General features: G+C 34.2%; 14 protein-coding genes across 34 annotated transcripts; 6 read left to right on the top strand and 8 right to left on the bottom strand.

The window, feature by feature from the left end:
• Positions 1–10,218: 10,218 nt before the first annotated feature.
• Positions 10,219–20,598, bottom strand: LOC108564245 (arrestin domain-containing protein 4-like). Of its 2 annotated transcripts, none has more exons than XM_017923237.1 (7): positions 20,366–20,500; positions 20,142–20,291; positions 14,650–14,867; positions 13,676–13,858; positions 13,279–13,470; positions 10,412–10,697; positions 10,219–10,345 (listed from the first exon to the last, which is right to left on the bottom strand). In XM_017923237.1, exons 1-7 carry the CDS (start codon positions 20,475–20,477, stop codon positions 10,302–10,304), a joined length of 1,185 nt encoding a protein of 394 aa, XP_017778726.1. In that variant the 5' UTR covers positions 20,478–20,500; the 3' UTR covers positions 10,219–10,301. The 2 variants fall into 2 exon arrangements, with proteins under 2 accessions (XP_017778726.1, XP_017778725.1); XM_017923236.1 differs by having other exon boundaries at positions 10,221–10,345; positions 10,412–10,703; positions 20,366–20,598.
• Positions 20,599–22,809: 2,211 nt separating this feature from the next.
• On the bottom strand, positions 22,810–57,081 carry LOC108564229 (guanine nucleotide exchange factor DBS). Of its 7 annotated transcripts, XM_017923193.1 has the most exons (14): positions 44,824–44,900; positions 44,708–44,750; positions 44,102–44,330; positions 43,952–44,042; positions 43,665–43,895; positions 42,892–43,602; positions 42,481–42,690; positions 42,242–42,415; positions 26,061–26,231; positions 25,814–25,999; positions 25,017–25,747; positions 24,764–24,956; positions 23,776–23,902; positions 22,810–23,721 (listed from the first exon to the last, which is right to left on the bottom strand). In XM_017923193.1, the coding sequence occupies exons 1-14, from the start codon at positions 44,842–44,844 to the stop codon at positions 23,618–23,620; spliced, it is 3,222 nt and encodes a 1,073-aa protein (XP_017778682.1). In that variant the 5' UTR covers positions 44,845–44,900; the 3' UTR covers positions 22,810–23,617. The 7 variants fall into 7 exon arrangements, with proteins under 7 accessions (XP_017778682.1, XP_017778683.1, XP_017778685.1 ...); XM_017923194.1 differs by lacking the exons at positions 44,708–44,750; positions 44,824–44,900 and adding an exon at positions 56,855–57,081; XM_017923196.1 differs by lacking the exons at positions 44,708–44,750; positions 44,824–44,900 and adding an exon at positions 49,712–49,795.
• On the bottom strand, positions 44,769–47,235 carry LOC108564232. Its single transcript, XM_017923202.1, has 3 exons — positions 46,915–47,235; positions 46,431–46,852; positions 44,769–46,370 (listed from the first exon to the last, which is right to left on the bottom strand). Exons 2-3 carry the CDS (start codon positions 46,692–46,694, stop codon positions 45,120–45,122), a joined length of 1,515 nt encoding a protein of 504 aa, XP_017778691.1. The 5' UTR covers positions 46,695–46,852; positions 46,915–47,235; the 3' UTR covers positions 44,769–45,119.
• A 16-nt stretch (positions 57,082–57,097) lies between the features above and the next one.
• On the top strand, positions 57,098–62,638 carry LOC108564230 (myosin light chain kinase, smooth muscle). 3 transcript variants are annotated; one of them, XM_017923200.1, is made up of 9 exons: positions 57,098–57,210; positions 57,591–57,726; positions 58,046–58,220; positions 58,387–58,549; positions 58,616–58,742; positions 58,802–58,982; positions 59,967–60,159; positions 60,293–60,346; positions 60,595–62,638. In XM_017923200.1, exons 1-9 carry the CDS (start codon positions 57,204–57,206, stop codon positions 62,448–62,450), a joined length of 2,892 nt encoding a protein of 963 aa, XP_017778689.1. In that variant the 5' UTR covers positions 57,098–57,203; the 3' UTR covers positions 62,451–62,638. The 3 variants fall into 3 exon arrangements, with proteins under 3 accessions (XP_017778689.1, XP_017778688.1, XP_017778690.1); XM_017923199.1 differs by having other exon boundaries at positions 60,592–62,638; XM_017923201.1 differs by lacking the exon at positions 60,293–60,346 and having other exon boundaries at positions 60,592–62,638.
• A 532-nt stretch (positions 62,639–63,170) lies between these two features.
• LOC108564237 (U2 snRNP-associated SURP motif-containing protein) lies at positions 63,171–69,808 on the bottom strand. 6 transcript variants are annotated; one of them, XM_017923214.1, is made up of 15 exons: positions 69,714–69,808; positions 69,466–69,650; positions 69,307–69,403; positions 69,060–69,252; positions 68,835–68,994; positions 66,344–66,521; positions 66,080–66,279; positions 65,873–66,021; positions 65,698–65,813; positions 65,535–65,646; positions 64,892–65,472; positions 64,629–64,833; positions 64,204–64,467; positions 63,966–64,028; positions 63,171–63,720 (listed from the first exon to the last, which is right to left on the bottom strand). In XM_017923214.1, exons 2-15 carry the CDS (start codon positions 69,538–69,540, stop codon positions 63,438–63,440), a joined length of 2,676 nt encoding a protein of 891 aa, XP_017778703.1. In that variant the 5' UTR covers positions 69,541–69,650; positions 69,714–69,808; the 3' UTR covers positions 63,171–63,437. The 6 variants fall into 6 exon arrangements, with proteins under 6 accessions (XP_017778703.1, XP_017778698.1, XP_017778704.1 ...); XM_017923209.1 differs by having other exon boundaries at positions 69,466–69,803; XM_017923215.1 differs by having other exon boundaries at positions 64,204–64,332; positions 69,466–69,803.
• Positions 69,809–70,563: 755 nt separating this feature from the next.
• LOC108564238 (BCL2/adenovirus E1B 19 kDa protein-interacting protein 3) lies at positions 70,564–72,252 on the top strand. Its single transcript, XM_017923216.1, has 3 exons — positions 70,564–71,025; positions 71,233–71,480; positions 71,550–72,252. The coding sequence occupies exons 1-3, from the start codon at positions 70,989–70,991 to the stop codon at positions 71,796–71,798; spliced, it is 534 nt and encodes a 177-aa protein (XP_017778705.1). The 5' UTR covers positions 70,564–70,988; the 3' UTR covers positions 71,799–72,252.
• A 156-nt stretch (positions 72,253–72,408) lies between these two features.
• LOC108564227 (E3 ubiquitin-protein ligase RNF220-like) lies at positions 72,409–73,995 on the top strand. Its single transcript, XM_017923189.1, has one exon. It carries the CDS (start codon positions 72,754–72,756, stop codon positions 73,765–73,767), a length of 1,014 nt encoding a protein of 337 aa, XP_017778678.1. The 5' UTR covers positions 72,409–72,753; the 3' UTR covers positions 73,768–73,995.
• A 258-nt stretch (positions 73,996–74,253) lies between these two features.
• On the top strand, positions 74,254–76,639 carry LOC108564236 (conserved oligomeric Golgi complex subunit 2). The gene is made up of 6 exons (XM_017923208.1): positions 74,254–74,388; positions 74,452–74,679; positions 74,770–75,287; positions 75,340–75,838; positions 75,900–76,499; positions 76,552–76,639. Exons 1-6 carry the CDS (start codon positions 74,356–74,358, stop codon positions 76,621–76,623), a joined length of 1,950 nt encoding a protein of 649 aa, XP_017778697.1. The 5' UTR covers positions 74,254–74,355; the 3' UTR covers positions 76,624–76,639.
• A 55-nt stretch (positions 76,640–76,694) lies between these two features.
• LOC108564235 (protein unc-79 homolog) lies at positions 76,695–95,702 on the bottom strand. Its single transcript, XM_017923207.1, has 31 exons — positions 95,374–95,702; positions 88,907–89,026; positions 88,685–88,846; positions 88,433–88,603; positions 88,110–88,379; positions 87,769–87,998; positions 85,363–85,955; positions 84,835–85,313; positions 84,400–84,767; positions 84,189–84,344; positions 83,191–83,308; positions 82,802–83,123; positions 82,410–82,749; positions 82,140–82,344; positions 81,894–82,085; positions 81,768–81,842; positions 81,088–81,587; positions 80,891–81,032; positions 80,003–80,842; positions 79,337–79,910; positions 79,144–79,284; positions 78,835–79,084; positions 78,530–78,781; positions 78,363–78,473; positions 78,103–78,219; positions 77,884–78,048; positions 77,655–77,827; positions 77,357–77,600; positions 77,158–77,298; positions 76,983–77,105; positions 76,695–76,919 (listed from the first exon to the last, which is right to left on the bottom strand). Exons 1-31 carry the CDS (start codon positions 95,474–95,476, stop codon positions 76,725–76,727), a joined length of 7,872 nt encoding a protein of 2,623 aa, XP_017778696.1. The 5' UTR covers positions 95,477–95,702; the 3' UTR covers positions 76,695–76,724.
• A 60-nt stretch (positions 95,703–95,762) lies between these two features.
• On the top strand, positions 95,763–97,034 carry LOC108564234. Its single transcript, XM_017923206.1, has 2 exons — positions 95,763–96,532; positions 96,592–97,034. Exons 1-2 carry the CDS (start codon positions 96,499–96,501, stop codon positions 96,852–96,854), a joined length of 297 nt encoding a protein of 98 aa, XP_017778695.1. The 5' UTR covers positions 95,763–96,498; the 3' UTR covers positions 96,855–97,034.
• A 95-nt stretch (positions 97,035–97,129) lies between these two features.
• LOC108564233 (transcription initiation factor IIA subunit 1-like) lies at positions 97,130–99,738 on the top strand. 2 transcript variants are annotated; one of them, XM_017923204.1, is made up of 4 exons: positions 97,130–97,313; positions 98,174–98,333; positions 98,731–99,479; positions 99,552–99,738. In XM_017923204.1, exons 1-4 carry the CDS (start codon positions 97,284–97,286, stop codon positions 99,657–99,659), a joined length of 1,047 nt encoding a protein of 348 aa, XP_017778693.1. In that variant the 5' UTR covers positions 97,130–97,283; the 3' UTR covers positions 99,660–99,738. The 2 variants fall into 2 exon arrangements, with proteins under 2 accessions (XP_017778693.1, XP_017778694.1); XM_017923205.1 differs by lacking the exon at positions 97,130–97,313 and adding an exon at positions 97,911–98,074.
• A 5,381-nt stretch (positions 99,739–105,119) lies between these two features.
• LOC108564239 (dual specificity protein phosphatase 10-like) lies at positions 105,120–118,748 on the bottom strand. The gene is made up of 4 exons (XM_017923217.1): positions 117,989–118,748; positions 116,685–117,303; positions 111,825–112,169; positions 105,120–105,921 (listed from the first exon to the last, which is right to left on the bottom strand). The coding sequence occupies exons 2-4, from the start codon at positions 117,262–117,264 to the stop codon at positions 105,626–105,628; spliced, it is 1,221 nt and encodes a 406-aa protein (XP_017778706.1). The 5' UTR covers positions 117,265–117,303; positions 117,989–118,748; the 3' UTR covers positions 105,120–105,625.
• A 652-nt stretch (positions 118,749–119,400) lies between these two features.
• On the bottom strand, positions 119,401–122,105 carry LOC108564244 (EH domain-containing protein 3-like). Its single transcript, XM_017923235.1, has 2 exons — positions 120,474–122,105; positions 119,401–120,371 (listed from the first exon to the last, which is right to left on the bottom strand). The coding sequence occupies exons 1-2, from the start codon at positions 121,867–121,869 to the stop codon at positions 120,172–120,174; spliced, it is 1,596 nt and encodes a 531-aa protein (XP_017778724.1). The 5' UTR covers positions 121,870–122,105; the 3' UTR covers positions 119,401–120,171.
• A 281-nt stretch (positions 122,106–122,386) lies between these two features.
• Positions 122,387–126,168, bottom strand: LOC108564241 (solute carrier family 41 member 1-like). Of its 6 annotated transcripts, none has more exons than XM_017923226.1 (6): positions 125,548–126,166; positions 124,759–124,902; positions 124,266–124,584; positions 123,876–124,055; positions 123,488–123,779; positions 122,388–123,411 (listed from the first exon to the last, which is right to left on the bottom strand). In XM_017923226.1, exons 2-6 carry the CDS (start codon positions 124,767–124,769, stop codon positions 122,699–122,701), a joined length of 1,515 nt encoding a protein of 504 aa, XP_017778715.1. In that variant the 5' UTR covers positions 124,770–124,902; positions 125,548–126,166; the 3' UTR covers positions 122,388–122,698. The 6 variants fall into 6 exon arrangements, with proteins under 6 accessions (XP_017778714.1, XP_017778719.1, XP_017778715.1 ...); XM_017923229.1 differs by lacking the exon at positions 125,548–126,166 and adding an exon at positions 124,930–125,464 and having other exon boundaries at positions 124,759–124,881; XM_017923228.1 differs by lacking the exon at positions 125,548–126,166 and adding an exon at positions 124,935–125,464 and having other exon boundaries at positions 124,759–124,881.
• Positions 126,169–130,318: the final 4,150 nt, after the last annotated feature.

The raw sequence follows: 130,318 nt of genomic DNA, 5'->3' as shown, positions 1-130,318 counted from the left end.
GACTATCCAAATTTAATTCCATTCACTGTTACATTGATCTGTCTATTTCTTCATCTTCAAATTCCAGATGCCCCAAAATTATTTCTAAATATATAATTCACTATTACATTGATTTTTCCACTGCTTCATCTACTATTTCCATATGTCTATCAAGCTTCCATCCAGATTTATTTCCAAATTCACACTTACATTATTCTCAGAATTTTAGTTCTACATCCGTCTTTCCATTTGGAGATCCTCATTTATTCTCTAGTTTATGATGAACTATTAAACCTAATTACATAGATTAGGCTCCCATTCTGAAACTTTTGAATATCTCGTTCAGTTGAACTTCAAATGGTTCCAAATTGTTCACTCCATTTCTACATCTGGCATTACTGGGTGTTTCAATATTTGATCCTAGATATTTAAAATATTACAACTCCATATTTTCCTTCTCGTCTATTCTCTAGTTTGTGATGAATCTGTATGCACTACATATCTGGCTATTATTAGTCAATTATTGGGCAATTATTCTGAAACTATTGAATGTCCTACAGATCTGTTGAAAAAGAAGCAGCATAGATATTTTTATCGATCTAATGAAGTTAATTTTACTGTTCTAGATGCAATCAGGGAGGCAGCGTTAAACAACTAACGAAATCGAGGGCACTGGCAGAAAACATTCCTCGCCCAAAACGGAAGAGATCATCTGTATGCAATGATGACACTTGACGTCAGGAACACAACCTGGCAATACGCATATATTGTGGGAAGAAATCATGAAGTGACACTATCTCAGCTCTCCGCACTCTTCAGCGTTTCACTGATAACATTTTCTGGCTCTAGCAGAACTCCCAATTCTGCCTTCGCCTCGTGCTTCCTTAGAACCTATCTGCAGCACTTAAAAAGCGTGTGCTTTGGGCTATCGTCCTCCTCACTGTACCAGCACCTTTCGTCTTCCTTAGTCATGAAAGGTTTATTATTGATTTTATCACTTATCGTAATTGCATTATTTTATAACAATAATCCAATTGGTTGAAAGAAATCAAATTACCAAAACAAAAATTACAAGAAAAAAACCTTTTTTCATTGATATAAATTATATCGGATTATACATTTTTAAAAATGTACTCTTCTTATTACACAACCAAATTATAGGTTGCGGTTCAGCGTATCTTCCTGCTTCCGAAGGGATCAGTTTTTTCTACTGGATATTTTCTGCGCCCATTGCATTATTTTATAACAATAATCCAATTGGTAAAAATTATCTTACTGAACATACAAACATTTTGTATGTATTTTGATATGTTATAATCTTATTTATAGTATTTTAATGATTCTTTTTTTAAAACTTTTTCATTTACAATTTTTTTTTGTAGTCATGACATAATTATCTATGTACCTATTAAATATATATATTTGTTATATGATTATTTGAACAATAAATGAATTAATGTAAAATAAGTTTTGTTCATCTATCTCTTTTTCATATCCAATATACATAATGTATTTTCTCTATAACAAACCTACTTCCTACCTACTAGATTCTAAAATTTGATTGGTTTGACCAAATATCCTGTCATAATAAAATATTAATATAACTTATTTATAGAAATATAGGTCCAATCAAAGCAACTCATTCCTAGGATGGACTAATTTAATGGATGGATGGATTAATATTTCACGAATTTTGTCATGTCTTAAACTATTAAACTCTTTTTTAATAAAAGGGGATTTCAATGAATTTTGTAACTGGTCCAATCTAGGCGTCAGCCCATATTGGATCCATTCAGTTGTCTCTTAAATATATATCTACGTTATTAAATTAATATTTAATAAAAATAAATGTTACAACCTACGCATCAGTTCATATTTAACAACTAAATACATTCAATTGTCTATCTTTTATATAATAATATTGTTGTAGAATATTATGAATAAATTAATGTACGTTTTTTTAGTGACATTTACGCAAATATTTATGAGTTTCAAAATACCATAAAACAAAACATAAAACGCACGAAAATCGTAATGACATATTGATAATCCCATTAGTCACCCAATTTTTTGAAGCTTTTAATGTTTAAAAGCCATTTAATAGCACCAAAAAAAAGAACGTACTTTTATGTAATAATAATGATTATATGGCTATTTATTAATTTAGTTATATAACAATTATTTTGAAGTAATATAGCAAACTGTAATTATGTAATTTATACTTTAGCTCACTATAAGTAAATCTATAGAAAAATTACTATAAACATAAAGGGTTACGTTTATAACTATTTTGGTATGTATGCCAAAATGTATTGTAGTGGATCGTAAAAAGCATGAAAATGGTAGTGATATATTGAACTACCCATTAGTCATGCAATTTTCTAAAGCGTTGTGAATGTTTATATCACAGCAATTTAACGGGGCAGTAAAAAAAATCAAACGATTTGCCAATCTATTATCTATACAAAACAAATTTGATTGATTTCTCTCGAATATTAAATATTATATAATAATAAAGTATATAGTAGAATTTGCTTAGTGGATAAATTTGATGTTTCGAATTAACTAGCTAATTATGTAATAATTTACAAAAAATGACATAAATCCTAAGAAATAACTGAAATCAAGAGCAGTAATATTTAAGTTACCTGCATCGACTTGCAAACATAAATTCTGTTGGTACATCTGTAAGTAAAGCTTATAGAAAAGCCATCCCATTATATCACATAATACATGTGCATTTCTCTATAATAACCTAATTCCCGAGTTTCGCAGCACATTTTCTTAACAAACAAATTTCTTTCCAATAGGATAATTAGAGAATCGCTGTTTAAAATGCATTTTACGTTAATCTGAGGGTTAATACTAACTGACGATAAACGTTTTAAAAATTCGCTAATTTTTTACCGAAATATTGCACACAAATCCGGTTTCCGACTGAAAAGGAAGTCACAATGCAGAACAAAATTGTGACACGTTCGCGCTTTGAAAAGGAGACAGAAATAGAGGAAAGAGGAAATAAAACGTAATAAAGGGTGGAAAACATATTTCGCACGCGGCAAAAGGGATTAAATAACTTATTTCTTCTCCTTATTATTACTTCTTTTTTTCTTCTTCTTCGTGAGCTCCTTTCTTCTTTCGTTTTTTTTTTTTCTTACCCAAGGAAATAACACCCAATCCGCTGGAGGACTATTCACAGTCTCGTGCTTCCTTTTTCCAGGCTTCTGTCGAATACTATTCGATGAAAATATTTTATCGATTGATGCAAACATCGCGACAAGAAATTCATATTAAAATAATATAAAGCAACGTTTAAAAAAAATATGGAAAAACTTGATATCGATATGAAAGGTGTTTTATATAGGGGAGAGTTGCCTAGATTTGACCACTGTTGTAATATTACTTTTATTTTTACTATTAAACAAAAAATAATAGCTGAAAAGTGATATTGACCATAAATTTAAAAAAAAAAACTATAAATCTTGTTGTTACTTTAAAATTTTGTATCTTTATGTTTTATTTAATTGCTCGAAGTATGATTGTTAATTTAAAGTAGACGCAAGTAGACCAAGAGTCATTTTTAAGACAATATCTGTAAAATATGTCTATGGAGCCGCACATAGCGCTACGATCTCTATCTTAAGCGAAGAGTAGTGTTCATAAAACAATTAAATAGATGGTTCATTCTAGGAAACCATTTGATTTGATTGGACCGATGTCAATTGTATTTTTTTTAAAATGAACTAAATCTATTTGAAGTTATAAACAGAAACATTTCCTTCTAAATATACAAATTCCGTAATGTTATTACATTTTTTTTTTTGAAGATGAAGATACACATCTTACTGTCTACTTCGGTTATAACAATATATCTGTTGCATACTTTCGAAGGGGAATTATCGTAATCCGAGGCTTAGATAATAATAATAATACCAGGGAGAGGAACATTCGCATAAGCCGATTTAAATACGATTTTTCTCATTCTCTATCCTCCTTCGTTTCGTCGACCCCACACTTCGTCCCATTTTATTTTATTTGTGTCATCTTCTTTCCCAATTTCAACTCGTTCTTCCACCAATTCTTCTTACGATTATGATTATTATTATATTCCGTCTTCGTATTTCATATTGAGACATTAAAGATTCGCGAACGATAATATCTTGCGCCGGCTTTGAGAAAACAATGGAGAAGAAGATCCTTCGGCCATTTTATTTATCCTTAATTTTCGAGCAGCAAATCCGCTTTATTTAATTCAGAAAGAGCGAGGAACGAAAAGTTTTAGAGCTCAAACCAACTCCCGCTAACCAGCCAAGCGGAAGTAATTAATAAATCTTTCATTCTAGAAAAAGCCATTATTTGATCCTAAAACCACCCCGCATCACCCTTTCATGGATTGATTGTAGTTCCAGGTATTTGTTTTTTTTTGCTTTCTTTTTGTCGTCGTCATAATGGAGCGAAAAGATAACTTGGTAGATATATTACGAAAGATTTGCAGATTTCACGAAAGCTATTATTATTATAGACTAATCTATGTAGGGATGAGAATTGTTCAAGGAAATCGCTCATGCTAAGTTACAGAGTAATTGATGAATGGGTTTTAGTTGTGTGGACTTTGCGGCCAATAACTGTTCGGGATACTAAGTGCAATTGATTATACCTTGCTGGATATTTTGTCCTTAAGTGGGATCGATCGCATCGGAGCGGACCAAAAACCTGTTGTCACATAATCTTCACTGATTATTTCGTAATCTAATAGTAAAAAAACTCTAACGTTGTCGTAATGGTATTATTGCAATCAATATCGTATTTCTCTTAAGTAAAGAAATTTTCTTGGAATTCAATTGTTTCAAAAAATATTTTTCCGTATTAAAAGTGATTTTTTTTTAACAGAATGACTTCAGTCTGTCGAAAGAACCAATAAATTATGTAATTATGATGAAATGCATTGCATACATACAAAAACAAATATTTTTTTTGTAAAAATTCGTCATATGTAAAATTGATGATTGGTTTTAGTAATTTTGGGGTAATTTCCCCTAACTATACTAAATCCGCCACTGCAACATATTATATAACATACAGACAAAAAAGTAATTAAACAATATAATTAAATTATAAATATAAAATTAACAAATTATTGTATTATATAAATTAATTAATTTTCTGTTTTTTTTTTTGTTGGATATGCCATTACGGATGATTATTTATTTAGTTTGAAACTTCGTTGTTGGCAAATGCTATATGCACTAAGCGCAATTGATTCAACCGCACTGGACAGAGAGATGCTTCGTCCTCCAGGACGATCGATACTTTCTAAGCGGAGGACAAAAAGCAGGTAAACGTAATCCAACTGTTGGAAATGAATTCATGAAAAATAAAAAATAAAACGTCACTTGAATATTCAATGCAAATAATAAATATAATGGACTATTCGGACCTCAATGCAAATATTTTACAATAATTGTATTTTTTTTATTATATTGTTTTTAAAATAACATTGGACCAAATTTATGAGGAAAAACAAATAAAATAGCATTTGTAAATATTTATGTGTATACAATGAAAATTATTAAAATATAATTATATAAATTTATTTTCATGAGATTCACGAATTTTATTATATACAATGTTTGCTTGTCTCTAGTATTTCAATATGTTTTGTGTGCAATGAACCAATAATTTCTTGGTATTCATCTATGACTACAACAACAACAACATTTCCGTTCTGTATTTATTGATTCTTTTACTTCCATATTTTTGTGTACATCCGTGCATTTATAACAAATGAATATATAAATATGTATTTATTGGGGACACGTAATAAGCCGCAAGGTTTTTGAGATCAAAAGAAAGGAGCAAAAAAATGATATTCATTATTCACGATGTAAATTTTCTAAGACAAAAAATATATATTTCTTCTCTTGAAAAACATTTCTTTTTAATAAATGCGCTGCTGATTTCGTAAAAAGCCGACAGGAAATTACTTGGTTTATATTTTTTCAAAATACAGTAAAACCTCGTTTTACACTGATTCGATATAACGCCTAAAATAACAAACAGCAATGTTAAATTTACCTATTTACTATACGTTAATATGACTTCGTTTAACGTTGTTTCACTTATCGTTGTTGGCATCTTAAGTGCTAAAATGTAGATTAATTATGTCTATTTTTCTTATTTATCCTGAAATTATATATACAGCAATACTTCAGCTAGTGCGGCTAATCGCCAATAACCAGGACTAATCGAAAAACCGTATTCAAATGAGCAGCACAATAAGAGACATGACTTTATAGAGAGAGAAAACGATTATTTATGTATAAAAATAATTTTGTCCATATTTTTTTAAATTTTACTCAATTAAATATAGTTAATTCTATAGAGAATCCACACTGATCAAAGCTGTATATAAAAATAAAGTAAATTTCGTCATTATTCTCGCTTTTTATCAATTGTTCACAAACTCGCAGATGCGTTGATATATTTAAATATTGTAAAACCGCTTTGTTTGAAAGCGTTCGTGAGAGTGCTTAATGTCTTAAGACGCTCTCTACGCATCATCACAGCTCATATCTAATCCATTTTACAAGTGTTTAACTCTACTTGATCCGCGAGGAATGGGGGAAGTGAAACATTTCAAACGTTTTTTTCTTAATTACACGAAAATTACGTAACTTTCGTTGCATTTCATGATTGCGTAAAATGGGAGCCATCCTTACGCAACGTTTTATGAAATAAATGTTTCGGAATGTTTGTTACGTAACAGATACAATAGGGTTTTTTCGTTTTTTTTTAAGAATTCCGTGAATTTCTGGACAACCTCTTAAGATAATTTCATGATCGACCTAACCTAACATATCTTTTTTTTGTAGAGGCGAAACCGTGGTACTGTGCGATTCTTACGCAACAAAACCTAACCTAATTGATTTTAGACAGGATTTTGTGGATCTGGTTTTAGGTCAATGGAACAATTTAATTGATATTTATTACGACTCATTTTGGTTATTTTGTTAGTAATTTATATCGAAATATGTTAGGAATCGATTATGTTCAATGATAATTGATGTAGGTGTTGTGTACTTTCGCACATGTCGTGTCGTAATAACAGCACTTGCAAGTTGTGTGTGGTCTGAAAAGGAGGTAGACATAATCCTGCGGTTAGGATCTAGGACATCTTAAAGGGGGTAGGATGGGAAATATGAAAGCGGCTGTACACACAAACACATTCAGCCATAACTAAATTTATAATTACTGTGAAATTACTAGAACTAGGATTATGTTTTCACGTAAGCCTGGGTGAGATTTAAGTGCGGGCAGTGACCGTGCACACAGTGAACTTTAAATAATTGAGCGGAGATTTTCAGCTTTCCGCTGAAAAACGTATTCCGCGGGATTAAGTTGCCTATATAAAATGATGAAGGGTGGGGATCCGCTTACTTCGTTTTAGGAAAATAAGAAGGATTCGCTGCCTGCCCTTCAGCACGCTATTAAATGGAAACATATCATTACAGCAAAGATGTTCTGGTCCTGACTCGAAGGGCTTTATGTCCTACACTAATTAGTCGCTCTGAATACACGGCAATAGTAATTCATGCGCGACCTGTTTACGTTTACCCTAGGATCCGAAATTCGGAGGATGAACAAGAACAATTCTCAATACAAGCCGCTCCCCGCTGACACATGCACCGTCTCCCCAGGATCCCCGATCTAATAAACGGCCCAGACACTTCACGGATACACACCACTCCTCGGGATATTGAACATTTGGCAACGTCTCCAAAAAATTCCTCGCTAGCATGATTCATTAGGCAATCCCCGAAGGGAAGAAGACCCACTGTTTATACTACGATAAAAAAAAGCGTTTGATTGCGACTACATGATTAATCCCCTATCTCAATAAAAAAAATCACAACTTCAACATTTATACTTATTCCAATTCAAGGATATATTTTTTAAAGCTACACAGATTTAACTTTCCAAATGTCTTAATTTCTAGCTTAAATTAAGATTATCGAATGATTATTCTTCTCCAAATCTCTTAACTTAAATTTGTTTCTTGAACGTCAATTAACTAGTATATACATCATAACTTAATCATCATCTATACTAATTCCAATACATAATTCTTATATATAATTATTTATAAAGTTCTGTCCGCAGTAACGTACATATATTCGTTTGTACGTACAGTATTGTTAGCTCACTGTATATTCACTTCTAATGAAATAATATCATGTATTGACTAATATTAAATCGAAATATTTTACAAAATTTAAATATTTTCATTCAAGTGCTATCCTTATATCGTTAATATTACATTGATAAGTAGTTTTCGTCCTTATGATACGTCTCTCTCATGATTGGAAGTTCTCATCATTCTAGCAATATCCCTGACGTCGTGTTTATGGAAACGCTTGACCTCTCAGCCAAATGTCCTCCAGCTCTCTACTCCGGATATCTAGGATGTCGTCCTTGTGGCTAGGTCAATCCGACTTGTCCTTCCCTTCGAACTTCACACATTTACTTTACAAACATATCACCAGTAACTCATATGTACATTTCATTTAAATCATTTTTCGTATTTAAAGCCTCGCATAGTGCGACTTCAATCAAAGCGGATTCATTACAGTACGGTTTGAAATTTTCACAACAAGCTAAATTTCAGTTTTTTTCTTATTTATTTATGTATTTATTATTTTTTTAAGCTTTTGTTGTATTTACAATCACGTGTATTATATATGAGATAAAATGATTAAATATTGAATCAAAATCATACTTTGAAAGATATGTATTTTTGTAATAAAAATTTACTTTTGTATTGTTGATTTTATTTTATTAATAATACAATAAATACGTTGGTTTTCGATGCAAATATTTTCATTATTATAACGAGCAAGTGATTAGTTCTAATTTCTGAAAGACCGATAATGGCCAGTCGGAAAATGTGGCAGCAGTTGAGTGGAAAACCATTACGGGCAAAAATCGTCGACGCCGCTGATTTCCTCCTTTTTATGCCGTTTTTTTCTCTGTCTTTCTCTTTTTTTTTGTCTGTCCTTTGACTGCCTGCGAATCTTCAGAAGCAATTGATGCAATCTACGTCCTCAAACTGAAACGCATTTCATTTATTTCAATACACTGCTTCGTCCCACCTAATTGAAATAATTACACAGCAATTACTGTAATATCAAAAGCCTAAAAGATGTCCGCAACAGAAGAACAAACAAAGCGTTTCATGACCAATTATATTATTTATATCTTTTCATTTATATTTGAGTTATTATTTAAATGTATGTTTGAATTTTTTAATAAATTTTATAATAATTAAACTGTGATTATCACCTAAACGGATAGTGAATGTATTGAGATTGCTGCACTTTAGCAATCTGACAGAATCGTTGTTCTGATGAATAATCATTGGAGATAAAACTATAAATTAAATTTCATAACAATGTTTGTACCATTATTATATTTCAAACTAAGCGAGTTGCCGTGCGCTGAAAGAATTTATCCTGAAACCCATCGGTTTATGAAAAACAATTCTCCATTAAAAAGGACTAGCAAAAACTTGAGTTTATTTATTACATATTCATATTAAGAAACAAAAAAGGATTTTTGGAATTTGTTACATATCTATTGTTTATTGCATTTATCTGTTATTAACATATTAAATAAGTTAGACAACAGTCTGAGTTGGTCTCAGTTTTCGAACGATTAAGTTTCAGAATATAAAAAAAGGCCATCGGTTCCCGAACAAAATTTCGGTCCTCAGCACTGACATCAGTATAACAGTTTCGGGTTTCGAACAGAATTTATAAACTATTTATGTTTAACAACTATGTTTTTTTTTGTAGAAAAAAAAATATAGAAAATCGATCAATTCCTAATCTTAATAGAGTTGAGCTACACTCCCTCTTAATTCTCACGTTTGCTTGATTGAACATTGTACGAGTGGTAGAAACATGATAAGTTCTCTATTTTATATTCTTAAATCCGAGAAGTATTGATTCCTCAAAATCAATACATAAGTAAACATTACAATTAATTATTTTTTAATGACATTTACAAGTAAAGTAAACTTTATTATACACTTAATAAAATACAGCGAAACCTCGCATAGTGCGGATAAGGAAAATTTTAGGGAGGATTTTGGATTTAAACAACAACGCATTTCGTTTCATATATTCACATATATTGATATAATTTATATATATTTATAGTTATACAACGAAACAATTATAGACACATATAAAAAATATATAATAACTAGTATTGTAGATAATACCAGTAATAATAACACTTATATTTCAGTAATAGAATGTAATTCATGGGTTCAGCAGTGCAGTTGCCTCCTCGTAGGTTGGCGGAGCTGCAAACAGTATTTCACGTTGTAAATCACAATAAGGGATGTTTATAATTCTCGTGCGTTACTTACGCGTAGTCTTCTGGTTATCAGATGTACTAGCTTGGGATGCCTCGAAGGTTGGTGGCCCTGAAAAGGCCGGATTGTAAGCTGGAGCCGGTTCCATCGAAGATGTCGACGGCCCCGGTTGTGGCTGCGGCTGCAACCTGGTCTGCCTATGGCCCTCTGCAACGGCCCTTCCGTAACTGGGCAACCCTTGCGTCTGAGTCAGTGATAAATTCACCCCTTCTAAAGGGACATGTCCAATAACAATCGGAATCGCCGCAGTAATATTTCTGTGCGGACAGGGTAGAACTACCTTCACCTAAAGACAAATACATTCCATCACCACCATTTATAACCGCCGGATTTATAACCCACAGAAAATACATCTTGCACATTCGAATTGTGAACGTATATATGATTCATAATCTTTACAATCGCAACCAAGCGTGAACTATTTGATAATCGTTTAAAATATGTGAGCTAACGTGATAAGATCATTTTCAAACTAATACTACCATTACTATTGAATTTAAATAAATCATCGTTTAAAAAATGTGACCTCACGTGACAAAACCAGATTCAATATTTTCAAACTATTTAATTTTATATTACTAAGCTCCAAACATTAGAAATCCTAAATATTTTAATTACATTAATGTAATATTATTAACTTCACATACTGAATTAACTAATTCACTTTCACAGTTGTGATTAAGAATATGAAGATAATATTGTATGTAAGTTTTCTAACCTTCACGTTTCATCCATAAAACTATATTCACTATATCATATTATTTTTACATTTTAACTATACCAATGTGAACTCACGTGACTACTAAAATATATACCTTTTAGTTCTAAACTTTTTATATTTTTCAATTTACACTAATATTTTCTTTGATTTTTATGTAATAGTATTAATTAAATATTGAATGCATAATAAATAGCTTCAATATTTTAAATGCTTTAAGTTGCGTAAATTACGTAACGGAACAAAGTTTAAGTTCCAAAATGTTTAGTAATTTCAAACTAATACTAATCTTTAAACTTGATTAATAATAGGGATACAAAAATTCGCTTCAGCCTATGCATTTTAACTACACTAATATAATATGAGGCCGTGACCTTAAATTTCCACCTGAGTTTAAGTTTGCAACGTTCACATTAGGTTACAACCTCAGACGAGCAGATGAGTTTCTTGTTTATATTCCAAAGTTTTGGGTAGTTCCAAACTTATATTAATTTTACCAATCAAAATAATATTTCTAATTTTTAAGAAAACAATTTACATTAAGTCGTGAGCTCATGTTACAAACTAAGTTTTTTTAATTTAATTCTATGATTTTTAACGTCTTGAACATACAAGCATTATCAAATTTAACAAAAGTCTATTTAAATTCTCACGTAATTCTCAAATCAAAATATGCCAATTGAAAAATTAAATGCGTTCATTTAGATTCGTAGAATTGAAATGCAAACAAGATGAATGGAGGGTCGAGTAAGTGTGAACGTATTTCAATTTTTAAATGATGATGAGCTTCAAAACAATTGCCAATTGTGGACATTCAGTTCAATTTATTTTAATTTGGTTCAATTAACAAAAAAATTGGGCAATTATTTCGAAAATAGGTGTCACTTTCTTTAAACTCGAATGCCAGAATATGTATTTTGTACTTTTGATACTATTTTTCATGACACATTTATTTGTAACCAATTTCATATCTTTTACATATTATAATATCAAATTTCATAATATTTTTGATACTGAAAAAAAAAAGACAAACCTGTCTTCGCAGATAGAAGATATGCGATTGGAATTAGGAAGATCTTCCATATCCCTCGATATTGCCCCATCAAACCTACCATCCCTTTCAGTCGCTGCAGCCGTTTCGGATAGAATAAAAATCAATACTCCGGACGATTTGAAACAAGCACAAATTGAGATTTCTGCACCCAGCGTCGGCTAAAGTATTATTGGGGACAACTGCAGAAGCAATCAATGATAATTCGATGATTCCAATATAGCTTCTGAACTTAATACTCGTTGTTTAGCGTTCCTTGGGACACCAAAACATAAAGTTTGTCAAGCGCATACCAGATCAATACCAAATTTAATTATTATGTGAATACATAAACAGGAATATAATTTCAATTACTATACTTTAATTAAAATTACTATTATATAAGTGCAAATGCATGTAATATCTTAGTACATGTAACACAATTATTATAAACTTTAACAAGTTGCTTTTTTTTTCATAATAGTTCTCTACTTTCCAGAATTCACATTAGTTATAGTTAACACATAAATTATAACTTTGAAACTATTTATTTTTTATCTAATAAATTTATATGTGTGCGTTCTACAATCTATAGGCTGTTGAACCTTACCGAAGACCATATAAAAATGTAACAAAAACGTGTCACGGTTAGACGGACTCCTCGAGATATTGTGTCTCACAAAGTGGATGTGTCAATAAGGTCCAATTTGAAGGCGCAAATAGGACCGTAAGGATAAACAAAATTATATTAAATTATTGCTACAGTTTATACTTTATAGTCCTACACTATCTAAGTCATTGTAGAGCTTGCAGGAGTAAAATATAGGTTTATAGTGAAGTTTCACACGACCCAGTACTGTGGCAAGAGTATCAACAAAAAAGGAAACAAGTAGAAAAAGGATGTTTGTTGTTTGATTTTGACTAGTTTCATCGTTTGAAAGGTATCATTATAGGAAATGTTTAGCAGAATTTAGTATTTAAAATTAAAATGCTAAAGGATGTTGAAGCAAATGGAAGACGCATATGTACAGGATGCTAGTAGGCTGAAGAAGAAGCTTGGGTGGAAAAATACGTGCGTAAATACTCAATAGAAATATTATATTTATACTATACCTCGATGACGTAGGACACTTTCATGATGTTACAGTTGTTCAAGTTCGGTACGAAGTAGGTTTGAGGTATGACGAGAGCAAGTTCGTAGGTTTTTTCACCGTTGGCGCCGATTCCACTGTCTGTTTTCTTTGTGATAACTTCATAAGCGGTCTTGGTTTTGGTGCGAGGACTGCTGCTCATGAAGTCGTTGCGCTGCGAAAGAAGATAGAAAATACGATGTGGGATAATGATCTAGGTCTCTGGATCTGCAACATCTATTGTTGGTATGTGCATGTAATGTGCATTATCTCGATGCCGTATAATTAGTGCATATGATACGTTGCACGCCGTGATCCACTGTGATCTAGCATGCAGACTAATTCGTAATTAATGCAAAACATATGGTGAATAGAAGTACCTGGATCAGTTTGAATTTCACGGTGTCCAGATTACTGTTGGTAAGATTCTCCACGTGCAAGTAGATCGGCACCGGCTGACCAGCGACGAAACCGGTGATAGCAATATTTGCCTCGACAGTAACAGCTCCCTTCTTGAAGAACATACAGCACAGATTCTTTTTCTTATGGAAATTCACAGGTACCTGCAGATCAAAATTATTATAATTTTTACAAATTTTAGACCTGTCGGTGTCGACATATTTTTTAAACCGTGTAAGAGCGAAATCGTGTAAAGAAAGTACCGAGTAAAACTAAGGATAGGTTACTTTCAACATTTATTTTATAATTCATTTTTTAAGCGTGTAAAAGGGAAAACGTTTAAAGAAAATACCGTGTAAAACGAGGGAGAGATTATTTTCAACATTTTTTTAAATTTATAGCGAAAACGTGTAAAGAAATATCGTGTAAAACGAAGGATAGGTGTATTTGTATTTGTGTCAAATAGGTTTGGGCTCACTATTGTGTGACCTTTTCCAACTCAATGATTACGAAAGTTTTGATGAGGTTATAATAATTACGCAAAGCTGTATACCCAACCCTTTACAATTCATACGTAGAGTACAGAAACTAATTAACATTGGAAATTAATCGATTATTTTGTTATTCATAGAAATTATTAGTGCGCTTTCGAGATATTGTCAGAACCGCACAATGCGAGGTATTTTATTATCGATTATTTGTTTTCAAATTTTGAATAAATATCAGTTCGGTCATTATTTTTAAGTTAATTAACAATAATTAACCAAACCTAATTAATTTGTCTTCTGGTTTCCGGTATACTCTTCGATAATGCAGAAGAGGAAAGTAAAGGACCTACACCAACCACAGTTAGCATCACAACAGACTTTTAATAAATTATAAATCGATGCTAGGACAAATATAGGGTTAGTTGGACGTTTCAAGGACAACGTCAAATTTGCCGCGGCTTACTCACCCTGAGTGTTGGATTCAAATTCAGATTGATGGGAGAGACGAGAGTGAACTCGGACTCCGCCTCATAATCAAAATCGAAGAAGGGTCGCTTCACCGAACCCTTTATCATATATTTCACCTTCCCATGTTGTCCACGAAACGAAGAAGGCAACAGCAACGGCAATGTAAACGTGAACGGATACTTGTGCACGCCACGTTTCACAGTTACCTCACTCACATCTGCGAACAAAACAATAACAACAACAACAAAACAAACAAAAAATGCACTTAAAAACTCGATCCCGACTCTATCTCGCTTTCACTCCCTTTCATCGCGTCAGCTATCTCTTCCTTTATTTCTTCTGTCTTTATCCCACATATATATATATATCTAGCTGAGATAGGCCCATCTGGTCTTTAGTAGCAAATAAGGGCTATCCAATGATCGTTACTTTCCCCTAGCCAGCAATGTTTCACCTCCGGAGAGAAAAAAAGCGAAGACAAAAAAAAAGCATACACACACAGAGAGTCAGAAGCGTTAAGGATGGAGGAAGGAGATAAAAGTTTTGTGAAGGAAAGAACGTAATCGATAATTAGAGCAAAAGTAATCCAATCGAGGAGTCGGATGCACCGTATTATTTCGTATCCGGATTACCCAATAACATAATGCTGTGGAGGGCCGAAGACGAAGACTTTCGCAACTCGCTTTTAATTGCTTCATTTGCGTCCCGACGGCTTTCTGAGCTTGACACAAATTTAACCATTAACTTTAACTTTGCAGGTCGGTTCCATCTCTTGCGCTCATTTTTTGTTTCGTTCCGTGGATGCCTGCCAGCATCTCGTTAATCAAGTCTGAAACCATCAACTGCGGCTCTCGCCGCAATAAGAGTTCAACTCGTGTTTTACCCTTTTTTTTTTGTCTTCTTCTTCTTTTTATAATATCGTTCGAGCTTTTTCTTTTTTAGTCACTGCAAAAGTTTTCGTTTTATCAACGAGGCGAAACCACAAAAGTAATCTTTTATAAATTAACCGATTTACACAACATTCTTCATCTGTGCAAAGTGTACAAAAATTTTGTGTTAAGAGAAAGGAACTACAAACATCTAACGAAAATATAATTTCTTCATTATTCATTCCAGTTGAGTTACTATTTTTTTTATACAAATATCCAATATTTACTTCTAAAATAATGTAAATAATACATAGCTACACTATGAATATATAATACGAACTAGGATAATGCAAAATCAACCAATGACTAATCTAGTGATTATCTATAATTATCACCTATAGAACTTTGTCGTTTGGTGTCGGTTTATAAAAAATGATTTGTCAACAAATTAGGATAATTATAGCACTTTGTCGGTTAGTGACGATTTATAAAGAAAATAAAGATAATTAACACCAAGAGTTTGTTCCAATCTAGTATCAGTAAAGTAAAAACTAAGCTTATGTAATTATATTAATAAAATTTTCAAAAGAAAAGTTCAATCAAGAGCTAAGCCCTATGCAAAGCAACTTTTTAGCATCTCGTGTCCACATTGTCAAAGGAGCCCGTGGAAAATACATATCCATATGTAGCATATATGAAAAAAAGTAGCATACAGTGGATTTAAAATTTACAACACGAATTTATATGAATTAATTAAAACCTTTATTTCAGCAATAATTAATTTAATTAATTAGACACAATTATGAGAAAACTTTTTCCGTCCTCAGAATTAATTTCTTTCATAAATAAATGTATATAATAATATGAAAACAGAAATAAAATATTAGTAAAAAAACGAACTAGAAAAAAAAAACTTAATTAAGATGGAAATACTGCAGTATTAATAAGGTCAGCTCGATCAGATCCATACTAAATGAGACTTCAATCATTTGATTTGTGATTTGCTACAGCCATTCAATTTATTAAGTAATTTACGTATATATAAATATAGATTCAATATAGAAATCCATATTTTTTTCCTCAATTATTGTAGAATGTCCAGTATGATTGATGATGGCAGTGCATTAATATTTTCATGCGAATTTTGCAAATCCATAAACTAAAAGTGTTTATTTTTATATCAAACAAAAAAAAACTGCACATGCAGCTACGTTTTTAACATCATATTTTAATGTTTGTAAAATAAAATAATAATAAAAATATAATTATTAAAAGTTTTGATGATTTTATTAGTTATTTAACAGCAAGTTAATTCAAAAGCCTACGCATACACATTTCGCCATTTAGGATAAATTATATAGCTTGACACCAATTGAATTATTAACCATCCATCTTCTTATTTATATGTTTGTCTAGTAGGTGCCTCAAGCAACTCGTTAATCAATCCTGAAATCATCAACTTGTTATTCTCTCCTGTAACGTAACTCATTCGCATGTCTTTAATATTTAACATTTCCAATTTGTTTTTGAAGACTTAACGAAAAATAATGATATTTTCCTAAATATTTTCTTTCAAAATTAGTAAAATTTTCATCTTCAGATAATTTTCATAATTTTCGATAATATTTAATTAGAAACAAAATATGGCTAATGACCTTTGTTCTCGATGTCACAAAAATTACACAATGAAAAATAAATATGCTAAATTATGCACAGAAGTCATGACCTTGTTATTCTATTTATACTTAATAAACTACGCAATTGTGTTATAATCATTGAAGACATTGATTGGAATCAATTCGGTTTCATATTCTCTTTTTATTGTTTATTGTATTAAACTTTGATCTTGACTATTAAAATCAACTGGCGTTCCATAACAACTATAACGCGTTATCAATAAATTAATGCATTTATGCAATAAGAAAAATTATGCAAAATATAAAATATTATGAATTACAAAATATACAAATTTGTTATAATCATTTAGCAATAAATCTAACTTTTTCATTATGAATTCAACAAAACCTGCTGTTTCGATTCACAATAATACGAAATGAACAAAATATACAAAATTATTTTTTGCTACAGTCCTCGATTAGTCCAGTTTCCAACAGTCCGGAATAGATTACCGTGGTATTTCTGAATTTCATTTAACGTTAAAAGTATGACTTTATTAAATAAAATTGTGGATTTTCTTCCAATTTTGATCCAGTATTTCCATCCTCTCAATAATATTTATCCAGTTAATAAATTTATAATATTTTCTTAATTAATAAACATTTTTGTTGTTTTTTTTGTTTATCTATACGTAAAATTAATATGTAAAAATTGCAAAGGTTAACTTGAAAGAATTCCGCGCCATAGCTGTGTTTTTTTTATTGTTATTTGAGGTAACCAATAAACAAATATATTTATTATTTGGGGGACTTGAAAAACCGGTTTTTAGAAATACCAGGTTTCGAAAAGTGGTTTCTTGAAAAGATGTTTTATTTTTGTATAAACTCTATCAATGATTTAGATGTCATAAAAATGCATCAACAGTTCGGTCTTTATATCAGAAACACGTCTCGTCTTTAGAAGAGACTCTCTTCGGTTAAATATAACATGAGAATTTATACTAAAAGCAATGGACATTTCAGAGAAAATTGCTGCCTTGTTTTTGTTTCTTCTTTTTAGCATGTCGAGTAAGAGACATCGATTATACATCACTTCCAATGTAGTTTAAAAAAAAATAGAAATATATTCTGAATGTAAAGCAACAGCCTTTTTCCATCATGCTTTTAGTTTGTCATTGTCGTTACTTCTTTCCATATTAAAAATTGAATACAATGAATATGAAATATGACTAAGAACTATTGCATGTTAACAAAGTATTATATTCAGTTTACAAGTGAATTCAAATGTTTTTGGTTTCGCCGATAATGCAACAGTTATATGTAAAATATCTGCAGTTATATGTAAAACTGTCTGCGCCGAATGTAAAATTTGACTAACACGACACGACGAAATCATGTCGTTTTTGATTCACAAAATAACGAATAGTTTACTCTAAACCAGCAACCTTTTTGAATCAAAGCCATTTTAAATATATTGTTTGTTCAAAAAAGTAAACAGTTAACGGTGTTCATTGCCAATCATAGTTCCAAGTATTTAATTATCTACCTCACATTAGAAAAACCTAAGCCATAAAGTTTATATTTGTAAGAAATTTCTTGAAGTCTAAAGAAAAGTTCTTTATTAAGTTTTATTTGTAAATTTAAAGCTATAACATAACATATTGCATTTCACTTTCTACATAAGGCAACTAGCATTATCAATATTTTAAGCGGTATTTCCATCTTCCCGCGATAACGTGAGTAAATTGATAGCGATTATTCGTAGAGGACAAGTATTTATTGAATAGCAAATAATTATTAAATTTAGAAAATACTTGAGAAGATACTTGACTAATAACGCGAATGTTATGACTTAATCAATGACGACTTGTGCTGGTACTTAATGTGTTTATGTTCTACTTCTAATGATGATTAGATAACACTGTTAGATCCAGCTATGTATTAGAGCAGTCTCTTACCTAGCGCATTGGTCTTGAGAGTTCTGGATCAGTCGTCGTTCTATTGGTAAATACACATTAGTTGCGATAACATTATAAATACCCATTTGATATGTAATAATTATATAAATATCAGTAATTACATAATACGCTTATTTGAAACAAATTATATTTACAAAATCATTAAATAGAACAGAAGCAACCGATAATTGACTAGATAATCGGTAATGAATCGTAAAGAAGTTTATAACCGGTAATGGCATAAAGTACATTAAATTTCTCTGGAAACGTGAGCACGTTAAATATGGGTTTTAATGAACGGAATAGTGTCAAAAGATATGATTCCCTTCTCATTTCTTAATGTGCCTTTATAACTTGCGAACTATAAACTAGCTCTGAATACTAATGCAAAGTAAATTTAATGCAATGTTGCATATTTCACGTTGGAGCGACAAATTGTTGCTCGTCCCAAAAAGGATAGAGAAATAAGCAAAAAAAAAAAAAATCGAACCTTTAAACGATTAAGATTATAGTTTGCGTTTCGTATGCGATAACGTGCATTCCTAACGGGGATTTACGACGCCGTCCGGAATTCACAATTCCGGAATTAGGGCGGCGTGGGGTGGCTATATGCATATATCATCCCCGATCGAAAGAAAGTGGATGTCGCGCGGCTAAAGCCCGGGAATGATTTGAAGGTGCTTAATATGTGCCAAAGCTAGATTACGTCGGTTCGCCCATTGAATGCCGGAAACCGCATTACCAGAAGGAATAGTCTGACCTTCGTCATGACTTATGCTTTAATACAGCATATCCAGAGGATTGCAACATTGAAATGAACATTGTACAATGATTGCAGCGAGTAAAATGTATTTATTGGTAATATTAGGTTCAAATATAAGAAATATGATAATTTTAGTCGTTTGGTAACTTTTATGCGCTTCGAAAATAGCTGAGATATATTTAGCGGGAGTAAGTGTGGTTGCAGGCGCAGCCTCCATTTGGGTTATACGGTAGCAATTTTTGTTTGAGAAGAAGGGGATGGCTAAGTTGTTAGATATAAGCTTACTGTTGAGTAGATTCATCTCGTAGACGAAGTAGGTCTCCTCGGCGCTGTACCAGACTGTCCTCGACTCCGTGCGTTTAGTGCTGGAGTTGTAGTGCCTCTCCGTCTCCGACCATCTCGTGCTCGCATCTCCCTTGAACTTGATCTTGATACCTTCCAAAGAACCGGCAGTTTTTAACACTCGTATGAAGACAACAGCAACGGAAAAGAAGTATAGAAGAAATTACCTTTAACCGTTTTGTCGCTGCTGAAGGTGCATAGTAGGTGGCCGACGATCTGTTGGCCAGCGCAATAATAGCGATCGTAGTTTTCAAGGTATACATCGCATTTAGAAGGCATTTTCCACCTTCCTCCTGCCTTGCTCGGCGTCAAACCCAGGACCTTACGCAATCCGAAAGACGCGACCCGCGGAACGTTTGTTGCTTATACGCCGAGGTGTATCAACTGAATGATGAATGCGGTTGCGTTGCACTGCGCTTGGTGCTCGCCGGATAGGTAGTTAGGTAGAAAGGGTCTGATAATCAGTTCAGCATTTTTACAAACTTTTACTTATATGAATGGTTAGGTACATATGATAAGGTCTGCGATACGATCTGCATTTTTAGTTGGAATTCCAAAGAGCGGCATTACCGAGTAGGCGCAGTACAAGCTGGCGCCATTTTCATATATATCTACAACAAACAAACGCTGTTGCGCTTACTTCGACGTCCTATCCCCGTAACCATGACACTCCAGCTCTTCCGACCTTCGAAATGTAGCAGCAGACAACAACAAAACGATCAATTGGGATTCCATCGAATCAACGAATTAATTTGTCTATTAAGTTGTCTATCGATTATTTTCATTATGGACAACCATGTATACTCGATTATTATTGCATAATTCCAATTAATAAACATCTTCATCTTTAGACAAACTACAAGTTTGTATATGTTTCAACAGTTTGTGGGAATATCTAGAAACATTATAGTAATTATTTTTTATTTAATTATTTATTAATTATTTAATATATCACATTTTTTTAAATAATACAGAATAAGACTTATTCTTTGAACCACATAAAAATAATAGTTATAACCTCATAAAAAAATAGATAATTTTTAAAAATATAAAAATAATCGAATTATTTATATAACAAATACATCAAATGAAAATGAAGAACAGTACGGATTATATTTGTTATAAATACTAGTAATGGTGGTACTATTATGTAATTATTTTAAATACGCAACATAAGTCTGTGAAGCTAAAATGAGAGTAATTGTTTAAATTAATTAAGTTTAATAATCTACAAATTTTAAGATATAAAGACGTATTCTTGTAATACTAGTGTCGCCTCACAATACCATTATATAATTACTTTAAATGCGAGGTTAATGTGATAATAATTTCAAGTAATTAAAGTCTAATGTAAGTCTAAGTAATAAGTCTTAAACATTATATTTTTTCCAAGAAATGCCAACCTTATATTTAAATTAATGCATTGAAATCTATATTTGACATTTAAGCATTTCATTCATATGATTACTATACATACTCGAATCTAGAAAAAAAAAGATTAATTTGAGTATTTTTGAAATAATTAAATGTATCCAAAATCATGTGATTTTATGTTTTAATGCTGTTTGGTTTTGGTATACGTACTTACTTTTACTACACCAATGTTCAACCATATCTAACTTTAAGCCATAATTAGTAGTTTGGATTATGTGCACTGTTTGTAATTAAATCTTACAATAGAAGCAAGCAGCCATACTCTGTTGCTTATTACAAACGTTAGACACACGCCTTTGCTACAACTGACCTCCATCTTTGATATTGATTTTGACCGATGTTCTGACATTCTTAACATGCAAAAAAAAGTATGAAAAATTCCATATTTTTTTTCTGTTATTATATAATGATCGTTTATGTTTCTGTTCCATTTGTATTCAAATTTAATAAAATTGCCGCCAAATTATTTAAAATTTTCTTAATTAGTATTTTCAAAATATAGAAAAGATTGCAATTATTAAACGTTTATTAAACTTTTTCGTTTACAAACACAAATCGATTAAAATATTTTGGTTAATAATAAATGAAACATGTTTATACTTACAAATTAAGAAAACTATAATAAAAAAAAAGAATATTTATGAGAAAAAAAATAAATTATATAATTTTATTTATAAGGACGAAAATAAAACGACAAAGAGAACAGAACAATTAAGGTGTATTTACATAGAATATAAATAATATATATGTATATATAAACAACTACCATTCCATTTCTTTTCATATATATATTTTTTTAAATTATTTTGTTTAATTCGAAATGTAATTGGCTCGAGCGAAATGAAGCTATCATTATAATTGTATTTTTTTTTTCTTTGTAGTGTTTCCTTCGAGCAATAGACGTGGAAAATTCGCTAGAGGGCTAATAGAAAAGTATAAAGATTGTTTCATATATATATTTTTTTTTGTTTGTTTTTGTTTTGTCTGCAGTGTGGGAAAGGTCGGGGGTGTCATTTTTGGAAAATCTTATTGTCAAAATGCAGGTGCCCTTAATTAATACGGATATAAATAAATACTGGTGTTTCTGTTGCTTGATCCCACCCCACTTTGTTCGCACCACGCGCTACGGCCTTACTTGTCCCTTGATTATACAATATTATAGATATATATATATATATTTTTTTGTACCTGCATTCTAAGGAACACGAAAGAAAAATGCGCACGCCCTTTCCGTTTCCCATCACTTTCACTTACAAGCTAGGATCTGAGAGCGGAAATTTCCTTATTTTATATTTTCTTTTCAGGATCTCCATATAAATATATAGATTTGTTTTAGCATGGAAATCGCACACAGCAGCTCTGCCCATTGACTTCATATAGTATATGTATTGACTATTCATATATTTAAATATATATACAGTCGATTTCGCTTTATCGGGACACAGCGGCTGACTCAATTATCCGAAGTTCCATTTGTTATTTGCTCAGTTTTGTTTCCGTTCTTTAGGATTTGTCCCTAATATGGGGTTGTCCAAATTAAGCGGAATCGACTGTATATTTTTTTACTCCAAAATAATAACTCCGGTTCGATCATCACATAATGAATCCTCTCGAGAGGACCTCTACAACTACAGGTCGAGGAGGACCTCCGATACAGTTTTAAGTACGGCCCCCGCGGTGAAGGCTTCAAATTAAAATAATAAATATTAATATTAAAAACCGTATTATATAATATAAATCAGTCGACGAAACAAAAGAAAATAATAATAGTAATAATAAAATAAAAAATAAACAAAACTTAATGAAAAAAAAAATAAAATGTTCGAGAAACGTAACTTTTGGAGCGCGCACAGTCTTTGTTTATCTTTTGTCGGTTTAATCCCTTCATTACTGAAATCCCCCTTTCATCATATATCTCGTTAGTTTAAACTAAGGCAAACTTAAAAATTAAATCACATGTTGGCTTAAGGTTCCGCTAATCGTGCTCAGTGGTCGTTGAGTCTATCCTGACTTCTGCTGCTGCTTCTGGAAGTCTTCCTGTGGACGCTTTCCAGGTACGCAGCTGGTGCCCACCCTTCCGTCGTCGTTCCTAAAAGCAAATTACATTGGATTGGTTTCTAAACTTGGAGTATTTTGTACTTACCGATCACTTTAACGAACCACCATCCGGCGCAACCGATCTTTAATAATTCAACAATGTCGCCTTCTCTCATACTAACTTCGCTGCTACCGACAGCACAATAATCAGCAAGAGCTACATGCCTTCCGCTCTGAAAATAATAGATATCAGAAGAAGTCCCAATTAATACTTAACATCGAACATTCACTATTGATAATAATGTGTAAAATAAAAAAGAAAAAAAAAACATTTATCGTGTTAATATCGGAATATCGTTGCGACAGTTAAAGCCTTACGTGCAGGAGTTAGTCAAACAGATTTGTCCGAAATGGGGGGATCGTGGTAATTTTGTCCAAAACATACATACACTGTTTTGTTTCATTGCAAAGTAGCATAATTTTAAGTACTATTATTTTTGCGTCCGGCCTCCCCAACTCCAGTCTTAAATTTATTTATTGATCACTTGAACCTGGAGTGGAAGAAACTTGATCACATAATTTGGCATTCTCAGGTGTTTTGCAGCCAAATTGTGCGACAGAGGAAGAAGGAAAAATAATAATAGACAAAGAGAACAAAACACAAGAAAAAATAAAATAAAATAAAAATAATAAATAGGTAGCCATAATTAAATATATATATGTATATATAGAGAAAATAAATTGACTTACTAAACTAAACTAAGATATTTTTGGGGGGGTTTAGTAATTTGTGACATAAAATGTTGATGTATTTGTGGTGCTGCCCACAAAGAATTGCGTTAACCGACCTTTCACTGATTCCGCCCACTGCAAAGATAAAATGATAGACACCACCAAGAAAAGCAACTCGACATATTACTCAAAATCCTTAAAAAAAATAAATCACTTCTTTTTTTTTTCCTTTCATATATAAAAAAATAAATATAATTGTTATATATCAAAGGCATATTGATTATTAAATAAAGCATTAATATATAAACAAAGTGAAGGAGATCTTTCTTTCTGTATTTTCATTTGACAAGATTGCTACTTACAGGTATGGGTGTATTTCCAGAATCTTCGTCTTCGCTGTTACTGCAATCCGAGGACCAACTACTACCTTCCACAGCTTCTAATGTTTCATCCTCTATGTTACTCCTGGTGTCGTCGCAACTAAGCGTTCTAGTTGGTGCATCTGTATTGGTTACATTGTGCCTAGTTTCCCATGAAGCCGTTTGGCGGAGGTGCCTTATTAGGGGAAAACAATAACTGGTTATTAATGAACTTACAGTGTTTGTTGAAACGTACTTGTGAGGTTGCGTATGCGAGGAGTACTGTTTCGTCTTTTCGCCCTTGAGCTCCTCCAGTTGACTAATCAGCACCCTTTTGATTTCATTCACCCATGCCTGTTTTTGATCTACATTCGTCGCTTGTATTGTGTACACCTCCTGCCTCCCTTGCAGCCACACCTCGAACTTCTTGACGTCCCCTTTGACCGATTCCGTAAGACCTATCTGCGACATTTGCAGGTAATGTTTGAATTGAAAATTCGTCTTATTGTGCACGGACTTGGTCGGGGCCTTGCAGAAGAGCATGACTTTTTGGTAGAGAAAGATATGCCGCTGCATTGGTTTTATCCGTAGCCTGATATCTTTCTTGTTCTCTGCCCAGACGGAAAAGGATCCTTGCAGCAACAGATCACCCTGCTGCGATAAGTCAATCGGAAATCCGGTTATGCATATCTGGAGCATACTATCGTTCACGCATTTCAGCACGATTAGCATGGAATCCACGGCGTTCTGAAGTTCCTTACTGCCGTTTGACTCATCGGAGTATTTTAGGAGATCGGCGAGCAGTAGTTGGTATTTGGTAATGCGCTGGACCGGTTTCAGCAGGTAAGCGGCTAGAGGCAGCTTATGGCCCAATTTGCGTTGGCACGCTAGGAAAAACTGGTTGTTCTCCGCCAGAGTCTCGCGGTATTGCTCGGAGCGTGGGATGTTTTGGCAATAGTAACTGTACAGCTGATAGAAAAGATCCCTCTGTGGATAAGAATCAAGAGGAATGTGTGTAGTAGAAACACCGGTTATTAGGTTCTTATTTATTACCCGCTGGACGAAGCAGAGAGAGACCAGGTCGATGGACGAGATACAGTTCTCGAGGTCCTTCAGGAACATATTCGCATGGAAATTGTATATCTCCTCGATGTTACCGAAGATCACGTCCAGTTTTTCCAGGAGTCCTGCCGGTAGCAGATGCTGCATCTCTTTTGCGCTCGCCTCCATTTTGTAACCCTGTAAACATAATTCATTTTATCTATGACCTTCCTTGACCAGGAATTGTAACGGGTCATACTTTTATGATGACAGCTAACTCTGCCACGTAGACCCTTTCCGTTTCCAGGAGCTCGGCTATCACGTGGCCCTGCTTCACTTTATTGATCTCGTCCTGGGCAGGATCGAAATCCGGGGACGTCGCGTCCGTGGATTCGCCCGAAATCGAATTCGTCCCAGCGCTTGAGTCCATCTATAAAAGAACATTAAAAAAACCATCAAACAAAATCCAAATATCATGTTACATAAAACTTATTATATATAAAAATACTCTCAAAATCATGTATACAAAGCAAATTAAATTTGACACCAAAGAAAAAAATCGTAAAAAGGGGTTGCCAAATTTGGACCACTATCGTAATTCGACTTATATTGCGTATTTGTAACCAATATGTCCAAATAAAGTTGATAAATACAATAAGTTCTATGACAAAGCATCTCGTGGTCACAATTAATGTTTGTTATTATATAAGTCTGATAATATTTAGTCTGTTCTAAAAAAAGTAGAGTTTATTATAATTATTTTCATTGATATCATTGAAAATTAGGATCATGTATAGATGTTGCCTAAATTATACATGTCCTGATAAAGCCCAGAAGTTGTAATAACAAATAATTGAAATATATATTCCAATTAGAGGAATTAAAAAAATAGAATAGAATAAAATAATTAAATTAAATTTTTTGTTCGCTAGTATTGTTGCGGTCTAAAATGTGTAAAAAAATAAGATTTTACGGTATTATATATAAAATCCGCGTTTTGACTCGGCCACCTCTAGAATGCCGTTACTTCTTCATGATTGTATGTACATAATTTAAAGGCTTATTATGTTGTTGTATAAAGACGCATACAAAATGTTAAAACCCGTTCTTCTACAAAGTTTAAACTGAGAATTTTAAGAAATTTGTCAAATGGTATTATATTTTTTTTCGTCATGTGGCTTCTTCTTTTTCTATTGGACCGCAACGACCTCTTTGGCCTTTCGGAGGTCGACTTCCATTGGCGTTGCCAGTTTTGTTGTTGTTCCCGTTTCGTTGCAAATGCGGTTTGAGTCCATCCACTCTCCAAGTTTCGAAAGAATCGATTTCCCAAAATAAAGCACTACAGAAGCTGCGGTTGAGACGTGGGTGGAGGATTGTATAGAATCCCCTTGATCATCCAAAGCGAATCCTGAACGTACCAAAAATACTGACAGTGGCTTGGCAAACGACAGCGCCGGTTCTATTTACCGCTTCTGCCTGCATTCCTGAAGTTGCGATTTCTCTCCAGATCATTTTTGCACTTTCCCACATCGAAAATTTCTAAACAGAGCCCGTAGCTATAACGGGCCCCTTGCCTCCCTTCTGTTCCCATCTTCCGTGCGTTACGAAACCGAAACGCGCGCGTCTTCTGAAATTCCAAACGCGGCGTTATGCAACGCGCGGAATTTCAATAAAATTCGAGTTCGATACTGCACCGCATAGTTATACAGTTATGGCGTAATTAGTTTACGAAAATAGACGAGCTTCGGGTTGTGAGACAAAGCAGCAACGCAATGCGAGGGACCGGCGATTATTAATTGGCCATTGTTCTTAATCCATTAAATCCATATCCGAATACAGTTAAATTCTAAAGCGCAATCGTGTGTTTTTACTCAATGATACAGTTATATCACCAGACATTATAGCTTAATTTAATATAAGAAACCTCTCTTAATTTACGGCAGTCAATTGCTTCTTCTTTCTAATGCTATAATCAGCAAACTTGATCCTAATTAAGCAATAAAGCGAAGCCCCATTACACGAATCAATCCAAGTACACTAAGAGAATATATATATAAACAGTTTTATTTTTTTTTCCTAACGAGTTTGATCAATAATAATTTAAGTTTAATTTTAACCAAAACTCTAAAATTTCCATAGAATCAAGTTTTTATGTATATTAAATTTATCTGTAAACGATTACAGATTTTTTTTTTCTTAATTATAAAATGTTTGTACTAAAATTCCCAAGTTTAGAAGTGAAAAAAGTAAGTTTTATACGAAATGGTAAATAAATAAATATATAAAACAAAACATATTTTGTAGTCTCGTGACTAACAAATAAGAAATAATCAACTTTTTTAACAAATAACCTATTTCATTTTATTATTACTTTTACTTCTCAAACTTTTCATAAATTGGAAAAAAATGTAAAAAAAAACTCGGTTTATAGGTCTTTGTTCCCATTTTCCCAAAAGTTTACTTGTTACTTCATGAATATCAGTCAACAATTGTTTATTGTTTATCTATTAGGAATTGTATTTTCACTTATCTCCATTTATGTAAGTTGATTGCATTTAGCGTTCTACTAATGACTTATATAAAACTGTACAAACATTAACCATTATTGGTGTATACTAATGAGTATCACATGCACATGTTAAACTTAAATCAAAGTAACAAAAACATACTTTCGAACTCCATTTCAAGAGTTAAGCAACTTTTGTTCAGTGACAACTGTTAACACCTTACAATTAAGATGTAATAATCACATGGGTGAATTTAGGCAAGGTCTGAAACCACTTTCAATCAAAGACCATAAAAATCTAACTAACTAAAACTTTAATTAATTTGCTTAACCCTTATATTGATGTTGTTAGTTTTGTTAATATATTTTTTTGGTAATGTTAGAAAACTTTTTCTTCTTCTAGTAATAATTTGAGAAAAGATCATCTGTTCACTTATTTACATATTTTGAAATATTTATGTTGGAAATGCTAATTTAGACAGCCAATAAAGACTGTTAGTAAATTACATGATTTCTTACGGGACATATGATTACGTAACTATAAATATTAGAAACTTATCGATACTGCAACGGATCTTTAAGGCAATGATGATATGGTTCAATGATTTTACCACTACTAAGCTATATAGAATACAGTTAAAGAATATATTTGTAAAACTTACTGTTCTTCAAATAAAATTATTTCTATTTAGTCTACAAAATCCTAATTTTACATCATTTTTTTTTTACAATTTTTCAAATAAAAATATGTTTGTTTTAAATATTATTAGTGTGAATTGGTTAAATTATTTTCATTAGCATATATTGGAAATCAATAATATTTGTATTAGATTTAAATTTAATTAAAAATATTTGTAGATCTAAACTTCTTTTGATTAATCAAAATCTTACATATTATACCGAAATATCATTTCTTTGTATTAACTTCGAATACGTAATTACTAAAATATTCATTGAAATATCAAAAACATAAATAAATTAATGACATATGCATGGATTTAAATATAAATAAAAACAAGTATTCTAAACATCCTGCGTTCAAGTGCCAACTGTTCTCTTACGTAAACTTCGAAATCGTTATGTTTTTTTAATCAGTCGAGTGGCACTATCACAGTTTATGTTGTGAAATATTGTAATGAATGAAGGAAGCGGAAAATCTAACAAGGTGGTCCTCAGGAGTCACGACCCAAATCTGGGTCATTTTAGTTTGGATCACTGAACACTTTACAAAATTTTAGTTATTCGATTATTTTCCGCAAATCATATTTTTTTTATCACAGGTAAAAATATAGTAGTTATAAAACTGAAAATAATTGGGCTAAAAGATTTACAATTTTTTTTTGTAAATGTTTTGTAAAAGTTCAATTTTCTTGTTAATAAATCTCTGAAAATTGACTGAAATGTAATGTTAGAAATGTAAACAAACTGAATATTTATGCAATATCGTTCTAAATATTATTATTCAATTAATATATAACATTTTTTATAAATATTTTTAGTTTAAAAAAAAATATGTTCTGCTAATAAAATTTATAATAACTTATGTTATGTTATCTATAGAATATGTCTATATATTAATTTTTGATGTGGTTGGCGTAAGGTTGTTAGCCTGAAGAATCACGTTTAATTCAATTTCGAATCAATCCGTTTGTTTGCATTCGCATTGAATAGTAAAGCTCGCCTCAAGAACTGGAGAAGAATGGCAAGGCAAGCAAATAGCCGTGTGCATTGTGCCCATACACAATACTAGCAAACTGGAGATAGAATCGTATATAAATAAGAAATTAATTAAATTCTCTATAGAAACGAGTCACAATAGGCTATCGACCCCCCAACGATACTTTGTAGCAGCTCTTTGAAGCACAAAGCGAGAAAAAGACTTACGCAATGTCCACAGCATCTGAATTTCCGATTCGTGTGACATAAGTGCAGGGACGTCGCTTTTGGGTGTCCAGGAGTTTCGTGTAAACGATACGACGGATTATGGTGTTTAGAAAACGGCTTCGGTAGAAAGTAAATGCATTTTTTTTTGATGACATAACACTTTCAGCTATCTCGAGCAGTTTCACGTTACGTTATATAAGAGCCGGATTTTTTGTTTTGGTTCTTTGCAAGTTTGTTTGATTTAGTTAAAGTAAAATCTTCAATGCACATACTTCTTTTAATCATTTAATCATTTAATGCAATGCAAATTAAATTCGTATATAATACGTACACTTTATTATTAAATTAAATTGCAAAAAAAAAACTTGACAAAAAAGTATTTAAAAAAAATAATTTTGTCCACCAATTTTTTAGAATTGATTTTGCTAAATTAGTATATTTTGAAATTTACTTAACAGTTTCTTTATAGTCCAGACTCGATCGAACCCGAATTATTACTATATATAATTTTTTTTAAATCAATAATTTGATAAAAAAAAATGTCTTTCATTATTTTTGTTTTTTTTTTAATTTATAAAATGAGTGAATATTTTTATTTACAAGACTAAAAATTTGTCTTCTGTCACGCTTGTTCAATATTGAAAATGACATTTTCTATCACCTCTGTTCTTGCGAGATATTTTGTGTGTATTATTTTCATAATTTTACAGATGTATCTTTTTGTACAGTAATAATTCGAACAATATGTAGACGAATTATGTTTTCATAAGTTGACATATTAAATATAATTTAATACACAGACGACACTTCAACGTATCAAAAAAATAAATTTCTTAATAATTTTTGAAGATTTGGCTCATGATTATTGTCCTTTTGTCCATAATTAAATTTTTTTTTTCTAAAAAAATCCATATTTTTTTGGTGCGTCTTATGGTCAGAAAAATAGATAATATTTTATTTTTACAATAAAATAATCAGTGGTTAGTTTACATATTTTATAAAATTAATTTTAGAACAATTGAAAATTGAAAAAAAAAATCCTTAATGCGCTAGGAAAGATTAAAATATGTTTAAATCGGAAATAGGTTTTCCTAAAAAATAAACCGTATCTAAAATGTTTGAAGATAAAGACCAGCAAATGGAAACAGATTTAATGAAAGAACAGCAAGAAATGTCGCTTCGATGATTATTTCGAGCGCTATAATCTTGGTATATTAACGATATATTTCAACGTTCACTAGTCTAAAACACTTAAAATGACTCATAGATCAATGAAACGAATAGACAGTCTTTGTTTTAGGCACCTAAAAATAATAATCTATTTTCGGTTTCTGTATAACATTGTAATCTTTGTGTATCAAGTAAAGGCTATTCTCATAGTCTGGTTAATATTTCATTGAAAATTTCAGTATAAATATTTCTATTAACATAAAAAAACGTAAGAAATATATATATATATAGGTGAGATAATTAAGTAATTGTTTATTCTATAAATACATGTAGTAATTGGCGTTTGCAATAAATAATATGATTATTTAGCAATGAGTGATGCAAATATAAGCGGAATGAGATCTAGTTCATCTTACACAATTTCTAGTTTCTATTCTTCAATAGAAGAAGCCACCATAAAAGTATGTGAAAACATCATGTCTATTTTACACACGCACTTATAAATATAAACAAAAAAAAATAATGAAAATACAATAATTTTTCACATTTTTTTATTCCACCTTCTGGATTCACTATAATCCGGTTTGTAAATATGAAAATATACTAATTAAGCATAATAAATTGTAAAAAAAAATATGGACAAAATTATGTTTTTTAATATTTTATGTCCTTTCTTTTTGTGCCGGACAATGCGAGGTATAATATTAATATGTATTGAAGTTATCCTCGAAGCTTATGACATTGGTGATTACATGTGTTGTTGATTACCAATTTTATATATAATGGTGTCCTTTAAATTAAATTTGACAGTATGTTTATGTATGACCATAGAGGATGAATCTATACTCTTGTTAACCTTAGGATATTTTCGTATGGTAATGTACGTTATTGGAATCGATGATCACATTTAGGTTAAAGCCATTGAAGCGGTGTCCTTTATGTTCGAGATTCACTATAACCTTTACCGCATATCATTGAATTCTATATAAGTAAGCAGTTGATTTCAAAACAAAAATCATAACTAAAAATAAATAGATTGCAAAGATTTCGTGAATCAACAAGTCGTAAAATGAAGCCTCAAATAAAGGTCATATGTTTCTGAAAAAAAAAACATAAATTTGAGTTGTGTTTTACGTCACAGTACCATTCTTACAAAAGCCGTCGCAAATCGAATCGGCGTAATCGACATTTACCTGTATTATTCTTTAATTAGTTTACATATTTTGTATTCTTAATTTTATAACAAATAATAAAGAAATACAAAACATTAGAAAACCGTATCAATATTATTTTTTTTCAAAAATTTTCATAATTTTTCTAAAAAAACAAACTTGAGCTACGTCTTATGATCGGAACATTATGTAATATTTGTTTAGTTGTTTGTAGAAAAATGAAAACTAAAATACAGTATATCATATGTGTATATACAACAACTCATGCGCACAGAAATGCAACATAGAAGGAAAATCTATAATTTTGTGTCAGGAACGAAAGCTGCCAAACCCCATTTTCCAATTAAAGCTGTTATCATGCTACAATTGCATCAATAGAAAGTAATTAACGGTTACTGTACTGTAAATACATATAAGATTTCTTTATATATTTAATATATAGTTATTGTTTCAATTACGTTTGTACACATATCAGTTTTCTAAACAATAATAGTATGTTATGAAATAATAAAATTGTAAAATTAAGAAAGTAAATTAAAAAAAAAATATAATTAAATTTTTGACAGAGAATACAACTGTTTTAAGAAGATGCAGAAACTAATAATAATAAGAAAAACTATTAAGTCACTACAGATGTGCTAAACAACAGTTCTGACCTCTACAAATCCAATATGATTACGCAATTGAAACGAAATTGAAATATTCTAGCTGATGGTCAGTTATCTTTATGTCCAACGTGAAAGGATTCATTGATAGTTTAATATAAATTTAATTTGTAAATACGAGCTCATATGAAGGATAAACTAAACAAGTAATGTTAATACGCTTTCCCAATGATTATTTAATTGATATAGCAGAGCAGTGTGATGAAGAAATTTAATTAATGAACTGTATTTGTTCAACAAAAAAATTGCACGTGAAAATAAGGAGCGGAGATTCTACAAGTTCCGCGGGAGCTGCACGACATCTTGTATATAAGATAAATCTCGGAATAACTGTAAACTGTAGAATATCATAAATATATGAAGTCTAGTACTTTAGTTATTGAAGTACACTTCACCATTTGGAATATAAGTACATTTCTTATAAATACTTATGCAAATAAAGACGAGTTATTAAAATTATTTATGGTCATTTTGTCAAAATATTGATTTTAAAGCAATCAATAAATAACTCATCATTATTACAATTAAAATTAGTATATAATACAAATTAAATTAGGTGCTAAATTAAGTATTCAAAATACATTCTAAAAAATGAGTACAAGCAAGTTTGTTTTTGTGCTGTTCATTTTGATGCGGTTTTAAAGTCGTCAATTAGTCCGGTTTCAAGCAATCTGAGATAATAATAATTCATATAATGATTGCGTATTATATACGAATTCAAGGATGAAAGTCCTTTGTACTTATTTTGATATCTTAGTTCACTTTATTTATGCAAGTTTACTGTATTCAAATCATATTTAAATGGTAAAAGTGATCGAAGAATCCATATGTATCAACAAAAGTCAGAGGTGAGTGAAAATAAAGATGCTTTCACAAAGGCAATGAAATAGATTTAAATTTCTAATAAAATTGAACTCATGTCTGTCTTTAGGGCATAGACAGTACACGTTTTATTAGATAATCACATTTCATTTCTAATTTACATGATTTATGATGCTTCGCTAAATTATGATTATACCAAAAAAATGAAAGTATTCCTCTTAAGTTCATAGGTTAAAATTCATATTTAACGCAATTGAAAATAACGGTTTCTTTTTATAAAGCGTGATCAAATTATGTTATGCTAATAACATTTTGAGGAGAAACTAATGCAATTAAAGTATTTTCAAACTGCTAAGAAAAAAAAATTAATGTAATCAAAAATAAATTACATGAAGAAATATTTTTTTTGTGTTTCTAACAAAAAATATATTTATTTATTTATTGTTCAAAATTATGACCAAATGTCTTTCCGCCCTAAAAGTTGATATTTATTAATATATCAAAATAATATGATAAAATTATTTGAATTTTTTATGTCTCATTACCTAATAATTATCAAAATATATGTACTTTTAACTATACTACTGTTAATTAACTAATTTACAAAAATATTACACAAAGATTTCAACAAAATTCTTCAAATTTATATATATAATATTCATATTTATATTGAAAATTAAACATGTAAAAGAAAGTTAAAAGTTTACGTAATGAATAAATATAGTAGATTATGAAATGTTCATATTTTTATAGTGATTATAAGCATGTACCAGAAGTGATTACACAATAATTCGCTTTACTCAATTGTAACAATAATTAAATGTATAGACTCTAATATTAACGTTATTGATAGATAATACAAATATTTATGTTATTTTGTTAAGCATTCAGCATTAATATAATCCTTGATCAACATTACTTAATATAGTAATTTAGTCATCATTGATCATGTTTAATGTAAGGATTTTGAATTAAAATATGTACATACTTATATATCAATGGTAAGCTTCCATGGGAAAACTGTATCCAATTAATGACATCCACGATGAACTTAACTTAATGTTCAAACATAATGGATTATAAATAAAATTAACTGCAGGTGTAAGGTTCCGTTGGTATGATTTAATGGGGGAAAAAGCATTACGAAGTCAGTATCTAAAAATACAAAATCCGATAGACCAAATCGCTTCAAAATGCTAATTATACCAAAAGATTGTAAATGGTAGGAGCCGTTAAGGAATCGGAAAGCAATTAATCGTCGCGTGTGTTTCCAAAAGCGATACCACCAACGATCGTTTTTGGGCAAAGGCCGCGGATTACACTTTCTCGTACGTGGTGTAGTACTGGAAAAGGCTCCGTACACAATTAGGCTGACGACCTTTCGGAGGCGGCAGCTCATCTTTGTCCTGCGGAAGCACCGCGTAAACAGAGCGCGCGCGTGAACTAGGACTAAAGACCCCCATCATCCCCATGAGCTTACAAAGAGCTTCAAATACGAATAATACGAACTGTGTTAGTGGAGTTGTTCGAGTATATGGACCTGGCGTCGTCGAGGAAGTCACAGTACATGTCACAGTAGGTCCTGCAGAAGATTTCGCGAGCACAATGAGCCACCTTATAGTTCGCCATCGCCCGGTACCATGGGCCGAGGATCGGCGGGCTTTCGGCACTGTCGCGTGCGGTACGCAACCGAAGACTGAGGAACGCAACTGAAGACTACAGCCGCCGACTACGTCGGATCGTTTCGGAATTCCTGCTGTTGCTGCTGCTATTGCTATTACTACTACTGCTGTTGGCGCGCTGAAATTCTGGTTTCGGACGGCGGACAAAAACCGTCGACAGTAACGGTGGTTTCACTCGCTCCTCCACCACTTCTTTCTTTCTATCTTTCTCTCTCAATCGATTTTCTTTTCAAGAAGCAAGCCACTTTCGAAACGAGTCTCTGAAGACCAAGAAGATGCGACCAAGAAGATGCATGCCTCCAGAGAAATCAATGCTTTATTCATTTCCGCGCGAATATTTTCTCTCCGCACATCTCTGTCAAGCATTGCGTTGTCCAATAATTTTCCTTCCGTCGTTTATCAAAGTGTCATGGGGAATTGCCATTTTATTGCGACTCTCTTTTCCTGTCAGAACCACTAACAACAATTAGGTAACACTATGTATAGACATTGTATACCAATTTGTAGTTCTTTCATAATTAATTCATTATACAAACATCATCGTTTCTACAAATGTAATCCGAACTATACTGCTACAACAAGATCATTAAGACAAAGGTTTCTGCCTGGTTTGTTTGGCATATATATGTTGGATGACAAGTATCAATTAGTTTATACTATGAAGTATATCATTTTAAAGCATTTATTTCTATATATCTTTTTAGAATGTGCTAATTTCGAGTAAATGAAACATAAAATTGTGTATTTTGGTATGAGTATGGTGGATTTAGATAACCATTAAAGAGCGTGAGAATTTACTGAACTTGAATCACCGGTAGTGCATAATAACCTCAATTAAATGGCAAAAAGTACGGAGAATTGCTCCCGCGTCAACTTAATTCAAACAACGACCATTTCCCCTCTTTGATCGTGACAGGAGTTGGAAAGTGGTGTCTATACATAAACATGAAGCAGTGAAAACGATGGGTGAACAAAGGCAAACATCGTGCTTCCACCAAAATATCCTTCCTTGTAAGTAGTTCTATATTTGAAGAGACAGTTGCAGGTGCATATACAATAATAAAAGATTGACAACATTTAATAATTTCAGAGCTTATCCTTCAAACCTACAATCCCATTAATATTTCATTGTTTTCGAAAAAGTTCATGTGGGTTTCGCATAAGTTTAACAAACAAAAATTAATTTCGTCATCGATTGTAACATGATCGGAAATTGAATGCGAAGGTAATCAGGGTCTTCCATAATGTCCTTCATCATAAATAAATAACAATTTGACAATAAATTATAGTATATATCATCTGATACTTGCTTAATAGGAATAACATGATTATAGCTGTCATCTACTCCTCACAATTTAGCAGAATATGTCAACATCAATGATTATGCAATGCGTAATTACCTCAATGAAATAGAAACAAATCCTACAATAATCATTATCCAATTTGATTACTATAGACGAAAAGTGATACTAGAAACTACTTACTATCAAATGATCATAGGATACTTCAATGTTAAAAATTTCGGACCTTGAATGAAGCCGGTAAAAGTGTCTAAATGGTTAAAATTGGAAAATCTCATGTTTATAAAATGGTTTTGAGATTGTTTACTAGAAACTACTTGATATGAATCAAATTATCATAGCTAATGTTTAATGTCAACAACTTAGGAGTTTTGTGTAAATGTATTCAAATAGTTTATCTTGGAATATTACAAATATTTGAACATTCGTTTTGAAATTTAGGATATTAGGATCTGTGGAACTTCCTCCGATTATCACTATTTCAATAATTATACCAATACTTTAGATCTAGTTTTCTTAAACCGAAATAAAACTGATATTTTGCAACATTGTTATTATAATAAATAAACAATCCGATAGTTCACCATTGGCACCATTAAGAATTTAAGAGAAAATGAATGGTTGCGCAACGTCTCTAAACTGCCCATCCATTAAGCGCATCAACGGCCCAGAGGAAGCTCGCAATTCGCTCCCATTACCATACCCACATTAAGTGATTTAATCCACTCCACATTGGATTAGCAGAAAATCGGGCCTACATCCTTACTTAACTCATTCCAATTGAAGCCGAAACCAGTTAGACGGTCAATTAATCAAAACACGCGCGCACATTAAAAGAAAAAGACAACAACAAGAACCCATAAAACGCTTACCATACTCATCGTCACAAAATTATACACAAAAAAGTAATAATAATATTTTATTTTAGAAAGTATTTAACATTTGAGGCAATCAATTAACCGAATTCTTTGTATATGGTTTATGTTTGTTTTTTTTTTAAATTCGTTTGTTCTGTTTTTACCTTTCGACTTCTGAAGCTCCGAAGGCATATTATTATGCAAGCTGGATCTCCTTTGGCGGTTGGCACTTGTTAGGAAGGTATTAAAATTGAACGGAAGAACAAGTGAAAACTATAGTTGTATGAATGTAGAGGAGTAGTCACGTACAGAGCGAAGGAGGAAAATCGCGTAGAAATGGAATCGCAGCGTGATCCGGGGCACTGATTAAATTAGCAGAGTAATAGTAATGAGTTCCTTACACATCTTTAAGCCGGCGTTAATTAAACGCCGCACCATGTGGTCGACGGGATTATGTAATTCGTTACACAGGCACACGCATACAAAGAGCAGTAGAGGCAAAAGCAGCAGCAGCAGGGTCTTTCGTAAGGGTTCTTTTGTTTGTTTATGCTGCGGTGTGTTTACAGTTTTCCCCGGATCCGTCGACGGGACGGTTTCCCACCCATCGAGTTACGTTCCAAAAGTGAGGAACCTCCTAGACACTCTTGGAATGTTATTTTTTCTTCTATATATACCAATGATGAAGGCAGTACACAATTCCCAAAAAATGCAAAGTTTCATTAATTCCATGATCATCTGATCTTCATCTTTCAAAAGTAATCTATTAATGTTCCAAATTTAGTATACGATTTCTGCTTATTACAACATAAATAATTAATGACAAAAGTAGTGCCAATTAAAAAAAACACACGAATCATTGAAATTATTGATCTTTTCATTAAAATATGACTAACATAGAAGCACATCTATAAAAAAGGTACAGTGATATTCAAATCGGATACCTTACAAAGGTTTTAAAAATCAAAAAAAAAATCTTTGTCGTACTCGACGTTCATACGAACGTACACTAAAACTAGTTTTAGAAGACAGACCACTTTTGACTTTTTGCATTCAAATGATATAAAAAAATGACAATGATTATTATTATATATAACAAATTTGATTTTATATTCACATGCAATGCAATTTTATAAAAAGTACAGTCAGCGTACAGTTAACGTACAAAATGCATACAATGATTGCAGTACGTTAAGCGAATGTATGTTAAAAGAACGGTGGATTCTCATTTAGGATTTGTACACTCATATATTTTTCTTTGCATGAACGTACCATATAAGTGAGGTTTAAATCGTATCTTAAAACAAATGTCTATATCGCAATCCCGACAACCGAAATACCCTCTATTGAAATCCCGACGTTCGAAATTACGAGTGTATCGAATTCCCGACCTTCGAAATCCCGGCTGTATTAAAATCCCGACGCTTGAAATCCCGACTATGTCAAAATCCCGACTACCATAATCCTGACAATCAAAATCCCGACTACCATAAAAATGATATTGTACAAATTTATAATAATAAAAGACACTGTCGGGATTTCGATATACGTACTATATAAGTGAGGTTTAAATCGTATCTCAAAAAAAATGTCTTTATTGGTCTATATCGCAAGCCCGACAACCGAAATACCGTCTATTGAAATCCCGACGTTCAAAATTCCGAGTGTATCGAAATCCCTACCTTCAAAATCCCGGTTGTATTAAAATCCCGCCGCTTGAAATCCCGACTATGTCAAAATCCCGACTACCATAATTCCGACAATCAAAATCCCTATTATATCGAAATCCCGACTACCATAAAAATGTTATTGTACAAATTTATAATAATAAAAGACACTGTCGGGATTTCGATATAGTCGGGATTTTGATTGTCGGGATTTTGACTTAGTCGGGATTTCGATAGACGGGATTTCGGTTGTCGGGCTTGCGATTGCCACCGGTCTTATATTACTGTGTTTTCTAAGGAACAAAGTCATCTCTCCAAAAAACTAAGCACATGAAAACTTAAACATGAAATATAACGGATATCACGTGGCATTCTGGCGGATAATTACTTAACAATTTTTATAAGAAGGCAGCAATTTGTACTAAAACTTTTTATAAAAATACGATTTTAAAATCTTCGATTAGTCCGGTTTCAAACAGTCCGGGATATTGGCAATATTCCTACTTCGCATTTTTAAATGAGTCCAGAGACTTTAATTAACAAGATTGATTGCTTCCTATTAAAAAAAAATGAATTACACCGAAACAAATCAAATCGAACATAACAGTATATAAATATTTGGCACACAATTAATTAAGTATCGGTTTGAATAATTATTTACACTCAATCATTGCTAATTATATGCAAATTCTCGTTGAGTTTTTATAAATATTTAGTACGTTTAATTAATTTAAAAAAAAATGAGGTCAGGTTCACGTTTTCATGTTCCATGTACATTTTAATACTAAAGAAAACTTATTAATAAAAAAAATAGTTTATTTTAACAATTAATCAATTATTATCCTTTTTTTATGAAAAAAATGTATACATTTGTTGTATGATTTCATTAAGAAATATACTAATTATGTAACAGTAAACCAATTGTATTTTGTATGGTGTTCATTTAGTGCTGTTTCTTATTGCATTAGTATTAATAAAGCAATTTATTCTGACATTAGAGAATCATACTTAAGTAACTTAAGCTTAGCAATGAGTAAACTGGATACACTTTATACATTGAACAATTTCTGCATGCAACCAAGTGTACAGAATTAAATATTCTTAATAAACATTATAAATAATTTTACATATACTTTAATTGGAATATTATTATCACACTGTATTAATATACACTTTATATAATTATATTTTTTTTAAATAATTTTTGATTTTTTTTTACTAATTTTACTATTGTAGTTAAAATTGTAAACTATTGGTTGACGATGTCTTTATAAGTTTAACACTGATGTATTAATGTCTATTTGTTTTGAGATCCAATACATCCCAAATTGGACTCCCATCCAAGTACTATCTTCTAACCACGTCTCTTAACTATTCGTTAACAACAATCTGTTAGATGTTTTTAGAAGTTTAACACCTATGAATTAATGTATATTTGTTTTGAAATCCAATGCATCCCAAATTACAAATTGGACTCCCATCCAATTAATGTCGTCTAACCACTTGTCTTAACTTTTCGTAAACAACAACCTATTAGATATTTCTAAAACTATAGCACTGACGTACTTAATGTCATTAAACAAAGTTACAATATTTTTATTAATGAACAAATATTGTTTATACAAAACAAATGAATATATTTGCTGTTAAGATAAACAAGGACTTATATAAGTAGATTAAAATTTATTAATGCACACGTCTGCATGATTAACATTTGTTTGTATTCACAATTGAGCCTGTTTCCTCTACAATCAATTAATAATTTCACTTGCCTTGTTGTTCAACTATCAGCATCATACAGATGAGTTAAATACTTAATAAAGCAATGATAAAAAGGTTACAGTACCATTATTGTTAATATCTGCTTGTACTCACAATTGGCCTTCACTTTGTTAAATTAATCTGTAAATGATATGGACAAATTGTAACAAAGAGATTTCTTTTTTCTACATAATTTGTCTCTAGTTATCAAATAAAATTAATTTAACTAATTTAAATTTATTAAAATTATAATTAAGTAAATGCAAATTATGAAACAGGACTTTAAAACATAATTTTATTAAAATAATATTTATACCGTTAGTTTCACTTTTTGTTTATTTTGAAAGTGTGTTTACTGATTATAAATTTATTTACACTGAATATGAAATTCAGTCAATAAAAATTTACAAACAATTACAAACTTTGTTGGTAAAGTATACAGATATTTAATAATAGTGACAAATTATATAAACGCAAACAAATACTGACGCATCGCTATTTTTATCAATCTTGTATACTTCTGTGCAATGAACTACCGATTTTGCGTAAATGAAAAGAAAAGTTTGACATGTGATGTACTGAATACATAGTTATTACAACTTTCTATATTATTGCTATCATAACACATGTTTGATTTGTCGGTTAAAGTGTATATTATTTTGCAAAGTTAAGTAGTTATTTATGTTTTCTAGTAGTCTTTTATAGTGTGAATGATGTAGTTCCATAGTACGTCATTAAATTAAAGCATTCTCTTTCTACTAGCATTTTATTATAGTATAACGAGTTTTGTCTATAATTTTGAATCGAATTTGAATTCTTTGATTAATAAATTGTGGGTTTCATTCAGAGTTTCTAAACAGTTTCTATTGAGGTTTTTTTTAAGTAAATTATTTTACTTGCAAGTCTAGTAACTCGCATATTTCAGGTATTGTATTAATATTTGTTTGTTCAATTACCTTTTTCTTCTGGTGATGCTTCTGGGGAATGGGTGCACCTATCGAAGGTTGCCTAGGTACTGCGGGTTCTGGGGTGACGGCTTGGATAGGCCTAGGTGGCCGACGTGTGACCTTCTTGAGACTAGAAATGCGCTTCTCGCACATCAAATTTACGTCATATATTCTTTGGAGGACCTATTGTTAGCAGAAACATATTGTTTTTAATTGATTGATGATCCAATGTTGATATTGCAACTAACCTGAGTCACGAGGGCTTTGGTTTCGAGCGTGCATGACTCCTGGAAAATCTGCTCAAAGTTTTTAGCTGTACTCAGATTGAACTCATCCGCTGAGGCTAGATATTCTTGGAGTTCGTTGAGCGAGCGCTCGGCGAGTTCCACGGAGCTGGTGCACTTCTCTATACCTTGAGAGGCCAGTAGGTCGATGCATTTGGCGCACCACTGGTTCGCCTGGAATCATTCGAATGGGGGAACATTCAATGAACAATAAGAGGGCAAAGTGTTAATGTTTCTTATTAAGGTGTCATTAGCGAGTGAGGAGCGCGGATTCTCGGCGGTAGCGCTCGCCAAGGCTCGCGCGCGACTCCCGAGCGCGGGCAATTTAAATGTCCGCTGTAGATAAACAAATGATGATAAACAAGATTGACTCACTTTGTCAATTTGCTCCATTAGGTCCCTGCATTTGACCAAGGTTTCCAGCCGTTTATCCAATCTGCCGGTCAGGATATCTCGCACTCTCATAAGTTCATTGCATTTCGGCTCGACGCACTCGAGCGGACAGGAATTCTTAATTTTCAATAATTGATGACCAGATGCAATGACCTCTTCCCCACGCTCGATGTCAGCAATGCAGAGTTTCTGGAAGGCCGACGTCTCGCGCATCAGCGTTTCCACCCTGGACACTGTATCTCCGATTTCGGTCATCTCGGAGACGATCTTCAAATGCTGATCGAAGTTCGCTTGAAGCTCGCGAAAGTCCTGCTCGAAGCGTCGCAGATCCAAACAGTGTCTAAGCTTCGTTGAGTGCTGACCCCAAAACTCATCGAATGTCCTTTCAGTTTCCTCCAGTTGCACTAGCAACCTCTCAACGGTGAACACATTCCCAATGGTATCTGGCGAATGGTTGAAGGTCGAGTCCTGATTAGTTGTCGATTTCTCCCTAATAGTACTTAACAGCCCTTCTCCATGCTTGGCGGCTGTTAGGATACCGTCCTTGAGCGTGGAATATTCCTGGGTTTGTTGATTGAGCAACTGCTGGGTCGAGTCCACGTTGTTTGGTAGCTCGGTTTCACTGATGCGCTTGGTAAACTCATCCAGCGCGTTCGATACTTCATGGGTACGCGCTGAGAACTTCTCCAGAGCCTACACAATCAAATTATGCTTACTCCGAAATATAAAATAACATCGTAATAACATTCACTTACGACTCTCTGCTGGATCCATTCATTGTGGCTATAGTCCAAAGATCCTCCCAAATCTTCAGTCAATTGACTGGCGTCTACGTGCTCGTGCAACTCCTCCTCCGTACTCAGAACCACCATTCGAAATTTAAACTCATCTTTAAACCATTTATAACTAACTTCGGATAAAGCTTTCTGTAGAAAACTAGCCGGACGTATCACATATACGACATGTATTAACCCAGGAAAATATACCTAGAACGACGCACTTTAATTATTACTGATTTTATCTTTATTTTCCGAATACTCACAGAAATTTTCAACAATACTGTTTTCACTGAATTCCACCTATCTTTTCTCCTGTCTATAATCAAATGGAAGCCCAGATCCGCCTCTTGCAAACTACAAAACAAATTCGTTGATTACACATTGATTATTGATTAGGAAGTATGTTGACTCACGAAGGTACAGAGGTTAAATATAACATTAAGCGTTGGTACTCCGTGTCCGTAAGGGCATGGAAATTGTTTTGGTCAGGGAAGGTTATCAAGGGGCATCCATCCTTGGACTTGCCACCCGTCACGATTGCGTATTGGGGGTGCAAAAGGTCGGCCACATCGTGAACACCAAGAGGCTCAAGTTGGACCGCGCTCTGCATCTCTATTTCCTCAAACGGTGTCTCTGGGTCATCTGCGAAAAAGCCAAATCGCTCTTTTATCTTATCGGCAGCACACGCACACATAACACCGGAGCCAACAAACTGAAACACTGTTCGGACTCAGAATAAATGAACGAGCAAACAAACAAACAGCGAGACGATAATTAAATTCGCTTACTTGTTCAATTTTCGCTCGGTATTGTCTATAGTTTCGAACAAGTTCACCTTAAAAGCGCAATTACATCGGCGTTGCATAACAACCAATTATGTTCTTCGACTGAGCGGGGACCGAACTGAGCGTGTGTGCGCGCGGTATGCACGATATTGTCTGTCCCCTCGAGTATATTTTTTTTTGTTATCAAAACACAAACAAAGCGGATCAATCCTAATAAACAAACAGTGCACGTACCACTCATTTTTGAGCTGTTCCCGCCACTGTTGGGACGTGAATTCTAAATGAAAAGACTTGCTTTAGAATAAATAAAATGCTTTTATTATAATGAAATATAATTCTTTTACGCTTACTTCTTCGTCACCACCTCTCATCTCCTCTTCACGTTAATCATTACATAATATTTACACATAGATAATAAATTTATGAGAAAGTATCTGAATAAAAACATCGAGCATTTGGATATATACTGTGAATGTGTATAATTCATCTATATATAGACGTAATATGTACTATCATAACTTAAAAATATATCATAATACCTATAACAGAATAATTAATAAAAAAGAAACGTTAATTTCGTTATCACATATTTACTTTTTTTTGCGAACTTTTTGTAATAAATATTTTGGTAGGGTTTACGTTATGTTTACATTCGATTAAATGTATATGGGGTATGTTGCTGTGCATTTGCCATTGTAGTTACAATTCCCTCATTAATAACATAGCCGGTATTAGTAAGCTGGTACGAAAATGTATTCGAAGCGGCGTGGTTGGTGGGGTTCTGGGCAACTATGTTGGCATTGGGAAGGATCTGCGGGACGGGCGTTACTAAGAATGCCTGTTGGTGGTGCTGGTTATTGGTGCTGTCGTTAGGCGCTACCACCAATGGTATGACCTGCTGAACTTCGTTGTTAATTACGCATTTCTGCGGTTGCTGAATCTGCTTGTTTAACTGGTGCTGATTAATTTGGTTCGTTTCTTGCGGGAGCGCCTGAATTGGCAATGGCGGCGCTGGTGCGTTAGCTTTAGGTTCGACCTTGCAGAACTTAACGTGCGGGAACTGTTCTTTCATGAAATGTCTGAACGTAGAATATCCCATAAGCTTGATACCAGGCTCTAAAATTTGCCCGTACTCCTTGTAAGCGTCGTGTAGGTTCTTCCTTGTTATATCCCAAGGCAGCTGGATGGGTTGCTTGGAATTACCGCTGTCTCCAGTGTGCTGCTCCAAGTATTGTTTCAAAAACTCAGTGGCATGTCTGTAAATGTCCAACGAAAATGTATTGTGCGGCTTCTTGCCATGGTTACCATGCACCCTAGGTGCAACTCCATGAGTCATAACATGCTTTCTTATGCGCTTCAATTGGTAATGTGTGCAGTTTTCTAAATACAAGAATGCATCCAAACAGACCCTTCTACCCTGGTAAACGTATTGTGCTCTCAACCGTCTCCTCTCCTTGTGCCGAACTGTAGTATCAGGATTAGCCAAGCAAGCCATGGTCACCCCCATCAAATACATGTCATGCTCTCCTTTCGTTAACTCGGCAATATTCAGTCGATGCTTATAAACACTTTCAGGATTTAATCCGCGGAAGCAGCTCTCATCCTGGCACTCGCATCCGCGTTTGAAGCGCTCCTTCACCTGCACCGCGCTCTCCTCCAATTTAGTCGGATCATTATTACCCACCACTTCAACAGTTCCTTTTTTCTTCTTTTTCAAAGGTAACTTCTTCTTGCCTTTCGGTGGCGTCTTTACCTTCACCTTCTTAGGCTCTTTTTCCTCGGGTTCCTGTATTTCCTCCAGCATCGGCGTCGTCGCCTCCGGTGCAGTGGTTGTATATATGGTATTCAATTGGGTTGGATCTGTATCAACCTGAATAGTATGTCCTTCCCAAATAACCTAAAATCATAGAAACCGGATTAGCAAACGCTCGAATCTTATAGAGTCCGTGAAACTTACGACGTGATGATCATCCATAGCCTGTGTGAATTGGTTGTTTGCTTCGATGGTAGAGAAGAGCGACGGCGTCGATATAATTGGAGTGTGCCATTGTATCTGGCCGTCGTGCTCCTGATCCTCGGGGTTTGTTTGGAATTGCTGGTTCTCATCATTTTGTCTGTCTGTAACAATCACTTCTTGCTTCTCTATGCGTTCCACTGATAGCAAGGAGTGCAATACCTCGCTTGCCTCCTTCTCAGCGGCGTCCACTCTAGCCATCTTCATTTGTAACCAATTTGTTGGATTTACTAACGTGCGCTGATTTCGTTACTTTGTAGCTCGCTTATGCGTCCGTGTCTATATTGATTACAATTTGCTTTGTTATGGTATTTTATTAAAATAATTACGAGTTTTTGCATTGGTCTCGAGTATAAGTTAATGTTCTGGAAAAAGAAAGGAATTGCAGTTACAAAAGATGAAGTAACATAGGTGGTAAAATGGCTACCAAAAGGGATAAATTAATTTAGTATTTTTTGGGTCGCGTTTCCGAAAATAATGTTGTGAGCAGGAAATCGATTTGTGTCTGTTCGTTAGGAAGGCGATGGAGGCGACGTCGACGACGGCAGGCGTCGGCGATGGCCGATGCATACGGTGCTGTATTATTTGAAATTTCGATGGAAATATAAACAGAGATCAGTAATGAGGATATGGGAATAGAGTGTGGGTCTGAGAAGCGAAAACCGTCTTTAGAGTTGGACGGAAAAGACCAATTTCGCTCGGCCGAATAAATACGCAAACAAATATGGGCCCTATCGCCGTCCATTGCACTCACATTAATTACTGAATTTCCGCAGTTCTGCAATGGTACATGGTAGTTCTAGGGTCGGTCCGTACGCACACGATGGCTACACGACCCTTGCTAAGTATTTTGAAGATGGTAGCTTCGCAACGGGACGGTTTTACCGCACCGAATCTCGAAACTGACGCCGCGTTTTCTACGCCATAACACTGTAGCAAACGAATGATGTACCTACATGAAATGTCTCTAGAGAAGGAGCGGTTGCGCACTCTCCACACCTCAGCCCGCCAACATTCAAACGAGAACCACATGGTTAGTGGTGCCGCACATTTACTACTTACCCATCACACTCGATGAAACCACACTTCTTCACACGATGCACAAATTTCCATCACAAACTTTCATCCGCACCGACCCTTCGGACACACACATACACACAGCAACTCGAATGCTTCCACTGGTCTTTGACCATAATTCTCCAGATGCAAGACTCGAGATTCGTGGTTCGCACTGGATGCGCATTTGGTACCGTTGATCCGCAACATGCACATGATCAGCGGAACAAACGATCAATCTTCGATACGATTGATTCCGGCGGGTGCGTTGAACCGGCCCCTTGCCGCATTGATAACTTTCAATGTCAGGGTCGTGGCCGGTTAATTGAAAACCAATACTCACGTGCTTCTGACCCCTCTTACATGCACACAGTTCTACCCAATTCTAAGCTTGTTTTTTTGCTAATTTCAACTTCCAACTTACCGGGCAGATCGTTGTCCAGGTAGGAACTGCGCGACCTTATTACGGCGCTACTCTCTTCCATGACTTTGGAAGCACTAAGTTTGAATTGTTCTAAAAAACAATCGATCTGGGCTTCGATGCTGGGCTGCTCTGCCATATTTTCCTCTTGGATGCTCTTTGTCGTAACTCCTCGATTCCTGCTTCCCGCTCAGGTAACTCAGCACTCAACATAACAGATGCATCTTCTTCACGCCTACACACCGCGAGAGGAGTCGCCGCGACGGTCTCCTCCTCATGCTCTTTCATATCACATCACCACGTTAGTTATATACCATAGCCTACAGTTGTAGACTCATGCTCCGATTCTAAGTTATACAATCGCAATGCGCTTGTCCGGTTCGATATTGGTAAGACTAAAACATGAAGCAAGTGCATCGGCTCGTTGTACAACGTCGCCGGGGTAAATTGAACCGGTAGGTAGAAGAAGAGGGATAAGAGTGCTAAGAAGAACAAGAATAAGAAGAAGTGGTAGGTCGCAGCCGCGAAGGGGGGGACCCGTGCTCGTCCACCTAGTCCCCGGCTATTCACACTTGCACCTGCATTTTTTCTGCTCCGCTTAGAGGTCTCCTCTCTACACTCGCGCCCCCCATTGTAGCCCCAAAACCGTTGACGTCAAGTAACCCCCTTCTCGTTCGGAACGCATGCGTCGGCCCAGCCCCCTTCGTTCTGTCAGGGTGTGCGTGTGTGTACATTCCGCCACAACCCCCGACAACAAACTATGCCCTGACACCCCAACGAAAGAAGCAACCGACATGTTTCCATCATATAATTCTATAACGATTCCGGTTCTCATCCCTGGATTTTATCGATTCCACTGATACTTCTAACTTTTAAAACACTCAACTTCTCAAAAACTATACACTTTTTAAATACCACTAACTCTTTTCGTTAAAACAAATCTTTACTATTTTGTACAATACTCAAGGTAAAAACTAAAAATGTTTAAACATTATTGAAACATATCTTGAAGCAACTATAATTTCAACCGAATGAAAAAAATAGTTAATAGAAATATTAGTTATACAGGCGCCAGCATTTTAGTTGATAAAAAATGTATTTATTAAGTTATTTCTTCAAAATACTTCAGTATTGATATTTATTGAATTTTTCAATCTCAGTATTATCTTTTTTACTAAAATTTACTATAAATTAAAGTTATTTCATAATTAATAAAAAAAAAATTCAAAAGTTGTTCAAGTTCAAAATGATAACTACCCAATTTTATAATACAAAAATTGAAGTAAAATTATAATTAAAGTATTGGAAAACAATTTACTTACGCGGATTCGTCGATACACGGTCTTGCACATGCGATAATGACAAATGGTTGTTTGTTTGGTGTCTACCTTGAACTAAGGTTATCTGTACACAACTAGTACACTGTGTCAAATGGAACCGTTGAATACTAACAAAGAATATTTTACTTACGTATTTCAAATACATATGATACTGAATATAAATGAACACTAAGTTCTCTGTAACTTGTCACATCCATTATTTTAACGTTGTCTTTAAGTAATTTAATTAGTCATTAGCATAATTCATATGTTTTTTTTAATTAAATTTAATACATTTTTTAATGTTTGCTGCACTAAATTAATTAGAAACTCATTTAATAAAATATTTTATTATTTTATATTTATAACAGAGAAAATCAACATAAATCATTATTTTTTATTTAAATTAAAAATTTGAGTACTCTTACCTTAATTCATGACACTCGAAACAACGCAATAGCACAACTGCAACTAAACTTACGCATAAGTCACGAGATTATATTTCCAACGTAACAGGTACAGAATTGGCAATTTGTTTCGCGAATATTGCAAAATTACGATGTATTTTAATGTGTATATTTATGTTCAAGAATTCCCAGAGAAGAAGCAAGCAATTTTCTTCAAGTCCGAGAATCGTTTAACTGTCCATCAAACACACGCATTATTTAAAAATTATATATAACAGTATCAAATTCACAAAATACTTCTATTATTTTATACTTTAATATATAGAATGATGTAAATGTGGTAAATAATTATATTAAGGGACAATAACAGCTGTATACTCTGTACATCATATTTATAAAATTGGGCGCAATGAATATGTTAAGTTATAACTAATAATAGAATTATGAATGCTCGAGTCGCAGTTATATTTATACGCAATTCGTGTATACAAACATTGCTTAAACTTAAGTCACTTTATGCAGAATCTACAAGAAACATTTCATGTGTTGTATAGCTTACATAACTTTAACTATTGATTAAAACTTTAAATGAAAATAAATTGTTTTTTTTTTTGAACAAAATATAATTTTTTGCTAAAAATAAAGTATAATAATTTTCGTGTGTTGTGTGTTAAAGTTATCAAATGTTTTTAAGCAATATGAATGAATCTCACGATGAAGGACACACATATCGTTAATGCGTATCAAAATGTTAACTGTTGGCGTTGTAAAAGAGAAAGTCACGTTTTTTTTTGCATCGCGAATACGTGCAAAACTAACGCTTCAACATTTGTAAATAGACACGAAAAAAAAACAACATTCAAAAATGTGCATCAATAAATCACAGTTATATCTGGAAATGTTTTGCTTCTAACTATTTAACTTTTATACTATCATATAAATAGAAAACATTTGTGATTTGTTTTGGTAAATAAAACTTCCGTTGAAGATGAAAACAAATATTTTTTCAAGACGTTTTAATAAAAATTGTGTACATTTTTATGTTATATTATATATAAATCAGTCTTTCTACAAAATTAAGTTTATATGTGTTTTAACTATAAATCTATTTGAAAATAGGATAACAATTGTTACGTAACAAACAAAGAAACTAGATTTTCCAGTAAAATTTGGTAATCACGAAAGTATGGGAAATTGTTATCAATAAATTTGTTGTGTCAATTATGAGATAATTGAAATTAGATCATAAATAATTTTTTGAAAAATTTATTTGTTTGTAGCAAATTGGGGCTAATAAAATTTTGTAAATATATAATATTTGTGTTAGCATGCATACAAACATACATAAGAGCTATAAACCGAAGTCTATAAAACAGTTTATTGGACTATTATGTTATTCAATATGAATGCAAATTTAAGTTACACACCAAACGTTATAAGACAAGTAGTCAATTATCCAGTAGCTAGAGAATGCAATTCTACAAAAATACATCAATACCTCGCATAGTGCGGGTAAACGTTTCCGCGTACTGTTTGAAACCGGACTTTACAAATGAACAACACAAAAAGAGACTAAGAGACAAAAAAAACAATTGTTATATAAAAATATTTTTTTAGAATTATTTTTTTGCTCAATTAAAATTTAGTTTGTTTTAAAAGTTTTAAACCGCACTATAGCGAATCTGGACTGATAGAAGTAATATGCGCGGAATTGTACTTATATAATAACGTGATGTTCTTAAACATCATTTTTTTTGTCCCTTTTTGATCAAGTACATCTTTTTTTATTAATTAATAATTTTGTCATCATAATACAAAAATGTTATTAGAAAAAAAAAGATATAATAAACAAACAAACAAATTGAATTATTGTCAATTCAGTAGTTTCCAAAGTTCATTTAACTACACGCCTCCATTAAATATTTACATAAGAACTCTGCTAATAAATCATATAAGAATAACATTCTTCTGTTCATTTAAGAAATAAATACATTTATACGTCCAAACAAATCATTTTCAATAACAAACGACAAATTATGAATCCAAGCAAAACAAACGAACTAATTATAAATAAATATCATGTGATTATTTATTAGTTGTATTTATTTTTACGTGGAAGCAAATTTTTAATGGACACCTTTTTTTTCAGATACTAAATCACGTTTTTAGGTAATTATTAAAATTTTGAAGGGATTTAAGAAAAACATCTTGTAAATAATCTACAGTTGATGTAAATAATCTTCTTTACATGGAAGAACACGAATGAAGACCTCCTAGAAACGGAGAAGCTAGAGAAAGCTGCAGTGGAAGAACATATTTTTACTCCTCTCACACGTCTTTCATCTTATAATTTATTTCCAAAAAAAATGCAGTTTAATAAACAGTAGCATTTATTAATCATGATATGTTGTATCGGATTTGTATAAAATTACATAGATTAAATTAAATCTTTGTCATAAATTTACTTTATTATCCTGTAATTTGTGGTAAGATTTGATATTTTTCTTCAAATTTTTTTTAATACTTAAAAAAAAACTGGTTTCACGCTTTGAACTAAGAAAAATACAAAAACTTTTCTAGCAATAAAAATAATAAATATTCGAACGGAATCCAATAGACCGCAAGAGGGCAACGATCTGTTTAATGTGACAGAATTCAAATAAAATCTGCACAAAATCTAATAGCAACAATATTATATAACTTAGAATAATTTTACAAATTTTTTTAATTAAAAAAAACTACATTTTACTGTTGGAACTTGTATAACGTGTTTCAATGTCACTTATGTAACATTCGTCAAAGCTATTTGGTATAGTTAGGGGAATAAAATAAAAAATATGAATTTATAATGAATATTATTTAAATAATTTATTTCGATTCGAACATTAAAAATAGATTAAAGCAAACAGGTTTATTTTATTGTTGATTTAATTATTGGTTATATAAATTGATATTTCGAGATATATCTATTTTATACATATTAATAATAATATTATCTAAAATATTTTAGCTTTGATTTGAAATTTAAAATCTGATAATTTCATAAGATTTGAAATAATTTTACACTTGTTGGCACAAGAAGAAAGCGTTTTTTTCTCTTCTTCTTCCAATACGATTCTTTCATATCTTGAAGTCATGCTTCGAATAAAGTATTCCTATTCATATAATTTCTTAAAAAAAAAACGTTAATTACAAATTAACAGTTATGAGACTGACTGGTATTAGTTATGAAATATTTTAAACTAATGCTATACATTTCAATTTTTTTTTCTTGTATTTAAAGCATCAACAACCGCTATAATCAATTACGTAATAACTGGATCTATTACTGGAGTCGGGCGTAACGCGAATTTTAACATTTCCTGGCAGTCTTTATTAAAACACTGATGCATTTACGACCCTACCATATATAACTATGAAAAAAGATTTATAGCTAATTTCAAATTTATTACTGTCTTCCATAGAAACCAACAATTTGAATTAAAACGTACAATTTTTCTTAGTCTTTTCAATCGTTTTAGAATCTTAACTTTTTTTTACCAAACCGGTTTATACCGGTTTTCGAATTTTCACAAAAAAGAAAATTGAGAGAGAAATAACAAAAGAAAACTTAAAATATTCTAGAATTTTACATAAAACTATAACAGTTAAAAGATAAACAATCAAAATTCTCAAAAAATATGATTTAAAAAAAAATGCGCTTAAAAGTTTTGAAAAAAATAATTACTTAGATAGTAATTACATACATATTTACATAATAAATTGGATTTATGTTCGATTCGACATACAAATACTTAAATAATTGTTTTGAAATGAAATGCATTAATTTTCGTGCCCATTTTCGATTGGTTTAGATTTAAAAAGCTTAGATTTGATCTGTTAACAAAAAAATATTTAGTGATGATTCACCAATGGTTTGTATGGGCCGACCGGTCATTTGAACCAATAGAATTGTTAAGAGCCGGGGATAACCATCCCTCTATTTTTATTACCTTCTTATCTCTTATTTTTTATTCGTGATCCAATAAGAATTGTTTAAACGTTCATAGCATCAACTGTGATTCGTACACTTTACAATCAAATCATTACATCATATTTCAGTGATATTTTTTTCCTAAGCACGAACGTTGATATTCATACGAAGGTACATTTTACAATCAGATCTTTGTATCATATTTCAATGATATTTTTTGTCTAATTTTTTGTTTTTTTTTACAATCATATTTATACACAATATGAATATTTGTTCGTAAGTTCGGTCAAAGGCCTTAAATAATTATGTACTAATTATGGAATGTACGTTAAGAAAAAAAGATCAATTCAGGGTAATATTTTCATCTTCAATTTCATACATATAAAAAACGCTTAAAACTATTAGAATTTGACAACGAATTTATTAAAATTTGTTGTGATGCATATAACCATGCATTAGATAACCTTCGGTTAAAGGTTATCTGACATGTAAGTTTCGATTTAAATTTTTCAACTTCTGCATACGAATGAACCTTAAAATTACGACTAAATAGAATTCCTAATTTATGACATTTCCAAATACTGGAAGTGACTTTCATCTTAATTCTTGCATTTGAATTTGTATCAATATCTTACATGTCTCTAATTGTTTATTCAAGTTCATATCAAACCGTAGAGTACAATGATTGTCAATTACATAACTTTTCAAAGGCTATCGAACTGAACTCGCCGTGGTTGTATGAATTTTAATTAAATTCAATTCAATTAAATGAAAACTTATCAAAAACATGTACAAAATGATACGAAGACACTCGCATCTTATTGATAACTGTACAATAACAGTGGGACTGCTCTAATCGACCTCTAAGTTTTGATTAGATTTGAAGGCCATCAATATATTAAAAAAACATTACGTATCAGGTGAATTTTCTAAAATTGAAACTACAAAAAAAAAATTTACAGCAACAAATATATTAAAAAAAATGATATAAATCAGTCTTAATCCTCCAACCTGAATTATTTAAAACCGGACTAATCGAGGACTTTAAAAAATAATTTTGTGTACTATTGAAAATTTCAATCCAGTGAATCCGAATTGTCCGAAGTATTTCATAATCAAAATATGTTTATTGCCATAGCAGCATAAACAATACAGTAGAAGATTGTTGTGTGTGTATTTTTTTCCTCAACTAACGAGAAATTAATTTGTAGTTGCAATTAAATTCACATTTGTGAACTATTAAGGGATGTAATATTTAATCACCAATTAAAACTGACAGATTAATTGTATTTAACTAAGCTATTGTTTTTTTTTACTCGAAACTAAGAAATTACAGTGTTGATTTTATCTGAATTATTCAATTATCACTGTGAACTAATAATCAATATACTGTTTTTTTTATATATAATTTAGCTAAATGTCCCTGAAATTTTGAATCAATATCATTTGATGTAAAATGTATCCTAATAATAGCTTAAAAACCGAGCAATATCAATTCCTACGCCAAATATAAATAGCCAGTCAATATTCTTACCACTATGTAATAACCTTGGACGAGACATGAATAAACTCATTGCTAAGTGCTTTTTATTTTTCATCCAATTTTTAGTTTCACGTATTATTTTTCAGGAAACTTATATAGTTTAAGTATGTTTTTGTCAAGATTTAATAAATATTATTATATAACAATTTACTTTTATTTGTATTTTTCTTTTCATCAAACAGAAATGATTTATTTTATATTATAATATGTAAAAATTTATAAAAATCTTCAAATTATTATTAAATTCTAGAAGGTTCAAATCGCGTCCTACTTCTAACTAAAAGAGTTTTAGAAGGAATCCAATATCATATTTTTGTTCATATTATTATATAATAATTTATTTTTATTTGTCTTTTTTTCATCAAACACAAAAATTATTTTTTAAGTTATGCTATAATTTGATAATTGTATGTAAAAAATTATAAAAATCTTCAAATTATTATTAAATTGAAGAAGGTTCAAATAGTCTCCAATTTCTAATCAAAAAAGTTTCAAAAGAAATCGAATGTCAGAGAAATTCAATGTAGTTTTTCAGAAAAGTTATGAAATTAAAATATGTATACGAAAATATACATATTTATCTTTTTTTGTAACATATTTTAAATCAGTTTGAATTTTAACTTAATTGGAATACATAAATATATAATTGTGTTTAAAGTTGAAAATGGATTTTTTTATATATTTGTGTCAATAATAACAAAACTTAGACAAATCAGGGTTTTATTAAAAAAAATATGTTCGTTAATTATAATTAAACTTTTACATAATTCTTAAAGTTGAAAGTAATTAAGCTTAATTTGGACTCATGTATATAAATGCAAATATTTTAATGCTATAGATTGAGTGAATACATATTTATGTTCATAGTAACAACCTATTATTATGTTGCCAATTATGGATTAGATTGAATTAAGAGCGTATATTACGAATTCGCAGAAATTCTATATGTATGTTCATTTCAACAATATTCTCACAGTAGAAATAAGCAATTGTTTAGTGATTGAGGTATCTACGTAATATATAAATAATGTTGATGTTGTATTGCAACAACATTTTCGCAGTAGTAATGATATAATACTGTTACAGCCAATCCAAATCTGGGGATCTTAACAAGGACAAGTTATCTGATAAACGGATGTATTTACATAACGTTGCATCAATCAGAAAATTGCTTGTTAATATGGCTCATCGCACAGATGATTCGCTATAATTGTGTCAAAATGATACATTCGTTGTTATTACTGATTTCACATTCGCGTTGATAGCATTGGCGCGACAAGGTTACAGCCTGTTTCAACAGCAACGACATAATTGTCGCTACTTAAGGAGTTCAATGCACACCGAATGGAACGCTTGACCGCTTCCAGACCCATCGGTAACCCAATATCGCGCGGTTACGCAACGGGAATTAAGGTTTCTTATTGGTCTGACGAAAGGAGGGGAAGACGAGGATCGTCTTATTTAATTTCCGATAAGAGTGTTATGCAAATGAAACCCGAGCGTCGTATAAATATTTCAGATGGGTGCGTGTGTGTGTCTATAAAATATATATATATAAATATATGTGTATATATCTTTTTTTTATTGACTGTCCGTAAAAAGTGAATAGAGCAAAGTAAGGATGATGTACGTATGAGTATATATAAACCTTTCGGCCTCTGGCAGAATCTCCCCATCGGATGCTGCATCTCTATTTATACAGCGGGCCTATTCTGTCCTTCTAGAGTTGGTCTCCTTTCGCGAATAGTCCTGATTAACGTGTGCGATTCTCGATTAGCTCTGCCACACGCTGATCTCTAATTTTAAATGCGAATGCGAGAGATCTGACGTCGGGAAGAACCGCGCGCGAATCGAAGCCGGCTACCACCACACTACAGCGGTATTCTGCACTTGCAGCTCGACGAGTGCGCTTATCCAACGTTGGACATTGGTAGTATTTGGTATTCCCCTGTGCGCTCTGTGCCGTCCTCCTCCACTTCGACGATCTGCCTGACAAGATGGGAGGTAAGCAGTTTTCACCTTTGAACCATCGATTGCTCCCATCTCCGAATATCTCCACTCCTGTACACCGTTGACCCATTGACCTTCACGCGGTGAAGAATACGCTACCCCCTGGTCTTCGGCGCGTGAAGAGCCATCCGTATAGGCGTTACCATCGGCAGACCGGTTCTCCAAATCTGGTAACGCGCATTTAAATAGCAAAACCGTCAGAGGTTCGCAAATTCCGCCGGACTGCCAAATTCAATGCCCATGCCCATCGCAACATGCGTATTTATAATTTCCAACAAAGAACACACGCACCCCGTGCAATTACATCTATATTTAATATGAAAATAATAAATTTCATTAAAAGAGCAAATTTATCAAAACCGAATCTTTTTCAGGGTTTGCTTGGGTGACTTTGGCCACCAACGACTCCTACTCCTTGGGAGCCCTTGTGCTGGCGCACTCCTTGAAGCAGTCAGCGACCAATCATCAGCTCGCTGTCTTGGTAACACCCGGCGTTACCAAATCTATGAGGTATTCCACGAAGAAATAAATTAAAACAATAATATAAATAAATGTCCGAAAAGGAAAACAACACACACGCATTTTGCGTTGCAAATTCGTGCATTGGAAGCAAACCAAATTGCATGGACGCGAGCCAAAATCATATACTGAAACCAAGATTCTAATCGTAGCGAAATAAAATTGATATCATCGCAAAAAAAAAACAACAAATTGTTACTATATTTCTGAAAATATCAACAAGCGAGTGTGTTGCTTTCACTTTTTTATATTTTTCGTTTAAATCTATTGGATAGAATACATTATGTGAACATTTAATCGCTGTTCAAAGAGTCAAATTGGGATCGGTTTTCGATGTTGTCCAGGAGGTAAACATCCTCGACTCGAAGGACGAATCCAATCTGCGCCTCCTGAAGAGACCAGAGCTGGGCGTCACTTTTACCAAATTGCACTGCTGGCGGCTAACGCAATTCGAGAAATGCGTTTTCTTGGATGCAGACACCTTGGTATGTATGTATATTTAGCGCTGCGAGGAGATGCACTTTGGCGCAAATCATATTTATACTGCAAAGGACAAGTTCAGCTGTCTAAATTTAGATGCAAATGCGAATGCACGCAGATGGTGCGTCTACGTAACGCAACTCTTTATTTTACTTTGTTTGCATCTGTAAGGTCTTGAAGAATTGCGATGAGCTGTTCGAGCGTGACGAGTTTTCCGCTGCCCCCGACGTAGGATGGCCGGATTGCTTCAATTCCGGTGTCTTCGTCTACCGCCCATCCGTTGAGACTTACGATAAATTGGTCCAGTTCGCGCTCGAGAAGGGCAGCTTCGATGGTAAAATGCGAGCGCTAGAAAAAGAACATAAAGAAAAAAAAAATTTAACCATTTGCAAATTTCCAGGAGGCGACCAAGGTTTATTAAACCTATATTTCAATGATTGGGCGCACAAAGACATAAGCAAGCATCTGCCCTTCATTTACAACATGTGCTCCACGGCGTGCTACTCCTATCTGCCGGCTTTCAAACAGCAAGTCGCTGACTTTCAACCCTAAAACCCTTATTTCTGAACGTTACTCTCTTTTCTAGGTACGGCTCAAATGTGAAGATCGTGCACTTCATAAGTTCGACGAAGCCATGGCTGCAGTATTTCGATACGGAGTCCAGACAAGTGCAGCCGGCCGGAGATATGCACCATTTAAAATCAGTATTGCAGTGTTGGTGGGATATTTTCTGCTCTCTAATTCATCCTAATTTAACCAGCGACATGGTATGTTTACAACTCTAAAATCTAAATTTACGTTTGCGATTTTGCTTGAGAACAGTAAGGACTTGCCGCAAAGGTGGGTTTTGTTTTTAGATTTTCCTACATTAACTGTTGTTGCTGTTGTTGTTGTTATTATTATTATTATTTTGGCTTCGCTGTATATATTTCAGTGTGCATCGCCCAATAATTATTGGGCGATAAACCACATCCAGCACGAAAACTGAACGCCAACTACTTTTTTTTTCTTTGTTTTCTTTTTTTTTGCATGCTTGTTTATTCAGAGCCGGAGCACAGCGCCCAATCAAAGTAACACCCCCTTAGATTCTCCGTCAATCATTCAAACTCCCCCAATATCCGCCCACTCCGATTATAGAAATGTCTGGGATCCTTGGGAGGACTACGATTATATCGAAACGCAGCAGCCCGAATCCGAACCGCCTCCCTACCCTCCACACCAACCCGCACCTATAACTGCCACTACTGCTGTTCACATACCGCCTCCCGTATACAATCATCCTCAAATAAGCAAAGAAGAGCCGGCCTTTATTCGTGAACCACACCCGCTCCCTAAGCCGCAATACTCACATCATAATATATCACCTGAAATCCATCAGGAAATTAGCAAAGACAATCATTTGAAAGATCACTGTCAATCAGTTAATAAAGACAATTTTAGTGAAAAATCAGACACAGTAATGCTGTTACCCCTTCAGGACACTGAACATGATTTAAATATTAAATCTATGAAAGTCCCTGTCTACGAAAAACATTCCTTAACCGAAAATCCTCCGCACTCCCCTGTACATAGCTCTATTAATGTTACGATGGATTCCGAAGTGAAAATTGCGTGTGAAACCAAAGATTCGGACAAGGCCGATGAACTGGATGTGAGTATGTTTCTCTGTTTTCGTTTCGCTGTAATTTTCTTCCAAACTGTGCGCTTCATCTGATCTATGTGAGGAATCGATTTAACTTGATCATTCTTAGGCTGGTCTCGCCGGAGCCTTCGCCCAATTCACATTGGGAGCACCAAGGTCTCCGACGCAAACTGCCCTCGAGGATCAACTGAGAAGGCAGGGTTGGGAGGTCGGCAACATCGACTACATGGGCCGAGACGCTTTCGACAACATCTGGAGCAAAATCTGCGAGACCCTATCGACTGGCACTCAGAAAGCGGCAGGTAGTAAACAGATCTAAGAACGCTTGTATAATAATGAATCAAAAACAAGAATATAAGAGATTTTTTATTTGCTTTTATTTCACCTATGTGTGTTTAAACCCTGTGCGTGTCTAACACCTGTTCTTTTTCTTAGAGCCTACTACGACTGGAGATGTTCAGAAAACAGATAGTATTGTTGAGACCGCAGGTCAGTCGTCGAGTGCCCCGAATGTTACGCATATCTAAAACAGAAAACAATTTATTATTTATCATAACTATTGTGTTTTAACTTTCGTCGGCTTTTGCTTTTTAATGGGCTATAACAGTTAACAGCTATATCCAATGTATAACTTCTCCATAACAGAAGCGAATATGCTCTAGTTGCACGGTTTTTAAAATTACTTACTAATTAATATTGATAATGTCATTAAACTTGAATATGAAACGTTGCAGTAGAAGTTACGGAAAAACCTGCTGAAGAAGCAAAACTTTCTGAGGAAAAAACTGAAATTAAACCAGCCGAAACTCCGGTCGTGGAAGCTGAAAAGCAGCAGCCTGTCGAAGCAAAACCTCAACCAGTTGATCAAAAGCCAACTGAAATTGAAGGGCAAGCAAAAATCTCGGACATCGAAATGCCAGTAACAGCTCAAGATGCTAAACCTATTGACGCTTCTAAGTCTACTGAAGAAGTAAAGAAAACAGAAGCTGAATCTCAAACAGTTGAAGTAAAACCAACCGAAATACCAAAACCAGTTGATACCAAGTCAATTGATACTGCAATCGAAGAAGCAAAACCTGTAGTAACTAAACCTGCTGATGAGACAAAACCTGATACACCAGAAGTACAAGCCGAAACCCCAAAGCCAGCAGAAGAGATAAAATCTGAAGCACTACCTGAGGAGAAAACACCAAAAGCAACTGAAGAAGTAAAGCCTGTTGAATCTGAAAAACCAGTTACTGAAGATAAACCTGAAATGCAACAACAAGTTCCTGAATCTAAAATAAAGCCAATTGTATGCCCAAAACTTGTTGAAGAACAAAAACCTGTCGAAGAAGTCAAACCCGTCGAAAGTGTTAAACCAGCTGAAGAAATTAAACCCTCTGGAGAAGTCAAACCTACTGAAGAAATTAAGCCTGTGGAAGGAATAAAACTCGCTCAGGAAGTCAAAATAATTGAAGAGTTAAAAGCTGCTGAAATAGTCACACCAATTGAAGAAGTAAAACCTCTTACAGAGGTAAAACCAATTGAAGAAGTAAAACCCGCTGCAGAGGTAAAACTTATTGAAGAAGTCAAACCTGCTGGAGAAGTAAAGCCAATTGAAGAAGAAAAACCCGCTAAAACTGCTGAACTAGGCAAACTTTCCGAAGTTAAACCTGCAGAAGAAGTAAAACCTGTGGAAGAAGCCAAACTTGAAACAAAGCCGTGTGAAGAAGTGAAGCCGGATTGTAAGGTAAAATCAGCAGTAACTCCCATTGGAGAATTAAAACCTGAAGAAAAACAAGCTCCTGCTACTGAGGTAAAATCTGAAGAACCAAAGAAAGAATCTGAAGAGAAACTCGCGGTTGTTGCAAAATCAGAAGAACCTGCAAAGGTAGAATCAAAACCTGAACAACCACAATTGAAACCAGCTGACTCGAAAGTTCCAGAAGCAGTGCCAGTAGCACAAGAACCGAAGAAATCCAAAGAATCAAAATGCGAAGATAAAGCTGCGCAAAAGAAAGAGGAGACTAAATCTGTAGATGTTACTAAAGTACAAGAGAAAGAATCTAAAACAGACGAAGCGTGCAGTAAGAAAATGGACGAGACAAAGCCAGCAGAGAAAAAAGACGATAGCAAACAAGAGAAACCTAAAGATGTAAAGGAGAAGGGAAAAGATGAAGCTGCTAAACCAGAGGTATCTTCGACGCAGCCAACCGAGTGCAAAAAACAAGGCAAAGGCGGTAAGAAAGATAAGAAGAAACAGCAGGAAGCAAAGGGTGAATGCCCGAAGAGTGACTGTCCGCAGAAGGAGTGCCCGAAGAGCGAATGCCCCAAAGACTGTCCGAAAGAAAAACAAGACTGCCCGAAGAAGGCATGCTCCAAAGATTCTAAACCAGTAGAAACACCAAAAACGCCAGAGGTCATTGAAGCTACTCCGCCAACTTCACCCATCGCAACAGATAAACCCGAAGAGAAAGCTTTGGGGGTGGAAGGCAGCGTACCATCAACACCGCCACCACCGACGGCGGCAGCTGCATCTGGCGAACAGCAAGCTCCGACTCCTCCACCACGTAAGAGCAACGGAGGCAAGAAAGCAAAAGCCAAAAAGTAAATGAACTCCACTTTATTGTTCACAATTTTTATCTTCTCCTTTTGTGTGTGCCATTTTTTTTTTTGATTATTTTTCAAAGTATTCATTTTATTAGTCTAGTCTCTTGCATCTTCTTTTTTAATATTGTTTCATTTTCTCTATATTTGTGCCAATTATATAGCCTTTTGAATAAATAACAAATATTCGTATTTTTTATAAACTTCATAATTAATTAATATTCTCAAAAAGATACACTAATCAATATAGACACAAGTCTAGAAAACTCTATTCCTTATAAATACAATCTTCCTTAATGTCATTTTCTATCAAAAGAAATAATGCAAATATCCCAGAAAATTCCGAATACAAAACATACTTGATTTTTGTTCCACTTTAAAGTTTGATCAAATTATTCCTCCTTGAATTTGCTTTGTCTTTCGTATCGCAATTTACAAGTGCGAATATGTTAGAATTTAGATGAGACAACAACGATTAATTTTAATACGATTAGATAATTATTAAGATACTTTTTGTTGAAATAGGAAACTCGATTATATAGAATATATGCAAATAAAATTCTGTATCCTTTGAGGTTTGAGTATGTAAAATAGGATATTGAATATCATACCACAGGACTATAAAAGGGTAGGATATAATAACATAAGTAGTTGATTCCTTTTTAAAATGCAAACTTTATTTACATTATCTGAAAAAAATATGATGTACATTCAATATACTTATATATTTACATAAAACTACTGTACAATTTCGAATTTTGACATTCCGGTATTACTTTCATTATGTAGCTTCGTATTAACTAGTTTCATTTTTTCCGCTAACCTGAAATCGTTTGGGGATTATTATTAGAATTAGATATAATTATATATAGAAAGTGGATCACGTTCTTGCAATGTAAATTATTAATATTAATATAAGATACAATATAAGACAAAGTGAATAAAACAACAGAACGGAAAAACAACAGCAAGGACCTGGCATAACCGTATATCAATATTTATGTTTGTGTCTATGCTTTTTGGAGTCGGGGGATCTATTGCGTGACCTCGTCGAGGTGTACGGGGATTTTGGAGAGGGCGTTCTGCGTTCGTATTTCGAATATGGGGAATAGCGATTGCTAGATTTGGAAACATATTTGCCATTGCCAGGAGACGGACTTCTGACATAGCGAGAGGAACGTGAGGATGAGGGTGAACGTCTCCTTATCCTAGGAGGACTAGGCGGGCTTGGGGCACGTGAGCTTTTCTTGCGTGGCGGTGAGCGACTTTTTGACCTAAAAAATGTTAATCCATGGATGAGGCAACCTGATCACAAATCTTATTTATAAATAGTAGTAAATGCTAAAATCTTTATCCAGCCACAGTGTGCGCACATTCCTCCTCTACTTACACAAAGAGAACGCTAACAAAATGATTCTCTTCGATTACTCATTGAATATATATTAATTTTCACTTCTTATTTTTTTTTTCTCTTGCATTTTCTTTATGTTCTATATAAATTATAATTCAAATTTGTTACCTGTATCTCGATGTAGACCCACTTGACGAACTTCTTGCATGCTTTTTATGTTTTCTAGAGGTACTACAACATCATTAAGATAGATAAGGCTAAATGGTAACATTAGTTCATTCTAGTTATTATTAGATTCACAAATCCAAATAAAATAAAAACAAAAACATAGCTTGTGAATGTAATAATTCATTTTGAGGAAAACATGTATAGATTTATTGTTTTTTGACATTTAAAATGTACTTACACTTCCTTATAATATTCTTCATCAGAACTGCTGGCCTTGTCACTCTCGTAGTTTCTTTTATGTTTGGAGGATTTGGCCTCTTTATCCTTGTCCTTCCGTTCCTTCTCGGATTTCCGGAGTAACTTCCGTCTGTAATGTTCCACTTGTTGAGAAACAGTCCAACCACTTTTAATGCTCCTCGATCCGGATTCTAATTCGTCCTGATATTGCATAGCTTTCACTTCAATTTCTCTTAATTTTGTGCGTCTCTCTTCAGTCATAGTTCTAAGTTTGTAAATTTTATGATTATTTTGAAAACATTATAAGTTGATATAATAACAATATATTTATAAAATAAATGTATATGTAAGTATAAGTAATTATATAATCTTTTAAAGCTAAACTTTTTTAATAATGGTACATTCAACCTGCAAATTACCACCAACCTGCTATCTAAAAAGTCCATAGAATCTTCCTTGTCTGCTTGACTGCTGTCTCCGCTGTTATCACCACTGTTTTCCACCATATCCCATTTGCTGGTTGTTATGGCCTGTGCGGCCACCTGCTCCGGATCCACTGTCTCCCACTTCGAACTTATAAATCCGGACAAGGTGTCAGAGCTTTTATCCATGGAATCATCAATGACGACGCCTAAAAAAATATTATATGTAGATGGAATACACTAAACTCCCAGTTTATGTTAACTAACCATCGTAGTCTGACGGTATCGGCGACGGACTCCTCATCTGCTGCTTCAATGCACTCTTCAGGAGTGCAGCTCCATCCATCGGAACATCCTCGTCTGTCTCACCATCAACTGGACAACCATCCACATCATTCATTCGATCATCAATCGTTACATCACCTTCCAATCCCAGGAAAACATTCACAAGTTTATCCATAAACACCTTTGGATAAATCAAATCCTCCCATGCTTTCAAGACCCTCATCACTCTCATCCTGAACCCGTCAGCCTTCAATCTCCCATCTAACCTATCGTACGTTCGCTTAATATGCTTCAGGATTTCCAATAATCTACTTTCGAATGCTCTACGATATGACGAAGCTCTAGTAACTTTAACAGCACAATTATGCAGTATATCATTAATTAAATAAAGCCTTGCGATTTTCTTAGTAATAACTGTGGAGAGATTGGACAACGATTCTGTTACGCAGTCAGCGATTTCCTCGGCCGCCTCGCTATGCTCTATACAGAATACCATAACCTCCCCAATTTTCCTACGTTCTGGTGATAAATTTCTTATTAAATCTTCCAATCTGTCTCTCTGACTGTAAAAAAAACAAAAATGACATAAATCTGATAAAACAATTTTTAGTAGTAACAAACTTACGTGTTTGATAAAGTTCCTTTAGCTGAGGATCTATCTTCTTCATCGACGATTAACTCCTCCGGCATTCCTGCTGTGTAATTGTTCATTACGGGTGGTTTCCATGGAGAACCATCTAATGATTACACTAATTAGTTTATGAATAGATCAATTATATAAATCTAACCTTTAAACATACGGAATTCCCTTGTGGTCCATTCCTTCTGTGAATCTCCATGCATGATGGAAAATATTTTCCATCTATAATAAATATGGGCGGGACTTTGATTTTCGAATAAAAATCTAGAACAAGTCAAGAAAATTACGATACTGCTGTGTTAGGGTTATAAAATTTCTCATACCTAAACAACGGATTGTGAAGTTCTCTATTCATAATCATTGCTTCGAACATAGGACCTTCCCTAACAACAAACTCAACCATCCTATGGATAAGCATTAGAAGCGTTCTATCTGTAGGAATCACGACTTTGACGAGAGCGCATCTCAAAATCTAAAATGTAGCTTATGTAGACGACATTTATATAGAAAAATCAAATGTGTGTAATTACGCTAACCCCATTAAGCTCCTCCAGCGATTTGGGAAGGACATCCTTGTCCTTGGGCAAAGGCTGAGCATTAAATGGTAATCCTGATGGTGGTGGCGGAAAAGACAATTCTAATAAACTCGGTGGTATGTATATTGGATGCGGCGGAATAACTACAGACTTTCCCCATCCTAATTTCATCTCGTAACCTAACACGTCCTTTCCTACAAAACAACAAAAACTCAATGTAATACTATAATTACTATACGTAGGAACACTGTTACATACCGTTCAGATTCCTGAGTGCCCTCTCGCCGTCCCTCCTACTCATGTATGCAACAAATCCGCAATTTCGTCCCCTAGATTTCTCTTCGTCCGATCTCGGCCACATTATTTTAATACTAGCTAAAGGTCCATATCTTCCAAATATTTCCATCAATTGCTGCTCGGTGATCTGAAAGCATTTCTAAAATATACTTCATATATGTTTTTAAAGAAACCACCAGTTTTAAAATTATCTTGGGAATCGAGAAAAAAATATCCATATAAACATCTATTTAAAACATTTTCTTTCTTTTTTTGTTTCCAGTTTTTGTAATTCTATTATATTGATTTGTTTATTGCACAAAGATATCACATTGCTATCACAGTTGGAAGTAATTGTTTTTGTTATTTGAGATGTTTGTAAATCTTCTTAAATGTCTGCAAATCAGTGGTTTAGCTTCACTCAATTCGCGGTCAAGCACAGTCTAGGTCGGTCGTGACTACAGAAGCGAGCAGTACAAAGTTCAAATTTAAGTTGAAAGAGTTTCAATAAAGCCCTGTTACCAAAAAAATAAGATAGGTAAGACATCATTAACATTCTATGGTATTCTATGACTATAACCTTTAAGTTAAATAAACTATATTTACATTTATATAAATGAGGTATTGCTCACATAGTGCGGATTCACTATAGTCCGGTTTGAAAAATCAGAACAAACTAAATTTTAATTGAGCAAAAGAAAATGAACAAAATTAGAACGTTGTCAAATCGACATCAATTCTTTGTACCAAAAACAAAACATCAGTTAAATCAACTCATCTAACTAGAATAATAATACTTATCTCAAATTAATTGAAACAAACTATAATTAACCATTCAATTAACAATATAATATAATTTTCTAATTCTAATTTCTAATTTTTCTAATTCCAATACAAGTTAAGTAATAATAAACTACAATGTTATTTCTAGTAATATGAACTAAAAGTATTTGTTTTCATGTATCAAATAAAAATTTAGAAAAAAAAACATGATTATCTACTATGCTTCAAAATATATAAATAGTCGTTATCATTCCTAATCATTTGAATTTCCTTATTATTATTTCCTAATACATTGTGAAAACTTTTTTTAAATTATTATTAAAGAAAACTATGGTATAAGATAATAATTGTAATTTTTGGTTTAATTTAAAAAAAACTTACTTAATAATCAATAACTCCACTTTAATACGATTATTAAGTCTCTAATTAGTCGAGTAAAAAATGTCGTAGAACTAGTCTATTATAAACCTCTTAGTAAAAACAGTTCTAATTATAACTATTTGTAATTACAAATAGTAAGCTGATTTTAAGTAATTGTACCTATTCGAACAATCGAAGATAGAAATACGTATATGTTTAATTACATAAGCAAATTCGGCAATGATTGAACGTAAATCTAAGAATTCATAAAGCCAATTATGTATAGTAGTCTAGTTAAAACAGAAAGTATTGTAATTAAGTATTGTAAAAGTAATTAAGAAGCAGTTAACGTTTTGTTTATTATTATTCTATGGAAATGTTTTATTTTGATATCATTATTAAATTAGCAAAGGTATATGAAACAAGAGACAACTTACGAGATATTTTTTTTTTACAAATTTCTAAATTTGAGACTGACAATAATAAAAACCAAGACTTTACTTGAGCAAAAACTTACAATGAAATGCTCAAAATTAGAACTTCATATTTTTAGTTATTACCATAATACACATTAATAATTGTCATAGAAAACAAAGGGTAATTTTGCGATATAAAATACAATGTTTCTGGCCTATATATCGATGATAAATATCCAACAATAATAAGAATGTTATTTTTTTTTTTGTAATATAACATTACAGAGATTAATTACAATGGTTTTGTTTACAATTCTTTACGCGATTGTTTTACAAGGCATTGTTCTTTTCTCATTAATTTTTAATATCGCTATACACAATAGCGTCTGAATCATATGCGAAATAAACCAAAGTATGTAACATTATCCGTATAAGATTAGGAGTTAACGATATTCAAAGGCATATTTCAACCAACCACAAATCTTAATAGTATCGAAAACAATGACGCATTATTTCAATCGCTAAAAAAAAGAATTGCTCTTAAATAACTACAAGCAATTGTTGTATTTGAAATTCATTCAAGTAAAGCCAATCATAGAAACAAGTATAAGTTGAGATTGAATAAATCATAATATACAAACAAATGTTAACAACAGTTTAAGGAGAATTTTTATTAGAAGTGTATTCTCTTATAAGAAAATAGGTAAGAATATTTATTTGTTTTCAATAAGTTTTATGAAATATAATATTAGATTTATTCAAAACATGTTGTGTTGAAATCACTGAACATCAAAAACGTAATTTAAATAGTTTGAAATGACTTGGTTACTACTGTTCTAAATATTAGAACTTTTTCTAATATACAGCAGGACAACTTGGATAAAAGGAGGATTTAAATAATAATCATAGCTTACCTTTGGATTGAGATTGCCTAAGTACAGATTTGTAGTTGTTGGATCCCCATTATCAAAAGAACCCATTTCACCAGCTTTTAAAAATATATCCATGTCACTTTCAATGGTGCTCTTCAAAATCCCTTTGTATTTATGCCTCTCTTCGCGTTCTTCTTGGATCCTAAATGCACAAACAATGTTACGACAAGGATTCAACAAATGTTACTTTGGTGTGAATGAAATTACTGTCTCAGCTCTTCTTTGAATGACTCTAAATTGCTTTTGCTATTCTGTTTCCTCTTGCCTAGTCTCTCAGGCTTCCTATCAATAGCCAAGAGCTTTGCATAAGCCTGGGCCTGTTCTGCAGAATTAAAATCATGATGATTGACAAGCCTTGATTGTGGTTTATACAGTTTGCCCTTCTCTCTAGTATCCTCTCCTATTAAACACAATAAGATTAATTGAATAAAATTATCTTGTTATTCAATCTTACTTCTTGCTCCAGCATCATATGTTCCTGCTTTGACCCACACTTTGCTGCCCCCATTGATTGGAGTCTCTTGGAATGTTTCCACAAACTCCTTGAAAGCCTGTAAATTGTTCCAAATGTTAACACACACCTATAATGATTATTGAAATTAATGGTACTTACATCTGCAGCAGCTCTATCCTCCTCCTTCTTCCTTTGCTCTTCAAGCTCCCTTTTAGACATGTTTCTTTTACCCATTGCACCAATAGAAAATGCCCTAAGCTTTTGCTGTGGTATATGCTGTAGATGTTCCTGTTCAGACCTCGTTCGATAGTTGTCTCTTGATGTACTTACTTTGTTGAATTTATCTGTCATAATTTGCAAATCTACATTAATTAAACAGGTTTTGCGGTATTTTAGAAACACCCTACGCGACAGAAATAATTGAATTGGATACAACCGCCGACATGTTGTTCAACTGTATGAAGTTGTGATCGTTTGACGCACAGGAACATGAGAAATCGGCCAAATTTCTGGACCGGATTCTGCCAACCTGAGGAAAATCCATGTCACTAGACACCCGTGTTTACGTTCATTCTAGATCCGTTTTTTCTATTTCCAACTTCTCTCCCATACAAAAACATTCCTTTCTCTCTTGTATTTACGTGCTCATAAATATGTGTGCATACACACGTAAATGCAAGATATATTCTATATATACATATATAGCAATGCGTCGCGTCTAAAGTATTTGTTTATTTATTTTATTTATATTTTAATGTCTATAGATGGTTGCTAGTTTCAATGTCGGCTTTAGGTCATAGGTCATTTGCGATGGTATTTTTTTCAGTTTTTTCTGCAGAAATACGGTGACTCGTCATTCAGTTGAATGAACGAACTGGACAACGTTATTCAGCACTCCGTGGCCGCATGGACTACACGGAATTTATCATAATATTTATATAACGACCAGCGCCTTATCAGGAAGGTTGCAATGGGGGGGCGGGTTTTGCCGCTTATTTTGTGATGTTTGCCGTTGTTTTTTTTCGACAGATGAAGTCTTTGCTGACGTTGCTAGAAACTGTAGTGAGATCTGATTAAATCTGGATCGGATGACGTGCGACCATCAATTGAAATTGACCAGTTGATTGATATGAGCTCGATTGATTTTTTGTTTGCCCGCTTGCATTTTCTACGGTCAGGGCGGCGCTGACGCTGGGAACCTCCCCCACCCGCACTTCCGCATGTTAACCATTTTCAGCCGATCGACAACCGATTCTTTTCTTTTTTCAGTTTCAGTGGTGACACGCAGATCCATGACCATTAGCATCTCGACCTCCGCCTGAAACGTGTAAAACCTTTAAATACGAGCCGCCACTGTTGTTTGTTGTTTTTTGCATTGAGGACAACGATTGTTTGGGTGAGCTCCGATTGGCCGTGCGCACCTCACGTGACGACTGACGTCTATTTACAAGGAGACAAAGAAAGAGAGTAGTATCAACTGGTTCGTACTCTGGTAGGAAGACGACGTACTCCTGTCAAGTCACGTACGCCTCGTCTGCGAATGTTATTGTGTTGCTCCTTGTGAGCACTGCTGAGGAAGGTACAGCCATCAGAAGTCTAATACAGCCGATATCCAGTTGGCAACGAAAGAGCTTTCCGGATCACTTTAATCTCGTCCAGGAACGACGTTAATTGCTTGAGAGATGTCGTCGAAATCCAGCGTTGACGATCTTTGCGGAGGTGAGACTTAGACATTGTTTACATCCCAGCTGGCATTTGAGAGCACAAAATGCGCATCGAATTATTGACAATTGTTTCGATGCTGCAGTTGTTGTTGTTCTCGTTGCCACGAATTCCTTCTGCATGTATATACGTCTCGCATTCATCTCTCCCGTCGGAAGCTACGGCGCGTCAACAAAACACCATTGTAATCACAATTATTTCCAGAATCGTGGGTCCATATTGGGTCGCTCTCGCTGAGCGGTTCGCAGGGTGGCACCCCCGGGTCCGTGACCCCGCATGTCAACAACGAAGAATGTATGAGGCTGCTCAGGGAGGCCCAGAGGGAGTCCAACAACTCGTCCACTAGGGTTTCACCGAGGAGCAGCCCCAAGTCGCCGCCGAATAGTCCGGTCCAAGGGACACCTTTGATCATGGAATGGCAGTCGTACTATGTGAATACCGAAAATAAAGATGTAAATATTACGCTACCATCTGTAAACATTCACTAATATGATTTTTTTTCTATTTGCTTTTAATATTAGGATGCGGAGTACTTTACCGACTGGAGCAGCCGTCCAGACCAATTGCCGCCAAAGAATTGGAGTTTCCGTCCGCCAAAGAGAGGACCACTAAGCTTGCGTCACGCTAAGCTTGGCAACGACAACGTCTTCTCACGCAAGGGCCTCTGCACATTGTTTTTGACCAATCTGCTGTCGCTGTTGTTGGGCACAGGAGTAGGTATTTGGCTTAGCAAGTACGGATTCTTTGTTCCAGCCATCAAAGTGCGCTAAATTGGCAGTACTGTATTGTGTGTCCAAGCTGTGATCCTGAGAATATTGAATATTATGTTTCTTTATATTTTTATTATTATTACTGCGTAGAATTATGCGTGTTTACTTGTGATTTTTTGTACTTCTTGGATCATAGCTTGGGCGCACAACCCTGTGTATGAGACTGGTATTTTCTACATGTTGCAGTCCAGTAGGATCAACCTTATGGAATTCACTAAATGCTTACTTTTGTATCGTCTAAATATTTAATCCCAATATTTTTTAATTAATATTACTTATAATATATTATATATATACATACATTTATTGATTATCTTGGTGGAACAACATTGGTTTTGTACTTTCATATGTAATTCAACACTTAATTAGGGGTTGTTCCTCCAACTGTAATGACCACTGCATATTTAAGATTTTTCTTAGTAGTTTTAGGTCCAATAATATTTACATCACTTATATATATATATTTGTATATATATAGAGAGATGTCTCGATAAATATTTTCTAGATGTCTGTAACAATATATATATATATAACATTAAATGTTTGAAGCATAAAGCACTTGTTCCTTCTGTACCTCTGGTCTCCCGCGCTCAGTATGCAACATCACAGCCACCTCAGCACATCTGGTTGCTGGTGCATCTTGCATATAACTAGTTTTTTTACTCGTCTGACCATGTTTGAAAGTCGTATTGTTTTGAATTTGTTTTGAAATCTAATAGGATCTGCTTCCAGCAGCTAGCATGTTGGAGGCGATGATGAATTAGTCCTATTTAATAAGAAGTGTTAGTTCGAAGCAGTTGAGTGTCCGTTTGTAGATGACAAAATCGAAGTATAGTTTATAACCTCAAATATGACCCAAACAAATATAAATCTAAAGACATCTTATGTTAGAAGAGATTTTGAAGTTATATGCGACTGCACAAAGCCCATACTGGTTTACTTTTTAATAAATTGAATGAGATTTATAGCAAACATGGATAATTCTGTAGAAGAGTTGGCTGGAACTAGTAGTGCATTCGAGGAAGCTGGCAGGGGCTGCAGGAACAAACGAAGGCAAGTAGATCCAACAATTTGCCCTGTTTGCAGTTGCACACTGAGATCCACTGAAGTAGACCAGCATCTGACTTGTGAACTGGATAAGTTGCAAAAGATTAATGTACGGACTAGGCAAAATGGAAAATGCAATAGCTTGTCACCAACTAACAGCAATGGCAGTGACAATGGCATAGATAAGCAATGGGAGACCTACCAAAGGATCCGATCGAATAGGCAGTGTAGACAAAAATCTAAATCCAAGAAGAGGAAAGCAGATGATGTTATCTGTCCAGTTTGCAATAAGGAAACTACAGAAGAAATTAACATGCATGTGGAAAAGTGTTTAAGGAAGTCAGCTTCTGGTAATGAGAGTGATGAGAACATTGATGTGGAGGCTTTCGAGGAGTATGAATGGGCTGGACAATCTAGAGTTCGTGCTACCTCATTATTCCAAGGTGGCGTATCTTCATTGGGCACTTCAGTGAGCATGGCTGATGAGGACGAAGACTTAGTTGTGGATGGTGATGATTCTCAAATATATGGTTCCCCACAGTATTCTGAAAGGGATATAATACCTGCAGACAATGACAAGGAAAGAGATGCTTTGAGGAAAGCTGTTCTAGGCTCTGAACAAGTAAACAATTATGATAAACCTGATAAAAATAGCATGGACACATCAGAGGATTCATGTGGGGATCCTGTCTTGCAGGCATTGAAGAATCGTATTAGGGAGCTTGAAAGTCGCGATTCTAGCCAGGAGGAGATTTACAAATGTTTAATTTGCATGGAAAGATATCAAACGCCGGTTATATCTGTTTGCTGTTGGCACGTTCATTGTGAAGTTTGTTGGCTGCAAACGCTTGGAGCGAAAAAGCTGTGCCCCCAATGCAATATGATCACATCGCCTGCAGATTTAAGACGCATCTATATGTGAAGTTTATATTGTTTTTGTAGGACTATATTTTATTGATTAGAGTTACTAATTTCATTTAACTTCTGTATGTATAGGTTCCTTATATGTAAAATTGCTGAACGCGAATCGAAAACAATAATTATAATAATAATATTAAATAATCATAATGTTGTACTTTCATTACAGTAATGAGTAATAAATATTTCAGGGAACATTCTGAAAATCAGAAATATTAATTTAAAAAAAGAAAAGAAAACAAACAATTGTAAATAAATATGTTGTGATATACCAAATAGGAGACTTTCTAAAATAAAATCTTTTCAATTATTTAATAAATGCGTTCATTTCTTTAAAAATATCCTTTAGCAATTCACTGAATAATAAATAATTTTATTATGTAACGTGTACAACATGTTACTCCTTAGTTAATGAGATTAATCACAGAATAAAATTGTTCATTTGAAAAAAGCGCGCGGAAATTACATAAAGCTTCTGTCAGATGAAGAAGACTGCGCTGATATGCGCGAAAGTGTTTTGATCAATTGCATACGTGTTGATGCTTTTTGTATTTATTTTATATTTTATGTAATTTAATTTACTTTATTAATTATGGAGTCCAAATCGGTGGACGGATTTTACAAGGTATGTGTATAATTCTCGTAATCACACTGTGAACTAGTGTTTGAGGTTATGATGGATTTCCAGGATCAATTCAATATTGATAAGTTCTTAAATGAGGAGATGAAGAAGAAGGAGCTCCAGAGCATACTCAAAGCTCTGGGGGATTTGAAGCAGAGGAACACTTACACAATGTCAAATGTGCTTAAGGAGCAAACAGATTCTGTGGTTCTGATTGCCGAGCAACTGCAGAGTTTGTATAAGAAAATTGATAGTTTAAATGTGCCTATATTGCAGTTACGAGAGGAAGTCAAGGTAAAGCTAAAGTTTTCAAGAAAACGATAGGTGCTTGTTAATTATCCATCAAATGTTAACAAATATTCTAGATTATCGTCTTGCTTCCAGATGCTTTTAAGTAAAGTGAATGATGCTGTGCAGACATTTGATCAGCATATTTTGCAGTATCAGCATTTCGTTGATTTTAAGTATCGGATACAACAGCTGTCAGCATTTCGAAAAGTGCTAAAACACACAAACATCCTTTTAATGAGATGTTATGGGGACAGTGAATTAGACTTGCAATGCTTACAAAGGTTTATTGATAATTATGCTCTGCACAATGAAATTCTTAGAACACTGAATATTGAATACACCAATGATGAAGATCAGGATGAGAAAATAAATTATTTTCTTTCTGAAAAATTCTGCAATTCCTTTGTACAAAATGATAAGAGAGTAATGAGAATCTTTATAGACATGTACATTTATTTGAAGAGAACTGATGATTTAACTAAACTCATTAGGAATATAATCAAGCCATTCTTGCAGCCAATATTGTGTGAGGAGAACTTACGTTCCTGCAAGAGCCTTAATAAGTTATACACAGATGCATTAAGTATTCTGAACTTCGAGTTATTAAAAAAGTAATATTATTATGCAATTATTCCATGATACTAATAACACTTTTTGTTTTAGGTTTGGTGATATAAAAGAGTTTAACATAGTTTTGGATTGTTATTGGGTTGTTGTTGATAATCTATTACGTAAAAATTTGCTCAGTATAACGGCTGCTGGCCACGCGGATGTGTTCTTCACGAACTTCACGGAGACGTGGCGGTTCTTGGAAAGTATTGCCGAGGCTTACGGCGACAAAACTATAGTTTACCGGAATGCGAGCTTCGTCAGTCACCTGAAGCGCTTTAATTTACTAGTCTATTACGAAATCCGTCATCAGGAAGTATCGAGTGTCTTTGAAACTGCCATTTTGCAGTGCGGCTTGGAAAATAGCAATCATTTTTACGCGAAGGGGAAAAACATGTTTGGCTTGAAATTGCAAGTGTCTTTAGTGCTTTATTTACAGATATTGTATTTGATACAAAGGAATATCTTTCTGCCTTTACTCAGTGATCAATTCCTCAAGTCATTTTTGTTACTAGTCTCCAGATACCTCAAATGGATTGAAAACGTTTGGATCGTCAGTATTAAATAATTGGTTTTTGTGATGCAATCATTAACTATTAATATTTTCTGTTCAGGAACCGACGATTCCCAATGATGCACATACGAGGGATGTTTTGATTTGCATCATGTGTGATTTAAATATCATAATAGAAAAATTGGATAGTAAAGTCAGGAGTGATCTTAGACCATTGTTGAATTCTTCTAGCTTAAAGTGTATGGAAAGTGTTATTGACACTGCGAAGACTTCGCTATATCGTTGTTATAATTCAGTTCAGAAAGTATTAGTTAATTTAATCGTTGTTAACGCAAGGACTACTCTGCTAGACATCAACATTATTCCCAGACTGTACAGAAGGACAAACAAGAATCTACCAGCAAAACCAAGTGATTACGTCGTGTCCGCGCTTAACCCTATAATCGAGTTTGAAAAGCAGCTGGATGATTCATTCAAAGATAAATCGGTGATCCTGAACAACATCGTGAGCCAGTGTACCGAATCCTATACGAATTCCTGTTCGGAAGTCTTCAGTCAAGTGTGCAAGACGGAGAGGTCACTGTTGAAATTGAAATCGAAGAATGTACAAATCGTAGACGGCAAATGCAACGACGAAAACTCCGACATCTCCAAGATTCGTCAGCAGATCAAATTGGACTTGACTTATTTCAAGCAACAGGTACTTTGTTGTAAACGCTTCTTAGTATGATATGTAATCGCATTTGTTTTAGCTTTTTGATTATGCCTCGGATGTTACAAAGGATGATTTGCAAGCGTTACTGTCGTTTTTTAATAAATTCTAGAATTAATAAATAAAGCATTTATTTATATACAAGTTCAAAAAAAAAACAAAACAAAAACTAACTTGGTTTATTTCAAAATTTATTTGTTTACTTTTCACTAACTACAAAGAATAGAATTGCGTAGCAGTCGACGATTGCAGTTCAATTTGACCCATTTTAAACTGCAGCCGTTGAAGCCACTTCAGCAAAACAGGATTGTGTATATATTGTTTAGACTTTTCTGGAAGTACTTCGGAATGGATTATCGGTACGAAGTTGCGACAGTTCTGTAGTCTGACTTGAAGATGACCAGGCAACTGGAATGTAAGTGATATTGTTTTAGCGTACCATCAGTATAAAGTTATTAAAATTCAACTTGCCTGTATTTGATTGGAGCAAAGTACTGGTGTCCAGAGAGGTAACAATTTCCCTACAAACGTCGACTGGCATTCGATCAGAGCTTCTAACATGCTCAAAAAATGCAAACTGACTATTTCGCTTAACTGAAACGAAGTATTTATGTAAATCTGGCATTGTCTAGAAATTAATTGTTACCATTTTAGAATGCTGCACTAATTGGAGAATACATGGGGTGACTTTGTCCCAGAAATGAAACAATATGTTCATGGTAATATTGTAGGCCTCTGAAATAGGCAGATGAGAACTTAGGCCTTGTTCCAAATATACTGTCCAAAGCTAAATAAGAATGTCGGTTGGTTATAATCGGCAACGGAACACTAAATTTTTTCGTTACCTGACACAAAATGAAAGTGTGAAATAAGGAAGACATATGGAGTACCGAAGCTTTGGGTTGTTCAGCGAATCCAGCCATTATAACTTGAATATGATCAGCTATTTGACAGGAGGCTTCTTGCGGTATTGGTTGGCTCAAAGTATGGCCGTGTCCACCGCCATGCAAAGCAGTATGCATCAAAGATCCCAACAATAACCATGACAACAATCTAATATGACTAATGCATTCTACAAACTCTTTAGGTCTAAAACATATATTAATATTTACTGGACGGGCTCAAAACGCGAGATTTATTTACGTTTGTTGTAATGTAGATGAATTATAGAGCCAAGGGAGGTATCGAGATACGGCCCTATTATCCCTGCCATTGCCTCTGGTGATTTCCAAGGCTAGATACTGCGCGACACCACATTTTATAATGCCCCCAATGGTGTCTTCGTTCAAACCCACTGTTACTCCTTTACAATAACTCTTAAAAGCAAAGACTTTATTGATACAACTGCGTAATTAAATTCATGAAATAATACTTTTATCTTGGCCAAGGTGTGGAAGTCGGTCAAGAACTCGAGGATGTCACCCAGGTGGAGTCTCATGCACTCAGAGACGCTGGTATTGAAGATTGGTCCGTAGTCGAAGTAGTATGGATTTGACTCTTGCAATACTACATTTGCTGGAATTGATCCACCTATATCCTAAAATCCCAAATGATTAACAGTCGGTAAATTTACTGGTTTTATGTGTTTTACCTGAAGCACTAAGTTGATTAACATCAACAAATTCGAGTCTGGTATTGATGTTTTAAACTTTAAAGCTTGAACCAACTCGTACACAACCATGCGGCTTAAAATCAGCTTATCACGATCCTAAAAATAGCGATTTGGAGGGGAAGGGTATTAATAAAATTAACTAATGCGGATCCAAGATGATCAATATTGTCCACGTGGGAAAAACGAAAAAGTTTTAAATAAGCACACTGGATCCGCCTTAGCATAATGTGAAAACATACCTTCGTGAAAGCTCTATTGCATAAGTAACATACATCGACTAGATAATTATATTTTAATACGTTTGTTTGAATTGCGTAACTCAGTACTTTGGAAAATGGTTCGAGTATTCCCTGGAAGTTTCGATGTTAGTATCAGCGGGCACATAGAATCAACGACCCGCACTTACTTTGTATTGTGATATAACGGGTATCTTAAATATGGTTATCATGATCCTTAGCAATGGCATTATATCTTCTACCGTGTTCAGTAACAGTATTAACTTCCTAAATAATATTTCTAATTGCTGTAATACATTGTTCCATATAGGAGACGTAGGTCCTAAAGCTGCCTCTAAAGGCAAACAATCTAAGTAACAAGCCATATTCTCTAGTATAATTGGCATCGACTCGACAGGCAGCGTTTTCTTCGAGTTTAATGTCTACAATTTTTCAAATAAGTAAAATTGTAAAACTTGCATCAAATCTTACTTACTTCTAACAACAATTGTAAAGGCGCTACAGGGCCCAACTCATTGAAATCAATCAATGCTTGTATAACACTTTTAAAAAATTGTATGCGCGTCGTGGTTACTGCATGAGTTTGGAACATCTGAATGAATACTCCATTAGGTGCAAGCTGGTGTAGTACGCATCTAAGAAATTGATGAGCCACGCTTATAGCACCACCAGGTAAATGGATATTGCTTTCGCTTTGCCAAGGGTAGTTCGCGTTCGTAGCAACTCTAAAAAATAATGAAAATTAGTAAGTTCCAATCTGGTTAGCTTAGAAGAAAAGAAATACTTAGCAACGATGCTTAATATATCTGGTAACAGAGGTGCAGCCAACGCTGGTTCTCGATGTATAAACGTCCCTAAAGTAACAATGCAAAGTCCAACTTCTTCATCGCTATATTCTTCAATCATAGTCCCGCATTCGGAACATCTGTAATTAGGCATTTTTAAAATTATTTGTAATATACGATGTATTTTCATACCTTTGGTTAACGCATTCTTCACCAATTCGAAAAGAACTTTGTTTGAGTTCGTTTATATCTAGCTTCGGGGATGCCTGTGGACTATACCAAGAACCTGGCTTCACGGGATCGCGAATTGCATAAGCTCCCATTGTGAAGGGCCCAATTTTTCTCATCCTCTGTCGAGCATTCAATAAGCCATCTTCAATATTCGAAGTAACTACGCAAAAATGCTCATCGCTAATAATGTTGCTATTCAATCCACATGTTTTACGTTTATTGTCAGGGTTTGATATTTTAAATACTGAATCTTCGATATCAATCGGATTCGGTGGACTCTCCAAAGCTACTTGCTTAATTAACCTTCTGGGACTATGCGAATGGATCTGATGGATCTGCACGTGCTCTTTAATATCGTTTTTCTTGCAGTCTAGTTTCGTATTCGGTTGTATAGTGATGCCTAAAGCTTGTCGAACTTTATCTACTAACTGAGCGATATCTTTATTGTGTTGCCCTATGGGCAATAATCTTTCTTGGCTAGGAATTTCTAACTGTGAATCGACACTAGGTAAGAACGATGATATTCTCGGCGAATCTAAAATTATGTAAGAACGTTTACTCCCTTTCAAGAATTATACCAGATTTGTACCTAGGTTTATCTACATGAAATGAAGATATTTGTATTACCTGGCGTTCGTGCCGATCCAATCGGCAACAGTCGTTCGATCGATGGCGCGGGAAGTAAGTGCTGATTTTGATTCTTATAACAGTCGTCGCAATCTGAAACCGGAGTACAAACTGGAGTAATACTAGGTTCTATAACCTTTTTATGCTTTCCTATAGGCGTAGGTTTTGTGATGTGGTGAGTATCAATCGATGAGCAGGTAACTTGTCTGTGCGAATCCGTGGTTACAGTTTTTGCCATCTGGATATTCGGAACACCCGCTACCAACGCGGCTGTATTAACAAAGCCAGAGAACTTGCTGCGATTCTTTGCATAACTATCACCCTTGCCGAGGTCCTGTATCGTAAAGTTCTTGTGTTCCCAAGATTTTACCGAGTCCTCCTCGCTGCCGATGAACCACGTCGGCCTCTTATTAGATTTACCTTTCTCCCTCTTGATCTCCAAAGTATCGAGCATCTTTAACACTGTCCGATCTTGCTTCAAGACGCTGCACTCGTCGCCAGTTTCTTCAAATTCATCTTGAACACTTCCGTGCAATGTGCTATCGGACAGATCACTCTCTGGTATGGCTATTAGTTCAGACTCGGTTTCATCTCCATCTAAACTGAATTCAGTAGTTTTCCGAATCCGTTCTTTCTTATCAGGTTGAATAGCTTCTTCCCAGTGAGTTTCCATACTAGCTGCAGACGATGGTTTTGTATACATAACTTGCGATTTGCCACCTTTTGAACTTACAGACACTTGGACTGATTGCCCTTCACCCGAATACATCGGTGATAACGGAGGAGTAGTCACCCGTTCAATATGTTCATTGTCTGTGCCTAAAGATGGTTGACTAACATCTGAAAGATCAACATTTCTAAACTGAATATACAAATAGTTTGGTTTACCTCTAGATCTTGATGGTGGAACGCCCATAGCTATTGTTGCCGGAATACGTTTGCACTGATGATGTTGAGCGTCCAACGAGTTCAAAACTATTTTTATTAACGAACTAAGTTGCATACATTGAGGCTGCTGAATATACTGATACTGAAATATAATTGTGAATAGTTACTACAAGAGATGCGAATGATAGTTTAACTACCTTATATAACAAGACAACTAATGACATTAGCCAGTTCCGTCTGCTTTGGGATTCTAGAGCCCATAAGCTATAAGTTGGTTGTTGGAATTCTAAACTATTTGGTATATAAAAAGGTGACGGAGCATATTGCAATAAAATTAACGAAGTCGACAATAGTATTCTACCCATCAGATGATTTTGGTCCATCAACTGCGGTAGAATCGAAAGATATACATTGAACGCTGGTGAAGTCCGCAATCGTTGCGGCGGTAAATATAGACCTCTGTCGTTCTGGCTGTAACCCAATAGTAAATAAAGATGTCTAAGAACAATTCCCTGAGTTTTTGTGATCTGTTTATCTTCCGTTGGGAACGCCTGGTCTGATCTGGACAGAAACTGTAGCAACAAGAACACCAGCAGATGCATCGTCTCTTTGTCCGACTCCTCCAAATCGATGACCCGTTGCAAGAATCCGATGATATTTTGATCATCGACGACGTTCAATGAATGCATATGGCCATCTGCAAATCAATTAATTAATAATGTCACTAGACTTTCTAACATTTTATTCATGCATTTCCCCATGCTTTCTTATTCGCTTTTTTTTTTTCGACTTACGCACACCCATCATGCGCCCACTACAGCAAGACACTATATCTAGTTTCTACCTGGGATGCTGATACTAGTGCCTAGAGACTGACCGAGTCCAAACCTGGAACTTTTCCGTTTCAAGATCGGGGCTGAGTATTGTCGACTGTACACTTTTTCTTTTGATTCTAAAATTTAAAAAGTTAATAATATTATGAATAATTCTTTGATTCGAATACCTTTAACATCGTGACGGGGTAAAATGGAAGCTGGTGCTGACATTGTGCGTTTGTAAGGCCATTTCGTTCCGAAGCTTGCGCTCAGCGTTTTCACTGAGCTCAGGCAACTTCCGTCTGATTGAGAGAGCGCTTCATTTGCTCTATGCAGCTTCCTTAAGAAGGCCTCACTATTTACTTCTGTGTTTCGTAAATCTGCAATACAAACATGTTAGCTGAAAATGTGTTAAAGTTAACAAAAGTTTATACCTCTTAAATATGTAACTATGTCGCCTGATTTCTCTAAATTAATTTGTGCTTCTAGAAATAATGTATCAAAACGGTTCAGGAAAAAATCCCAGTTTAAAATTTTTCTCTCGCTTAACGAATTGTGCAACTGATATATTGATTGGAGCACCATTGGCCTATCGACAATTACTGAGTCGAATTGGGTTTCCAAACACATAATCAATGACTAGAACAAAATATTATTATAGGAAAAAAAAAAAACGTGGATGGATCAATTTGTAAAACTGTTACCTTTATTGCGCTGTCGTGTATTGTCCCTAAATATAATGTGGCTCTTTGTGCGATATAGACATTGGAATCATCCATACTTGAAATTAGATAGCAAAATGCATTTGCTAAGGCAGCTTGTAATGACAAATTATTGCGAAGTGGACTGGAATCCATAAATCTAGCTATAACAGTAACACGCTCCACGGCGACAAAACGTACTCGCCAATCGGTGCTATGGAATTCTTCCTGTATAACCCTCCAAAACACGTCGGAACCGGCTGGCAAGGTTATACAGTGCAAAAGCAAAGGCACTGATTCTTGGCAAATGTGCGAATGTTCCGCATTGCATAAATTCCATAAACTGAAAACAATAATAGTTAAGATAAGGAAACGGATGTAACGTGCGATTATACTTCTTAATCAGCAGATTCTCTTGACACCAAATGAAAAAACCGCGGTGTTCTTTGGAGGCTTTTGTACATGCGTCTCCATGTAAAATCAGAACATTCAAACATTGCAGCATGTAGTACAGCACATCGGGCTTCTCCATTTTTGGCAGTTCGTGAAGTAGTTGGTAAATATACTGCAGAGGCTGCGGTAGCTCCTCGACGATGAATTTGAACTTCCCAATTGATGTATGCCAGAAGTTTTCCATGTCGTCCCCCAAATCGGATTCCATCGGCTCGTCGTTCTCACCAATCACCTGAGGCTTTGCCACCTGTACTGTTGCCGTAGCTACGATACACGTGCAGATATATTAAGAAACGTAAGTGATCATCTCAAAAGGTTGTTCATTCATTACCAACATCCGACTCCGACAATGTAATAGCCCTCGCCACAGCTGATACCACCTTCTCTGCTGGAATTATAGCAGCCAGGTCTAATTGCTCGGAGACAGTCTCCACGGTGGCAGTCATAATCTGTAAAAAGGTCTTATATCTAAACCGCTTGTGAATAATCCAGAGAACTTCCTCAGACTACGAATCATACTTTCCTGTTCAAGTTTGTACCCAACAAGAACTAATAATTACAATAATCGTAGGAAAAAAAAATAGTATCATGCACATTAGAACAAAAAGAAGAAAATAGTTCAGCTGGAAAGAATCGACAGATATCATCTCAATTTAGAATCAATAGAGAAATGCAGAGGAGAAATTGAAGCGAAGCTGAATCAATTTAACCATGCATTTTAAATGCATCGAGTTTCGCATTTACATGGTTTATTCGTATTCCTGGTAAATGTATCATAACGACAATTTAATTTTATACTATAAAACGTACGAATTAAGATATTTACAATATATATAAAAGATCATAAGATGCACCCAATTCTAAGTTGATTTTCTACGAAAATAAAAAACCGGTGCGCCTTATGGTCCGAGCATAATCGGTTTATTAAAATCACGAAAGGGGACGAAATAAACCGACGTAAGAAGCGTACTGAATGCAATTTCTTTTAATACTTCTATTTAATTAGGTTTGATTTATAAAAACTTTCGTTTTTCCGTAGCAATGTTAATTTGTTTTTTAGTAGTTTATACATGATTATTGCTGTTATTAAAATCATGCGAGAATCATTAACTTCTAACACTTCTACTTTGTGTTTACTTTCCCTAATCCTTCACGTTTTCAGTTTGTAAAATGATTATCGTATTAATTTTTGTGGAAGATTTGATGGCATGCGGGGATTGGGAAATGGTTGTGGGTGGTGATATGTATGCGATGGTTTCGGCGTTGTGTTTTTCTTCACCGTCGCCGCTGTAGTCCCTAGTCGCTAGATGTCGTGTGTTTATAACGTACCGAACAGACATGCGGCATATGAACCAAAACACCACCAACCGAATGAATTTCAGGGATGGGCATATTCAAAACAACATCTGACTTGGAATCTTTTTTATCGCTCTCCGGAGGGCTCTTCCGGTTATGTCCATCATCCTGGTTCTCTTCGAGGGGCGGCTGAAAGGAAAGTTGTGTTGCAGACGGTGGCGGTAGTGAAGGGATCAATACTCACGTCGGGTGGATGCGCCGGGTAAATCGGCGACAGATATTTGATTAGCTGCAGCGACAGTTGGTGCCACATGATGCTGGACTCGCAGTATCCGCATTCCGACTCTCGCTTGCAGCTATGACCTCCGATCCAAGCAGCTGTTACCATACACTTGAGAAGCCAGCAGACGTCCTTGCATAGCAGCGAGTTCAAGCCTGTGTGCTTGTCGATGTCTTGCAGTTCCATTTGCTTCAAGAGAATATCCAACATAAGAATACAACAAAACAGGTTCCTTTCGGCATCAGTCTCGAATTGTGTTTGATGAGAGAATCGTCCTTCGTCATCGGACAAGGAGGTAGTAGCCGAATCGACGCAGTCCTCGATCACCGGGGCTTAAGAAATAATAAAAATAAAGAGAATTCAATTAACCTGAATCACCTAGACTTACGACGGACTTACTGATAGAGTTAACGTTATTCGGAGTGGCTACAAGGAAACCGTTGGCAGTAATGACCTCCGGCTTCTGCTTGACGATCTTCTCACTGACCTCCTCGCCGCACTTCATATACTTAACCCCATCGCCGAAGATGGAAAATAATAAATTTAACGGTATCACAATTTCTAACATGGTTAACGTTTGCAACCAATGTAAAGCTTGTTCTTGTACTTTTGCAGAAGTTTTCTCGAATCGCTGCGCAACGAAGTTGTACATCTTTTTCGCATCGAATCCCAGCGGACTCATCTCCGTGTCCAGGATCTTGCTCAAGATGATTCTAAGTTCCGGCAACTCTTTTTCAGGCACATCGTTTACTACAGCTTCCATCCAATGCGGCATCACGTAATCCCATATATCTTGCGTTATTACTTCATATGGGACCAAGCAAAACAAACGGTTGAGGCCATCTTTCAAGTGGGACGTCCTGGATGCGAGTGTGTCCCTGCAATATACAAGTAAGTAATGCGAATGCATAGATGTATTGGAATTACCAATGGCCTCCGACTCTTGCGTACTCAGGTGGATGAGGCAACAGGCAAGAAATGAATAATTGGTAATGCGTTGCGCTGATGTCTCTCAACCATCCACACACGTTTTCGGTTTTCAGCTTCTCCAGCGTGCTCTCATCTTGACCATCATACGAATATGCGGTCATATGAAACCAGTGAAAGAGCATGGCTAGTAGCCGCCCCAATATTTCTATCGGAGTGTTCTCGTCTGGCGTACAACGACCCACTAGCAACCAAACGCCATATCTACCCAATAGTTGTCGTTCCTCTAATGTTATGTTATCCACCGAAGGCACCGGGCTTTTGTTGTCGCTGTTCTCTTTCGTTTCAGTTGATGTTCCTTTCGCTTCTTTCAGTAGACTTACCACTGCTTCTACCATATACGTCTGCATTTCGGCGTCCATTGACCACGTTGGTGGCAAACTTCTGTGCACCACGTGGTCACCACCTCTTCTATTATTATGTCGGTTGTTGTGACATTGCTCGCAGTAACGAATTGGATGGTTTCCGTTGTAGCTTGCACATTCCGTCGAAAAGCAGATTGATATGGCTGATTTGTCAGTAGAGCGACAGTTCTGAATAAATAAGATTCATTATTAATTCTTCATCTCAGCACAATTAAATAAATACAGATTGCTTCCCCTTTGCAACATTTCGATTTATGAATTTTTCTAAGTTACAAAACAATTCAGACAACAATTTACTTTAATTTTTTAAATATTATCTATTTATTATCACGTATTTTTTTTATTTATATTTATTATATATTTACAATAAACACATATGTTTTGCTCATCTTTGGTTTCTTTTCATTGATTTTTTGTTTGTTTAGTTTTTTAAAATTTTATCTTATAGCATACTCTTTTTTTTAATCTTAAATCCTTTTCAACCTCGATTCCGAATTTCTCACTGTTGTCTATGGAATCTTAGTTACATAAAAAGTTGCCCCGTAACAGGGGCGGATCTGCAAGTTTGTGGCTTCATAACACTGTTTGAACAACACTGTCTGGGGACTGGACTAAAACTATTAGACATATCCAATTAACTCAAGTTTCGGTTTTTTCGGTTTTGGCCGCGAGACTGACGCTGAGCTGCAGCGCTTAAAGACCTAAATGTGCCTAAATCCACTCCTGTCCTGTAGTCATCACTCGCGGTTGTTATTTTCACCTATTGAGATCAATTATAGAAACACTTAACTGAAGCTCTTTTATTCCAATTATCATTAGTTTTTCTTATTGAATATGGAGTCTAATGCTATCCACATATCATTTGTTATATATCAATTTTTAATGCTTCTTTACGAATTTATTACTCAGTTCCCTCTATTTGTATTTTAGGGATTGTTAATTTCTTCAAAATATTATTTATTGTTATCGACATGTTATGTTCCCATGGAAACTCCTATAGTCTTTGGTTTTGATGTTGAAAAGACCGAAAATCTTTACTATGGTCCTTCTATTCACACTCTCCGACGGATCGGTGGAACAATCCGTCCTATGCGTACTTCCTAATTTGTTCCATGTCTCCTGCAGTCAGCTGCTCCATATTTAAATGTTTCACATCTATTAAATGGGAGTCGGCGTATTCGGAACCACTGGATGTCTACTCTATCAATCTCTCATACGGCTTCGGCCGTTCCATTGTCAACCACACCTCATACAATATTTGTGTTCTATTCATTCTATTTCATCCAAAATCATATAAAAATAACTGATAAAAATACACTTTCTTCACGGTGTCCGTTGGTGTGATAGTGTCTCACTGCACCAATTGGTTTCCTTGCCTTCTTCTGCGATTGCATTGCTATAATAGCTATAATATTGCTCCTCTACCCCAGGGGTTGGCGACCTTTTTTTTCACTTAAATTTTTTAAAGGAAAAACAACCCACACTTTGAGAACTCCTGCTCTACCCAACAATACTAATCCATGTCTTCAACGGCTTCACCGGACTGTACGATTTTTTATTTATTTATACTATGTACAGTTCTGGTATGTATTTTATTGTTCTGTGCATCGCTCCAATCACGGCTGTCGTGTTTTGTTAATATGTCTATGTGGGTATCCCAATTTAGTTTGTCGTTTATCGTTATCCCTAAATATTTAGTGAATTTATTTGATTAAATCGGATATTGCCTGAATTTGTCATGTCACGTAATTAATTCAAGTAGTGACCACAGTAAAGCACTAGATAATTGCTAGTAAAAGGTTTTGTCATTTTATATAAAAGATATATTTGTTTTTTTTTGCTGTTGATGAGATTGTTTTAATACTATATTTATTTTTTAGAATTGTTTGATATTCATTGTTGTTGATTATTGGGAAATATGTTACAAATACTAATGAAAATTTGCAAAAGCGAGAAAGTATACTAAAAAAAAATTACTCACTTTGTTCTCGCAAACCATTGAAACTTGTTGCATGGGATGCAGAATGTCAAAAAACATCTGATTTGGATGCTCTCGGTGGATTTCATTAGCGCATTCAATACATAAATACAAAGGTGGTGGTGAATCAGTTGCGAATGTAATGGAAATGCAATGATCATAGCAGACTTTGGCGGCCTCCGCATTTCCGGCGTTCGGACAGGAATCCCTTTGACATACGAACGGTGCCGGATCTGTAGGAAATAAGCCAATTAGGATCAAAGGTTCTCATTTTCCAGCAACGATTTTCCGACGTGTACGAGTATACAATATATAGATCAAAGGCTTCCTGGTTATACATGTACCTGCAATTTTGCAAATGAGGTTCTTCCGGTCGAACAAATTAGGATTAAATGTAGGCCAATAGTAAAACAAAAGTTTTGCAGCGGACGAACGTGCTGCGCTGTTTCCATAAGCTATAACGCTCAAGATGTCTTTCAAGATTGATTGCTTTAAGGTCATCAGGCACTCGAGCAGCTGGCAATGGTGAGCGGGATTCGTGGAGTATTGAAAGACCATCATTATCACAGCAGATACGGAATTACTGATGTCGTAATCCTTTTCTTTGTGGCGAGCTGAAAACAGATGTAATTGCGGCGCGGCTTTTGCGAATAGTTCGTTAGTATACTTATTGTGAATGGGAGGATGTAGAAGCATAATGAGTTGACGATGTCTTGATGAAGGGCACTCGGCAAGACGGCGATGGATGAAGCAGTCAAATAAGGAAGATTGTCAATCAGGTCGTGCTCTAAAAAAGGCAGTAAACAGCCGAAACATTGGAGTATTGCTTGGCCGAAAGCTGAAATTCGAATTAGACTCACGTGAGAACAGGGCCCATAGATAAATAAAAATAAGATGGATGTTCACTAGTTTTGATTACCGTGCAAGCCGTACTGGATTAAAGGTGCAACTTCGATCAGAGGGATTAAAGAGTTGTAGAGACCTTTGTAGTCGAGGCTAGGGTATAAACCCATGCGAGTAGCGTCCATTTCTGGATTTTTTAGAAGCTCAAGAGGAGAATTGGGTACATCTTTTAAGACCGCTGTAAATAAACTTCTTTAATCTACTTCTCATACCCCACAATTAGCTGTGGACAACTTACAAAGCAGTGTTTGTGAGAAGTATTTGATGGTATTTGCTATGTCCACCCCCGATGGGGGTGGCATAACCCCTTGCATAAGCCGTAACTGGAAGTCATATAGGTTGCGTATTTTGACTGTAACTAATAATATATTAAGATTAATTCGATTCCATCACATTTCATCTTCCTTTTTTTTATATATAGATAAAATATAAAGATTTAATAAATATGTATAAAATTTGAAGGGAAAGGCAGCATATAACAAAAAAAAGTGTAAACACTCAGAAAAATATATTGGGTGCATTTTTTTTTTTAATGTTTATATTAATATTTACAGGTTGTATCGGAAATGTCTAGCCAAGCTTAAGATATAAAATTGATTCTCAAACTTTCACAAACTCGAACCGCAAAACTTTTTCTATCAACAACGGCAAAGCAATTTTCCTTTGAACTTTTACTTTTTTAAATCCAGCCGATAACTCCATAAGTTGATTACAAACATTATTTTTAATCAACATAAACATGAAATAAAAAATTATAAAATATTTATGCTTTGCAATGTTGGAGTTTTTCATGTACAAATGTTAAAACATTTGCTTAAATTTTGTGGTATGCTTTTTCATGAGATTTTTAAATGATATTTGTTTATTTTAAATTAATTGAATGCAAAGTATTGCTTTAGTATCGGGTGATATTCTTTGATAACTGTATTTCTTAGAAGGTTTTTCTTCTAAATTGGATATCAAAATGATAAATGCTACCACTGGGACAGATTATTGTAAGTTATGAAATCATGTAACAATAGATAACTTTCATTACTTTCATGGTAAATGAGAATATCTTAAGATTTAAGTAATAGTTCTTTAAATACGTAATGTAAACTCTAACATTGTGTGAAAATAAGTTGTACAATAAATAGAATCATATATATATATATACAAATGCTAAAAATAACTAATGTGATATAACCAAAGCGTCAAGTATATTGAATGAATTGTAGATACGTATCTCGTGAGCTAACGACACGAATATTGGAATTCTGTCATGTAAATACAAGCATGAATTATTACTACAAATTCCGTATTTGTTTTTTCCTTATTTTTCTTTCCTTTACACATTGATTCAATCACATTAATGTACAATCTCGTGAATGAAATATTCGAACGTCATGAGATGGTTGTAGGATGTCAATAAGGCAACATTACACAACGTCATCAGATTGTATAAATAGATCCATATCATTGAAAGGATATTTGGGTAGATGATTCAGTATATCTGACGACGACATTCTTATATTGAAGTCACAGTTAATTTCGGAGGGTTCACCTAGGCATAGTAAAGCGTAATATTTTTCTAAATAATTGGAGTCCAATTTTTCGATTTATATCTAAACCAAAAAAAAAAACGAGATAAAAAGGAAAAAAAGACGTCAACAAAGAATATATATATATATGATACAACAACAAATATTTTCCCAAAAGAAAATCTGTTAATTATACAAAGTGAAGAAAAAGAAAAGAGAAGAACCTAATTACATTTACGACTACAAATCAATAAATCTTTTTAAAAGTTTTAATGTTTTCCGTTTACTGCGGGTGGAAGAGAATTTAGATGTTATATTTGTTAAGTCTTAAGATTAATTGAAGTGGTAGGGCAATATGCTAGTATTAAGATTTTTTTCTTTAAAGTTTTAATAATTTGCAACAACGATAAATTTCTATAAACAATTACTATTTTTAGTTTATTTCTTTTAAAATAAGTCAAGTACAAAATAACTGAAACATTAAAATGCAAATCACAACTCTAATTTGTATATACCGAAATTTAACATTTTCATTTCTTTTTTAATATCAGAATTATTGATTGAGCTTCAACATCTTAAAATATTACTAACAAGAAAATATTTATAAACGTATTTTCTAATTGTTTTCTCTTCACATGAACATCATATTTGAAATGTACTTCTTCTTTGGTAACATTAACAAGTTCATCCAACATTGTTGTTGTACTGATACCCAATTGCTAGTGACACCTGTAACTAAATGTAATTTAGATGACCATAGGTTGTGAATCTTAGTTTTCGTTAATTCTTTCAGTAGCGTTCCTTTATTGTTTTTTTTTTTTCTAAATAAACTTAAGATACTGTAACAACTGCTTGATATAATTGGTTTGATATAAAATATATAAAAGGAAATTGAATGGGAGAAATGTAATATGACGTATATTCAAATTTGATCCGTATAGAGATGGAAATAGACCAACCGACCGAGATGAAATTTCCTTTCAAATGTGATTGAAAATACGCGAAGGAGTGGTATGGAAATTATTTGCGAATGGAAATGTTACATGCGTCGGAATGCAATCTATTTTCGGTATAACGGAATATAAGGAAATGAAACATAGAGCGTAAACTGCAAAATGCAAGCTGAGTACAAATAAACAACTGTGACATTGGATAAATAGAGATACAAAAGGACACTCGATACAAAGTTAACCGAAGGTTATCTAAATAAAGGAAAGTATCAGCAGATCCACGTATAGCGGAATAAATGCACGACTCCACCGATACAAACATAATCGATGTTTACATAATATTTACCATTAAAAGTGAACAATGCTCTGGCATAGAATATGACTCAGAAAGTAATAATATAGAAATGATAGTTTTTTTATAACTGTTTTAAACAAATAACATATTAAGTTACACAAATCCGTTCATTATCAATTCTTAGTAGTGGCATGAAAACACATACAAACATACATTATTAATGGATATTTGTCATCTCTTTTTATGTATTTCATGCATTTTGAGTGTTATCTACGAATCAACAACAAACTTCTTTTTATTTGTAAACATAAATCCAGCGCAGACAACCAACAAAAAATAATGCAAATATATGTGAAGTTTGCTTTAAACCTCACAGCCTTTTTATTGCTTTTTATCACTCTTCCCAGACAAACATGTGATTCATAAATATATAAAAAAATGTTCTGTTTTTTTAACCAATTTGATTACAACTTTGTACGTTTTTTATTTTTTGTTAGTTTTCTATTTTTCATGTAAGTTTTATATCTGAAAGTTATCTTTATTTTCTTGATTTGGACATTTTTATTACTTTAGAGAAAATGTCTTGATTGATACTGACTATGAAAATATGTTAGTCTTTAAAATCTCTGGTTCTCCTTTTTTTGTCAGATTATACAATATATAAAATGAACAACTGTTACGTTAATCGGACTTAATTTAGGGGTTTCCTAGATCGGTTAACGAATAATCCGGACAACGAACACTTTCACGAACGCTTTGTATTCGAACAACGAACAAACCGATTCCTTTGAACGAATTATATTCGTTAACTAATCACTCACACTCTTCGTTTGCATGAACGTACTATCTTTCAGCCAAGCCTACACTTTGCCATAGAAAACTGTTATCTTATACATATATGTTTCAATTCCAATTTATTTTATTAATAAATATATTTATATGTTTTGAATTCATAAACATTGATATTGCACAACACTGAAAATTATCAATGCTTGCATAATTACAAATTAGAACAAAGGTTTATACTAACAAATAGATGACAATGGAATCTAAATTGCAAGTGAATTCATGCGTACACGATCGATCGATTCCCTCTTCACATAGGAAGAAACACCCTTTCAGTGCAAATCCTCGCACATTCATACAATCGATTACATTAATATTATTTGCTCTTTATTCGGCTTTCCGTTGGCGAAATGATTAGTTTTGACTAGCCGCCAATGAACAATTTTGTTAATTACACAATTGAAATTGAAATTGCGTAACCACTTCATCGCTTTATCTATTTTACATTGAATGTAATTATAATAGGACAAACCACGTAGAACCCGGGTGACGTGTGTCTTCGTGGGTGTATTCATCTAATTTTTGAATTAAAATGTAATCGATCGATCGCGTTTTCATCCACATTCCGCCTCGATTTGGTTTAATTAACAAGGCTATTGATGCATCGTCCTATTAAAAGCCCGAATAACGTACTGTATCAGATTTCTCTAAATTGCGATTTAATTCGAATCGATTCGCAGCTAAATCCGCATTTTGTAATTCTCAAACACAGTGTTTGGTTTCCTATACGAAATGTTTGTTTACAAAGTTCAACTTGAAAACTAACCTTCTATTAGTTAACCAAAGCATTTAATTCAATGAAACTTCGCAATTTAAATTTGTTGTACATAAACATTCATCTATCCAATATATTAAAGTTTCATTTTTTTTTAAATTTTTTGTTTCATATTTTTTTCCTATTTGCAGTTAAACCAATATAAACGAATAATACATGAAAATCGACAGACTGAAACATCAATTATCCATGGAATTTGTTCGAACAATAACAATGCTTTTTAATGCAATAATTATAAAAATATTATACATATATACGCTTTATTTATTATATTATATAAATACAATAAATTATGTTATCAACGCGTATGTCTAGTAGCTGAGTCTACTATAAAAGAGTCTGACTTGCGCATTTGGACCTGTAGTTTCCTTTTGAACCCATGGGAGGTTTTTATCAACTTGGTGGTATTGGAACTGAAGAATGTCTATTTTTTGTCATCAAGAGAAAATAAATTAAGAGTAATAGTTTTGAATATAATGGTGAGAGCAATATTGACCAGATGCGTACAATTCAGTGACCTTGGTTTAGAAGTGATCTTGATGGAGTATAATCTGATGATTTTATTAACAATATCTTGACATAATAAGCAATACTTTTAAGTGCAAAGTAAAGGTAAATAGGAAGATACTAGTGATATTTTATAGGATTAATACCATCAAGGTCATTTACGGCACTTAGTTTTGGATTGCAACTGTGACATCATTATAAAAGAGACAAGCTTAAGCAATTCTTATTAGTTTGGTTTGCGACTATATACTGAGTATTTGTTTCGTGTGAAAGCAGTCAAAGTAAGTCATTATTAACATGGTCGAATATCTCGAATTAATACTTTGTAGTGCAAAGTGAAGACAAGTAGGAAGATACCAGTGGTATCTTATAGGATTAATACCATCATGGTCATTTACGTCACTTAGTATTGGAGTCGCTGCTAGGGGAATTGCAACTGTGACATGAGTATAAAAGAGTCGAGCTTAAGCAAGTCTTATTAGTTTGGTTCGCGATTTTGTACTGAGTAGTGGTTTAGTGTGAAACCATGGGAATTTCATATGGACATAGTCGAATTAAAAGTACTGATATACAGCTTAAGTTTACTAAAACTAAGTATGAACTATAAACAATGATTTTGTTTAAGAAGATTTGTATACAAACATGTACATTGTGAGAAAGTTATTGAGTGAAATAATGAATATAAACTGACTTAAGTGAAGACAACTGGAAAGATACCAGTGTTACTTTAACAAATTACGAAATAATTTAATCTAATTAAATAAATGAAAGATAAATTAAGTTTGTTCATTACATACACATTTGTAAGGACAATTTTAGTTTTGCTCATCTAGCAGGATTTTTCATTCAGGAATTAAATAGTAAAGCCAAGGACATTGAATCTTGAAGTTATAGTGATTGTGTTATAATTGTGAGTTGAGTATAAAAAAGTCGAATCAAACTTTTATTAACAACTACGAGGATTGAAGTTATTAAATATATTACATATTTTTTTTAATTAAATTAAATATTGATGAATTGGAATGTGTATACATTTTCTTATTAAATATTGAAACATACCAATAATATTTTAAAATCATTCATATGTATTAACCGAATTCGTTATTTCATTAAATATTTAATTGAATGTTTGTTCAATGAAATATTTGCAAAATGTGATTAATTTAATAGCTGTAATGTATACATATTTCTGTTTAAATATTTTACATTTGAAGTGTTTCGAACTTTTTGCATATATATCGTAATTATTTTACATGGTATACCTACATAGGTTTTGCGTTTATTTAAAAACTAATTTTGTTGGATTATATAAATGAAATTTGTGCACCATTTTGAATCACATTTCATATGCTTGCCTTTATTATATACGTATTAAACGTTGTTTTTATGTATTCAATATTTCATTGAAACCTATTATAAGCATGATATAAAATTAGTTTCTATTATTATAAAATCGTGAGTGGAATTTGTTTTTTTTATTGTATACGTTGAACGACTCGTTTATGCCATCGTTCTTATGAATGAAAGTTAGACATTTCGGATACACCCTGTATATACACCGAGGAGAAACTACAAAAGCTGCTCAATAAACAGAAGCATAACATATTCTCGAACCATACCATACGAATACTAGAATCAAAATGAAAATAAAAGAAAGAGGAAAGATTGAAGAGAAAAGAAAGAACATGCTCTGTGTGGACGAGTGTGGGGCATGTTTGGTGAACGGTTACGCTTCTGGATGTAATCTATCCTATATTGTAGAGAGCGGCGGCAATCATACATTAGAATTGGAAGGTAAAAAGAATTGCTTACATGCAGCAGCACGGGTACCCATGTTGACAATGCAGTCACAATAATCAAACGCAAGGGAAACACTGAGGTCACATTGTTTAAAACGTGCGGGAATCTTCAACATAGGGGCGGCTTCGTCATCCCATTAGAAATCAATAGTGGTAGAGAATAAGGATCTGGAGGATTCTAAAAGAATACAGGGACACAGGCACGAGCCTAGGTCCCAACATCCTAAGAACTGCTCGTTGCTCGCATCGCAGATCGATAGCATCCCGAACACTTACGCGACGCTATGTAGTGATGCACATAGCAATATCTTGCATGTGCTTCAATTATCGTAAATTATGTATCTGATGTAATTTATTTGTAATAATTTTTCTTCTTTTTCATATATATGTATACATATACATTGATATTTCATTATCTTGTGGGATTCTTAACGTACACATATATATGTATATATATATATATTATATCTTTTTTTTAAACGTCTACTTACACAACATTTACAGACTCATTCAATTACACTTACATCGCACATTTAAATGAGAACGCAAATTTAATAGACCTGTTGCGTACATGTGTGACGGACATCTAACATTGACTAAGAAGTTTCCTGGTATTGCGTTAGCAATCAATGGGTGCCTCCATCCATCAATAGCCGCCAAAGATCGCCGATGGCCAAGCCGGAGTCGTGGAAGCGACCGGGACCCAATGGATATGCACACATACACGTACACTCGCGACCCACCGCATCCGCCCTAAGCGCCCTTCTTTGAAATTTAGACCCGCAAAACAGCGCCCAAATCGTCGACGAGCTTGCTACGACCACCGAAGCAGCCATGCACTTCCTGGAGATGAACGGGCTTACGGTGAATCGGTGACACAACTTCCACATCCGCCGTCAGAAACCACCACCGAATTTATGTTGTATGCGCCGATAGTAGGTAGAGCTGGTAAACAATTTGGGGGAGAAGAGAAAAATCAGGTTTGTTTTGCCTGCCGAGCGGCGGGAAGCGCGCGCAATTGCGAATGTGTGTGCGACTAAAGGGTGGATTTGATCTTTTCGATCCAGTTTCTCCATTGCGATTCTTGGTCCAGTGTCATCCCCCTTCTAATCAATAATGTTTCATTTCGCTTGCTGACATGGACGAAAGCGCACCTCTGAACATGGAGAAAGGTAAGTTTGAAACAATAATATTTTATTTCAAATTGTTTACAAATTGTTTTTTGAATTAGATGGTCAGGGGGAGTCCGTAGATGAACTACGGCAAAGGTTGAACCACATGAAGAGGATGATGGCTGAGCGTCAAGCCAACGGAATGGGGATGGAGGATGATGGTAGGATGAAGGCCAGGAACGGGAACATCATCGATGGAAGCTTCCTCAGCTTCGTATTCGCTGTGGCCTTGATCGTCATCCTATCGGTCAGCGTATACGCGTTCTACCACCTGTACCACGCGATCCTCAAAAAGTTCCCGTCGCACCACACGGAATTGTAATGTAGGCAACACAAATTCCACCCTATTATCAATCATTGCGTATATGCAAGTCTAACAAATTTACTGTTACTACGTCAAGTGCTCAAATACTTAACAATAAAAATTACAACATTGTACTGCACTTCATGATCGGAAACGATCTGGAGCTAATAAATAATATGTATTCAATATAAGCGATTTTTATGCGAGTTTGATTTATTCTATTTATACTCTCCTCTCTTCTACTCCGCACAAATTTGACTCGTGCAGTCGTGGCGACGTCACGAGTGTGTCACTTAAACCACAGTTTGTGGAATAAAACTTGTTGCGGTGTCGTGCGAAGAAGATCGCGATGAATGAGAGAAAGTACGTTTGATCGAGTTCGCACTGTACATGAGCTATGCGTGATTTACCCGGGTTTTCGGACCTTTCCAGATCTTAATACCTAGAATGGCGAGTTCCCATTGCAAATCGAGTGTGGTAAGTAAATAGATAATTCTACAAAATAATAGAAAGAGACAAAAACTAAGAGGATATCATAATCAACTACGCCTCGGGACTACTGCATCTATATATATATATATATATTATGTATATATATAAATGTGTGTATGTATAAGCACACACATATATATGTGTGTATTTATTTATATGTTTATATATGCATATGTACATATTCATTCGTTGGAATATTCCATAGAATGACATAGAGCTAGTCAGCAATTGAATAATTGATCAATTGAATGGTGCAACGTAAATATGGTTTAATGGACTTTTAATTATGCCATCAATTTTTAAAGTTTTTAAATTGCGCCGTACGACTGAAACATAGATGGCGCTCCGATTATTCTGATCGTTGGACAGGAATAATTGTATTAGAATGAATGGTTGCCACCCTTGGTATTGATCAACGGTTGGCTATGGGTATTATCTTTGGTATGGTGTTGGTGCAGCCTCTAATGTCAAAGGAGAGAATTTCGGTTAAATTTTCGGGATTCGCGCACAGACACAGACATGGCGGATGCGCATAGCTACATCGAGGAAAACGGGACAAGCGTGCGCATGTAAGAACACCTCCATTTCTCTGTGCCTGCTTTCAATGACTCGTTACAACATGTATCATATATTTCTGAAGAATATTCAGGTTTGAGTAGTGATGTAAAAGTACAAAAATTAACGTCCAAAGTTGCCTATAGTCAAAACAAATTTAGTGTTTAAACATTATAAACATGTCGAATGTGGTAGGTGTTATTTTTAAGTGCCATCTCTTAAATATTATTGTCATTTTAATGTTGACAAAAGTATATATATTAATTTTTTTCACTGTTTCAATTGACCAGCTGAGAGTTTACCAAGACGTTATTGATGATGTGATACTGGCAGTTCGTGAATTATTCATGGAAGATGGAGTGGATGAGCAGATATTGCAAGAATTGAAACAATCTTGGGAATCAAAGCTTGTGGCCAGCAAAGCTGTCGAGAGCCACACTGAAGAGAAAGGTAGTCCTCATCCAATACAAATAATTTTACTAATTTTTAGTTTAACCCTTTCAGTAATATGTTTATAAATTTATTAATGCTTTTATAGATAATGTAATTTTGGGGATGCAATGTAGAATACGTCTGCAACTCATCAGTAGTTTACGTGAATAAGTTTAGTGAGAGGAAGTGTTGCTACAAACCCATATTTAATTAGAGATAAGTGTCCATATTTCTTATAATTTTCATTATGAAACTATTTATTTAAAACACCTAAACATACACACATATACAGACATGAAACTGAACCAAACTAGAAATGGAGATAGTGAAATAAGATATATGCCTTTTGGACACTTCCATACTGAAAGGGTTAAATAAAGTGTAAATATTAGATAATGACATACAATGTTTTTAGGGATAAAAAAGTCAGGGGAGTTAGCAAATGGAAATGCATTTCCCAAGGGTCAGAACCAGGTGAAGCAAGTGGTGGGCCAAGTGGCACCCAATAATCATGTTCAAACTCAAGTTGTTACCCAAGTGGAACAACGAATGGTTCCAATACAAATAACACTACCCTCACAGCCAGGTGCAAATGGAACCCAAAGAATCCTTACCATACAAGTTCCAGCAACTGCATTACAAGATAACCAATTACACAAAGTCCTCACTGGCCCTATAATTACTGCTACAATGAACCTGTCTCCTCACATTGCCTCTTCCGTTCTGCAACAGCACGTAAACGCAGCATTCAATCAACAACTAGCGCAACCAAGTGTACTTTCATCGGTCATCAATAACACAGCCGCAACTGCACCCAAGTCTGTGATACAAAACGACGGAGCCTCACAGGAATCAGACGAGGAGGAGATCGAGTATAATCTGCAAGTGCCTTCCTGCTCAAAGCCTGGAACGAACAACATTCGGCCAAGGAAAAGGTTAATTGCGCAACACGACGGACCTGATGACACATCCGACGAGGAAGAGGAAGGCTCTGATGATGATGAACCATCCGACGACAATGACGACGATAAGGACGAAGATGAACAGGAGATGGATGAAGGTGGTCCAGAAGAGGAACCGTTGAATTCCGAGGACGATGTCACAGATGAGGATCCAACCGATTTGTTCGACACCGAAAACGTTGTTGTCTGTCAATATGATAAAGTAAGTTCCATATTTCTTTCTTTTTAAACATCGAACACAATATTGTAATTTGCTGTTGTTTGATGCTTTCAGATTACTAGAAGCCGCAATAAGTGGAAATTCCATTTGAAGGACGGTATTATGAATTTAAACGGCGAAGATTTTGTATTCCAAAAGGCAAGTGGGGACGCGGAGTGGTAATCAATTATGACTGTGTAACCATAGATATATATATTTAGGTTTTAAGACCTTAAATTATTTATCCCATAAATATTAATTAATTTTGTTTTATCATTTGTTTTTTTGAGATATGAAAATGATTTATTTTTACTGTTTCAATTAATTAATTAATTATTAGAAATGATATGTTATTGTACGTAATACTTCATTGGAAGTTCTTTTATCCTTTTTAATTAATTGATATACATGTATATCATTTGAAAATCTTTTGAATCACAAATTTTGTTTTGATTGTTTCTTATGAAATGCTTTTTACTTTACTCTCTTAATTTACTTGTTTTTGTCAACGTTTGGATTTTTGGTCCTGCATCTCTAGTTTTATTTATCAAATGAAAAAAAAAACTCGCCTTGAAATAACGTGCAAAAAAAAGAACTGTTGATGGAGATATGTATTTTATTACAATTTGTAAGGAAAGGTTTCGAGAAGTGTATGTAATAATAAATACTATATTAATTATATACTGAATGTTTCCTGGATAGATATAGTGCCTATATATATATATAAATAATATATACAAATATCGAACTAGAGATGTATCGAGAAAAAAAAAGAACAATGTCAGTCAGTTTAAAATTATATCACGTTTCTTTCTTTGTCGTAATTTAATTATAGTATTTTATAGAAATTAATTGTACCTACATTATGTTTGAAAATGAAAAAAAAAAGAAGAAATTTATTCTTGATATTCTGATGTGTCTGAAATTTAATTCTTATACCATGTTTCTGATTGATCTTCAATTTATTTTATTTCATTTAGTCGCATCCTACTGAAGAAAGATGAAGCCACTTTGTTTTGATCCTGCATTGGCTTCCTTTTTCTCCTTATTTGACTAAAAGTAAATCACTAATTGTAAACAAATATATATATATTATATATATATATCCTGAATGAGCAGCTAATGATGAAGATGTACATTGAATAGTTTTATTTTTATACATACAATACAATACGGGTTATTAACTAGTAAATTACCACTAAGATAAGATGCAGTTATTATTGTAGGGATAAAAACATACTAAAGCATTATATCTTATATGCTTTATCGTTATTTACGTAAATAAAATTCACATCACATACCCGAGTTTCTTTTACTCTCTTCGAAAACAAATGATTCGTTAGGATGCAGCAAAATCATAAATGTTGAGTACATCAAATTTGCTGCTAAATTTAAAGGACTGCTTAGTTTTCTTTCATTTATTAATTGATAAACTTAATTAGGACAAGGAATGTAGACATTATAAACATCAAGATTCTTGCAAGGATTTACAGGTATATTACATATTTTATTTAGAAATTTTACTTATACATATAATATTTTTTAGGTCCGATTCCCAAACCCGCGGGCAACATGGCGCCCGTGTCCATTTTGTATGTGCCAACCGATGTTCTTCCATGAAATGAAAGCTTGTCCGTGTTTATTTGACAACACACGAATCCAATGAATTTAGCTTGAATCGCCTTTTCCGTATTTTATTTATAATGTGTTTTTGAGCGGCCCGCGGCGGTCAATTTTAAACTGCAAATACATTTCAATAATGTATTTGCTGCAAATACTTATTGTTATATTTAGAAAATATAAATTTGAGTAAGTATAGAGAAAATATTATTGAAATAAATGTTCAATTATATTCACTCAAATTTTGTTAAAAAAAATCCGACACATTGGCTGCTTTCAGGCTGTATATTCAAATGAATTTTAATGTCATACAAACAGATAAGTATTCAAGTTTAGCTATTCAATTAAAGTTATATTTAAAAATGCACATATTTTGTTTGCACGGTGGATATATATCAGAGACTACCGTGTAATAAAAAGAAAACGTGTAGAAAGAGATACTGGGTTTTGCCATATATTTCTATTTCATGAAAGCACAAGCTCAAATTTTGTTTTGATTTATTTTTATTACTGAAAAAAAAACGGTGTAACATGTTTATATACACATAATATACAGTAAATTTAGATTATAAGAAATTATATTTTGAGTAATATAGAAAATTATATGTATAAAACGTTTATGAGAACAACAATATAGTAGATATTTGTTTTGTTATCTCTATAAGTATTTACTCATTGATGAAAACACAAAGTATAGAGATGCTATATTTAGTCCTTATCCAGACAGATTATTCATACATATATCACTTACAATTTGACTCACTGAGGAAAAGTAATAAAAAATAATTATCAGAAAATATAAGTTGAAATGATTAATCTTGTTTTGTCGATTAATACTCATTTAAATATGTTCATAATAGATTACGAAATTTGGTACTAATGTCACTTTGTTCGTGAATAAATACGTCAATTTACGTTTTTTTTTTGGTACACTTCGTTCGGGTGAATGTTCATACGAACGTACACTTTGACGCCGGTATCGTATGGGAATTACTCAGCTTTCCGATATATTGTAATAGGAGAAGAGACGAAATTGTAGAAGAGAAAAGGGTACTTAAACTGTAATGAAAATATTATTAGTCAGATGTTGATGAACTTAGAACTAATTATTTATTTAATACTGCTCCACGTTCATACGCACGAACATTTTGACTCAGCTTCAATACATGATAATCAAGATGAATATCTAGAAGAGAAAAGTGGTCTTGAACTGCATATAGATAATGAAAATATAAGTAGATTCAGATGTTGATGAGCTTAGAACTAATGATTTATTTCAATTGCAACAGCAAATGAGTACAGAAAACAATAATAAATAGGATCTAAAGCAAGATCTTGTTCAAATTGTAAAAAAAATAAAATTTGAAAACGAAATTTTCAATATACAAAATTATTATCATTTTATTCATAATATATTAAAATTTTGGTAACAATTACTTAAAAATCTTCCATTATATTCAGGAAGAATCGTTTTATGAATCACTATTAATTACAAATCAGTATCCGGTTTATTCTGTTGATATTTTTATCATGTTTGATAGCCTTGAAATGCTAAAAAAACTCATATTTTTCGAAGTTCTAGAAGTATTTTAGAGCCAATTTATTTACAATCTATTTAATTAAACAAGTTTTTAATTAATTATTAGTACATAATCTATTTAAATTCCGAATATAAAAAAACTGTAGTAGACGAAAAGTCCTACTTTTTAGTCGTTTATTGTTTAATAAAAAATCAATTACTTAAAACGACGTTAGAAGATTGTAATAAAAGACACATTGAAAAGTTTATAGGAAACTTTTATTATTCAAGATTCTGTATTTTCAAAGGCTATTCTGCGTTTACGTAACGCGATGTAGACACATCTTATTAAAAAGTGTCACATGAATATATTTGCTTTTCTATTTTGTAAGTTAGAAACTCAGTTATAGTAGAATCCGTAGATTTCACAAAGTAACAACTCATATAATAGGGAACGTTAATTAACGAAATTTCTACGAAAATATTGTATTTTTTTTAAACGAAATCCACTTAATTGTGTTTTGTTTTTAGAATATGAAACCAAAAGCAAAACGTCGTTAAACTGAGAAAAAGCAATATAAACTATAAATGAAAATTCAATTAGAAATCCAATTATTTTTACAAATGGTTATTTCAGCTGATTACACACGTTTTACTCGTATACTTTTAACCTTGTACACATGTAAACTGCTTAGATAGAAAATTTCATAAATTACGTATTTACAAATTTGCGTTTTTTTTAAACGTTCCAAACATTTTCTTTACATTTACGCCAAAAAAATATTAACATTATATTCTGTATAAAAGACAACAAAGGATTGTTTAATTTTATGTCTGCCTTGGATAAAATATATTATCAATAAGTTTACAACATATTTTATCCAAGATCGGATTTTGTTCTACAAGAATAATCATTTTTTATTCAGATCTACGTCAAGTTTGTTTTTCAATCCACTTGAATAAATGAGATGAGATAATTAATCAAAATACAGAAAAGCACTTCGTTCTGATATGAGCATTTATTACGTTTATTCGAATGATATAATATATAAAAATGATACAATATACATGATATGGAAGTTAGATGTCTTACTTACAAATAACATATCGTGGCAAAGCGAAAACATTAGAGGCTAGATGGAAAAGTCATGCACATACCAATTAGATAGTATGAAATACAGTTGTCCACAAATTAATCTGATCATGGGACACAATTGCACCATGTCCAAAACTATAGCATCAACAAGAAACATATTTAATAATGAAGTTTTATGCAAAAAAAGTTGTACTATTACAGTTTTACCTACTTTCTTTGAAACCATTGTATCTTTAACAATATAATAATTGATAATAAATTTACTTCTTAACAAATTATATTAAAATTGGTAACCTTCAGTTTAATACGACGATCCTAATTTGATTAAAATCTGGGATAAACGGATTTTAGAAAAGGAAACAACTCAATGAAAAAAGAAAACAATGAAATCTTTAATTAGGTTTTTGTTTTTATATATATATAGATAGATTTTATTAATACAATATAGTAATAATAATGTACTCTCATCTATAAATTTACAGTCTCAACTAACAATTATTATTATAAATGGTAAAAGGCACAAAATTGTTAATGCGATACAGATTCGCCCTAATGTACATATCGCTTTAGTACTTGATATATCATCTCTTGCTGTATAATTATATGTTTTTCATGTTCTTCTCTTCCTCAATTTCTCATACATTTGCACTCCACGCGGTCCTTGTATTCGAATTTCGATTGAAGTGAACTCATTTATAAATAGAATAAAGTTAAAAAGAAAAAAATAATAATAAAATAATGATAATAGAAATGAAACAGAAAGAAAACAAATGATTCTCACGATACGGGTGTGTGTGTGTACAAATCTTACAAACAATTATTTTTAATCACAAATACAATTTACAAAACCCTTGGTGAAAAATAAACTTAAAACTTGCCTTTGCCCATTAAATTACAAGGATATAAATAAAAATCATCTTACATATCTTCTTAAAGGCTACCCAATAATTAATCATCTCATTCGCTTCACTGACGACAGTTTCAAATGGCAAAATATACAAATATACTACACTAAGAAATACAATATGAATTACAACTCGTCACTTAGACGTACACAAAATTTTTCTTGATTTTTGTTTTGTCGGTTACTTTTTTTTTGTTTTTTTTTTTACTTTTCACTTTATACAAGTCATACATTTACCATAATACATATATAAACATTTATATATAATATTATTCTTTTTGCTAAATTAATAAACAGTCATTCGATCATTCTGAATCATTCAAATTCTTTCGTAGATCTAAAACTATTCAAATAATAATTAAATCAAACATCTTCTTTAGCTACTTCGGGATCAAAAAATGAAATAGAAATTAATAATTAATCAATAAATACGTACAACGACAGTTGCTTTAATTTGAAACATAGCTGCAATAACTTAATGTGATTCCAATGTTTATTTATTTCTTTTTTTTCTTTCATTCGCTCGTTTGGAAATTGCCATTTCGATGGCACACATTTCCATTCACTGTTTAACCATTTTTACTTTGCTGTCTCAATAATTAATTTATTTATTTACTCTTGTTTAAACAATCATCATGTGCTTTGATAAATAAGTGAGGAACAAAACGAAAATTGCATATAAAGCAGTTCTCTCTTTCTTTTTCGCTTTATATCATTTTGTTTGCTTCTTGTTTTGTCTGATTTCTGTTTACTTGCTAAGTACAGTGACTGCCAAGCAAATATCTTTAAAGGTTACACAGCCTTGTTTCATATGCGACTAGAATGAACAGATGGCTCTTTGACTAAATAAATGGCACTGTAGTGCAATGTTTCATGATCCATCTTGATTTGTGTGTGTTTTTCTCTTTCTTTTTTCTTCTTTCGTTTCAATTACAAAAAAAAAATCGGAAAAAAAAAACGGGAAATAATAAAATTAATAGTATAACGGCGTCGTTGAGGTATCATCTCTTTTACACGCTGCAACCTTGGGAGACTTCTTCGCTGTTTTGCTGACTCCATCGATACTGATGACAGGGCGATTTGCAGTCGGCCTCCTCGTTCCTCAAGCTCTGCTCCAGCTCCAACAGTTGTCCCATGAAGTTCAAGTTCGGCGATATGATGGGTCTGACGGCTTTTACCATTTTGTACGCTTCTACCATTGATTTTTGCTTGTATTTCATTATGTAAGCGATGGCTATTGTGGCACTACGGGACACGCCCGCCTGGCAATGTACTAATACTTTCGAACCCTTTTTCCTTGCATCCTCTGAAACAGAACAACATAAAAATTAGTTACGACGACGCTCGTGTTGTTAAATTGCATGCGTATGCAACAAAAGGCGATTTGTTTTCATTTCAACTAAATGGATAAATGCCGTTTGATGCAATAAGTGCCCTGTCCCACATTGCATAAGCGTAATTACGAGGATTCTTTTATTTATCCGTTCCTGCGAATTGTGCGATTTCCGTTTCCACCGGTAACGTTAATTACATTGCATATTTAGAGCGCATCGCGCCCACTTCAATCTACATACATACAACATATAGAAGACACTATGATGAACTACCTAAATTCCATCGTTCTCAAATTTTCATTACTTAAAATTTATGTACGAAATATATCTATAATAGAAAATTCTCCAAAAAAATAGAAACATAGACATTTCTAAAGTGAAATATTTAAATGAATATAAATACTGATCAATAAAATAAAATCGAATAGGTGACGTCAATGCATTTACAAAGTTATTATATAATTATATTTTATTTCTAAATTGCAATTTTTCATGTTGTAAATTAACACGTGCAATATTATAAAGTAATATAGAATTATCAGTTTAGGCTAAACGATTGCTAATCAATAGATAACATGAAACAATACGTGATTTACATAAAGTTATATAATTATATTTGGAAATACCTATATTAGATAGTGGAATCGTATATTTTCAAATTAGTGTTCATAAAATTGTATAATATAGGTCAAATGATCAATAGAGGACAAGAAACTGTTTGTGATTGATTTAAAATTTATTATTAAATTAGTAAATAATCAATGTTATATTTTCAAGAAAATCTAATAGAAATTATCGGATATTTAAAGCCATGTAGGTTTTATACAGTAGATCAATAATTGAATAGAAATAACATCAAAGTTGTAAACGTATTGTAATATATGTTAAAAAATAAGGTATTTGGTAAGATACATTTAGATACGAACAAAGTCGTAAATGTTCATGATAATGTAATAATAAAACGACGACATGGAATAGAAATATAGGTTAAAAGCTTACACTTTTCCTATTCCTTCGGAAAGTAATAACATTTCAAACATATTTTTCCGTACAGCTAATCCCCATACTTATACGGTCGATAACGTCCTAGTAAGGTCAGCTGAGAACCTTACATTTGCTTGTTTTTACATTGAGAATTTAACATTTCTTACTTCGTGACATGTATATACTATATAAATATATTCATTTGCAATCATTACAAATATATTGATTTTTCTGTCCATTTTTACTCATTGAACAGTAAAAAATGTAAGTTCATTAAATATTTTAATTATTAATGTTCAACATATTCTATGAGTGTTTTAAATAAATATATTAATTATTACAAAATTGACGTTAAGATAAATAAAATAAATAAATGTTTTAACTTTGTCGTAAATTATAAATATCAACAGTGAACAGATGAATTGTACACGAGTATTGGCAATTTAGAGATGATCAAGGTTAAATATTCTGTAACGTAACAAAATGTACATTGATATTTGATGAAAATCACGAGACGTGATAAACGTCCATCGATTTTCAAGGATGTGATTTAAGAAGAGAATAACAACCGAACTATAAAGATAATACTGTAAACATGAATGTGCACTTGTTCTTTGATCGTTCTAGAGTTGTTAGTCATCGCAAAACAATGTCTGAAATTAAGACGAATGCAGATTTGAGCACGCATCTGCGAACTCGTACAGAATTTCATTACATTCATTCAAGCTGAAATCGATAAGCGCCACGTACTGCGTTTGATAAGAGTCCAGTTACGTGATTAAATATTGTAGCGTTTATGAATAGAATAGAAAAAAAAAAGAAGTAATGGAATCATCCAGAGATGATGAGAACAGAACCGGTATTCAATAGTTTTCTTCTTGTTATTTTAAGAAAGAGCTCGAGATGAAGAGCTAGTTGCCTACGTCGATTATGAAAAGCGCACCAAAAAAAAAACTGGATTTGTCTCCTTTCCTCGCATACTCTTCACATGCCTCTTATGTTTTGGTCACATTGCTGTAGATTACATTATCAAGTAGCCTTTATACTGGAAACCGTATTTCGGTTCCACGTGGATAGAAGAAAGGAAGATTACAAATGGTCGCCACTTTCATGGGCTATATAAACTAGTGAAATTCCATTGGAGCCAGGCTTTGCTTTATGTGCTGCTGCTGCTAAGCGCAACAGGCAAATAAAAAGAGAACAAAACACACACACATACATATATATATATATATATGATACATACATACAAGCTGGGGGGGAAGTTGAGTCATATATCTATTTATTTCCCGTATATACAGAGGCGGAATGCCACGCGGTTTTCCTAAAATTACCCGGTGGATGGTTCTTGTTGTTCCCATCGGTTGGGCAACATTTGGAAGCGGTCACGCAATCCCTACCAGCGGTGTTTTCTTTTCAATTAGCGGAGAGAAGAAATAATTTGAAGACCTCGCTTGTGATGCTATAATCCGCGTGATCTGATCACAATAAGCGGAGGGCGTACGCTACGATTATCTAATTGCGCGCAGATGATTCACTGCCACTTTAATTACCAAACGGCTAGATAAGATTGTGCTATTTAAATATTAACGATCGTTAATTGTTATAACAATATAGATATACACGCACACTCATGCACGTCGCTTCATAAACAATATTTTTTTAAAAGGATGTATGTTCCTTATAGATTACGATGACTAATATACGTGATTTTCGCCGCTTAAATCATTGCTAATTGTGTAGCTATATGAAATATATTTATATAAACGTTCTTCTTTTTATTTCTTCTCTCTCTCTTCTTTTTTTTTGCTTCTCGTCCGTTGTGAGATTTCATATATACACGGTGATTCCGGAAAGTAAGTTCAGACGAACAAAAACTTGTATACGTAACCAAGCTCTACGTACGCAACAACAACGTCAGGACTTTGGCAGCACATGCATCGATTGATGTAATAGTCATCAATGTTATACGTGAATTGGTTTTCCTACTCAAATATTGATTACGAACGTCACACACATCAATTAATTATTCATTTGTTTCATTGTGCGTCGTTTCGTTTCAGTGCTCCACGTCAATTTTTCAGCACGCTTCAATTACATGTGAATAGGGATGTTTACGGTGTACGTAAACACAATTAAAAACTGGCGCAACAGCGAAATTCGCGTTGCGTCATCCGGTTACATTGCGTTGCTTGATTGATGTTGATAGCAATTCCATATTGCATAATACGGATAATTGAACAATACGTTCGCATCTTTCATATAATCACCAATGAAATATGAATATCACCGATATTTATTGATATATTTTTTTTTGTTTGTTCTCTTGCTGGGTCAATGTGGACACAAAAACAAGGGTTTATTTTGTATATCGAAAATATTTGATGAGAAGTTATATGAAAACAAAATCATTTATCAAATATTCTTTGATTACATTTATATTTTTCATCTTTTAATTGCTTCATGTAATCAGCAAACGAAATATGAATATCACTGATATTAATTGATTGATTTATCAGTTTACATTCACAAAACCTAAAGCTGTTTATTTTCTGATTCGAATGTATTTTATAATGACAAAGATATATCAAAACAAATTACGTCTTTAATTATTTCATTTAAATTATATTTCGTATTTGTCACATCTCTTACAAAACGTAAATGTTTTTAAATATTATTCTTTAATTTGCTCACTAGGAATTTAAATAAAAAACAAAGAGTTAAATATAAGTTATATGTATATAGATGTCAATAGTAATTATAGGAAAATAATTGTTGTTTTTTGGATGAAACACGAAGTTAATGTGAAAAGGCTATCGACCTTTGGACTTTCTGGTAATAAAATCCATTAATTGTAAACATTTAAATAAACGTGTATATGGAAACACAACTTCATCTCGGCATGACTCATGCAATGTAATTGTCGAGAACGGTTTTTTTTCGGCTGTTTGTCTTGCAATCCGTTTGTTGTGCTCTCGCTTATTATTTTCTTCCATCTGGGAACGTCAAGAACACACTTTGTTTTTATTTTGTTGTTTCCGATGTCTGCGAAATTCTTTCTTTTCTCTTCTATTTTCATTTTGGGCACATTAGTCAGAGCCATGGGAAATGTTTATTTACAGATGTATTTATATTTTTATATACTAAAATACATGCGTGGGTTATACCAATATGGTTAGTATTCAGATGATACGATACGCTCGGTCGATGTAACCGAATTTCTGTCTCATTTAAATTTATCCTTAATACATTCTTCAACCAAAGAGAAATACTAGTATAAAACAAGAATCTCATAGTTTTCAATTCCACTGAACATTTAGTTTGTAAATAAGATTTAAATACAAACAAGTTTTTGCAATAGAAAATTAATGGTAAAAACAAAATGCTATTTTTTTTGTTTATGTATTTTCACTGAAACTGAATGAATTATTAGTGCTTGGTCGTTTTTAAATTCCTAACATAAACGAAATAAACTATATATGTATGTTTATAAGCAGAAAGTATTTTTTTAATGATTCAATTCATGCAAGTTCTTGGAATACGCTTTATTCATGTTTCTAGCTACGTTTTGTACCAGTCAATGTAAAATAACTCAATGTTATTTAAGCAGAGTGTGAAATATATTTTTTTTAATTTTTCAGTGTAAAATTAAAATTGTGCAAAGGAAACATGAATTTCATTGAATAATATAATAATGAAATTAGTGCTTTGTGAGAGAGAGTTGGTACACACTGTAGATGTATTTCTTTTTTGTATCTTTCCTCGAGGTTCTTTTCTAACAGGTTTATTATTAGGTTTTCGAAATGTGACATTCAAATATTTACTTATCTGGCGCCAAAGTAATTAAAGCGTAGTATTTGTAAAATATTTCATTTCACACATTCGTTAAAATTGTATGCTAAATGTTCCGAAAGAGGTTTTCCAGAGGGGGAAACCGAATCATGCAAAACTAGAAAATATAGAAACAACAACCGAACTGAATGGAAGACGAAGGGGAAACCCATTAAATGGTTACGCATTATGTACAAATAAGTGCGTACGGAATGAGGTCATGAAACGGTCTGAATCATCCCTTAAATAATGACTCAAATGCGTATAATGATCGGTGCTGGGGGTTCCCCTCCGACCGATTGAAAGTGAAAACAAAACACAACAAAAAAAACGCACGGTGTGATTTTCTACTTAGGGGTGGGGGTTGGTTTTCAATGAATGAAGTGGCCGGTGGTAGTTGAAAGGGAGGAAATTAGGATACACCGCATTGACGCATAACCGGGATACGGGATAGACATGAGTCACACGGGAGCATCGGGCAACGGCCCTCATCAGAAACAATGAGCGGCGATGAGTAATACCCGCTGACTCAAAACTCTCTTATGCTGTCGACAAGGCCGTTTACCCGCCGAACCTTTTTGTAAATTGGAGTTCCGAGCGGATCGCTCTACCAGCATAGGCATGGCTTTCCAACATCCCGAGGACACGAATCTCGGAGACCCATGCCAATTACTCACTCTCGCTTCAGCATGAACTCGGCCAAGCCAACCGACCGATCAACCATCAGCCATCCATCCATCTCTCCACGCAAGCAACTCGCTCAAAACCGTAACCCATATTTGCGCAAACCGGCGACTCGACTCTTCGAGAAAAAGTACCAGCCGTGTGTTTGTATGAATATGTATGTGTGTGTATATGTATGTGTATGCATTCGCTCAGTTCCTGAGCTGTAGCCACGTCCAAGGCAGTCTGCAGGTATTTCGCGCCGTCTCGCTCCCAATGACGGAGAGGAGGAGAGACCAGAGTGACTTCCGCGTTCGAGCGACTCTCGTCCTTACGCAACGACACCGCGCGGTTCGCGCTTCGCAGAATTAGCATAGGCTGTGTGTGTGTGACTCACCGATGAATTCAAAGGCTTCTTCGAAATACTGCTTGAGATTTTGCTGGCCGGAATCCGAGGCCGGAATCTGTTTGTAGGTGATGCCGCAGGTCTCGTGGTATCCAGGTAGCTGCGATGTTACGTTCAGGACGCAGGTGGTACCCAGGTCCTGCAGGCATGTGAGGTCGGCGGCGTCCCGGCTGTTGCCGAGATACAAATAAGGCAATACTCTTGAGGCAGGCTGCGATTCGATGTCTGCAATTGCTGGACACGACGCCGACGATGGTAGTCCCTTCGACGACAGTCCATTCGCAAGCGTGTCTTCGCAGAAGTCCTTATGCTTCCTATGGAACTCTCTGTGACCTCCTGCAAGGATAATTACATACTTCTTTTAGCACAAACTCCTCCTCAAATCCTATCCAAAAACAACACTAAACAAATACTACTATACTTCAAACATACAATTAATTAAGGGAATCTTACATATAGGAAGAATTACATCTTTTATAATAAACAAAGTATAATTGACAATACAAAAAGTTATTCAATTTCTTTTATAATTATTTAATTTGGATGATATTTCAATTATTTATCACATAAAATAGAAATTATAATTTTGGAAAGCAATAATAATTATATGGATTATTTTCTTTATTGGGGATTAAATTACCATTTTCTACAACGCTTAATATGTAATTACGAGTAATCTCAAGCTCAAACTTTTGTTAAATATTTATTGTTTGATTCGCTTAACCTTTTAACCTACTACAGTTGTGTAATACCACAATGCAAAAAGTAGTTATTGAAGTATTGATAGAGATTTATTCATGTATTTCCCACTTTTTTGTCATTTATTATTTTTTGATATCAAATCCATTTAAATTAATAATAAAATGTTATGAATATTGCTAAAATACGTTAAATCTCATAAACTGTTTATATAATAAAGATCCTTTCATGTGCAGTCAGTGAACCACTAATCTGCAGCGATTAGTCTCAAGGAAGATTCTTTCATTAAAATTTAAAATACTATAGTGATATAGTTATATATAATATTTAAAAGATTATCTGGTTTCATTGACTTGAAGGATGATCCGTTCTTGAACTGTCGGTGAGTCACGATCCTTTAATCAAAATAGTTAATCGTAAACAATTCGATGCATGATAAAACATAACGATCGATGAAACATCATTCTGTTTCGTTTAGGAATTAACGGATGATAATTAATGGATTTGATGAATGGATTTAAATGAATAGAGAATTGACAACGGCGGATTATCGCTCTGAGTCATGGTTATAGTTGATTTGGGAATCCACGGAAGAACAACAATGGAATTTAAAAATCGGGTTATCCGAGTTGCTTGAGTTAGAAGAAGACTGAATCATCAAGAATCCGTGAAAGAATGTGTCGTAAGTCGTACACACAGAAGTTGTTTTAGCGTAACGCGCGATGATTTCATTGCAAATCGTCAATTGTTTTGAAGAAAAAAAAAGAAAAGAAAGAACATTGTCTTACTATGGTGAACTGGCGATTGTGGTATAGGTAGAAACCTAAGAACCAGGCAGGTAGGTCGCTTCAACCTCATCTTGCTCATTGATACTGATGGTATTATTATGACTGTCGAATGTAAACAACAAACACACTGCACTCCAATAGACAAAACACTGGACCACGTGTTCACTGCACACTCTCAAAACACAAAGTTTCGTTACGACGGATCTCTTGTGTATGGTGGATATGACTATGTTGTCCTATGGTCTGGGCATGCGGGTGGAGGGGGAGCGCGCGATTCCATCCGAATGGCATGGAAGCACCCAGCGGATACGTCATGGGTCCGAAGGACGACCAAGAAATCCCCCAACACAGCACGCTTTCCAGAAGTTACACTACTTGCATCCAATATCTGCGCTGCATTAATTCATTTAATAAGGAAATGTAATCGCCTCTCGCGCTGACTAATCGCTTTACTTTACATTCATACAACAAAAAAAAGGACATACAATCGGTTACATTCATCGATACATTTGCGTGCTCGTACAAAGTCCCATCACCTTTGTTTACACTCGCGCATTCCGCATTTCATTCGACTTAGGTGTTTTCCTTTCGGTTTTACCATTATTTTCCATTACTTTTATTTTCGCTTTGCCGTCATCTTATCCTTCCGTTCCTGGGTCAACAATACCCGTTGTTGTTTTGCTGCAAACAGCTTACCTTTGGCAATCATCCCATCATACAGATTTAGACAGAGTTTCCGTCATTCGGACAAACAAAATATTGTCTCTGATTTGCAAAAATTACAAACAACAAGAAAATATGGAAGTAGTCTTTTCGTCGTTCCACATTACATCATCTTATATTTTCCTGTCAGAACACCAAATGTAAAGCGAAAATTCCAAGTAAATCGTTAGTCAACGCGGCCACGAACTACGCATTCTCCTGATTAGCAACTTTTACCAAACACATTCATCCGAACTCAATTAATTTAAAGAAAGTTGATTACATTCCGCACGCACGGATAATGTTATGCAATTACGTACGAAATTAAAACAGTCGCGCATAATATAATGACTGTTCAGTTTTTGTTTTGTTGTTGTTGCAGATCAGAGGCATCTTGTCTATGACCCCCATGACGCCAAAGAAAATGATTTGGACTATGATTTTTGATGTTATCAGTTGCTATGAGTCACAATGTTTAACTTTGCAATATACTCATTTTATGACTACTTCATTTTTTTTTAGAATTATCATTCTTATTCATAAGAACAATATAATCAAATATCGAAGTCCAAGAATACCAATAACATCATTTATTTATTTAAATCAATGTTTATTTATTTAATTAATTCTAGTAATATTATATATTTATATGAATCACTTTTATTTAAATAAATTTAAATGACTTTATATTGTAATTGTAAACCATTTATATTGCATTGTTCAATTATTATTAGTTTAATTTATTATACATAAATTCTATATAAAGTAACAAATTAATATTGTCATAATTATATAAACAATACTTAATTGCATTCGAGTCACTGCTACTACGCAAAAAAAAAACAATAGAAAAGAAAGTTTCTCATGATCATAAGATTCAGACAATTGTTTTTTTTAAAACAATATTTCACTTTCTTTATTTCTCTCATTAAAACCATGTGAATCAAACTTGTTGAAATATATTTTTTTTATTTTAAAAAAATTATCATTGCATTTATTAGGTATGGATGATTCAATGGATTTCTTTCATTTTTACGCAGCATTCTCGAAGCAATTTATTATGTTCTCCTCCCGCGACAAGTATGCAGATGAGGAAACGAGAACTGTAAATAACAACAAACAAGGAGGAAAGTTCTTGAAGAATTTCGTGCGTCCGCTGAGTGAATTTTATATTTAAAATATAAAAAAAACTTGTTCCATTCTGATCTTCTCCCGCTCTTGATTTTCGAATCTGGATAACCCTACGAGATGAATCACGAACTAGTTTAAGGAGAATAGGGTATTATTCATCATCGCTGCGTTGATGATTGGCCCCCTATGCGCTGTCATCCGTCGGATGACGCACGGTCACCCTGTCATATGGGGATGAAAATGTTTTGCATGCCGGACTCATCGCTAATGACTCATTATTTACATGTTTGACACGAATATTGTTATTAATTTAATGTTTGTATTGTTTGAAATCATCAACCATATATCATTAGTATCTCTCAGAATTGAAATCAATCAGAATGGGAAAATGATGTATTTATAGAAAATCAATGACTATATACAACGCACGTTAATTATCTTTTACAAGTAATAATTGAACGTGGGATGACATCCTGGAATGGGGATGACGTTGTTTTACCAATGACTCATTATTTACTATATATCGTTAGTCGCGAAAATCAAATATCTGCGTGATGGAAATTTGCAAAACTGTTATCGTTATTATTCTGTATTTGTTAGTTTTTTTTTCTCGTAACTGGTCATGCATCCGCCGCGTGTATTGTGTGCTAAGTTATAACTTGTTACTCTAGCAAATCGTTCAATTGCATGCTTTTGCACACTCATTATCGATGATGATAGTACATTCTGGGGGTGAAATTACTTTGCCTTTCATTCAATATTTACTGTTTACTGTTTGGAACTTTAGGAAAATTTTACAGATTGTTATTGTCGCTTCTGTATTTATTAGGGTCATTTGGAATTCCACAGCTAAAGTGTATTGTAAGCTATATTTAGATCAAATACTCTTGTATATAGTTCTATTGATGCGTTAAAAAACTAATGTAAACTTTCGGATAGTATAAGTTTGTTGTCTGACTCAACGATTGCGTTCGATGAATCAAGATAGTATCTATATTAGGGCAATTTATGTTTGAAATAATATTAAAGAATATGTAAATATATATATTTAAATATATATATGATTAAAAATTATGGGGATGATAAACAAGGACGAATGTGGATCGCTTTGATGTCAGGCTCGGATCCTTGTGGCACGTTCGGAATTAGATCGTGAGTCATTGGCTGGTTTCTGTGTTGTCGTACTTTGATTAATTTTGAAACGCTAGTTGATTTCGTCGCGTGATGATATGACGGTCTACGCGTACTTGGGAGCAAAACGGACAGTGCTAAGTGCGCGCATTGTTCTACTGCGTAGTTTTGCCTACGATCCAGGTTGTTGTTTCGGTGGAAAAGGGAATCGCGCTCCCGGTTGGCGTATGCGTGTATATTTGTATTAAGGCCAGGGCGTATGTAAGCGGAGCGTTAGTCATAGCCAGAAGTAGCAGGCAAACAAATAAATGGTCAGCAGCGAAAGAAGGCCACTCCGATCGGGAGGCTGGATGAAGGGCGCGGAGAGGAGTTGAAGGCGTACGGGCGCCACTGTACTCACCTAGCAGTAGGACGGGCTCCCTGTTATCTTCAACCAATGAGGAGAGGACCGGCAGCAGGGGGTGGGTCGCGTTGACTCTGTCCTTGTCGCAGGTGCCGTCGTCGTACACTAACACTTCCCGAAAGGTGCGCTTCCTGAGGAGCTCCTTTCCTTCACGGGTAGTCGCCAGATCGGCGAGGGTGGCCTTGCCGTGCTGCAGCCGCCTCTTGTTGATGCGGTCCGAGCAGTTCACGTTGATGGCACCGTCGATGTGGCTGATGTTGTATGATATGAAAGGTCGACAGTCAACGATCAGGAAGGGTCTGGTACCCGACCTTGAGCTCTCCATCTTCTGCCTGAGCTCGTCGGCATCCACCGTGGTCACCTTCGTCATGATGAGGGCACGCTGAATGGTCGCGCTCTCGCCGCACGGACTCGCCGGCAGACTCACGCTCGCGGACTCCAGTTTGCAGCGTTTAGGGGGACTCAGAAAGTTAGAGGACGGCGTCGTGGGTCCTGGCTCGCTCAAGCTCCTGTTCAACTGAAGAGTGAGACGATCTCTCGGGCTGCTCCCCGATACCTCCAGACACACTGCCGACATGACGACTTCTATATACGTCACCCGCTATATCTGGAATAGCTGTACAGAAAAACTAACATAAGTGCCAAGCCAAGTTTTTTTGTTCCTTCTTCTTCGTTTTCTTTATATACACATATATACAGGCTTTCTTCTCTCTCCGTTCCATCACTATTAGTATTATTGATATTCGAATTTTTTAAGCTTTCACTGGAAACGCAGCTTTGAAATTTTTCAAACGCACAACCTCTACCTGAGGAAGCCCGCGAAACTTTCAAAAGTGACGCGTTCAACCGTTTGTTGAACTTCAATGTGTATCATAGAACGCAATCCCGCTGCACGAAATATTATTGATTCGGCCTTTATTTATACGAACTACACCATCAAGCGATGCACGCAATTTCCATTTGAAATGTTGTTTTCTATTGGAATGAAAACATTTTCTAAATTATTATGATCGTTGTTATCCGCGGATGGGATTTCGAGAAGTTTTATGTAATCGAGATTAGAATATTTACCAAGGAGAGTTATCATCGGGGCAAAGAGAGAAAGGAAGATAGATTGGACACGATTTATGCGCGGGTGAAAGAGAGAGAACCGCGGTGCGGAGAAAAGTTTCAAATCACGTTTTCTCCAATTCCACTTTTACATGAAACTTCTTTAGCTCCTTTTTTCGCCGCTCGGGCGGTTCTAGAATCTCTACAGACAGAGATCATACTACACTTGTTCTTCAATTGCGACAACATACCTTTAACAAATTGGAATATTTGAAATGCTAATCTCCTCGATCCTCGATGCACATCTAATCGGCAAATGGACAGGTAAAACAGTAGAAAAAAATATTTCTGTGTGTATATCACTGGTTCACTTTCCACCACATCGCTCTTTCAATCGTGCCCTATTGTCCATACGGAGGTTTATAATCCACATTTTTTTTTATTTGTCAATGTTCAGTTCACGCGCGTATTCTAGATAACATTCGACGATCAGTCATACACAGCTATGACGACTGAAAGCTGTATGACTCATACCATTGAGTAGTAAACCCGCATTGCGATTCGTTGGATATCATTGGCTCGTAGTGGATGTCTTTGGATACAACGCGCTTGCGTTGTTTGTTACATTCGAAGGTGATGACTAATACCACATTGCATGCACTACAGCGCGAACCAAGAATACTTTACATATACACGTTCCATGTCGATAAATTCGATTCGAAGGATGTCGGAAACTGGGATGCCTTTCTGGGGGCAACCCTCGCCGAGAAGAAAGTAGCAGCTGGGAAGCTCAGTAGCGCAACTCCCCACAACACGCCCAGGTAGAAGACATTCCATCTACCTGGACCACGGCTCATCTGTGTCCTCCCTCTCGTGCTTCATCTATTATCATTCTCTCTCTCTCTTTCCATTCCTCTAGCCTGGTTCCCTTTCTGTACTGTTTTGTTCGACCTTTAGAAACTCTTCATAGTAATTCCAATTAAACGTCCCCGATTCTACCGAAGCTATCGCGGCTCCTTCCATGTACCCCACTTTCCTGTTTATTTCGCAACCGCTGAAATCTTCCATTACATTCTATTTTTAATCAACTTAATGACCGAGATAAATAAAAGATAAGACGATTATTATTATTATTATATTTTTCATATACACATATATATATATATATTATTTATATATTTATGTCTTATATGATAGTCGTGAACTATGAATCATTTGGTGGTGTCGCAAATTCCCCAAGTTCGAAAGAACTGCGTCGCATCTTGGTGACATTTCCAATCCAAAATTCCGTACGCCACTGAGGGGAGCGAGCTTGCATTGCCATACATCTGTTTCCTTTGGATATTTTGAGGACATGAGTCATCGCCGTTGTTCAATAATTATCCCAACAATCTCTCGCAACATGGCGAAGAAAGTTTCGTCGCAGCGCTTGACAACGCGTCCGAATAATTTTACATAAATTTTCCTGTCGTTATCAACTCGTTCAAAACAATAAAAAAAGTAAATATATATATTTGTAAAGAGAGAGAGATGTATGCACATATTATAAAAATAAAGGTATATTTTATTCGGTGATAAGGAATTTTGTAAATGTGGCGCGCTCGTGCCGCGTCGTCGGTAGTCATGTGATCGAGCGGGAAATTTGAAATGAATCGAGACGCCATTGTTTGCACATTCTTTTATTTGCTTCATACATTGTTACAGTGTTTATAAAAATCTATAAATCTTCTGACCCATATATAAAAATATTAATCTCGGATTATTTTCAACAGCAATAAAAATAATATGAGGCAGTTACAATATATCCATAATATACATACATATATGTATCATTCAGTGTTTTGTTGTCATTACCTAATTGATGGGTCGGGCGAGGGGTGTAAAGGCTTTTTTTTATTATTTCAAATTGTATCTCATAAATATTTATATTATCAATATATTCATTTTTTTTAACAAAGTACGTAGCCCTCGTCGATATTTGGACCTCGGCGTCGCTTCCTTTCAGGATAATATTGCTAACAAGACTAGACGAGCTTCAAGGCTACGCGTATAATAGAATATAATATTGTTTCGGTCATCCGTTTCCATCATATACCATTGTATAGTTCTGCGTATTTTTGTTTTTCATATAAATTCTCAATTGCGTTACATATTATAACCATATAATACAATTATATACATTTTCATTTACTTATCACATGAAAATCGATTTACATTTTCAATTACCAATCTTGTTTTGTGCATACATATAATAATATTTAAAAATTAAAGCCACTAAATAAACATATTTCTTCTTTTTGGTATAATATAACTAAAGGGAACATAATGATTTTCTCGCCATTGACGCAACAATAGTGAAAGTTTACATATAAATAATATAAATAGCGGTTGTGAATTAGTTTATATATATATATGATTTTGTTTATATATGAAATTAACGCTTGGATGGTGGTAATAGGTGAGGTGGTAAATCGGACGGCAATTCATTACCATCAATTTTAACCTTAATTAAATGCATGGCAAGGGCAAACTCCTCGGAGTCGAGCATGCCGTCCTTGTCCACGTCAGCGAGTTTCCAAATCTTGCTCAAAACGGAATTGGGGAGCTTCGACTTCACCATGTGCGATTTGGCAGCTGAAATTTTATTACATCAATAAATAAGTCAATAAGATAATTGTGAGCCGCGATAATATATAAGTATTGCGATATCGATGATTGTAGTGATTATATAATTACCTGAGCCGGTGACTTTTCCGTCGCTTGGACCCAACTTGGTAAAGATTTCATCGTATTCGTCGTTCTTATGTTTGGAAACGATCCACTCGGGTTCACCGAATCCGGCGTCGATGCCTTCGCCTCTCTTGTAACCAAACGGTGACACCGTGTCCTCGACGTTCTCAAAAGCCCCGCCCCTGATTTCAGGTTCCTTGCTATTCATATCCTCCTGCGGGATCTTCGCCATAAGGATGGCTATGTCTTCAGCCAGCATCCTGTCAACCACCTCCAACAACTTAGGCTTTATCGGGTGGAACTTGGTGAAGTCCAAGTTGACCAACACCTCTTGCATCGTTTTGATTTCCGGGAAATCTCCAGGAGAAATCTTGTGCTCCTTTTGGAGCTTCTCGTACGTCTGGCCTAGATTCTTAATGAGCTCCTTCTTCTTCCCTTCCTTGCCAATCAGAGACGGCATTTCCTTTTTCAATTCAGCAATGATGTATGCGTGAACTTTAGCTAATCTAGCGCGCTTAATCAAATCGTTAAGTTTGCGTAGGGCGGCGTTTCTCGGTAGCGATTGCAAGTCCTTGAAGAGATCCTGCTCTTCATCCTCAAATAACTTCCTGTTCACATCGTATCTCAAAGGCTGGTCCCAGAACGAGCCGATGTAAACGCGCGCTACCTCGGGGGTTTGCAATACCTTCCCCAAAGACCACATGAGCGCTCCATAGACTCGCATCAGTTGCTGATGATCAATCATATCAGCCTTATTCAATACGATCCTTATCTTGTCGTCATGACCCCTGAGTGCTTCTATAGAACGCCTAAATTCATCAGAAATATCCAATTTGTGGGCGTCGAATAATAAAATGATTCTGTCCACTCTTTCAGCAAACCATTGTAAAACTCCTGTGAAATCATAGCCTCTGTCCACCCTCTGTTTTTCACCAGACAGGATACCAGGAGTATCAACAATGGAAATATTTTCTAGCACAGCAGATTTTACAAGGGAACATTGTAATCTATTCAGGAATGCATTGCCAAATTTAGATAGGGGCCTAAATTGCTTTTTTGGATCAACAACTAGAGCATTTCCAGGAATCTGACCATCTTTCTCATCGTACATAACAGCAATGAACCTATCAGTTGTAGGTTCTGGCCCAATACGAATTCCAGGGAAATCCCTTTCTAGGAGATATTTAATAAAAGTGGTTTTACCAGTTGAGTATTGACCAACAAGCAGAATCATGGGTTTGGCATCGAAGTCAGAGTCTTCCAATTGGGGTGAGTGAAAGTCATGGAATTGATAGTGCTGCTCAAGGGGGAGCAGCTTGTTTCTGTAGATGTTCTTCAGACCTTGCACCACACTCTCATACACCTCCTGTTTATCATTGTCTCTACTTAGCCAGCTGAACATCTTGACTAGGTATTTCTTAACATAAAACACCAATAGGTACTGTTGCACTGATACTGTGCAGAAACCAACTGAAGCACTGATACCAAGAGTTTGAAAACCGGAGGGTATTAGCTGCCGTTCCCACTTACAGTACGATTTTTAATGATGGGTGTATACTACTGCTATCAGACCTATCCTACAGAATTTACTGTATGCAATCTGAACACGTAATGTCTCTAGCACTGATCCACATAAAGTGAATTCCCCCACATAGTGCAATTCATCATCCTTACATATAGATTACCAAATATACACATAAACTAGCGCGAAGTTTGAAAATCCAATTGGAAAGTCCACTAAACTGGAAATACGTCCAAAGTTCAAGGTATCAGACAGAACATTCGTGGTATTACAATAAAGAAATGTTTTTTGCTCATTTGCTATTCATTTATTACTTCTAATAAATATTATATTACATATATAATATTCCATCTTTTAGTTTTGAATGTCTAAAAATAACAACAATTATAAAATAGACACGAAAATTATATATGACTTCTGTGAATTGAATTGACGCAAGTACTATGACGAGAAAAGTAAATACTATAACTATTGTCAAAAGTTAATCGTTCTAATCTTGGTTGTTCTTCTATAGCATTTTGCTGAGTAAAACCGTTAGGTTCAATATCACATTAAGAACATGAAAGAGGTATATTTAAAGGAACATATTCGCATAAAATATATGGGTGTTCTTTTCTGTTTAAAATCAGATTAGTATAGTTTGGTGTAAAAAAAATGGTGTCATTGTATTGCTTTGTAGTGGAAGGTATGAGTGAATGATTTCAAAAACTTATCCTTCACCGGGGTCAGGGATTTCATGATCGCCGACTAGGTACAGAAACTGGAATGCAATTGCTAGCAAAGATATGCCTAGCAAATCGCCCATGGATGTTAAATAGGGAATTGCCGAGTTGTCCGGATCAATTTTGCGTTTCCACATCCAGTGAATCATTATATAGGCTACATACAAAAGCGTGGCTACTTGCATGGTAGCTGCACACAAATACACGATTACGAATAAAGAACTCAGTTGTGTATCTCCTGATTTCATATAATCGATGGTGTAGATGAAAATCAGGTGACCGGGCAAGACCATAGCCATCAGGACACGCGTTGTCCTGGCATGCGTACCTTTGCCCCAGAAAGCGGCTACCGGTGATATGAATATGACTGTATCTTCGTCCTCATTTCCAACTGCCGATAATACACCTAATACTGATTGCTTGTGCAGAGCTGTCGAAATCCTGCTAGCCTGGACAGCTACTAAATTACCGCCGACACCGTTGATCACTGGTTGAAAAACGGCGATGCCCTCAAATCTGGATACCATGAAATCTAAAATTAATCCTCCCATGGAGCTGATAAGCATGGCTCCGACAACAGGTGTCCAACCATTGTACAAAACGTCCCGCGTCTGCAGATTCCTCTTAGCTATCCATATCCACAAGGGGATAGCTAGAATGTACGCGGCTATGATGAGAGGGGCAAGCCAATCGTGCGTACCTTGAATAGACAAAAAAGATGCGAAAACACATTAATTAGCAATTTTAATTGAATTATAAAATGCAGCGTCACCAACCGATGGACTTGTATAACAGCGTGGCAACCCACGACAGCAAAGCCAAGGACGTGATATCGCCGAGGCTAGCTGCAATCGGGGTGGCTACGTTGTCTGGATTGATGTGGCACAGTCTTGATAGAACGATTACACCAGCCGTGATTAGGCCAAGTACTAAGCTTGCAATGGAGACGGTCACCAGGCTGCTGGCACATAGAAGATATGCATGATCCAATTCCACGTCGTTGCTTTTGATTGCGCCCATGACCACAGCCACGACGGATCCTAGGAATCCTACCACAATAGCCTGGCACTAGAAGAAAATATACAATCAAAACATGCAAAGAAAAATGTTTAGAATTACGGTTGGGTACATATCGGTTTAATTTCTTTTTTCACCAGTAAGTACCTGAATGAGCGTTAGGTTTCCGATAATCATACTCAGCTGCTGCTTCGGAGTATCCATATGGCCCAGGTTCGCTTGGGTGGATAGGCGGGATGCGAGGGTCATCTCCAGGTTCCCTTTTAAGCCCAACAGGGCGGGGATTAGGATCACCAATTCGGTGACTTTCTCGAATACGGGCCAATGCTGAAACCGTGGGAACGTAGCATTATACTCCCTTAATCGTGTACTTAAAACAGGTTTTTAAAGCGGCGACGGCAAAAAAAGAACAAAATGCATTATGTATGCGTGTGCGAGAGTGTGAGAGAGCATGGGTGTGTGTGCATTTATAGGTAGTAGGGTGAACGTTAAAGGTCGGCGTTAAAGCGGATGCGGTTAACGGAAATGTGGTTTTACCTGTATCCTATCTAGAACCAATCCAGCAAATACCATGCCGAAACCGGCGATGAGGAATGGAATGAACACCTGGATTGCTATCGAGAAGTAGGTCTCCTGGATCTGTTCTGGAACATCGTCGCCGGGTAGTTTTGCCTCGACGACAACGTCCGGTAATCTTCCATTGTCGTTGTCGTTGGTTTCCGACGTCGGGCTGACTAAAGTTAATTCCATATCGCTGACTATACAAGCGTCGGAAGGACTAGGATCCTCGTGGGCCTTTGCAGTGGAATTAATGAGGTTGTGGCTCTCCATGGCGTTAGGTCCATAGTTTTCCTTGCTGAAAAATTAGAAACGTTTTAACTATTTCACTATTCAATCCATACATTCACAAAAAAAGGAAATAAATTATTAAAAAAAATATTATTAATGAGAAAGGCTCATGTTAAAAAAAATATAATGAGAATATTTTAGATTCGCACCGTTAATAGTAGTTTAGAAAATAATTAGTTACCATAATTCCATAGCACAATTAAGCGGGGTTTGTTGGCCGCGCTTTGATTAATTACAACTAATTACAATGCATGGAGTAATTGTGCAGAAGAGGAGATCCACAGACTAGGAATGGTGTATATTTCTGTGGGCAGCACGTGTTTGACTAAAATGTATAAAAATAATTACATACCAGACTTGTTGGATATAATCCCGTTTGTTGGATTCAATTTAGTTCTTTTCAACGGGGATCGGCTTTACTGTTCTATAACTATTTTCGGCTTCTTTCCGATCCCGCGTCCGGTTAATGCTTCTATTTTACTTAAATTATCTTCACTTTTTTTTTTCAACGAAACGTGAATAATCTTAGGTTCAATTTTTCTTTTGCTTTTGTGTAGGCTGAAGAGCCTGCAGGACGTACTCGTGGCTACATCATGTGCACAACTAAAATGCTTGTATCGATCGCACGCTCTGCGTTCGTCGCGACGCTCGGCGTGACGACGGGGCATGCGTTTATAAATTTGGCGGCAAAATGACCGCAACAATCTTACATCATCATAGTTTAGTTATCGCTTAGTTTCTTATTGAAGATAATCGCGAATTTCCTGTGCTCCACTAAAAAGTAAGTCAGCTACTGACCAATATATCAAATTCAGCAGAACGGAAATATCGCAGCTCATTACGAAACGCGATCTTTCTCGTTACCACTCTTATATAAACATATATATATATACACACACATTTTATCTGAATATGAATAAACTTCTTCGATTACAATGTTATAATTATAATTGCTTTGGTGTATACTCACTGCAGCGCGGTCATCTGCAGACCTTTTTGTTTTTCACGGTTGGGCTGAAGATTCCGTCTCCCTTAAACTTCATAATTCACGTTAGAAAACATTTAAAAACTTTGGTGGAGGCGGCGAAGGAACGAAGATGGCGGAGGTGGCGCAGGCGATCGCCGGACCCGTTCGGAGCGATGGAACTACCAGTGTACCGACAGACGGGAAGACAAAGCCGAAATCTTCGAAGCACTTGCTTCGTACTTAAGATACCAGAGGGATGATCGGATCGTATGGTCGATGGGTGCTTTAGATGCCTTCGTGCTGCTCGAATTTTTGGTGTTTCTATTCGGCCGTCCTACTCCAAACTGCTATGAGCAATTGACCAGCAATAGCCACAACTTATTACAGTCTATTATGTTATTACGCCCTCATAGCGTCGTTTGAATGCGTGAAAATGGTCCATCCCGAGGACTCGCCGCTCTTACACCTGCCTGTTGGCCAGTTACATAACCAGGGGGACCCTTAATGCGGTCCCACGCGCGCGTCTCATCTAATTAGGGAAGTGGCACACAATGCACATTCGTCCCCCAATCTTAATCAACCTCCTGGTTGCTCTTTCTATCCGCACATCCGACCTAAAGTCCATTACTTTGGCACAGAAATCCTTTGAGCCGGAGAAAAGATAACAACAAAAAAAACGTTCATTTGCAATTATAATAGCAAATTCGTATGTCATGTACGAATAAATTATCAAATTTACATTCTCAAGGTTACAGTTTTCTGCATGAGTATTGTATTTAAGTTTTGTTGCTTTCTTATTATTACTTAAACGTTAATTTTCGCCGCGACGAACTGTAACAAACGGTCGTTACCTTGGGAGAGCAGAGAAGTAATAATAACAACAACAACAACAAAAAACGAAACGTAACTCGTCAATCTTGAACAATCTAAAAAGGAGAAAAGCGACATGAGCGAGAGGTTTTGTCCAAAACAATTGTAAGTGGTCGCTTAGCAACAAGGAACCATCGAAGAAGTGAACATCAACATCGACTAGGATTGCTGTAGGCTATTATTTAACTGTACCTACAGGCTCGGATGGATGGCGTGGGAGGCTTGAGGATCTCGGCATCCGCGAATTTAAAGCACTAATTACTTATTAACTTCTGTTAAAATTAGATTACCGCAGAAGAAAGGAAATCCTGTCCATAATTTCGTATTAAATATTCCGAAGATTAACGTAGATTGACTTTCATCAAAACCGTAATTATATACAATATACCATGTTTTCTTTTATATAATATCTAAATGAAAACATATTTTTTTGACAGCTGTTACTAATATATTTTAATAATTTTCCAGATCTTTAAAAAAACTAATAATATCATCTTCTAATAGTATTTAATTATTTGTATTTTATTTTGTAATTCTGAGCATTTAGGTTGTCGTAGGTCCTAGGCATCTCTGTTCATTAAAACTTAGCAAGAAAAATATGTATCCTTGTAACCTAATTCCAATATTTTGTGAGCCTTAGGCTTGTGTCTAATGAATAAGACGACCCTGTTAGGATCAATAAACAAGGCACAGTTTTACTTTTTTTCATTTAATCTGAATCGGAGGTTTATAATGAAAATAGACATGTATATATAGAAATCGGCAATTATTTCATTCTATTAATATCGACAGAGAGGCTTCGGATTCCAGTAATCGTTATATAACATTTCCAGACATGCAAGATTCATAACGAATCTTTGAATGAAAAAATTGCAGCATTATACCATTAAGAGATGATGTTTGTTTTTTTTATTCTCAGAACTGGTTGTCACAATATTTCCGTAATTTATAAACAAAACATGAAATAAAGACACGTTGTTCACATAATAATTGTAATTTATATTCACCTAACAATTTTAAATTGAAAAATAACATCTTTTATACGAAAATTATACTTAGATATAATAATTGCTTTATTTTATAATGTTAATGTTATTGCTGTGAATATATTTAATACTATAGTCTATCTTTTGAATCTTTATTCCAAGATTCTGAAAGCAACAAGATACATTTTCAAGGAGAGAAGTAAAAAGAATGTCCATTAAGAAATATCTATAATACGAGTAGTCATAGCAGTCTAGTGGTTGCGGCTCTTGTGCTAATAAAATTTGTGTAAACTAAAATTGATCAATGTCCAAAAGTAATACATGAAAAATCTATAAATAAAGTAAAATACTCTTATTTTCATGAGAATTCTAAAAAAATTAACAATTGTTTGAAGGTTTATTTAAATAAAAATAACTGGAAGGAATGTGTCCACATTCCATAAATTTGTAAACACCATTATGCATAATATAAGTGCAGCTACTTTTTTTACGATCTATTCAATTTGAACTTTAAGAAAATTTGTTTACTATTTATGGTTAATGGAATTTTCCGACTTCAAATCCACTTGGATATGACCTTAAATAAACATTTAAAATGCTGTCCATGAATGTAGAGGAGAGAAAACTGATAGAATCGTAGTGCTATGTAATTCTTACCCATTAAAACCTTTTCCTTTCTTCATTAACCTCCAATGTCTAATTAAAAAGACAAAGCAGTTATAATTTTTGAAAAAGCTCTAACGTAGATTCTCAAATATTTTTCTACTACAAATCAAGTTGGATAATCCACTGTAATTATATCGATCCTATTCAAAATTACATATACTCTCTAACGTCTTACAAGATATACTTATAAACAAAGGTGATGAATGATTCAAGCCGTACTATAGTGAATCCGAACTGATCGAAACCGCACTTTACAATGTTATTATAAGAATATTATATAGATAACAGTACTCTAACAAACTATTCAAACAAACGTAAGTGTTAGGAAAAATTATTATAAAATATTTTAATATATCTTACGCAATCAAGAAATGCAACAAGAGTTACGTAATTTTCGTGTAATTACGATAACAGCACGAAGATGCTAATAGTTTCGTTGTCGATTAATTTAAAAAACGTGAAGGTATTGCAGCAAATTGAAAAAAAATAGGTAAATAAATTTATATTGAAATATATTATAAAATTTAAATTTACTGTTTTAAAGAATCATTATTTCGCTTTCGTTTGCTATAAAAAACGTTAGTTTTGGTCAATTAATAAGAAAGTTATTAAGATTTAATAAGTAAGCGATTTTTGCAAATCAAAACCCCTCCCCATAGATTCTCGAAAATGCCAGAAAATTTCAATTTGCACTAGGAGACCATGAGTAGCGAGGAGGTATCTGAGCTCTTAGCAACGGTCATTCCTGATTGGTTGAAATTTGAGAATTTGAACGAACAGCTAAATTTGAAGGCATTTTTTGGATTTCCTGTTTATTCTACTTTGTTCTGAATGCTTCCTTTTTCTATTTCCTTGTATGGAAAACCTTTCTCTGAACTTCACATTTCACTTCGGGCAATTACTAGTGGAACATGTCAACAACCATTGATTACTAAAGTTCTTTGTCTTCAGAAAACAACAGAAACTGCAGCTAATTACGGACAATTCTTAAAATATTTTTACAAGAAATAAGTAGTCAACAATCATCAGTACAATTGTTATTATCTCTAATGTATAGTTAATGACCGTAAGTTCCCCAGAAAGTGGAAAGCATTCTTTACTAGCAGTTTTCATTTGCAAATAGTGAAAACCTTAGCTGCTGAATGTGACCAAAAATATTACTTCATTAAGGAGATGGATAATAACTATAAACGCTGTAGTACCAATGATTCTATTATTGCTTCTAAGGATCATATATCCTTAGAGACTGGATAACATTTTTTAATGCTAGATGCATTGAAAATACTGGATAAACAAAAATGTTAATTTTCATCAAGTTTGATAATTAATTGTGACAAAGCTATGGTAGCTACAAACATGTATTTGCACTCATTTTAAGCTCTCTATATTTAAGATCAACATTAATGTCCAAAACTCTTCGGAGAGTTGGTGTATACGAAAATACAGACAATTTTCGAAAACGTTCTTTTCCAAACTTTCTATTACCAAAGTTTGATAATTAATTATGAAGACTCCATTGCAGCTACAAACTAATATTTAGGCTAATTTTAATCTGTGTATATTCAAGATCAACATCCATATATAACATTCTTCTGGGAGCTCATATTTACGAAAATACAGGCCATTATCTAAGACTTTGTGTTCATACTTGTTCATCAAAGTTTATATGTATGTTTGGTTGCAGACTGTTTCATGAATATTCCTAAAGATGTCTCTGTTTGTGTAAATTAAAACGCATAAAACTCGAAAAGTAATTAGCATTTAAATTATTATACTGAAGTAATAACATAAGATTCATTCAAGCACTACTGTGATATGTTTGTTTATTTAAATTAGAACGTTTTAAAGGAAGTGGATTTTGTGCAGCGCCAAAATGCCTGAACTACAACCTTTGAAATATTGCTAACAGATGGCGCCAGCTGTTACGAAAAAATGGAAAATATATATTGCGCCCAACGTGCAGGCAACCGAACATACATATACACTTTTATGAAAAAATAGGAAAACAACGTCTTATATAATGGCTTGTATTTTTGTAAGCTCCCAGAAGAATGTTATATATGGATGTTGATCTTGAATATACACAAATTAAAATTATCATAAATATTAGTTTGTAACTGCAATGGTGTCTTCATAATTGATTAACAAACTTTGGTATATAACAAATGAGTTGGGAAAATTGCGTCTTCGAAAATGGCCTGTATTTTCGTAAACATGAGCTCCCAGAAGAATGTTATATATGGATGTTGATC

Source organism: Nicrophorus vespilloides, unplaced genomic scaffold (genome assembly GCF_001412225.1).
Source record: "Nicrophorus vespilloides isolate i.1.1-1 unplaced genomic scaffold, Nicve_v1.0, whole genome shotgun sequence".
Lineage (NCBI taxonomy): Eukaryota > Metazoa > Arthropoda > Insecta > Coleoptera > Silphidae > Nicrophorus > Nicrophorus vespilloides.
Note: the sequence above shows the minus strand (reverse complement) of the source record. Positions and strands in the feature narration are given on the sequence as shown.

Bases quoted from the DNA above. Each gene is read 5' to 3' on its own strand.
- LOC108564239 (XM_017923217.1), bottom strand. From the start codon at position 117,264: ATGTCGGCAGTGTGTCTGGAGGTATCGGGGAGCAGCCCGAGAGATCGT. The intron at 112,170-116,684 runs GTGAGTACAGTG...TTATCCTTGCAG, and splicing joins GGAGCCCGTCCTACTGCTAG to GAGGTCACAGAGAGTTCCAT. The intron at 105,922-111,824 runs GTGAGTCACACA...GTTCTGTTTCAG, and splicing joins AGAAGCCTTTGAATTCATCG to AGGATGCAAGGAAAAAGGGT.
- LOC108564235 (XM_017923207.1), bottom strand. From the start codon at position 95,476: ATGTTGAAGATTCCCGCACGTTTTAAACAATGTGACCTCAGTGTTTCC. The intron at 79,285-79,336 runs GTATGAAAATAC...GCCTAATTACAG, and splicing joins GAAGAATGCGTTAACCAAAG to ATGTTCCGAATGCGGGACTA. The intron at 79,085-79,143 runs GTATTTCTTTTC...ATTATTTTTTAG, and splicing joins ATATTAAGCATCGTTGCTAA to AGTTGCTACGAACGCGAACT.
- LOC108564245 (XM_017923236.1), bottom strand. From the start codon at position 20,477: ATGCCTTCTAAATGCGATGTATACCTTGAAAACTACGATCGCTATTAT. The intron at 13,471-13,675 runs GTACTTCTATTC...CTTCTTTCGCAG, and splicing joins TGAAATTCAAACTGATCCAG to CGCAACGACTTCATGAGCAG. The intron at 10,346-10,411 runs GTAAGTAACGCA...TACTGTTTGCAG, and splicing joins TGATAACCAGAAGACTACGC to CTCCGCCAACCTACGAGGAG.
- LOC108564227 (XM_017923189.1), top strand. From the start codon at position 72,754: ATGAGATTTATAGCAAACATGGATAATTCTGTAGAAGAGTTGGCTGGA.
- LOC108564244 (XM_017923235.1), bottom strand. From the start codon at position 121,869: ATGTTCAGCTGGCTAAGTAGAGACAATGATAAACAGGAGGTGTATGAG. The intron at 120,372-120,473 runs GTAATTATATAA...ATAAAATTTCAG, and splicing joins CGGAAAAGTCACCGGCTCAG to CTGCCAAATCGCACATGGTG.
- LOC108564241 (XM_017923225.1), bottom strand. The intron at 124,056-124,265 runs GTAAAACCACAT...CCACGGTTTCAG, and splicing joins TGGTTCTAGATAGGATACAG to CATTGGCCCGTATTCGAGAA. The intron at 123,780-123,875 runs GTACTTACTGGT...ATTTTCTTCTAG, and splicing joins GAAACCTAACGCTCATTCAG to TGCCAGGCTATTGTGGTAGG.
- LOC108564238 (XM_017923216.1), top strand. From the start codon at position 70,989: ATGTCGTCGAAATCCAGCGTTGACGATCTTTGCGGAG. The intron at 71,026-71,232 runs GTGAGACTTAGA...AATTATTTCCAG, and splicing joins CGTTGACGATCTTTGCGGAG to AATCGTGGGTCCATATTGGG. The intron at 71,481-71,549 runs GTAAATATTACG...TTTTAATATTAG, and splicing joins TGAATACCGAAAATAAAGAT to GATGCGGAGTACTTTACCGA.
- LOC108564234 (XM_017923206.1), top strand. From the start codon at position 96,499: ATGGACGAAAGCGCACCTCTGAACATGGAGAAAG. The intron at 96,533-96,591 runs GTAAGTTTGAAA...TTTTTGAATTAG, and splicing joins ACCTCTGAACATGGAGAAAG to ATGGTCAGGGGGAGTCCGTA.
- LOC108564232 (XM_017923202.1), bottom strand. From the start codon at position 46,694: ATGAAGATGGCTAGAGTGGACGCCGCTGAGAAGGAGGCAAGCGAGGTA. The intron at 46,371-46,430 runs GTAAGTTTCACG...CTATGATTTTAG, and splicing joins CTATGGATGATCATCACGTC to GTTATTTGGGAAGGACATAC.
- LOC108564229 (XM_017923192.1), bottom strand. From the start codon at position 48,103: ATGGCAGAGCAGCCCAGCATCGAAGCCCAGATCGATTGTTTTTTAGAA. The intron at 43,603-43,664 runs GTAAGTGAATGT...TTGATTGTGTAG, and splicing joins AATGGATCCAGCAGAGAGTC to GCTCTGGAGAAGTTCTCAGC. The intron at 23,722-23,775 runs GTAAGTACAAAA...ATTTGCTTTTAG, and splicing joins GTGGTTCGTTAAAGTGATCG to GAACGACGACGGAAGGGTGG.
- LOC108564237 (XM_017923209.1), bottom strand. From the start codon at position 69,657: ATGACAGATAAATTCAACAAAGTAAGTACATCAAGAGACAACTATCGA. The intron at 69,253-69,306 runs GTAAGATTGAAT...TGTGTTTAATAG, and splicing joins ATATGATGCTGGAGCAAGAA to GAGAGGATACTAGAGAGAAG. The intron at 64,029-64,203 runs GTAAGTACATTT...ATGATGTTGTAG, and splicing joins GAAGAATATTATAAGGAAGT to TACCTCTAGAAAACATAAAA.
- LOC108564236 (XM_017923208.1), top strand. From the start codon at position 74,356: ATGGAGTCCAAATCGGTGGACGGATTTTACAAG. The intron at 74,389-74,451 runs GTATGTGTATAA...ATGGATTTCCAG, and splicing joins CGGTGGACGGATTTTACAAG to GATCAATTCAATATTGATAA. The intron at 74,680-74,769 runs GTAAAGCTAAAG...TCTTGCTTCCAG, and splicing joins AGTTACGAGAGGAAGTCAAG to ATGCTTTTAAGTAAAGTGAA.
- LOC108564233 (XM_017923204.1), top strand. From the start codon at position 97,284: ATGGCGAGTTCCCATTGCAAATCGAGTGTG. The intron at 97,314-98,173 runs GTAAGTAAATAG...TCAATTGACCAG, and splicing joins CCCATTGCAAATCGAGTGTG to CTGAGAGTTTACCAAGACGT. The intron at 98,334-98,730 runs GTAGTCCTCATC...CAATGTTTTTAG, and splicing joins GAGCCACACTGAAGAGAAAG to GGATAAAAAAGTCAGGGGAG.
- LOC108564230 (XM_017923199.1), top strand. The intron at 58,743-58,801 runs GCAAGTCGCTGA...TCTCTTTTCTAG, and splicing joins TATCTGCCGGCTTTCAAACA to GTACGGCTCAAATGTGAAGA. The intron at 60,160-60,292 runs GTAGTAAACAGA...TCTTTTTCTTAG, and splicing joins TGGCACTCAGAAAGCGGCAG to AGCCTACTACGACTGGAGAT.